The following is a 144179-nucleotide window of genomic DNA, read 5'->3' as shown; positions in this document are numbered from 1 at the left end:
AGCAGGAGGGCATTTAGAGGGAAGGGGGAGGGAGGGAGCTGGGGAAGAGACCAAGTTGGGGCCTTCAAAAACACAGGATGGGGCTTCCCCAGTGGCGCAGTGGTTGACAGTCCTCCTGCCGATGCAGGGGACATGGGTTCGTGCCCCAGTACGGGAAGATCCCACATGCCGTGGAGCGGCTGGGCCTGTGAGCCATGGCCACTGAGCCTGCGCGTCCGGAGCCTGTGCTCCGCAACGGGAGAGGCCACAACAGTGAGAGGCCCGCGAACCGCAAAAAACAAAACAAAACAAAACAAAACAAAACAAAACAGGATGAGAATTAGCAGAACTCAGTGTCAGGGCAAAATAAAGAGGAGCGGATTTAAAGAAAGCATTGCACTGAGCAAGGGTCCAGTGCTGCAGAGAGGTTAAGGCAGGTGAAGATTAAAGCAGCATCACTGGTGTTGACCATTATGATTTCCCTGGAGGAGTAAAGGTGAAGCCAAGCCATAAGCTGCCGCAGAGTGAATGTGTTCTGGGGATCAGGGCACCTCGTAGAGTGTATTGCTTGGCAGTAAATGCATGGAGATTGAATAGCAATGTGAAGGAAAAGGATTTTGGTTTTGTTTGTCTGGTGTTGGTTTTTTTTCTTATGTATAAATAATATTAAAGAACCCTTGGAGCTTAGTAAAAGAAACCAGAGAGAGGATAAAAAGGCACAACAGAAAAGAGAAGACAGTCAGTGGGGAGTAAAGGACAAAATATCAAGGAATCCTTCACAATTAAATTCTAGTTTATTGAAACAAGGTGTCTAGTGTGGCTGTGGTCTGGACATACACACACCACCTGCCTCTGGAAAGCTCTGGATCTTCCATTTACTAAGAATTACAGGAAAGGGGGAAAGCGTTGCATTCTGATTCTCGGCGCAAATGCAGTTCATATTTTAGACTTGAGAGAGAGAAGGAATGTGAAAACAGACAGAACTGAAGTCGGAGCTGGGGTGGAGACTGACTCATTCTACAGACCAGGACACCACTTACATTTCCAAAGTATTTGTCCAGCAACTCCACATAACGATGCACAATCTCTAGTGTCAAGAGCTCATTGTCCTGATTTTCTACTGCACAGCAAAAATATAAACTAGCATACCTTGAAAAGAAAAGAAGATAACATAAAATATAATGACACATTACACAACCTGAAGATGGTTTTTTCCATGAATATGCAGTTACCGCTTCCTCTCCAGGGATTCTTCCTGTCCACATCCAAGAGGGAAATCATTATTCATCATGTCCAATAGCTTCCCAAAATGTAAAATAGAATATATAAAAAATATGGTGGGGATTGGGTTATTTCTGTTAATTATGTGAAAGGTCCTCAAAACTTTACCTTAAGGAGCTGTGATCAGGGTAACCTTTGACCCATGGTAATCAGGGTGCCTGTTCATGCCCCTCCCTGGATTGTGAATTGTCCTTTCTAAACTCCAGAGCCCTGACCAAGGGGCCCAGGGGCCCACGTGCCCACCCTCTTACTTCATACTGTACTGTAGTGTGCCTCCCATCCTCAGCTTATCAAGTCCTCCCCCCACCATGTGTGTTTCTTCTGCCTAATACCCTCCTCACCCCATACATGTGGCTCACTCCTACTTCTCCTGTAGCTCAGAGCTTGGATGTCCTTTCCTCCAGGAAATCTCTGTCCTCTCCGACTGCACTGGATGCCCCTGCTATGCATTCCTGTGCCTCCCTCACAGAGCATCCAGAGCTCTTCATTCCGTATTTCATGGCCTGTCTCTCCCCCACTAAATCAATGGCTTCCCAAAGGCAGGTACTGAGTCTGCGTTGTTCACCGTTGTTTACCCAGTAGTTATTGATAGCTGTTCAGAGAACTGCTGAAACCTATTCTTCAGGTAATGGTTTAAATCACAATTGAACCCCAAGTTGTAGAAACCAGGCAGAGAGTAGGGACAAGCCTTTTGTCGGCAAGGATTTCCTGGGACTCTGTCTTTCTATCCCTGGGATGCTTATTACTATAAGGGCCTTTGCTGACGTCTCCCAGGATGCTAGTACGAAAAGTTTTGACCTTGTGCCCAGCAAGAGAAGCTTGGTCCAGGCACTTCCTGGTAATTTACTCCATTGAATACAGCCTTTGATGTTACCTCTGTCTTTCCCCTTCCAGTTTTATAAACACACCTTGTGAGAGCCTTTCTAATGTGTGTTTTCCCTCTGAAAGTTGCAGTATGATGTTGGATGCAGGGTCAGATCGGCTGTGTTCTGGTCCCGGTTTAGGCGTCAGTTATCTGGGTCTCTATGAGCAAAATGACTTTACCTCTCAGGGCCTTAGTTTCCTCACCTAGAAATTGAGGTCCCTTTCTAGTATGGTCTTGCCATGGCAAGTAGGTACAGTAAAGAGAGGATATACAGTCTTTAAAGTCAGAAAACTCTGGGTTTGAATCCTGGCTCTGCTGATTACCACTCAATTACTGTGACTGGGGACTAATTACTTAAACTCTCTGCGGCTTCAGTTTCCTCATCTGCAAACGTGAATAAAGGGCTGCCCATCTCTCTATAATGTTAACCTTTTCTCTAGAGCATTTGTTACTAACTGAAACTGTTTTGTTTGCTTAACAGACGAATAAGTTCCAAGAGAGCAGGAATGTTCTGTGTCTTGTTTGCTACTGTATACACAGTCATTAGAACAGTGCTGGAAATATAATAGATGCTCATAATTTCTTGAATGCATGCGTGCATTATCAACACATAAATTAAGTATCTAGAATAAGTATCTAGAATCCGTCCTGGCATATGGAAAGCCTTTCAATGAATGAGAGTTCTCTTCTATTTAGCCTACTGGTACAAACGTTTGGCCTCCGGCCTTCAAAGATTTCAGTAAATGATAGAATTGGTGTTGCAGTCTAAAAAGCTCAGGACTCAACAAACCAAATAGTAATAAGAAATTCAGTTCTCATGAAGTTACTCACACCTTTTATACACAAGTTTTAGCTCCTTCCAGTCAACAAAACTGCTTGTCCTCTGACCACGAGAGAGAATAATCTGAACAATATCCCGGGTAATCTTTTTCCTTTCCTTGTCAGGGAGAGTAATGTACCATTTCTGCAGCCGTAATTTCCCTTGTCGACTGAAGAGCAATATGAAATGAATCTAGAACAAATAAAGGAGAGAAGAAAAACCAGAATTTGGTCAGCCAAATCATTCTACCATAGATATTAAAATACAGCAGCAGGGTTTACAAAGGATTATTCTGAACCGAGGAAAAAAATAATTACCAGCAAGAAAACTATCCCCTCTGACAACTACATTTAACCCCAAAAGAACAAAGAAATGCACACACCACAAACATAGCTTATTTATACTATAGGAGAGAGATAAGTTTTCTTTTACGAGTCACAGACTCATAGTGAGAATAGAACTCTTTTGAGAAAATATTAAATATATATCAAGGCAGAATAGAACTCTTTTGAGAAAATATTAAATTCTTCCTTCACAAGCCAAAAAAAAGTTAAAAACAGTAGAAGGGTTTACTTTAAAAATTATACTCTTGCTTCATATCACAAGTATAGAAACCAAATGATAATATAGACATAAAGAAGAGAAGTAAGGGAAGGAAATAAGGATGAAGCAAGGGGGAAAAGTGAGAAAACTAGAAGGGGACCATATTCTAATTTTTTAATAAAAATTATATATATATTTCAGGTGTACAACATGATGGCTTGGTATACACATACATGGCGAAGTGATTACTATAGTCAAGCTAATTAACATATTATCTCCCCACACAGTTCTCAGTTTGTGTGTATGATGACAGCACCTGAAATATACTCTCTTAGCAAATTTCCTGCATTCAATATAGTATCATAAACTATAGTGAGCATGCTGTACACCAGATCTCTAGATTTATTCATCTTACATAACTGCAACTTTGTTCCCATTGACCAGCATCTCCCCATTTCTCCCACCTCCCCATCCCTTGTAACCACTGTTCTACTCTCTGCTTCTGTGAGTCTGATGCTTTTAGATTCCACATATAAGTAAGATCATGTAGTATCTGTCTTTCTGTGCCTGTCTTATTTCATTTAGCATGATGTCTTCTAGGTTCATCCACATTGTTACAAATTACAGGATTTCCTTCTTTCTAAGGCTGAATAATATTCCATTGTATGTGTATGTACGTATGTATACACATACACACAGCATACTTTCTTTATCCATTCATCTGTCAATGGACACTCAGGTTGATTACATGTCTTAGCTATTGTGAATAACACTGCAATGAACATGGGAGCGCAGATATCTCTTTGAGAAACTGATTTCATTTCCTTTGGAAATATACCCAGAAGTAAGATTTCCCTTGGAAATATACGCAAAAGTACTATCATATGGTATTGCTATTTTTTTTTTTTTTTTCTTTTTGCGGTATGTGGGCCTCTCACTGTTGTGGCCTCTCCCGTTGCGGAGCACAGGCTCCGGACGCGCAGGCTCAGCGGCCATGGCTCACGGGCCCAGCTGCTCCGCGGCATGTGGGATCTTCCCGGACCGGGGCACGAACCCGTGTCCCCTGCATCGGCAGGCGGACTCTCAACCACTGCGCCACCAGGGAAGCCCGGTTTTGCTATTTTTTAATTGTTTGAGGGACCTCCATACTATTTTCCATAATGGCTGTCCCAATTTACATTCCCACAGTGTGCAAGGGTTCCCTTTTCTTCACACCTTCACCAACACTTATCTCCTATCTTTTTGATAATAGCCATTCTAACAGGTGTAAGACGATGTCTCATTGTGGTTTTGATTGGCATTTCCCTGATGATTAGTGATATTGAGCATATTTTCATACGCCTGTTGGTCATGGGTATGTCTTCTTTGGAGATATGTCTATTCAGGTCTTTTGCCCATTTTTTTTTAAATTGGATAATTTGTTTTCTTGCTATTGACTTGTTTGAATCCCTTATACATTTTGGGTATTAAACCCTTAACAGATGCATGGTTTGCAAAATTTTTCTTCTATTCCATAAGTTGTCTCTTTACTTTGTTGTCTCCTTTGCTGTGCAGAGGCCTTTTAGTTTGATGCAATCCCATTTGTCTATTTTTGCTTTTGTTGCTTGTGCTTCTAGAGTCGTATCCAAAATATCATTGCCCAGATCAACGTCAATGTCAATATCAATGTCAAGAAGTGTTTTCCGTAGGTTTTCTTCTAATAGTTTTTTCAGGCCTTACATTTACGTCTTTAATCATTCTGAGTTGATTTTTGTATGTGAAGTGAGATAATGGCCCGATTTCATTCTTCTGTGTGTGGATGTTAGTTTTCCCAACATCATTTATTAAAGAGACTGTCCTTGTCCCACTGGGCATTCTTGGCACCTTTCTCAAAGTTCAAACTAAGTCTCAAATGTAAGCTCTTTACTCCACTTTGTGGGATACCTGGCTGAGAGTTTTAGAGTCAACCATCTCAAGATACAGTTTGGCATCACAATAAATGTTTACAATTTAAATAGTGTGTTGACCACATTAGGAGGAAACCTGCTTTTATTTTCAATTAAGTTTCAAAGTGTGCATTTGAAATGCACATTCCTATTTCAATGAATTTTGAAAGCTTTACATGAATAGAAGACGCTGTAGAAATTTACTGTGGAGCCTGGGAGGTATGGAAGATTTGTTTTTCAGAAATTGTCAGATGGTCCGATCTTTATTTCATGAGATTAAGTTTTCTCAATCCACAGTATGAGAAGATCAAGTTTAGAATCATAATTTATCCTGTTGCCTGTTTGTTTTGTTTTAAAAAAAATAAAATTCATTATTGAGGTTAATTGTGTCATGGAGGGAACAATATATACTAGGAGCCAAAATAATTACAATTTTAAAACTTTCTACAAATAAAATATTCAACCCTTTTTATTAAAGAGATTTGGCTCTGAATGTCACAGCACAAATCATACAAACTCAGTAGGTGGATATATCCAAAGACCAACAGAAACCAGGCTCTTTCCTCAGAGCATCCCCTACCCCAGCCTATAGAATTTGAGGTCTTCTTAATAAACTACATTCTTTCTTAGAAAGGAAACATCTGTTAATAAGGACTTGAAAACCAAGACATGGCAAGTGAAGAGAAAGCAAGTTAAAAAGCCCTGCTCAACTAGCAGCTTTAAGAAAAATCACCCTCAGTCCGGAATTTGAAGCATCTGTTTAGAACAGAGCATTTTCTTAAATACACATTTCACTGTCAGCACAGGTATAGATAATTCAATAATGAAACACAGCTACCGCTTTCTAAGAATCATATTGAGAAAGGTATTTTTTGCTGCCAAGAAGAGATCATCATAAAAGTGACATTCTAAAAGTACACAATTGAATGGGAATAGAATAATAAAACCTCAGGATCTTGAGAACAAGGTTCAGCTTTTGGATTATCACCAGCGGCTAAGACTATTCAATCCCATTTCTAGTGACTGGTCAGACCTTTGCTAGAGAAATGAAATCCACACATTTTCTTGGTGCTTACTTTGCATTTCCTGTCAGAAAATTTTCTTCTTCACATCTAACCTAAATCTTTTCTGTTACAATTTAAACCGATTTTCCCTGATTTTATCCACAGAGCAGATTAAAAGACAATATATCACTACCCTCGAAATAATAAGAAACTCTTCAAATACTTGAAGACAGACTTTAAAGTGTACCTGGAGTCCTTTCCTTCCAGAAGAAATTACCTTGGTTTCATGTCTTCTTCTTATTGGTTCTATTATCAGATTTCAAAACCATCATTGTTACAATTCCTCCAGGATTACTTCATAGATAAATGTCACTTTTAATTTATGGAGCTCAGATCAAGGAGCTCCAGTGAGTGGCTGGAACTATTGCTGAGTTTAATTATGGATTACTTTCTATTCCTTCTACTGCAACTTTCCCTCAAGATCAAGTGCCTGCCTTCTTAAACGGCTCAACAAGGTAGAAAATAAACAAATAACTCTTTTTCATTCTAACAATGAATTCAAAGAGAAAGGATGATCAGGAACATAATACACACATCCATGAAGCGATTTAAAATATAAAAATGTGTTTCAAATTCAAAAGAAGTAACAAACAGGTTCAAGTTTATCCAATAATTGCATTGCATAAGACAGTGTTGACAGATTTTATCCTCTCAAGTTCTGCTCTAAGGGAAAAGAAGTGTAGCTCGCTCCTGTGTGTCTGGTGTCTGTTGCCTCTCCAGAGTTAACAGTGTAGCATGAGAAAACTGGCGGAATGAATTGTAGTGATTCACAGGAGTTCATCACCTCGAGCAATTAATTGTATCCAATTTATCAGTTTAGTCATTCAAGGCATATTTGGATAATATGTTTCAAGAGGTTAATCAAATACCATTTTTGATTAGCATTAGCTTGAGAGTATGAGAAACAGGCAATTGGGAGGGTTTGGATTATTTTCCCAATATTTACAAAGAGCCAACTTCAACTCAAGTTGATGTCATAAACAAACTTCAACTGACTTCAGAACACCCAGGCATTTTGTTTCAATAATAGTGCTGGCAAGAAAGGAATAATGGAGAGGCTGATCGGTAATCCTCTCCTGGGAAATGCCAACTCCAGAAACAACCATAACATCCAACGAAGTGTGATGAGCAAGCCTGACTTCTTACATTTGGCCCAAATGCTCTGGCCTTAGGTGGGCATCTGATTTCACCGAGATCTCCCCTCCCTCATTCAAGGTTAACCTGAGACAATAGCAGAGGAAATAATCACATTGGCAGCTGAATTAATTGTATTTTAGAGACCTTAGAGCACAGATCATTTATTCACGCAACGCATATTTACTGAGTGCCTACTCTGTGCACTACGAACCTACAACGTAAAACTTGGTTCTTTACCTTGAAGCGCTTTTAATTGTGATAAAGAATACAAAAAAAAAAACCCAAAGTAAACATATTGAATTAAACCACAGGGCGTTATCTCCTCTACCTCCCAAAATGCCACTAAAATGACAATAGTAGAATTTTCTTAAATGCATTAACCCTCAAAGACAAGAAGAATGACAGGGGATGTGATAGCAGCCAAGAGATTTCAACAAATCTTTGGAAGATAGAAGGAGACAGAAGAGGGATAACTAACTTAGCAAAATAAGGAAAATCGTAGCTTAAGAGGCAGATTACAAAGACAAACCAGCCAACTCTCCCAGAGAAAGCCTGAGGGCAGCACTTGTGGGTACCATGGCTCCACAAAGTTCTAAAAACAGGGACACTGGCTAAAGGTCTACCTACAGAGTGGCTGGCATGGACCACCTGTGGCATTTCCAGGGGATTACAGCTAAGTGAGAACACTCACGCATGTGTACACACATAGCACACATGCACATACACACACTCCTCAGTAAGTTCCCAGCTGCTTTATTCAAGGGCACAGAAATTTAGTGGAGGTCATGCAGCTGAAGCACCTCTTAGCTCGGCTTCCTCTGGCCCCCAGTCGGTAATGGACAGCAAGCAGCTGCCAATGATGATCCAAACAAGGCACGGTTTACTCAACCTGAGAAGCTCAAATTTGTGTAATGCCATATTTCTTCTCTACTTAAGGCTCTCAGAGACCTTACCGTAAGGAGAAATATTTAGAGACACCTGCAACCCTCCTGGATCTTAAACGTAATTCAGAGCCTGCAAAGCTATATATGTATCTTCACTAAGAGAGAAACATGTTCCTGCACCTCTACCACCAACTTTGTTGTATAAAAAAACCCATCTCCTAATCAGGAAATGGAATGATTCCTCTCTGGAGACACTGAATGGCAGAGAAAAGACCTCTAGGTACTAACAATGGAGCTTTCCAGGCCACCTGACTACGCCCTCAGAACTGCCTATTAGCATCTTAGCACCCACTTTTAAATATGAGCAGAGGATTACCAGACATTTGAGAATAGTCTCTAATGTCAAAGAAAGAGACTGAAAAAAACAAATAGAAAAAAAGTAAGCACTGGATACAGTAAGAAAGCATGCAGGACAAACTGTTACACACACACACACACACACACACACACACACACGAACATGAATATGCTCAGAGTTCAAAGAAGATGGAGTTCCTATATCAATAAAACAAAAACAGCATTCTACTGGGAGAAAAAGAGAGAAAACTCTTGCAAATTAAAAAGTATGGTAACCAAAATAAAGTCAGAGGATTCTCCAAGAGATCGGAACAAACAGAAAAACAGATGGAAAATTAGAGGAAAAAATAAAACTATTAAGGGGTCAACCCAGAAGGTGCAAAATCCAGAGAGTTACAACAGAGATAATGGAGAGGAAGAACTAAGGGTTTGCATGCCACAACTAAGGAGCCCACCTGCCGCAACTAAGACCCAGCACAACCAAATAAATAAAGAAATAAAAATTTTAAAAAACAAAGCAAAACAAAAGAGCATTGGACTCCTCACCTGCATTTATTGGAAGACCACACGCCTACACCCAACCAAATTATCAATCGAGTGAAAGAGGGGAAGTGACCTTTGAATTTTCATGCTTGCAAAGACTAAAAATAAAGAGAGAAAGATAAAGAAATTTGCACTCAGTATATCTTTCTTAGGAAGCCGCTGTAAGACGTCTCTGAGCAAAGAGTAGAAAAGAGTTAGATATGGTTACCTAGGGCACAGGGAACCCAAAGCAAAATGATGCTGAAAGGAAAGGCCAGAGTGACAGCCACATATCAGACCAAGAAAGCAACCATTCCAGACAGAAGTGGTGGAGGCTGGAGAAGGGGAAGGGGAAGGGAGAACTAGAATTTATTGATCATTTCATTTCTTTTTACAGTTGGAAAAAAATATTGATAGCCATCTGAAAGATCTGCTAGTGCATTGGTGGGAAAAAACAGGGAAAGATACATAGAAAACCAGGCCAGTGGAAAAAATATTTATAAACTCCAGAAAAAGAAATGATACAAGCAAGAAATCATCATCCTTATAAATACTTTGGGAGAAAGAGAAGTGAGGAAATACGCCTGTGAGCAGAAGGAAGTAAATGCCCAGTTGCCATGACAGGAAGGCAGGAGACAATGTAAAGAATTAGGAGTAGAAACTTGTCAGCATAAGCATATTATTTAGAAATATAGACATAACTACCCAAAGAAAGACTGCAATTATTGAAAGTGAACAACGTGGTAAAGGAAAAGAGTTGCTGTGTTTCATTATAAATTATATGTCTGTTTGATTTTTTTTAACTATGTACCTATATTACTTGGATTTTAAATTTTTTTAAGGAATTAAAAATAAATAAATAAGGGATGGTGGAATGCCTATATTTGACAGTGACATTAAAAGCATATTCTGAGGGGATTCCCTGGTGGTACAGTGGTTAAGAATCCGCCTGCCAGTGCAGGGGACACGGGTTCAATCCCTGGTCAGGGAAGATCCCACATGCCACGGAGCAGTTAAGCTGGTGTGCCACTACTGAAGCCTGCGTGCCTAGAGCCCGTGCTCCGCAACAAGAGAAGCCACCGCAATGAGAAGCCTGCACACCGCAACGAAGAGTAGTCCCTGCTCGCTGCAACTACAGAAAGCCCGCGGGCAGCAAGGAAGACCCAATACAGCCAAAAATAAATAAATAGAAATAAAAAATAAATTTATTAAAAAAAAACATATTCTGAGATATTTTCCCTTCTCCCTCCTAATATTAAACTCTGAAATTTAGAGGGAAAAATCCTTAAATACGTTAACTATTCTAAACTATCAGTTTTGAGCTCTCATTTGATTTTATCTGAGGCAGTTTTAGTTTTCAACCTGTACCAGTTCATGAATAAGAGTGCCATTAGTTTACTCGCTTCCAGGTGGAATAATACATTTTATGTCCTGATTTTACTTCAAGCACATAACATTTGACCAGAATTTTACTGTTCCTAATATAATTTTTAAAAAGAGAGGATGGATTAAAAAGTTTTTGCAGATTCTGTACCTATCCTTCATGTACTAACAATTCACTATACATCCCCCTTAGCTATCACCTGTGCAGCAAAGACGTTCACCTCTGAAACTTCTTTTCATACCATGGGTTTCTCAATTCCCTTATCATTTTGCATGTTTCTTCCTGGATCATGTCTAACTCCACCTTTTGCTCATAACAGGGACTTAGTAAATATTGGTGGAAGTGTTGAATTTTGAGAAACGGCAACTAGCCCTGCATTAATATTCTGAGTAGAGAACTGGGTTTTCTATAAGGGTTAGAGAACACTGTGGTTTGGGGTTTTATCGGGATCATATGCTTGTAACTGGGATTACTTTTCTCCAGATGCAATAAACTCAACTCTCACTTGTTGTATTTGCCAGATCTTCTGGCAGCTTATCCTGTCCGGCTTAACAGTTCTCTGGCCAGAAGAGCTCAATAGCATTTAAAAACCAAGAGCTCCAGCTGCCCTATTCTCTCTGCTAGATCAGTTGTAAAAAATGTTACCCACAACTGGTCTGGGCACTCATTCCTTCAGGGTCCCACAGTTTATACTTGCACGTAGGAATGATCCCTTTAACAATTAGCCTGATTTCCTTCCTCTAAGCCTGCTCTGAAAGCGACAAGACCAACGCTCCAAGCCTGCTGCCTCTCATGCATCTCCCTTTGGTCGGAACCCCAATCAGAGGGGTTTCCAGAATGTAGAAAGAAGGGATATCCACTGCTTCTTCACTAGCCTCATGTATTCACCTTCTCGTTGGGCTCCAGTTCCCTCTTCCACAGTTTCCTTCTCTCTAAAAAGGTCATTTGCTTAAGCTTCTAGTGATCTACCTTTATCATAGATGTTACCAGCATGCCCCAGGTGGAAATAAGATGATGTCAGACCACAAAGTTTCCCAGAAGTCATTTACTCGTGTTCTTAGGACAAAGGTTCATTGACAACTGGCTAGACCTCTAACTTAGTGACCCTTTGAAACAGACTAGTTGCGCGCTGGAAATTTTTTTTTTTTTTTGGCCATACCACACGGCTTACAGGATCTTAGTTCCCCAACCAGGGATTGAAACCAGGCCCCTGGCAGTGAAAGCACTGAATCCTAACCACTGGATCGCCAGGGAGTTCCCTGGGAATTTAAATTTTAGTTTTTCCAAACTCGTTATATGCCACCCAGTCCAAATGGTGTACCTCCACCACTGTTTCGGATTTGATCTAGGACATGCTGTGCATTTACCAGTAGGCCAACCCAAATTGGATTCAGGACATGAAAGGCATTTATCACTAGGCCAGGCCTTGGCCAGGGCTGGGGGGCAGTAGAGAAGGTTGGTTGTTACGTGGGAAGACTCTGGTGATAGGCAGCTTTTGAGAGTTTGCATTTGAATCCTGGTTCTGTCATTTGTGAGCTAAGTGGACTAGGAAAAGTTACCTGACCTCTCTGGTCCTCAGTCTCATCTATAAAATAGGGATGACAACAGTAATGACATCAGTAATGTAGAGGATACGATGATATCACACGTCTACCTTTTAGTGCGGAGCCTAGCACAGAGTAAGCTCTCAATAAATACTTGCTATGGCTAATGAATCATCCAGGAGTCAGCCCAGCCCATTTACAATCCCATTTATCTTCACTGAGGCAAGCAAAAAATTCCCTGCTTCCACCTTTGGAATCACTCCGTGTCTACCCCATCACTTTTCCACTAATTGGTCCCCACATTCTGATGGAAAGTGTCTGTGACAGCCATTTCATAGGTACCCAGAAAGGCATTCTGCTGTTTCTTTGGATAATAAACCATCTAATTTCTAGCTGATTTGCTACCTTGCCTTCTCAGTCACTCTGTCTCATCAACCACCTTCTCAATGCTTAAATAAGGAGTTTAGTCCAGAGATAGCCTAAACGTGCAGGTAGCCCTTTAGGGTTCCCTTCTTTCTTTGGACGGCTGACCAGTGGTACTCTGATCATGTATTTGTTAATTCTCTCCAAGTTCCCTGTAAGGTGTTTACTTGGGGGTTCCTCATTTTTTCACTTGTGTGTCTGTGTATGACTCTAGTTTCTTTTCTATATTGAGTAACAACAGGTGTTCAGGTTTTTCACCTTCCCTCCTGACTCTTTGTTTAAACTGCATCACACTTCTGTGGTGGGTCACGCTCACACTTTCCCCACCAGTTTCTCTTTCACGGGCCAACAGGGCTCAGTGGGACTTCCAGGGCAGGTGTGGCACTGAATCAGCTGTCAGCTCCCCTCTCTGGGCCTCATCTCCTCCTCTAAGAAACAGGAGAGCAGGGTCACGTATTCAAATACCTTTCAGAGGCTGGCAGCGGCAGGCAACATTTTCAATGAGGGTGAGGGTTCCGTATGCAAAGTGGGTGGAAGACACAAAGTCAAACTGTAAATCACAAGTTCCAACTGAAGGGACAGCCTCAACTCAGCCATAAGAAGGTACTGCCAAGAAAAACATTCAGCCAGTATTGCCAGGCCTTCAGATTTTTTTTTTTTTCCCCAGAAGAAGCCTGAAACCTGGATGATTATGTGAAATACTGGGATTGTTTTACTATTGGCAATTAATAGGAATAATGATAACAAAACCCTGTGCAAGCCAAACAAGGCGCATTGTGAGTGGCTGTGGTCTGTGAGCTACATTCGGGCTACAGGCCTCATTTGAAACTGCTGAATTAAATGACAGCTGAAGCGCCTTATTTCACGAATGCCTTTCTACAGCTTTATTGCGCTCAACAGATTTCCCCTTTTTCTTGTGGTTTCTGAATCTCCCTGTTTGAGGAAGTGGCCCTCAGACCCCAGAAGCTTGCTTCCACCTCTCAGCCTAATATTACTGTTGAAATTATTCTCAGATCAGTGTCTCCTGTTAACTCTTATTCATCAAAATTTTTAACTTCTTTTTTTCTCAAGATTTCCAGCTCAGGGTTCTGCTTGCACAGTACAGGAAGAGAAAATGTATATAGAGAAGTAAAATCTACACAATCTCAGGATCTCATTTTTGGCTTATCATGTCAACTTTCTTCCTGAGATAAAATGTTGAAAAGCTGCCACATCGGCCAATGTGTTTCAAATCCTTTCCCAGTCCTTGCACACCATCTGGTGGCAGAACTATCTATTTATAACAAGTGAAATGCTCAGTGAAGAAGGAAAAGTAGGTGAATTGGGTGAAGAAGAAAGAGTTAGGAAGAGTCAGGTAAGAGGGGCAGCAAGAGAAAAAAAAAAAAAAAGGAAATGAAATGGAAACAAAAGTCATGAGTAAGCCACAAATTAAAAAGTCAACTGCTGAGAATTAACTCGAGGCCATTTATGTAAAGCTTCAAAGATGTTTCTAAAATTGTCTGTTATCAATCTGCTTGTATTGCACAGTAATGTTTATTGGAAGAAAGGAAGGAAGGTAAGAAAGAAGGATGGAGAGATGGATAGCTATACAAAAAGGACAGAACAAGCAGCCTGTTAGGGGTTCAATTGCATCACCCAAAGATTCATATGTTGACATGCGTCCTAACTCCAGCACCTCAGAATGTGACCTTGGTCACTGCAGATGTAATAAGTTAAGATGAGCTCATACTACAGTAGGGTGGGCCCCTAATTCAATATGACGCGTGTCATTATAAAAAACGGAAATTTGGACAAGATATGCACACAGAAAGAACACCATGTGAAGATAAAAGCAGATCGAAGTGATGCAGCAGAAGTCAAGGAACACCAAAGATTGGCAGCAAAGCACCAGAAGCTAGAAGAGAAGCATGGAACAGACTGTCTCTCAGAATCCTCAGAAGGAATCAGCCCTGCTGAAACCTTGATTTTAGACTTCCAGCCTCCACAACTGTGAAACTATACATTTCTATTGTTTAAGCCGCTCAGTGTGTGTACATTGTTACAACAGCCCTGATATACAGCTTGTCTCTGGCTTTTCATTTTGTCTTTTTTTTTTTTTTTTTAAATCTCAAAATCACCACCATTGTTTTCTGTCACTACAATTCAATATCATAAAACTAAATCATCGGGACTTCCCTGGTGGCGCAGCGGTTAAGAATCCACCTGTTAATGCCGGGGACACGGGTTCGAGCCCTGGCCTGGGAAGACCCCACATGCTGCGGAGTAACTAAGCCCATGCACCACAACTACTGAGCCTGCGCTCTAGAGCCCGCGAGCCACAACTACTGAAGCCCGCACGCCTAGAGCCCGTGCTCTGCAACAAGAGAAGCGACCGCAATGAGAAGTCCACGCACCGCAACGAAGAGTAGCCCCCGCTGGCCGCAACTAGAGAAAGCCTGCATGCAGCAACGAAGACCCAACGCAGCCAAAAATAAATAAATAAATTTATTAAAAAGAAAAAAAACCGATCATCTCAATAGATGCAGAAAAAGCTTTTTAAAAGAATCATCTACATTCCAGAGATAAAGTCAGCAGATTCCATTCAACTTAGCAAATATTTATTCAGTATCTACCCTAGTGAGGTATTTGAAATGAAATAACCACTCATTCCTGGACTCACAAAAGGCTAATAACATTAGAAAGGACAGCAGAGCTGATTTGGTGTAAACCCCATCTTAAGACAGAGAGCTGGTGACTTGACCCTCGGTTGGGTACTTAGCAAGTGGCAGAGTTAAGACGATCTCCCGGCTCCCAGCCCAAGGCTCTTTGCACTTGGCACCTTAAACCAGTTTTTTCCGGCAAAGCTAATTAACTACTACTTTTTTTCCCATTTATGCAAATAATTACAATAGGCAAGTCTTACGCTAATCCCAGAGACCTATTTACAATGACTGGCATGTGTTGAACACGTGCCAACACCATGCTAAGCACATTACATGCAGTACCTCATTTAACCCTCATTAAAACTGTAAGATGTAGATACTATTATTACCCTCATTTGATTGGTAAGGAAACTGGGTCCCAGGAAAGTTAAGTACCTTGCTCTGAGTTAATCAGCAAGAAGAAGGTTCCAGGGGTGGGCTTTGATTCTGGAGCCCACTTTTTAAATTGCTCTGCAACATCACCTCGTGGGGAGACAGCACAGATACAGACAGGCACCAATGAGGCTGGATTCACCCACTTCTAAAGTCAATATGATATTGACCATCTTTATAACTAGAAGGTAGTCCTTGAAGCTCTCCCTGCCTTATCCAATACCAAGAGCTTCTGTAACAATTTTAAAAATGAGCAGGAAGGGCCAAAAGGTCTGTACTTATAGAAATCAAAATAAGAGAAATAAATATTCAACTGAAGATAATAATGACATTAGCACTGAATCACTCTGAGTCACTACTATTAAACATATCGCAGCAGTGACATCAAGATGGGTAGAGGAAGTATTAAGCGAAGTTTATTGGACTGGAAACATTTTTGCTAGCAGAGAAAGATCATCTAAAGCCATCTATGCAGTTTAGCTAGATCCAACATGGGCCTGTATCGCTTCTCATATAAATGGGACCAATGAAGAACTTGAACTTGGGAAAAATTTGCATGGATAGCTCTATTCAGGGTCTGTAACATTATTGAGAGGGAAGGCCATTACTTCCTTTGAGGTGATAACTAAAACAGGGCCTGTATTGGCAGGGAAGTCCCTGTACCTAACAGAAATGGGGTAGGAGGTAGGGAGGATGATGGCAAGAAAAGAGAGGAAGAAGGTACAGCTGCTGCCTGCTAGGCTTGCTTTCTTATTGCAAATTCACAGAATTTTACCTTTCTTCCTTTCTTTCCTTCTTTCACGTATTCATTCAGCAAGTATTTACTGAATATCTACTATGTGCCAGGTACTGTGTCAAGAGGTGAGGATACCACCAAGAGCAGAACAGAAAAGTTCCTACCCTCATGGGGCACACCTTCTAACAGAGGGAGATGGACAGCTAAACAGTATGAATTCTATCCGAGCCCGATGTGTTAAAGCACAAGTAGCACAAAGAGCTATGGGAAAATAAAATAACCTTGTCTAACGGTCAGGGAACCCTTGGGGAAGTGATCTTCAAGATAGGATCTGAAAGATGAAGAGGATCAGGCAAATGGAAACAGGGAAAGGAAAGGGTAGAGCTAAGTAAGAATGACCAGGCAGAGGGAACAGTGGACAGGAAAGCCACAGGAAGGAAAGGCGATGGCATCTTCTGCAAACTGAGGACAGCACATGTGGCTGGTTGACTGGAGAGGAAGAGTGGGGAGAAATGGCACAGGAGAGATGGCAGAGGCAAACAGAAGGAGGGTCTTGTAAGCCAGGGTAAGGAGCTTGGACTTTAGTCTAAGGGAAAGGGGAATAAAGAAGCCCAAGAATGGAGTAAGACATACAATAGATGACAACAGTGGCCTCCATCACTGTAGCAGTGAGGATGGAGAGAAGTTAAAGGAGTCGAAGCTATTTAAGTAGTAGAACCAGTGGGACTTGGTTAGCTGTGGGTGTGAGAGGGAGAGAAGGGTCAAGGATAATTCCCAAGAGTGGTAGCAAATTTTCTGAGCCAGGGAACCCAGGAAGAGTAGGAGATAAACCACCAAAGAGGAGGGGGCAGTCATGGCGGTGGCAACAGGCTTGGAGACTCAACCAGGTCATGCTTCAAGATCCTCTGGAATGTAGAGACTGTTCTCCAGCAGAGGCTTAGAATAGAGTTAAGTGAGAAGAACCTTTTAAAATCACTGGCTCTAATCGCATGCTTTTAAATAAAGAAACTGAGGCATATAGATGGGAAATGATTCACCAAGACCACAAAGGAAGTGAGTAAAATCAGATGTAGTATCCAGCCCATGTCCACCACCCTACAGTGCTTCTCGTGAAGTAAAAGTCAAACTTTTTACCCCTTCCCATCACCTCCCTAGAGCCAATCTGTACAACCTGGAGAGAAAGACAGCATTAGTTATATCCTGCGTTGCTTATCTATTTCTTTTTAAATTTTGGATTCAATAAGAAGAACATTTCAAAATGTCTCAGGAAAAAAGAAATAATACTATGTCGATTGGGAGTGTCTCAGTGCTTCACAATAATGAACCACTTTCCAATAATAAACCATACAATCAGCAACGCTTCTATGCAGGGTCCCAATTAATGTTATTTTAACACGTACAAAAATTTCATAGTGATTTTTGCTAGATTGTTATAGCCATCTCAAAGGTTTTCAAAATAAGGACAAATAAAAGTATTTTCTTATAAAACACAATGTAAAAATTACTAACGGTCTTTTGCATTTTTGATTCCCAGTAATGAATCCCATTTTAAAAAAATAATTTCCAAAATCATAAATTACATTCTTAAGCAATAATGTGAACTATGTTAAAGAATAGTAGCTCTTACACAATTTTAACCAAAAAACCACACAAATCCCAAATGCAGCAAAGACAAACTGCTTTCCTCTATTGAACCTCAGTGTCAAGTAAATTAAGTTTCATCAATGGTTTCAAAAAGGAGCATTTTTTTAAAGTGTTTAGTCCTCTCCACCAACCACAGTTCTCAAAAGAAATATCTTTCTGCAATATAGATAATCCAGAAATATTTTGGAACAATTAAGCATTTTTTATAGATGAAACTGCAATAAATAAGCACCTACATCCTTGGCTATATAAACCAGTATATGCTAGAACCAAAGTAAGATGGTTTTCCAGTTATGGCAATCTACTTAATTGTGTTAAAGTCTGAACATTTCCATCAATCAAAATTTCTGTATTGGTTGATAGTTCAGACCAACCTTTTTCTATGACTACTTGAACCCTGTTTAGGGTAACTTTAAACTGCAATGATGTTATCGAATGCAAATAAACACACATCAGCAGTCAAGTTTTTTCTTCGTGTAAATCATTGGTACTCACTGAAGACAAACCACCCCAACTCCAAGATCTATCCTCAAACAATTCACTTATCAGTCTTCCTCTTTTAGAAAGCTAAAGCTTTATTCAAAGTTGAATGCAACCAGTTAATTTTTAAAATTTATATCCAAAGTGATCAAGAGGCACCAAAATGGCATGCAAAAATTAGAGACTGTTAATAAGGTTTATAATGCCCCAATTTCATGGTGCAAGTTTAGTGTCACTAAATGTTACTGCTCAGCATTGCATACATAAGTGCTTTCATTTCATGCAGTAATTCATTGGTTTTACCCTAATAGCATGGCACCTAGCATGAGGGTACAAGTGACAGGTCAGACTCAAAGAAAATTGTTCTTAAGAAGTCCCAGGATGGCAGGTCACTGATTATCTGGTTTGAAAATTAGGTATCCAAAAAATACTTAATAATGAGTACAATTTTCCTGACCTTTGAAAGGTGGAATGGATAGCACAAATGTGGAGTGTAAGGATGTCTATTCAAACTTAAGTAGAATGTTGATTTTGACCCAACCTACCCTGCATCTCCCCTTTTCCATAGGCTGAACAAAGGCCCTTTAACAAAAAAACAATGTGTGATGAGAGTCAGGTAAAGCTAGACGTGGAGAACCTCCCAATTGACGGCTAGGTTCATGCCCCTAAATTTAGGTCCCACCCATGACTCTAGCATGACACAGCAGCCAGTGGCTGAGCACACATCCCAAACCCAAATTAGTGGCTGCAAATCTACACTGCCAACACGGAGGTGGAACCACAAATTATCTCCACAATGCACTTTCAAGTGAGCATGTGTGCTTTGCCAATGCCATAATCACCTTTCTTCCAGTTTTCCAGGTCCCTGATTCCAAACTAGGGGAGGTTGGAAAAGACAAGACTCTTCTGGATCAAATGAAAGGAAGGGGAGTTTCTAAAGTAAGGATATTAATGGTAAAATTTACAAATTGCGTTTGTATGTACGTCCATCTTGAATACTGAATCTTAGGTAAAGTCTTAATTTTGCAGCAGTGTTGTAGGGAATGGGCACTTTGTTTCTAGTCAGTTGAAAACCACCTTAAACTAACAGCTAAAATTATACAGGCATTAAGCTCATATGTGTACAAGTCAAGTAAAATGAACCTGTGAGAAAACATTCCTGGAGAAACAAGTGAAGTAAGAATCTGCCTCTGAATGGCCGGCAAAGAAAAAGCCAATGTTGAACAGAAGCCTTTAAATCCGTCAGTGGGCATAGGAAGTAGGAAATAGTGACCATTACAGCTTTAACATATGTTGATGTACAATTTTCCAAAATACTTCTGAAGATTGTGCCTTTATATTTACAATATATGGTGCTACACTTCTGGTGTCAAGACAAAATTATTTAGTCTCAGAGTTTATTCCGCTTGGTAAGTGATCCATCGGATACTTCAGATGTGTATTTAATACCATTCCAAATTACTTTAACAAATATATGCTTAATACCTCGTTGTCATTCAGAGCCACATCTAACTTCTTATACTTCTAAAAAAAAGTATTTTGGTTACTCACAGGTTGTTCCTCGACCTATTTTGCTTTGAAGTCTCAGAGAGGGTTTTCTTTTCCCCTTTTGCTTTACTTGTTTCACCCAAGTAGTATACATAATTGAGTTACTTTCTTTTTCAGAACTTTTGCAAACGATGGTGAATCTGAGGTTAAATTTGAATACTTTCTGTGCCTTCACTAGTTTGAGTATACCAGAAACCTCCATTTCTAACACTGATCAAGTACAGAATCAAATGTTACAGGAGAGTTGGTGGTACTAAGTAAAGGTTTTAACAAATGAGAGACAGAGAAAGACTGTCAAACTTTTAACTTCTAGAAAAACAAAAATAAAGACAAACTTGAGTACAGACACTAGAAAAACTGCATAGCTCTCTAGCGGGTATGCTTGCCAAGTTAAAAAGAAACCAGACAGGTTCCAACTGAGTGGATGCTTTCACTTTTCAAAGTGCCAAACCCAAATAATCCCTCCTCGTAATCATGCCAGTAAATGCAAAATGCACGTCTTGTGGAATTCATGGTCATATTTCAGTTTTTGGTATAAGGGAAGAATTATTTTTATATCATTTTAGCTGTATATATTTTCATATCTTTTAGCTGATTGTTTTTATATAACTTTATGTCCTTTAGCTGTATTTTATATCATTTTAGCTGCATATCATTTTAGATTCCCCTTTTTTCTTTTCTTATTTTTGGAAGTAAACTTTATACTTTCACTATTCAGAATATATGTAAATACTTATATAGAGATATATAATATATATATGCTGAGATATTGTTCATGTTTACTTTTTATAGTATTTGAAGAAAAAAGTAATAGTATAAACAACATTGCAGTGGTTCTCCCAAGGCATCATTTCAGGTGGTTTTTATTTTCTTCTTCACGTTTTTGGTGTTTTCTCCAAGTTTTCTATAATAATTATGTATTAGTCACAATTTTTAAAAAATTTAAGTTACAATTCCTACAGAAATATAGAATATAGTAGCTAATCCAACACAGGAAGGGAAGAACTGGGCTTTCCGGAATGCTGGATAGCTTGAGGCAGTGGTATTACTCAGGGACACCGGAGCAAGGACTCTGCCACACACCCCAGCCCAGGCCCCAACACACTCCAGCCAAGAAAATATGGCTTTGCTGATGTTTGCCTTATGTCAAGAAAGAGACTAATACTTGTAAGAATTTCCTTAATCAGAAATGAAAAAATCGGTAACATAAATTCTTCCCAATGGCAAGATAAGGCCTGAGAACACAAGAAGGTGACATAGGTAGAAAGGGCTTCAAGGATTTGGAGAAGCCCATCTTGTCACCCTGTCATCACCAGCAGCTGCTAACCAACATCATCCCTGAGGGCCCTGGGAAGCCAGGCTGAGGAGTACTGCTTCTTCTCCTCCCTGTGTAGCCCCATCCCTTTGGATGAGTTTTAAATTCTAGGCTAATTAATGGGGATTTAATGCTACATGGAAGGGGGATTTTTTTTTTTTTTTTTTTGGTCATTCCAAAGGCCGCTGGAAGCAATACAGAAGGAAGGACTCTTTCCAATCACTTTTCATTTGAAAGTTGTATGATGTATAAGTTCTCATTTTAAATGACATCTTTTCATTAATGCAGACCTAAATAGGCCCCTACATTTTGATTCTTTGAGGGCAAATCAACTAGAATGCACTAGAATCATGAACTAGAAAACAATGCAGCTAAATTTCCTTGGAAATATTCAACATTTTCTTTTCAATAAATGTTGACAGGCTGGTGAAGTTTTAGGAGAGCTCATTAGGAAGAGCATAACAATTACTCCCACCATTGCTCCCTTACCATCTGTTCTTAATTCCGCAGCCAGACCGACTGTAGGTCAGAGCAGGTCATTCCCCTCCTCAAACCCTTCTCTCCAAGCAAGCGCCAAGTCCTCACCATGACCTACGCGAGGCCTTACTCCACATGCCCCTCTCTACCTCTGAGGCCATCATCTACTCCTGCCCTCTGCTCAATGCTCCCTTCCCTCAAATATCTGCTTGCCTCACCCCCTCACCTCCATTAAGTCTATTAAAAAATCTGCTTCTCAGTAAGGCCTACCCTGAACACTCCGTATAAAATGCGCCACTCTCACGACGCTACCTCAACACTCCTACTACTGAACGCCGCTCCATTACTTTTCACAGTATTTATTTATTTATTTATTTATTTTTTTTTGCGGTACGCGGGCCTCTCACCGTTGTGGCCTCTCCCGTTGCGGAGCACAGGCTCCGGACGCGCAGGCTCAGCGGCCATGGCTCACGGGCCCAGCCGCTCCGCGGCATGTGGGATCTTCCTGGACCGGGGCACGAACCCGCGGCCCCTGCATCGGCAGGCGGACTCCCAACCACTGCGCCACCAGGGAAGCCCCACAGTATTTTTGACCTACTATTTTACTTATTATGTTGCTGTTACTCCGCACCCTACAACGTAAGCTCCAGAGCCAATGATTTTGCCTTTTGTTCATTGTTGTTTCCCACTCTTCCAGAACAGTGACCAGCACATAGTAGGTCCTCAAGAAATACCTTCTGAATGAATGGATGAAGTTCTATGGCAGATCAACTCTTGTGTGAAAATGATAAAACAACGATTTACTTAATAGTAGTTCCATAATACAAAAAAGAAAATATAATGTGTAAAATGTAATTACTTAATTAACTTACAATAGAACTGTGAGAATTCAGAAGATTAATGTTTAGAATATTGATGGGTTTTGAACTATGTCTAAATCCATTGCTGCCTCATATTTTAATGACAGATTTTGCCTGTGGGAGAGGAGATAAATTAATTTTTTCTGGAAATTGTTGATGTACTATCAGCATACAAGTTTGTTTGGTGCCAATCTCTGATGGATAATTCTAGGACAACATACTAAAAGCAACATGAAAACACTATGAATTTTCCTTCCTGTAAATGTCATTGTAAAAAAAAGGATGCAATGATCCATCATGGCAAAGTCAAGAAAAAGTCTCCCTTAGCCCATTTATTGGTAAGACTATCATAAAGTAACTACCATGGGGACTGAACATTTACTTGAACTCAAAACGAAGAAATGAGCATTTAACTTTTCCAACTGGCTACCAAATATCTGTTTTTCCAATACATTCAACATTATCCCCTCCTAGAAAATGAGACAGAGACAATAAACAATCAGAAAACAAATAATGGCCAAAAGAAAAGTCTTGACAACACAAAAGTAGACTAGGCTGTGCATCTGGGATGCACCTAGATTATGAGAATTCCCACGGTACAAAAGCAGAAAACAAGCCTCTAACTAAGGACACCTGAAACTGTAGGTAAGTATGAATTGAAATTTAAGAGTTTTCTTAAAGACATTATTAGAGGTAGCCATTTTATTTTTGTTTTTCTGGAAAAACTTAAGTTTTAATTTCCAAGCCACCAAATTCAGAATGGGGATCCAAGCCTTTGTCATCATCCATCCCCTTCTCTTCTCCTTATGATTTTTCTAGGTGTCCTTCAAGTCACAGAACAGCAGCAATGTCCACCAGCTGCAGAACGCTAGAATGAGCAAATAACTGATTCCATCAGCGCTAGCATCAAGGGCTTCATAACAGTTTTCCCAATAATGCTTCTATCAGTAATACTGAGAACAATGTAATAGAACACCTTCTAAAATCAAGAGGCCTTTACAGCTTTGACCATGGCCCTTCTCAAGTCAGGGCTATTGACTGAGTCCACTAGGCTTCCTATAGTTCATTCAAAATCAATGTTGGAGTTTTTTTGGTTTAGAAATTAGAAAAGAGCTATATGGATCAAAAGCAGAGAGCAAAATCTGTGTGAGCGATTTTTCTATGACTTTCAAAGCCTGTCGTTTAGAATTGATACCTAGAGATGGAGTACAGCATCTCCATGCGGTATGTTCATGGGCCTTCATCTCCTACCTGAGCCCAAGAGCAAGAGAACAAATAGATTAAAATCTTGGGGAGAAGAATAAATAGTACAACAAATAACAGTAATTTATTACCATTATACGTTATTTGGAATATCATTTGCTACCAGTCAGTTTCCATTTCTTAAGTTGGGGCAACTGAGGGACAGAGACGTTAAGTAACTTGTCCAAGGCCACACAGCTATAGTTGATAGAATTGGGCTTGGAAGCCAGGAAGGTTGGCAGCAGATCCCCAACTCTGAATAACTTTTACCAACTATAGCCCTGTTTGGAGGACACAGCCTGGCTAAGCCCACTCTGACACAGCCCCTGCATGCCTCTTGTAAGCCATTTTCCAAAATATGGACACTATGAGTGCTAATGTGTGGGACAGCAAAGACAGACAAATCAGCCTCGGAATCGGAGGTAACCCCACTGAATGAAATTTAGAATCATGCATTACTCAGACCGTCACAGAAAAACCCCAATGGGTCTGAAAGAGGCATTCTTTATGTGGCTATAAGTTTGTATCCCATTACCAGTTCAAGATCCTGGCATACACAATGAATCAATAAAGTCTTATAAATCCTTAAAATATTTTGCAAAAGGCAAAATGGAAGTGCACAGAATTTTATGAACACTGCATATATTATCTTGTTAGGCATAAGGTTTGAAAAGGTGTCACAATACTTATAGCCTTGTTTGGCCACTTCTTTGTTTTGTCACATGTTTAGACTATGGAAGTGGCCTGGGCTTTGTGCCCTCTCTGCCTCCCAGCCTCTAACCCCCTGTGGCTCTCATTGCCAGGAAGACTGCGCTGACCAAGTCAGAGAAAAATCACAGGGAAGAGACCGCGGTGGACACAGCTGGCATTATTGAGCATCCCACCCTCTGTTCTTTGTTTCGTCCATTAACAATGGTAAGCAGCTGTCCTCTGCCTTTCATTTTCTGTTCTGCTCTGTTTAATTCCCAGCCTAGGAGCAGAGACCATGCCCATCAGTACTGAGCTTAACAAAGAGGCAGAAACGACAAAGGGCTGGCCTTTCTGCTTCTCAGACATCACCTAATTCTGAAACTGAATACGCTTGGAAGCTAACATTTAAACCATCCCTGGCCGCCCTCTAGGCCACAATAATCAGGGGCATGTGGCCAAGACAGGTTTTCCAATGACCCTACCAAATAGCACAAATAAAATTCTCACTGATCATGTAAACAGCCACCATTTGCGAATATGTAGTCTCATGTTTCAAATATAGTTGTACTTCAATCAAAACGAGGCTTGTACATTAAACAAAAAAATACTAAGACTGTATAGGAGATTTCAGGCTGACAATAATAACAAAGACCCAATCTTTATTTTAAATGAATGTGATTTCGTTTTTGATTTGGACTTTTGGACTTTTAAGTCATTCTACCAATAGGATAGATAAAGTTAGGAAAACAATACCATTGATTCTGAAAGTAAATATCAACGTTCTATAAACCACATTGGAAAACCTTTGAGAATCTTTTGCTATAAAACTAGGACATTCATTGGTTCTCCTTGGTTGGTAAATTTCAGTTGTGGCCTCCAGTGTAGGACACATTTTCTTTGAGAGGAAGAGTCTGAAGGAACTCATTCTGGAAGAAACCATCCAGGGTTGATTTTGGATGTAATTCAAGGAAAGCAGAGACTGGGTTAAATTCTAGACAGACCCAAGTAATGATTCTTCAGGGTCTGACTCAACTCTCAGATAACAATCACTTTCCCTCCTAAGTTTATGAACTAACTTCAAATTCCTAAGGACTGCGGTAGAAACAAGCCTAAAATGAATATCGCATAGATTTGTGAAACCAACCTAACATGTGAACCTTGTAAGAAAAACTAAGGCAATGGGTCCTAGTTGACTAAAATCTAAAATTTTTTACATTCCACAGCAAATAGTCCAAGTGCATAAACCATTCTTATGTATACATTATTCTGCATTCCATAGAACACAATACTACTAGAATGAACTTTGTCATCAGCTAGGTTAATTGGTTAAATTAGGCATGTAAGTAATATATTCAATGATAAATCTCCATGACAGATAGTAGATGATTATTTTTTCCATCCTCATGCATTTGAAAAAACTACTTCAACTGGTCACTTGTCAAAAGCAGATCAACAGATCAGATGGCCCTTTTTGCACAAAGCCAGGGTTCCAGGCATGAACACGCAGCATTGCTAAAAGAAGCAGGAAATGTAAGTAGTCACAAGCCATCACCATCAAGACAGCCAGCAGCAAGGAACAGACAGTGAGTGTTCATTTGAGGGCATGGATAGATGCACCATAATACCTACATTAATGACTGAGCTGTAAGGCTAGTAAATGGCAGAGAGGGATTCCAACACAGATCTGACTGTAAAGCCTGAGGTCTTCCCATTATCCACACATCAGTCCTTCCCACAATCAAAGGCAGTCTTCAGGGCTTCCCTGGTGGCGCAGTGGTTCAGAGTCCGCCTGCCGATGCAGGGGACACAGGTTCGTGCCCTGGTCCGGAAGCCCGCATGCCGCGGAGCGGCTGGGCCCATGAGGCATGGCTGCGGAGCCTGCGCATCCGGAGCCTGTGCTCCGCAACGGGAGAGGCCACAGCAGTGAGAGGCCCATGTACCGCAAAAAAAAAAAAAAAAAAAAACTACACTGTTCATAGGTGCACAGTGTAGATGGGACTGCTTTACACTACATGAGTCTTTTGAGTCTGTGTTGCATAACACTAGGCTCAACAATACTGCAGACTGTTCACAAATGACTACATGCAATCCCCATAACTTGGCAATTAAAATAAGAGTCCATAGGCAGCGTGATTAGCCCTCTGCAGAAGACATGTTCCAATCAACACAACCACGGTGTGGTCAGAGGACGACATGGCTGGAATGACAACCAGAAAGTGGCTCCAGGATCTACTCTACAGGAGCCTGTCTGAAGAAAGCTGTGTTAACAGCAGTGGTCTGCTTAGAGTCCTTGATAAAGAAGACAGTTTGGAAGAATTTGTGAACACATCTCCAGGGGCAAAGGTGCCCCCATCTGGCCTCTGTGATTATCTGCGGTTGACTTCTTTACCTCAAGTGGAGACAGATGCAACAGCTATGAGTTATATGACACTAGAGACATTGTCACCGGCCCACCAACTCTCACTACTCCGGTCCTAAGCCCCCCAAAACTCTTCTGGTCATCATCTAACTGCTCAGGGGGCCTTTCCTCCAGGAAGATGCAAATCTGCTGACCGACTAAAATGAACGCAGCGTTCCACACGACAATGATATTAATCAGTAGAAATGGCCCACTGCATGGCAGGCACAATGTTGGGTATGTTTATATGCATTATATTGCTTAAGCCACATATCGAGGCAATGTACCAACATTAAAGACAATAATAATAAATTAAGTTTCTGACACTTAAAAGACTTTCCCGGAGTCATCAAGCTACAGATTGCAGGGCTAAGTACTGAATTCAGGTAGCATTCTATAGTTTTACAAGAAATGTCCAAGGTCTAAGGATAATCTGGAAGAGAAAGGTAGACTTGTTGGTAGACTTCCTAAAAGTATATTTTGGATTTATAAGCATTGCTCTAAGGACAAAGTGCAGAAATTTTAGCAGATTTCCGAAAGGATTCTTATCCCAGAAAACTTTAAGAATCACCAGCTGCTTTGAAGAGGACGTTATTTAAGAGACATGGGGACATATGTATATGTATAACTGATTCACTTTGTTATAAAGCAGAAACTAACACACCATTGTAAAGCAATTATACTCCAGTAAAGATGTAAAAAAAAAAAGATAAAGGATATTAAAAAAAATAGTCACAGATTTAAGCCTCAGTCGTGGAGAAATAGTTTACATATATTTTAATTGCCAACAAAGTAATTTCAGGGCAGTTACATGATAGTGAGTCTGGCCTTCTGCTCAAATCTCATTAGATAACCCCTTTCTGGGCCCTCTCTATTCTTATAGCGTGATGAGACTAAGGCTGGGCAGTAAATAAACGCGCACCGGCTAGAGTGCACCCGTTCTCTACCTGGCAGTCTCCGGCTCCCTACACAGCTCAGGGAACACCAGACAACACCCAGCACTGGCCTGGCCCATCTTGGGTTCATGGCAATCAGCCATGTGCAGGCTGAAGATGGTTGACATCTTCAAGTCTGAAAACTTGTTTCTTTTTTCATTAGACCTGACAAATAGTATGACTTTTTTAAGGGGAGGATGTGACACATATTTTGGGGTCACTTTTGTGGGAAATAATCATTCTTTACGTCATCCAGCAGAGAAAAAACAGGCAATGAAAGAAAAGCACACTCTATTTTTCTCAATTCTTTCCCTTGCCTAACATTTTAAATGCTTATTTAAAATTCAGAAATCTAACCTAATTTTAGCAATGTATAACTACAATATAAACTGTAAAGTCATCAGCACCCATAAATAAATATGGCAGTTGGCAGTAAAACTGATGTTTAATTATAAATCTTTCAAGGATGTTACCAAAAAAATACCACTCCAAGATGCTTTGGTCTATTATATCTCAATAAAACTGGGAAGAAAAAAGAAGCTTTGGAAAGAAAAGTTCTATTCTGGTTGTGATTATTTCACAGTTAATTAAAAAAGGATTTGTGCCCTTTTTTTTGGGGGGGGGGTCACTTTTTCAAGGTCCAAAATTTTTAGCTTCCATGTCTAAGACTGTGGTACAGAATATAATTCTAAATTGGAAGTATATTATGGAAGCATTCATGTTGTAAATATTTGCTAAAAACATAATGATTATTACAGTTAGTTATCTTAAATATTCTGTTCTTGAACTCTTACTGATAAAACACAATTGTCCTCACTGGTTATAAAAAGCAGCTCAGAAAAATGAGATTTAAAACTGACTTTGTTTAAAAGTCTTGACATAATTCTTTTTAGAAAGATTTAGTGGGGTCTTTAAAATATCAATGTTTTGATCCCAAAACTGACTTATGTGCAGCAGAGATGGCGCTAACGCAAATTTTATTGGCATAACGTTTGCTAAACAGTTGCTCCAAAAATTACATTCTATCATGATTTAAAAGGCATTTTTGACATTGATTTTACTAATAAATATGGATCAACATCAGTTAATCAGACAAGCCCATTATTACAAAGCAAGTCACTTTACAAAGGTTTTTTCTCAGACCAAAGGTTATTTGTCTTACAATTGACACAGGATAAGTCTTTTACCAAATGCTTTACACAGGAGCAAGAGTTGAAGTTTTCACATTGGTCCATTACGTTTTAAAATATTTTATTCTTCAATAAGTTTAATGGTTTGAATTTTAACAAGCAATGACATATAGCTGCTCAATAAATAAATATATTTGGCCTGAATTTCCTTAAAAAATGACTATGGGTGTTAACTGGACTTATTGCAGTGATCATTTCACAATATATACATATACTGAATCATTATATTAGTTACACCTGAAACTAATATAATGTTATATGTCAGTTATATCTCAAAAAAAACTTTTTTTATAGCAATTTGGCGTTGCCCCAACACCCAAGCTCATGATCAGGAGGTTCACCTCAATAAAGAGGAAATAAAAAAGAAAAAATTATGAAAGGTTCAAGTTTTTCTGAGATATGGGTATGGTTGTTCAACTTACCTACTATAAAAGAAAACGAACATAAAACTTTAAAGTTCACTTTAAAATCTTTCTGAACAGAAAACAAAAAAGCCAGACCTTCCTGAACTGTCCTCCCAACAAATGACAGGGAGAAAATCTCCTCTGTCATTCAACAGCCTCCACCAATGACTCCACTTTTTCTCGGGAACTAGGTTTCTGCGTGTGTATGTTTCCCAAACTGATTCCCAGATGCAGCCACGCCAATCTGCTTGCAGGCCCTGAAACGCCTTGTTAGAGCGCATCTCACACCCCATTCCTAATCCCTCTCCCATGCCCAAAATATACTCCTCACCCAACCAAGTCTATAACATCCTTTCAGAATCTCTCATAAAATTTACACATCCCCATGTACCCTATCCCATCCCAGCTACATCTCTATTTTCGACATTCTTGAAAGAAACGTGCAAGTTGTACTGTTTATGTTTTCCCTCCCTGTGGGATAAGAAGCATACTCATTTCTGTCTCCTTTATATCTCTTAATAATCTCCAATTCCGGGTACAGACCACACAGTGGGTATTCAGTAAATGTGTACCTATAGCAAAATAATAATGCTGTGCTTCTTTCACACCTGACTTGATTGAAGCCAAAAGTGCACTTAAACCTGTGCCTAAACACACACACAAATAGATGTGTGAGCAATGCAATGATTCGATGTAAAGTTACATGAGCTTTGTTGGTATGGCCTTCCTGGTACGTGACAACCCCACCTGCAAGCTGCACTTCCGAGGAGCCCAGCTCCTGATCAACAGCAACACAAGGACATATGGCTCAACAGTTCAGCATCAGGCTTGCCCTGCTTCTGGATCTGACACATGCAGAAAATAAGGTACATTGGGTTTGGAGAGGCATATGACTTTCTTGTAGCTGATTACAAACTGTGAGAGCCAGAAAGGATTTTTAAGATTCTCTCTCACCTCAAGTGACAGCTGAGGACTGGCCCCGGGAAGTTAGGTAACGTGGTAAATAAAGGTCATGGTTACTGGCATAGCTGGGTACAGGACCCAGATCCCCTTATCTTCCAGTCTAGCAATCCTTCCAAGCATCATGCTCCTCTTTCTAGTGATGTCTGTCTTCGGCTGCTATTAAAATAAGTTTTCCTTTTCAAAACATTCATTAGAGTGATGGAGGAAGGTAACAGCAATTGTTTCTTAGAGATACACAAGGAAACTAGCCCACTCAGAGACAAAACACACGCACACATCCCTAAACACACCTGCAACTTCAGTAACATTGTTTCTTGGCTGCTAAGAAGGCAACCCATCTCCAAAACTATGCAGCTGAGTGAAGTGAGGCTCCTCCGGACTCTGGACAAGCCTCAAGCTACTTTTGACCCATTTCCCCAAATGCTTAAGTAAGATATTAATTTTTTTTAACTCTAAAATTAAAAGTTTGTCCTTTTTCGTTATCTGTAAAGTCAGTGAGAAATGTCATTCCTGATAATACTGGATAAAGAATTTCTTAGTGGGGTTGACTGGAGGGCAGAGTTAGAGATAGGGGAATCAATAAGAAACCAGTTTGGACTTCCCTGATGGCACAGTGCTTAAGAATCCACCTTCCAATACAGGGGACACGGGTTTGATCCCCCGTCTGTGCGCCACACTACTGAGCCCACATGCCACAACTACTGAAGCCCGTGCGCCTAGAGCCCGTGCTCTGCAACAAGAGAAGCCACCGCATTGAGAAGCCCGCGCACCGCAATGAGAAGCCCGCGCACCGCAATGAAGAGTAGCCCCCCCACCCGCTTGCCACAACAAGAGAAATTGCCGCAACTGTGCAGCAGTGAAGACCCAACACAGCCAAAAATATAAATAAATAAATAAATAAATAAATGAAATAAAACTAATTAAGGAAAAAGGTACATCTTAAAAAAAAAAAAAGAAAGAAACCAGTTTGTCATGGTAGACCTTCAGCAGGCCCTCCTTCAGGACTTACATTTTCTTAATACCACCTTTCCGTGTTGTCTACTTATTAACCCCTTCCCACTCACATACATACCAGACACACACACCCTTTTCTGAAAAGCTGGAGGCAGGGTCACCTGCTCTTCTGGGGCTCAGCCCCACGACTGTCTCTCGCATGAGCCCCTCCCATGTCCTCCTGCATGGAATTCTTGCAGCAATTATGTAATCTGAACGACATACTTCACAGCTTAATTATCTACTCCCATACTCATCTAGGTTTGCTATGCGTGTGAGAAATTTCTTCCCAACAACACAAGTTTCTTGTAATCAAGAAACAGATCTCATACTTGTGGGGTTTTCTTTTCTAATAACCTCCTTGGTTAAGAACACAAGGATTAACAAATGAAGAAGAAAAAAAAAACCCTGAAAAGTGATTCATGTACTATTTCTCCATTTATCATTTCATCTGGACAAGGTAATCAACTTAGGGTATATCAACAATAGCTGTTGGTGGTTTAATTTTGTCGTATAGTCAATATGTCCCTAATTATGTTTTCTCCTGGAGTCTTTTGAGAGGCAGACTGACCTTTGGTTCTGTTTCAAATCATTCGAGGAGGAAAAGGTCCTAGAAATAGGGAGCAGAAACTCCAAGCAATTTTCAATTCGCCTTTGAAGTCGAATGATACCTTAATAACTTGGGACCCCATTCATATTTCATAGTGATGCTTATTTGATCTTTCTTAATGTGAATTTTTTTGTGGCCAGGAACAACTTGCTCTGATTACTATGCTAAACTCAGTGCCCTGCATCGTAATGATCACTTAAACGTTTATTAAGAACCTTCTTTTTTCTTCCTATTGCAGCCTATACTCCACACTCATTAAAAATCTGTCCCTAGGGCCTTTATACCTTGACAACCATGCCAATGGTTGTGCACAAAATTTAAGAGGTGGGAGATTGCCCATCCATCACACTCTTTGAAAATTCAGGTTCAATCTGACAGACAGACCTGCCTTGTTATATAGTCAAGCCTCCTCTTTTCCCCGTATTTTTTACAAAGATTGTCAACGTAGACTAGATTTTCTGAATTCTTAAAGTATCCAAATCGTGAGGCCAAACAGACTTAGAAAGGTAGGACTCATACACAGGACACTTTGAATTGAGAACCTGACTTCTCACAAAGAAACTGGAGGCAAGCAGTTGTTTCAGAAATAAAAGGAAAACGTTCTATACACACTCTGAGTTTAGAATCACATTTTTTTAAATGTGATATTACAATAACCCTTATCTTCTCCCACCTCCCCAGTATCTGCAGTCTGTGATATTTTGTTTCTTTGTTTCATCCGTTCAAATAAATTTCTCATTAAAAAAAGAAAAAAACTTAAGAACTATTTTTAAGTTTTTCATTAGCTTTTTCCTATCTCCCTTAAAAATGTCCTGGCTAACATTTATGGAATGTATGCCAGGTGCCAGCCCCCGAGCTAAGGGTTGAACTGGATTGGCTCATTCAATCTTCAGGGAAATTTAGGAAGCGGGCCTGGTTACGAGAGCAAAGAGCAGAGCCTCCCAGATCACAGAGCCTGCACCCAGGAGCCCAGGACCCTCTGCCTCACCACCACGTCACACCTGTATCCCACATCTGCCTTTAGAAATGAGCACAGGCAGGCTTCCTGAAACGCTGTAGGCATGTCACCTCCACAGGCAACATGTATCTCAACATTTACACAACAGAGATGTCTCCTCCAACAGCACTTCTGCCTCCCGAGGAAGTTCTGACACTTAAAAGAAACAGTCATCTTTTTCAGGCCTCTTGTAGCCTCACCTGCATAATGAAAAGTTGCTGCCCTGATTTTTTTTTTCAGGGAAGCCAAGAGAAGCTGGAGGTGGGCAGCAGACACTGAAACTGGGGGCTGAGCTGAACTATTCAGTCAATCTGAATCTGGTACCGGGCTTGACTGGTCCTCCCTGACTCTTTCAGGGACAGGACTTCTCAATCTTGCTAGAATGTTCTGCTGTCTACTGAACACAGTGAGGCCAATTCTAGTTCATCTGACAAGGACCTCTGTGCTTTCATGCTTCCGTCCTGTGAAATGACTAGCAATATTATTTTACCTTTTTACCAAAAGTTTTCAGAGTCGCTGAAGTGAGAAAGATGGATCACATTTTTTTCCCCCTCAGCTAGTCTCGACTCTCATTCAAAAGCAAGGTACAGGGCTTTCCTGGTGGCACAGTGGTTGAGAGCCCGCCTGCCAATGCAGGGGACACGGGTTCGAGCCCTGGTCCGGGAAGATCCCACATGCCGCGGAGCGGCTGGGCCCGTGCGCCACAACTACTGAGCCTGCGCTCTGGAGCCTGCAAGCCGCAACTACTGAGCCCACGTGCTACAACTGCTGAAGCCCGCACGCCTAGAGCCCGTGCTCCGCAACGAGAAGCCACCGCAATGAGAAGCCCGCGCACGGTGATGAAGAGTAGCCCCCACTCACCGCGACTAGAGAAAGCCCGTGCACAGCAATGAAGACCCAGTGCAGCCAAAAATAAATAAAACAAATAAATTTACTTTTTTAAAAAAGCAAGGTACAAACAGGAGTCCTGGAAGCCTGACCAAGAGCCCAAGTTAAAGAGAATAGAAGAGAGAAAGTGTCTGTGTGTGTACATGTATGTATGTGCACATGTATGTGTGTGTACATGCATGTGTGTGTCTGTGTGTGTGTGTGTGGACGTATTGTAAGGAAACTTCTGTTTCCATCCCAATTCCAGACACATCCAGGCTTAAGAAGTTACAAAACATAGGGAAAAACAAAGCAGAGTTTTGCTGGAGAAGTAATATAAATGGGAACATTTTTTAAGTCATTTTTCATATAATTTAAAAGGTGCTATGTTCAAATACAAAAAAAAACTGAGATGTCTAATAGAACACACAATAAAAAGTGACTCTTTTTACAACACCAGATGCTTAGAGCCCTTCCCAGAAACAATCACTGTCTCTAGCATACCCTTCTACAAGTTTTCTGTTTATTTGCAGGTTTATCTGTGTCATCATTTTACACAAATTTGTCTAAGCTGACAAATTATACCACACCTGACAATCAGGGCAGACCCAGGAAGAGCTGGGGAAGCCACGGCATCCCGTGCCCAGGGCTCCATTGGGACGTGGACAGAGGCAATGGAGCAGCAGAAGCACTGACCTAAGGATCTAACCTACAGCAAACGCGGGGAGCGGATACGGCTGAGAACTCCCCATCCAGTCAGAACTGGTTCAGGAAATGACCAAGTACAGTCCAAGCCAGCCGGACGAACGGCCCACGACCTCAGGACAAGAAGGGAAGGGGTGGCAGGGCCTGACGTAGCCACCAGGATCGGCACTGCTTGGGTCCCCGTGCCACCTGCCTGGGAATCATCTACAACTTCCACGAAGTAAGAATGAGATGATGACTAACCACTACTTTATAGTATAATCCTCTTCTGTATGCTTGATACAAAATACATATTAAGAAAGTTTAGAGAACTTCCCGCCAAGAACGGGGCTCCGGGAGAGCAGGAGAGCTTCTGGCTTCTTCAGTACAACCTCTGGGGCCTAGATCCAGGGCTGGCTTTTGTGGACACCAGAGCCCTGGGTTCACAAAGAGAGCACCCCTGATTTAATGCCCTGCTGCCATTGTCTTGAAATTCCCAATAAATTCTGAACGAGGGATCCTACATTTTCATTTTGCACTGGGCACCACAAATGATATAGCCAGTCCTGCCTGGAACACTGCTTGTCATAGGGCAGGTGTCCAATTTATTTGTCAAATGTACACATGAGTGAATTAATGGAAGTTGCCTGAAAACATGGGTCTACAGAACAAACTCAGCCTCCAGGCCAATTCTGGCCCTCCACCTGTTTTGGTAAATAAAGTTTTATTAAAACACAGTCACAGCCATTTGCATCTTGTCCATGGCTGCTTTCACTCTACAGCAGAGGGGTTGAGTAATAGTGACAGAGACTGTAAGGCCCAGAAAGCCTAAAATATTTACAGTCCGGCCCTTTACAGAAAAATGTTTTGGACACCTGCCTTAGAACACTGTCTCAAATTTCTCTTCCCAAATAATTAGAACTGCAGAAAAGGCAGGTAGACTTGTGAGACCTGGAGGGTCAGCCTTAAGCAACTAGCCATAAACGAACTATATCTTAGGTGTTTATCTTTAAAGTTTATGGGAGGTTTGCCTCTTGGACCCAAATACATTGATGTTTTAATGCAAAAAAAAAAAAATTTTTTTTTTAGTCTATAATGAGCTGGATGAGTCGTTTTTACCCCTGAAGGTCCCCCCTCGACAAGGGCGAGTATACAAAGGGCAGAAGCACCACAGTTTGTACTGTGGCCTTAGTTCCTCCTCTTAATAGACCCAGAGTAGAAGGAAGGCTCCTGTAGCATTTAAGTGGCCACTGAACCTTGCCACACACCCATCGTTTCTTACCGGCCCAGAAGCCCTGCTACAGAAGATCCAACAAGGACATTAAAACTGGAATCCTGCATGCCTATGTTCTTGACTGATCTTACCGGCCCAGAAGCCCTGCTACAGAAGATCCAACAAGGACATTAAAACTGGAATCCTGCATGCCTATGTTCTTGACTGAATGTAATATAGGCCTACGCCCCATCGCACTGAGGGACTAACAAGTGGTTATATTATTTTTCCCCAGGCAGTTTTCAGAAACTATTTAGAGAGAGCTATTTCAGAACCCAGCTGTACCTGTTGGGAAGTGTTCAGACTTGGGACTTTGTGGGAGATTTTTTGAAGGCCAGCTTCCTCATAATGGTCAGTGGCATTTCATTTCTAAATGAAACAGTGTGCAGTACCCCCTTTCCACTGTAAAAATTCTTAATTTAACCCACGTTAGCAGCCATGCAAGAAGTACATTTTCTCTTGCTAGTCAGAGTGCTGGAGAGACAGTTTAGTACAACCCTGAGAGGATTTCAGGGGTGTTTGCCTCTGATCTCTGCATACATTCTTTTACATCACAGGATCTGGAAAGGGAGCTTCTCCTGGGTAAAGAGCTAGAAAACAATGAATTCCAGCAGAGAAAAACAAGATACGTGAGAAAGGGAGGCTATAAGAGAGGCAAGGGGACTTTCCCTGGTGGCGCAGTGGATAAGACTCCACGCTCCCGATGCAGAGGGCCCAGGTTCAATCCCTGGCCAGGAAACTAGATCCCACATGCATGCCACAACTAAGAGTTCGCATACCACAACCAAGGAACCCACGTGCTGCAACTAAGGAGCCCGTGAGCTGCAACTAAGGAGCCCACGTGCCGCAACTAAGACCCGGTGCAAACAAATAAATAAATAATTTAAATAAAATGGTGTAGCTGCTGTGGAAAACATTAAAAAAAAAGAGAGAGAGAGAGGCAAGGACAGGCCCCAGGAAAGAAGGAACACCAGTGAAATCTCAGCTCACTCGGAGAATCTCTGTATAGTAACAAGAAAATAAAATTGAAAGAATGATTCATAGAGATGTCAAGGAATGCTAATCTTTGGGGACTCATACAGGAACTTTCTTTATTTGTGTTAGGGGAAGGGGTGACTTTATCCATTATGTCTTCATCCGTAATAAAATAATTCATGGGACCCAAAAGGACAGACATTGGAAACAGTGGGGCAAATACACAATCTGCTGACCATTTCCTGCCAGCTGTTGTCAATAAAATACCACACAAAAATTGTAAGCTGCTGACAGTATTTGTCACAGAAACCAGTAATGGGAACTCAGAAGTAACAACCCTGGGGAGGGGTAAACACAAGTCTCACTGGTGCTGTTGGGAGGCCTGTGGGAAGGGTCTGTTGTGGGTGAACCCTCTTGGGAGAACTGAACACCGCACAGGGTCTCTTCCCAACCCCTCAACCCCACAGTAAGTGCTGGCCAGCAGCCCAGACCACGTCTCAGTGGAGGACGGCGCTCGCTACTGCTGACATAATAGGCTTCCTCACTCAAGCTGGAATTTAAACCCCCAAAACAACAATACACACTAATCACAATTTACTTAAGCGTCAGACAATCAAACTGATATACTGGGTGCTGGAGAGGGGTTCCCAGCAGGATCTCCAGGCTCAGAGTTAGATATCTCCACCCTCACCCTCTCGGCTTCTCACTGTTCCTATTTCTCTGTAATACAGTGAGATTATGATGAACATGGGAAACTTGGAATTACCCTATTTAGGAAAAGGAAGCATTCATGCTGTTTCTAACATAAAATCAGATAAAGAAATAACTTCACAGTTCAGCTTGGGAAGGTGAATTTACTGTATGGTATTGTAAATTTAAATAGAGAAACATTTCAGATACTTGTTGATTCACTTAAAAATTATAATCAACCTATTACACATGATCAGAAACAACTCTTTGATGAACAGTAACAATATTTTCCAAAGCAAAAAAAAAAAATATTAGTGAGAAGAGTGGCACTGTTTTGCTTTTTGGCAAATTTCCTTAATGTCTGGCTCAATAGAAGACAGCTGGACACTGCTACCACTTTTGCATTCACTCTGTTGCACTCTCGCAGGTCACGTTAGCCTTGAGAAAACTTCATGTACAGTCATGTAGGAATGAACGTGTAAAGGGCAAATAATATCTCTATGCTATTATGAAAATCGTTTTGGCCTTGTGGACCTCTAAAAAGTCTTGGGGGGCTTCCCTGGTGGCGCAGTGGTTGAGAGTCTGCCTGCCGATGCAGGGGACACGGGTTCGTGCCCCAGTCTGGGAGGATCCCACATGCCACGGAGCGGCTGGGCCCACGAGCCATGGCCGCTGAGCCTGCGTGTCCGGAGCCTGTGCTCCACAACGGGAGAGGCCACAGCAGTGAGAGGCCCACATACCAAAAAAAAAAAAAAAAGTCTTGGGGACTCCTAAGTGTACCCAGCCCACACTTTGAGAACCACTGCCTTATGAGTTGGGAACAGTTATTATCTCCATTTTACAAATGAGCAAACTGGCATAGAGAGGTCAAGTCATGGTCCAAGGACACATTGCTGGGACAGGTCAGAGCAGATAAAATACAAAGAGCATGATACCCTCATTAGGTTGTTTGTTGCAAGAACTGACTGAGATCATGAAGGTAAAGCGTTGAGCATCCTCCTATCACAGGCACTCAATAACATCAATATTTCCCATTGGGCTAGATCTAGTAGAAAAGCCAGGGAAACTGCACATTTCTGATCAACTCATCATTTGACACCAGCAAGAAAACATAAAATTCCACTGCAGGCGTTGTCCAGAGCATGGACCCTACACAAGCTCTCGGAATGGAAGATTTTTGCTACTCAGAAACTCCAGGGCCTTACTCCACCCTCCATTAGGCAAAAAATGTGGCGGGCTGCACACATGTCACCTTCTTCCTTGGGAAACCTGAGCAAGACAGGAGAGCTGCTCCATTATTTACAGCCTCCTTTTTTCATCATGCTATATTTACAAGGAACCCTCAACAAACAACAATGGCGCCTCCAGTCTGTGCAGCCAAACCTCTCCTTGTAAAGCATCTGTGGTCTTCCCATCCAGGGGCTCGGCACTCCACTTCTCTCCTTGTCCATCAACTTTCGTAACCCACGTGGGCCTCCTCCTCCTGCCTGTGGAGGGTACTCAAGCCCAGAGTGCAGGTCACTTCTGTTCCTCCTCCGATTGGGAAGTGAGCTCAGCTGGGGAAGTGGAACTCGTGCAGTTCAGGCCACCGCACTCTCAAAACACTACCCTAAACAGAAGGCAAGAACAAGAGGTGCCTGAAGCTATTGCTTCCATCCAAGTGCAGGCAACCAGGATCTCTCACCTGGAGTACTGCAAACTGGTCTCCCTGTCTCCACTTCCACACCTCCTCACACACGTACCCCAGGCTGCTCTCCACCAACAGCCAAAGCGATCTTTTAAAAGTATAGAAGGGATAAAGTCAGTTCTCACGCTTAAACCGCTCCCAAGGCTCCCCCACTCAGTGGAAATAAAATCCAAACTCCTTAACTTGGTTTATTAGGACCTGCCTCGTCTGGCCCCTGCCTACCTTTCTCGCTACAAGCAAGGGTTCCTTCTCTCTGGCCTTTGCTCTCTCTGCTCCCACTACCTGCAGAGCTCCCCTAGGACTTCCAACAGCTCAGAGGTCACCTCCTCAAGGAGGCCTTCACTGCCTGCCCGCTCTGCAGCTGCCGCCTCTCCATCCCTCCATCCGGTTGTACTTGAGACTTTAGAGCACTTACTCTCAAGTTATCTTCATTTTACTGGTATATTACTCATCTCCCTCCTTCCACATCGTCCTCCTAGAAGGTAAGCCGCCAATAGCAAGGACTCCACCTGGTCCCCGCGACATCTCCAACCGCCTGGCACCGCGCCTGGCACAGACTAAGCGCTCAGCAAACGGTGTAATGAATGAAGCGGCAGTGCCCGAGAGTCCCAAGCTGGCGTCCCTAGCGCCCCGGGCGCATCCGCACCGTCCGGGCGCCGGGACTACAGGCGCGGGCGGGCCGGGGGGCTGGGGGACCGGCGGGGCGGGACGGGGCTGCTCGCCCACCCGGCCGCGCGCCCGGCTCGGCGCAGCAGGTGCCTCCCGGGAGCGCGCACACACACGTCCGCCCTGGTCCGCGCCGCCGCCCCGCTCTCCAGCACTAACCATGGTGGCCGGGCCGCCGCCGCTGTCCCCGCGGGCGAGAGACGAGCGCGGTGGACTCGAGGGCGAGAGGCGAGCGAAGGAGCCGGTGCGGCTGACAGGTGAGGTACCCGCCTCAGACCATGGCTGCTTCCCACAATGCCCTCGAAGCGAAAGTTTGCAGACTCCTCCCCGCGCCTCTGCCCTCCCTCCCCTCCAGCTCCTACCAGCTCCCTCCCTGCCCCCTCCTCCCGCTCCTCCCTCCTCCCCCCTCCTCCCCCTCCTCCCTCCTCCTCCCGCCCCGCCCCACCCCGCCCCGCCGCAGCTGGCCCCGCCCCGTGCCGCGTGGGTTGCCCTAGGTGCGAATACACCTGGGCGCGCGCCTCCGCCTCCAGCCTCTTAGGCCCAGGCGCCGGGAACCAGAGCCCGCGGGATCCGCACTGAGCAGCCCCACGCGGTGAGCGCCGAGGGGGCTGCTTTCCTGACTCTGCGAGCGAGTGTGTCATTCATTCATCCCACAAACGTTGATCAGACCTGGCTAAGAGATCTCCCGAGACACTTGCGGGAAGTGTCACTGGTTGTCTTGTCCTAAACCGTGTAAGGAGGGGAGCGTTTGGCAGATCTGGAACTCTGCTGGCAAGAAGCGAGTTCTTGCCTCGGATTTCTTTCTTTTCATATATATATACATATACACACATATTCATGCATTATATATATGTGTGTATATATATATATATATATATATATATATCTGCAATCCAAGGGCATAGGTCATTTTAAACTGGCCCGGTTTTAAGACGTCTCTCCTAAGACTGGCGTGGAGCCTCTAATCTCTCTCCTTCTCCCCTTGGTTTTTCTTAAGTCTGGAGTTTCCACCTGGGCCGTTAGGAGTCTCCAAACCCCCAAGTTGTAAGCAGGGTTATGAGTGCATTTTTATGTTCGTTTGGGAGAGTCGTTTTTATCAAATACCTAAAGAGATCTGTGACCCTAAAAAGGTTAAGAACCTTTGCCTGAGTGGTTTCTGGAAGCCAAAATTGGTGAAAATCCTCAGATCTGCCTTCTGCGGTGTGGTCCAGCCCAGGTGACCTGGAAATAAGGGAAGCTCCATCCATCTGTGCGTTGATGCCACATTAATCAGTGCTTTCTCTGTGCAGAGTCCTACAGAAGGAGGGTGGGAGATCCAGCTGGGACCAAACAAGCGCTTTCTTCTGAAGCTTATAATCTCTTGTGGCTCAACAAATAATAAACAAATAAATAGATCATTAGAAAGTAATGAGTGCTAAGTAGATGAGAAGATTTCCAAGAAGATGAGTACAGGTTTCTGGGACAGGCACAAGGGAAGCTACATTTATTTAGCTGGGGTGTCAGGGGGAGCCTCCCTCTGAGAAGGTGACATGAGATGTGGAGGTGAGATACCAGTGCACTGAAGGAAAAAAAATAAAAAAGAGTTGTGCTTCTCAAAAGACCCCAAAGAGAGCCTCTGTGTCTGGAGTTAAGTGAGAGGAGGTCAGAGGGTGGGCAAGAGGGAAAGGGTCTTCCCTACCTTAAGGCAACCCATGCACTAAAAGCCACCAAGACAACCCCAGTCTCCAACCTGGAAATTCTCAACTAGAAGAGGATTATTTAAGCAATAATTAAACCCCAGACTATGGGATGATCTGCAATTTACTGTAAATTTAGGAGAGCTGCTTTCTAAACTAATTCTACCCTCAGGGTACATTTTCTTCCTTTCTTGGGCATTTTGGCTTCGGTCTAAATTTTGTGCCTCCTCCTTTCTATCTGACTTCAGGGCAGGGCCCAGCCCTGTCCCACCCACCTTGCCCATTCTGTGAAGCTTCTGCTTTAAGGATTTTGTTGCTAGTGGAAAGAGATGGGAATGCTAAAGGTGAGACTTTAAGCTATAGAAATCTCAATGCTCTTGTCATGACAGTTAAGTAAAAGATAAAAGCAGAAGAAAGCTCCCTTACTGTATGGCTCAGGTTAGGAAAAGCTTGGTTCAAGAATAGGACCATCCTTTGCCTTCCCTCACGACCTTGCTGTGATGGGCAGAGGACACCCTCCTGAGCTTCTGCCCCCTAATGTTCTTCCCTCCAAATTCCCCACATCACAGCCAAAATCACCCTCAGGGCAGGACACTTCACATAGGTGGTCTTATCTGGCCTTCAAACAACCTCTAAAAGAGGGGGTGCTGTGCCCACTGTACAGATGAGAGCCTGAGTCTCAGAGGCGGTGAGACCAAGGCAACCATAGACCAGGCTAATGAGGCTGAGCTGAGCCTACAATCAAGGCACCAAGGTGAAACAGGAGGAAAGGAGGCAGGGCACGACATTTGAAAGAATGACATAGCCCGAGGACATGACATAAACTGATTAGAACCAAATGGGTCCAAGATGGGAGACAAGTTGACTTCCTCTAGACCTTGAGCCTAAGTATATGCTCACTGTAACACATCAGCAAGCTAAATGACACGCCCACAGGCGCCATGACAGTTCCAAGACCAACCATAATGATCAAAGAGTGGGCGATGGCCCAATTTCTGGAAATCCCCGCCCCTTCCTGAAATAGCTGGAATACTCCTCCCACTCATTAGCCTATGAAATTACCCACCCCTATAAAAACTGACAATCCCATACCCTGGTGCTTTTCTCACCTTCTCAGATGGCCCACACTCTGTGGAATGTGTTTCTCTCTAAATAAATCCACTTCTTACCTGTCACTTTGTCTTTCACTGAATTCTTTCTGTGATGAGACATCAAGAACCTGAGCTTCATTAAGTCCTGAAACCAGGCGTGTGATCTCAGTTGGAAGACTGTGGGTTTTGGCTGGGTTCCAGTCCCAGCCACGTGGGTCTAGTCCCAGTCTGAGTTTTGGCTGGGTTTGAGTCCCGGCACATGGGTTCAAGTGCCAATCTGAGGTGCACGGTTTCAGCTGGCGACCACGAAGGGATAGTGATTAGGTAAGAAAATGTTGAGAGTTTGGTCTTGGTTCTAAAGAGGCCCATGGGACACCACGAGCCAGGCACACTGGGGAGGACGCTCTGTCGATTGTCTGCTCGTCTTTGACTGGTAGGTCAACCCCATATACTTATGCACATCCAACAGCAGATCCACAACAGAACTGTCAATTCCTATACTCTTCTCCTTGAATCTGAGGTTTTTCTCCTACATTCTTGCATTCTTGTTCTTTCCTGCTCTATTTCTTTCTTTCTTCTATCAACCCCAGAAGACCTGTGAGACCACCAAGGTGTACTTTTTATTACTTTTACTCCCCTCCCTCTGACCCTTACAAGTACTTCATTCCCAACTTATAGCTAGACCAACTCCCGCTCATCATCAACACCACTGTGGACATCTTCTGTGCCATTTCTTTGCAACTTTTGGGGCCCTAACCTGGTTGGGAGACTGCCTTGGAAAGGATAGCATCTAAAATCGTAAGTGCAAATCTTGACCAAATTGTGCAGTGGATTTTGACTTAAGAGTGGAATTTGGGTAGCTCACGAGTTAGGCTCAGGCTTGTCTGAAATGGGTCAGGCTGCATCAATCTCAACCAATACCCCCTGGACCATATACTCCAGGACTGGGAAAGATTTGGACAACAGTAATTAAAAGGAAAAACTTAGTAGGTTATGTAATCAGGTTTGGCCACAATACGAGTTAGGAAATTTAAAATGAAGTACCCTATGTTCAGATTTTCATGGCCTTGTATCTAGGCAATGAAACCCAAAAGAAATCTAAGGCGTGTGTAGCTCAGAGGGGTAACTCTAGAAAGGACACAGAGGACTTTTTAACTGACCTACCCTACAGGGCCATGGATCCCGAACGAACGTGGATCCCTCCTCCCCTGAGGTACAGGCCCTTTTGGTTATGCATTTCATAGCCCAGTCTGCCCCAGACATCAGGTGCAAAATTCAGAAAGCACCTGCTGGTCCTCAGACTCCAATGAATGGTTTGTTCCAATTGGTTTATTTGGTTTTCAGTAATAGGGATGTGGCCAAAAAGGCTGAACACACCCAGGGAAATATGCAAAAGGCCCAAATGATGGCAGTAGCTTTGTCTGCTCAGAGACCACCAAAGGGGAAGCTGGCTTTTCTGGGCCAATCTGGCCCTGACAGACCCCATGGCCCACGGGTACCCATACAAGGCCAGTGTTACCGTGTGTGGACAAAAGGCACTGGAGGGAGGATTGTGACTGATGTGCCCTTTGCAAACAGCCAGGGCATTGGAAGAGAGAATGCCCCAGACGCCAGAGAGTGACGGGGCCCCTCCTCTATTGATGGTTTTGCAATCAAAAGACTAAAGGGGCCCAAGGCCGAAAGTGGCTCTGCCTAGAGGTACCATCTACATAATTAATGTCAAGGCTCAGGTGGTCACTGATGTGGCGGGCCACTTGATAAAAATTTTTTTTTTTTTCCTTTGGAGGGTACGCGGGCCTCTCACTGTTGTGGCCTCTCCCGTTGCGGAGCACAGGCTCCGGACGTGCAGGCTCAGCGGCCATGGCTCACGGGCCCAGCCGCTCCGCGGCATGTGGAATCTCCCTGGACCGGGGCACGAACCCGTGTCCCCTGCATCGGCAGGCGGACTCTCAACCACTGCGCCACCAGGGAAGCCCGATAAAAATTTTTTATAGACACTGGTGCAACCTTCTCGGTCTTAACCCAAAGGATTGGAAACCTTAGCAATCATAAGGAATATGTAATGGGGTTGTCAGGGAAGAGACAGGGACACACTTTCCTGGAACCCCTTTTGTGCAAGATCAATGGCCAACTGTTTTTACATTCCTTTCTGTTCATGCCTGACTGTCCCATCCCTTTAATGGCAAGAGATTTATGAACTAAGTTGGGGGCCACTCTATTTCTCGAGGGGCAAGAGAACCACCCTCATCTCCAAATGGTTCTAACAAAAAGCAAAAAGGAACAGATAAAATCTGAAGCTAAAACAGAAGTCTTAGTAGATCCTGGAATGTGGAATATCGAGGTTCCGGGCTTGGCCAAAGATATCCAGCCAGTGATTATTAAGTAAAAAGTGTTATATAGTGTCTGAATATAAGGTACAAATTTCTTAAACCTAGGGAAGATCCTCAAAAATGTTTGTAAGTAGATTACCAAAATAGGAGGCCACTGGTCTGACTAAGCTGACCATAGCTGATACTCAGAGCCTGATGGGAATTTTGGAAGAGGCCTTCTCCCCTAAGCTAAATGAGGAAAAGTAAAACTTAGGTGAATGGGTATGTCAGTCCTTCAGTATCATTGAGGTAACCACCCAATTCTTTGAAAAAGAACATAAAACTGTCCTTGTTTGACAAATTGTAGTCTTTATAGGACCAGAGGTGTGGCTCCAAAAATAATCCAAAACCCACCAATCCTTTTACTACTCCCAAAACCTTCCCTATTTATTTTAAGAGGCTTGTAAGTATTAAACAAAGGGGAAACAAAGTCATCCTAGGAGGAATTTGCCTGTACCTTTGAGATGAAAATGTCCTATCTGGTCTTCTCAGAAAGCCTTATCTCTGCCATCTTTTTAAATGCAAATTTTAAAAAAAGAGGGTAAAGTAATTTAGAGCTTGACTTGTCAAGGATAAATAGAAGTCTTAAGTGTCTTTTCTGTAAACACTAGTAAATAGGGTTTAGCCATCTAGGTAGGTGACCTTGATTTTCCATCTGCTAGAAGCCCAGTTTGAATCCAACCCCTTGTTACTGATGGTTTTATGCTGTACCTGACTCAGGGCTGAAATTTTGGAGTGGGAACTACGAGGTGTCTGTGTGTTCATATGTATCTATATGTGTGTTGTAGGTGTATGGTATTGCCAAAAATGAATTCGTAAAAGAGCTCTACTTAATTGCCTTAAAAAAAAATAAGCAATTATATAAATACTCAGAAAGAGAAAATAATCTGGCCAGAATGAATTTCAGGTTCATGTCATCTGGAAAACATTCAGTACTAAACTGATATCTGGTACTGAAGGTGGCTTAAGCTTGCTGGTTTGATTAATACAGGCAAGTTAGAGTCATCAGTGTTGAGTATAATACTTGTGTTGTACCTAGGTTTATTAGAGGTCAAATACGACCTTATTCTGTTACAAATTTGTCAACAAGAAAAGTATCTCAATGTGAAAAAACTTATAAGAAAAGTAAGATATGCGTTTTTAGTAAAAGAAGGTGTGAAGAATGAAAAATACTGAAAAGAGTTATGCGTGATCAGGATTTTCTAAGACTGGATTGAATTTAGTTGAGTAAATGGATTTTGTTAGGAATGGGCTGGAACAAGACTGGATTTGGCTTCTCCCTCCAAAGTATTCTTGAAATTCTGCTTTTTTTTTGCGGTACGCGGGCCTCTCACTGTTGTGGCCTCTCCCGTTGCGGAGCACAGGCTCCGGACGCGGAGGCTCAGTGGCCAGGGCTCACGGGCCCAGCTGCTTCGCGGCATGTGGGAACCTCCCGGACCGGGGCACGAACCCGTGTCCCCTGCATCGGCAGGCAGACTATCAACCACTGTGCCACCAGGGAAGCCCGAAATTCTGCTTTTGACAACAGATTGTGTGAGTTTCTTTGCCTTTAAGTGACTTGTATTTGCTTTTGAGATCTTTTGTAACTTTGGTTAAGGAATAAGTATTGTCTCACAGTGACCTATGATCTTCTTTGACCAAGTGTTTTAAAACTTTTTGACACACTTCCCAAGTATCAAATTTTAATTGTTTCTTTTGAAGTGTTTTAAAACTTTTTGACACATTTCCCAAGTATCAAATTTTAATTGTTTCTTTTGATTTCCAGCTAACTTTGGGGTACTTTAGAGGTCCCCTGAGGTATCTTAAAGAGAAATATTTAACTAGGATTATTTGGTATGTTAAGTTAAATGCAATCAGTCAGAATTCTGGTTATTGTAACCAAGTTTCCTTATTGATTACACTATAGTCAGGTGTTTAACCATGACTTTTAAGTCTTTTGTCATTTATAGATATTCTTGTAGCCTGATGCTGTTACAAAAAGTGCTTCATCATCAAGGAGATTCATAGAAAAGCTATGGAAGCAGTTACAACAGTTCCACACCAAGATGATGGCTATGCGAGGATTACAGCCCATTCTGACTTAAAACAAGGAGCTGCCCTGCCCCTGGGGCCCCTAGATCAGGCATCCAGAGATTTTTACTCCCTGACAGGCAGGGTCCACACCCCCACTCAGCCCTGAAGCAGTTACATAAGCCGGACCATGCCCTTCTGCTTCTCATAAGAATATAGGAGTAAAATCTCTGAGGGGGGAATGAAACAGGAGGGAAGGAGGCAGGGCACAACCTTTGAAAGAATGACACAGCCCGAGGACATGACATAAACTGATTAGACCCAAATGTGTCCAAGATGGCAAACAAGTCGACTTCCACTAGACCTTGAGCCTAAGTATACGCTCACTGTAACACATCAGCAAGCTAAATGACACGCCCACAGGCGCCATGACAGTTCCAAGACCAACCATAATGATCAAAGAGTGGGCGATGGCCCAATTTCTGGAAATCCCCGCCCCTTCCTGAAATAGCTGGAATACTCCTCCCACTCATTAGCCTATGAAATTACCTACCCCTATAAAAACTGACAACCCCATACCCTGGTGCTTTTCTCACCTTCTGAAATGGCCCACACCCTGTCTGTGGAGTGTGTTTCTCTCTAAATAAATCCGCTTCTTACCTATCACTTTGTCTCTCACTGAATTCTTTCTGCAATAAGACATCAAGCTTCATTAAGTCCTGAAACCAGGCGTGTGATCTCAGTTGGAAGACCGTGGGTTTTGGCTGGGTTCAAGTCCCAATCTCAGGTGCACTGTTTCAAAGGCTCAAGTTGATTCCCGCTGAAGCCTCACATCTGGCAGAGCCACTCAGGACACTCGGTGGGGGATAAGCCGTGTTTATTCAGAATACTCATGGATCTTAGTGGAATTACTTGCATTTTTGAGTCTTGACTTCCCTGTAGCATCTTTGCTCCCTTCTGAACTCCACAGCAGGTCCACCAATAATGAGGCCAACCCGGGGGAGGACCCAGAGGCCCTGTATATCACGATGCTCCACCGGGAAGATGGTCCAATCCTGAAGGTGCCTTTGATTCCAAATCTACTGCCATAAGCAGAAGCCAGGGAGCACAGTGGGGGATGTGGTTCAGATCAGGTGATCTCTGAGCAGATTGGTGTGATTCTGTGCACAGAGCCCTGGTATGAGGTCAACTCGATTTATGAGTTTCACTTCTCAGATCACTCTATAACTACATAGTAACAGAAAGTACAGAGAATTCAGTAAAAGCCACCGTGGAGTCCATAGAGGGGAAGTGGGGTGGGTGAGGTTACAAATCAGGGACATGGGAATAAAGCAAAATGATGATAAACCAGAATATCTAGAAACTGATATTCTAGAAATTGAGGAAAGTAAAGCCACAAGTTTAATAAAAGAAGCAAAGGCGAAGCCAACTTCAAAGCCAGCCTGTGCAATTCCTCCAAGGCAGCACACGTCTGTCTGACTGAAGCCTGGCCCGGCTGTTCTTCAGTGCCTTCCTATTAGTGTCTTAGGCAATCAACATCTCCAGTAACCCCTCTGCAGTGTTCAGGAATTCACCTCGTCATGGGGAAACTTGTGGTTTGAGGACTTATGTTTTTAGAAAACTTTTCTTTTCAAAACTGGACATTTTTATTCCAAATAAAAGAACCCTATCCAATATGTTTCTAAAGAATATTTTTAGAAAATTTTCAGTTAAAAAATATTATAGGTTCACTGTAGATTTGGAAAATACAGGAAAGTGTCATTTTAAAGCCCCACTCTTAATCTTACCATGAAGAAATAACCACTGTTACATTTGGTATATTTCCTTTCAGATTTTTATTTGACAGGCACAGAGGAGAGGAGGGAGAGTTAGTTTTTAAAACAAAACTTGGAATCCTACCATATGTACTGTTTTATATCCTACTGATTGTTATTTTTTGTTTGGGGCTTTTTTCTTTTTTTTTTTTGGTAACTGAACAAAATATTAATTGAGCATCTGCTTTGTGCCAAGAACTGTGTTGGCTACTGGGCATAGAACAATGAGAAAAAAAAAAAAAAAAGCATGGTTCCTCTCAAGATGAGTATGCAGTGCTATAGGGAAGATAATTTTTTCTGTAACTAACATACATAAATGTGTAATTATCACAAAGGAGAAAGTGCTATGCAAACATGTAGTAAAAAAATTCCTAGCAAACATCTGTTGTTTGCCTCTCCAGGATCCAGTCTCCCTGCCTCCTGAAATCCCAGTTTAGGTTTGGGGACCCAACACACACATAACACTTAGCCTTAGGAGGAGCACATGGCCTGACAGTGTCCTGGTGGATCAAAGCATTGCTTTCCCATGGTGACAATGATTGGTTCTAAAATAGGCATATGCTTGGTGTCAAGTAACCTAAGCCAACAAGACTAAATTCTGGGACACTTATTGGAATCTCCTTGGAGAAGTATATCCACTCTTCCTCCTAGGTTTGAAGGTGAAGAGGGAAGCTGGAGCCACTGCAGCCATCTTAGCATGAAAGATGAGCTTCTCTTTGGAACCAGCACCAAAGAAATGCGGCCAAGAGATGAGAAGATAATCAGGTCCTGGTGACACTTTTTGAGTCCTGGATCAAGCCAGAAAGTAACCCTGGATTTTGCAGTGACCTGAACTAATTTGGTTGTCACAGTTTGGGTGATTAAGATGATTTGAGGCATAAATGAGTCAGGTAAGGTTTCTCTGAGAAAGGGAGGTATAAGGTGAGATCTGAGGAATTAGGAGTTAAGCAGGCCTGAAGCGGGAGGGAGGTGAGGAGACCAGTTGAAGGCAAGAAACAGCATGCTCGTGCTTAGGAGCCTGGAGCAGATGAAGCTGCAGAACATGGGTCCCAAGACGCTTGAGCGCAGGGACGGGGCAAATCACGCGGGGCCCTGGAGGTTGGATTAAGCATTCAGAATATGAAATCAAGAAGTGGGAGACCATCTAAGGCTTACAAGTCAAGAAGTGTCAAATTTGTGTTTTAAAGGTGCTGTGGTGCGGAGAATAGAACTGGTGGCAGACGGGAGAGGATACAGGGCGTCTAAGTGGTCTTTGCCATATTTCAAGTGCAAGATGATACAGTGACTTTGACCAGGATTCTTGTAATGGATTTTTTAAAAATATATTTATTTTTATTTATTTGGCTGCTTCGGGTTTTAGTTGCGGGATCTTTGTTGCGGCATCTTTGTTGCGGCATGCGGGATCTTTCGTTGCGGCGCTCGGACTCCTCTCTAGTTGTGGTGCACAGGCTTAGTTGCCCCGTGGCATGTGGGATCTTAGTTCCCCTGACCAGTATCGAACCTGTGTCCCCTGCATTGGAAGGCAAATTCTTAACCACTGGTTCACCAGGGAAGTCCCTGGATTTTTTTACTTAATGCTATTTTGTGAGAATCTCTCAGTATCAATTTCTAGTTAAAACAACAACAACAACAACAACAACAATACAGGGACTTCCCTGGTGGCGCAGTGGTTAAGAATCCGCCTGCCAAGGCAGGGGACACGGGTTCGAGCCCTGGTCTGGGAAGATCCCAGGAGCCACGGAGCAACTAAGCCCATGCACTACAACTACTGAGCCTGCTCTCTAGAGATGGGAGAGTTGATAAGAAACCAGTTTGGACTTCCCTGGTGGCGCAGTGCTTAAGGATCCACCTGCCAGTACAGGGGACACGGTTCGATCCCTGGTCTGTGTGCCACAACTACTGAGCCCGTGTGCCACAACTACTGAAGCCCACGTGCCTAGAGCCCGTGCTCCGCAACAAGAGAAGCCACTGCTCGCCACAACTAGAGAAAGCCCGCGCACAGCAACGAAGACCCAACGCAGCCAAAAAAAACAACAACACAATACTTAAAGGACATATAAATAGCCTATTCTTGGGCTATGCATATTCTATTTCCTTATAACTGACATATAATGAAATTCCAGGAATATAAGTCCTTATGACTAAATACTGAGATTGTTTCCACTTGTTATTTTATGAATATTATTCAATACAATGGAAATCTTGTACATAAAATTTTTCTCCAAGCTTCTGGTTACATCAGGATAAATTCATAAAATTCAAATTACTAGTTGAAAGAATACACCTTTTTGAAGCATCTCTCTATATATCTATCCAGTTTACACTGGTCTATATTCCCACCAGTAATAAACAACCCACGTAACTCTTGAATTAAGAATAAATTTCGGTATAAACAAAGTTCCAGCTGAATTCAGTTGGAGAAAACTCACAACTCTGCTGGCCTGTCTCAGTTTAAATTCCTGCCCACACATTCAAATAGCCTTTAGGGCCAACTGGCAGTCTCACCACATCCCCCAGCCAACTTGCTCCCCTCTGCTGAAGGACTGTTGAAGACCTTCTCTTCTCTCCTCATACTTCAGCACCTCCTCCCCTTTCCTCCCTCTCAGCTTTTTATTCCACTGAGAAAATAGAAGCAATCAAAAGATACACTGCTATATTTAAAATAGATAACCAACAAGGACTTGCTGTATAACACAGGGAACTCTGCTCAGTATAATAACCTAAATGGGAAAAGAATTTGAAAAAGAAGAGATATATGTATATCTATAACTGAATCAGTTTGCTGTACACCTGAAATTAACACAAAATTGTTAATCAACTATATTCCCATATAAAATAAAAATTAAAAAAAAAAAGATCACTTCCCCAGCCTTAAAACACCAGTGTTCCAGCCTTCCCGAATTCTCTTATGTCTCCCCCTTGCTCGTCCCTCCATTACTACCACGGATGGCCTGTCTGGACCTGTCCGCTTGGGCACGAAGTACCCCCTGCCCCTCCCAGAGGCAAGGAGCCTGTTCTGGAACTGCCACACTTTTTTTTCATCATCACTTCCTCCCATTCTACAAGCCCATCCCCATGCAACATTTAAACATGCAGTAATATCCTCCATCCTTTAAAAACAAGACAAAACTTCCTTTGGCCTCGTGCTCCCTTCTAGCTGCCACCCTATATCTCTTCTCTCCTTTATAATAATGTTAGGGGAACCACTGACTGAAACCCGCCCACCGGGCCAGGCACCACGGTAACCATTTGCATGAGTTATCTTGCGACAGGAGGTCCTGGTAAGGAACGCAGAAGCAACAAGCCACCACCAACCAGAAGAATTCGGGAAAGGTCAAGAGGAGAGAGGAGATCCCATCCAAATGTCCTACCAACTTCCCAGAATCCTTCTCGCAGGAATCCATCTTGGCTGAGTGATGCGTACGCCACCAGGAAGGACCCAGAGTCAAAGCGATTGGTCAGAGACAACCCGGAAACTAACCCCATCACCATAAAACCTGAGACTGCGAGCCACATGGCAGAGCAGTTCTCCCGGGTTCCCTCACCCTCCTGCTCTCCGCCCTGGTGCCCCTTCCCAATAAAGTCTCTTGCTTTGTCAGCACGTGTGTCTCCTCGGACAATTCGTTTCAGAGTGTTAAACAAGAGCCCACTCTCGGGCCCTGGAGGGGGTCCCCCTTCCCGCCACAATAAAGACTCAGTTAGCTGTTACTCCCTGTCTTTGCATCCTCTGATTCCACATTCTTTTGAACCCACTCCCGTTAGGCTTTTGCCTCCACCACACTGCTTTTATCCAGATCGCCAATAAGCTCACGTTGCCCAACCCCGTGGGTAGCACTCAATCTTCATCTCAGTCCACCCATCAGCCAGGTCTGACCAAACTGCAGGCAACCTCCTCCGGGAAACACTGTCTCCTTATCCTCCAGGACACCACTCTCTCGGCTCTCCTTCTGCTTCACTGGCCCCGTCCTTCTGCCTTTGCTAAACCCCCCTCATCTTCCAATCCTTTAAGCATTGGCCTACCCAGACTCAGTGTTTGGACCTCTGTCATCTTCACTTTCACTCCCTAGTTTAGCTGAGATGTGGCATGAGTTAAGATAGTGTTTCAAAGCCACTACTGTGTATTTGGACCATTTTTTTTTTTTTTTTTGCGGTACGCGAGCCTCTCACTGCTGTGGCCTCTCCCTCCGCGGAGCACAGGCTCCGGACGCACAGGCTCAGCGGCCATGGCCCACGGGCCCAGCTGCTCCACAGCATGTGGGATCCTCCCGGGGCGGGGCACGAACCCGCGTCCCCTGCATAAGCAGGCGGACTCTCAACCACTGCGCCACCCAGGAAGCCCTAAGCGTACTTTCTGAGATTTGAGAAGAAACTAGTAACCTGGCCAAGAAATTCAGTGTGTGTATGTGACTTAATTCACTGACATGCATGTATGCACATGCACACATGTGCGCACACACACACACACACACACACATCCCCAATAAAGGCAAAATTTCCACAAGAATTCAGTTCCTTTGTGTTATGGCTTTCATTGATTATTGAAACCAATCACCAGGGAAGGCAATCCACAAACTCTCAATCTGTTTCCATTTCTATATAAGCTTGTTTCCAACATGATTTTCATGCAGTAGGGATTTATGGAAAGAGGGGTGCAAGCCCTAGAGCCAGAGTTGTGGTGGGGCTGGGAAATATCCTTGAGGAAGGTGGGAAAGCCTGATGCTGCAGGTTTACTGTTGAAACCAAGCGGGGCCCTGTGGGGTTCCCAGGCACAGAGTCCCTTTTGTTCCCTGTTCCTTGTAGGCAAGACTCCAGCCTCCATGACCTTCCCTGAGCTCTAGAGTTGAACATTTGCTAATCAAGGTAGAAGCAGCTGAGAAACCACCTGAGGCAAGACTAAAGGGAACAGAGAAGCTCATCAAGATTAGGAGACCAACCACCTGAGACGAGATAAAGGGAGTGCAAGCCTGCTCACGCCCTAATCTTGCTGGAGACCCCACCTTTGAACCATTGTTATAAAAGCCCTCATCAAATCCTCCCGGGTTGCTATGCAGTTTTTCGAGGCAGAAGTCCAGTGTGTCCCCCTTTGCCCAGCAAAGTAATAAAGCTATCCTTTTCTACTTCACCCAAAACTCTGTCTCTGAGATTTGATTCAGCCCCGGTGTTACCAAAAGAGAGGCCAAGCTTTTGGTAACACTGTCACCCCTACAAGTTCTCAGTGGCAGATACTTTGAGTGGGCTCCTCCCTCTTAGGGGAAAGTCCTAGACTGCCAGGCCCCACTGGTGCCTCCATAAGTTAAGTATGCCCATTATCTCTAGAGACCGCAAATTGGCTTTAAAAACATAGCTACATGCATATCACCAAGAGTGGGCTGGTCTAACGTCTCTTCTTGACATACTGAAGGATTCGTGCAGACATTGCAAATCCCTGAGAAGGTGAAATTATTAAAGCATGAGACATATCCCTGCAGTTACCTGCATTTCTGCCTTAGAGGTTTAATGATATCTAACCAGATGTATGTACTAATTAATACTATTCAAATGTTAATTTATCACACTGTAAATGCCAGATTGTCTTTAGAAAAGAAAAAAGGTACAAAGTGTGCCTTTGTGTGTGTGGAGGGTGGGGGGGGAGTGATTATGCAAAACCCTTCCTGATTGAATTCTTAACAGTAATCTTTGGAATCTGCAAATAAATGAGACTTACTGATGTCATCAAACAAGATTTATCAGGAAATGTACAAGGTCATTCTTTTTTCCTAATCATAATGGTAATCTGGTTAAAGGCTAACTAAAATAAAAATAAATGGAATGGGAGGAGTAGTCCCTGGGTTTCTCATTTTGTTAATCTGGTCAAATACAAGATACTTCCACAAAGCAGGGATTGTTATCACTGCCCCACCAAAGGAGAAAAGAAAATGGAATGCAGATACACCTTGATATTGGCTGGCAGCTACAATTACCATTAACAATGCAGAATATGTCAGAATAATGGATGCCATGGAAACTGGAGAGCCTTAGAAACAATTTATTGTGTGAGAGCTGGCCTTTGATTTGATCCTCAGTTATGTTCAGAGACTTGCCTTCCCCATTCTGGGTCTTGGTTTCAAAGGATTGGCATCAGTCCTGCGTGCTGCGCTTTTGTCTGACTTCTGCCACCATTTTCTCACTACTTATATCCACCCGACTTTGAATTCTGAATGCCCAAACAATCACCATGGTCCGGGAAGTTCTTGTGGCCACTCACAGTACCCAGTGGTGACACTGATGAGTTACCCAAGACATAGATGTGATGTTTGGGGCCAGATTTATAGCTGGATAGGAGGGGGCTTCAGTTTGTTCTGAAGCTTCATGCCACTTTGGTTTCATTCATTGTTAGTCTCCTGTGAAATATACTGAACTCCATGGTTGATATTTAAATTTCACATCAACCAGAGAATCCTTTGCCTTGGTGTTCCTGATAAGCAACAACTTTTGGTTTTGTAGCATTTAGTCGAACTCCCCATGTAATCCTATGGTCATGTGTAGGCTAAGCACGTGTACAGAGTCACTAGATAAATGTATATGTTGGGCAAGAGACTGAACATCAAAGCCAGTGATTTCAAAATCCAGGGCAGGGAGTGGGGAGGGCAATGGAAAACAACCAGAATCACCTAGTCCTCAAGTGAGCTGGGACAGGGAAAGAGTGGAGAGCTAACATCTCCCCAAGGTAATGTGTTGGGATTGTCTTATGGGAGGAGAGGAGCTTCTGCAATCAGATGCCCTGAGTGCAAGTCTGGTCTCTCTGCTTATCTGCCATATGAATTTGGGCACCATGTTTAACCTCACTGTGCCTCAATTTCCTTATCTCATTCTTATGCCTCCTAAAGATGTTAGCAGTATTAAAAAGTCCACACTCAATAATTATAGCTGTTACTACCACTAGCAGTAAAATTTTTTTTTAAACCTCTTATTTGTTTATTTATTTATTTTTGGCTGTGTTGGGTCTTCGTTTCTGTGCAAGGGCTTTCTCTAGTTGCGGGGAGCGGGGGCCACTCTTCATCGCGGTGCACGGGCCTCTCACTGTCGCGGCCTTTCTTGTTGCGGAGCACAAGCTCCAGTCGCGCAGGCTCAGTAGTTGTGGCTCACGGGCCCAGTTGCTCCACGGCATGTGGGATCCTCCCAGACCAGGGCTCGAACCCGTGTCCCCTGCATTAGCAGGCAGACTCTCAATCACTGCGCTACCAGGGAAGCCCACTAGCAGTAAATTTGATAAGTATTAACTTTATTTAAAAGCTGCCTCACTGACCAAAACACCTTTTCCAAAGCATGATGTGCCTTAAAAGCATGTTTCAAAGCACTGGAGAGAGCTAAGTGGGATGGCATGGTAGCTCCGTGGGTCCAGCCAGCTCGTCCCCAGCAGTGCAAACCACACTTGACTTTCACATGAAACTCAGGTAATAAGCAGAATGGTAATCTGCACACACAAGCAAGACTTGGGCGATCACATGGTCTCAAGGATCTTTAGGGTAAGTGATGTGAATGCCTAGGGGAGATGGCCACCTAAGAAAATGTCAGCTCACTGCCTCCTACATTCAGGAGTTTGTGAGAGAGTATTTGTCCTCCTTCTGTTGAAAGAGATCAGGTTCTCTGCCTTCTAATTTCCATCCTTATAATATTATGCCATCATAAATACCTGATTACATGTTGGCTTTTTTCTTGTTCTTTTTCTAAAATAATAATAACGAACATTTATTAACTGCTTACTGTGATTCCAGTAGAGGGTTTTAAATGTATTGCCTTATTTAATACAATTATCCATTGATATAGGTTGTATGTACTATTTGCATTTTTTTAATTGGAGTAGAGTTGATTTACAATGTTGTGTTAGTTTCTGGTGTACAGCAAAGTGATTCAGTTGTATATATGTCTACATAGATACATTCTCTTCCATTATGGTTTGTTACAGGATAGGGAGTATAGTTCCCTGTGCTCTACAGTAGGACCTTGTTGTTTATCTATTTTATATAGAGTAGTGTGTATCTGTTAATTCCAAACTCCTAATTTCTCTCTCCCCCCCTTTCCCCTTTGGTAACTGTAAGTTTGTTTTCTATGTCTGTGAGTCTATTTCTGTTCTATAAATAAGTTCATTTGCATCATATTTTAGATTCCACATATAAGTGATATCGTGTGATACTTGTCTTTGTCTGACTTACTTCATTTAGTATGATAATCTCTAGGTCCATCCATGTTGCTGCAAATGGCGTTATTTCATTCTTTTTTATGGCTGAGTAGTATTCCATTGTATATATGTACCACATCTTCTTTATCCATTCATCTGTCAATGGACATTTACGTTGCTTCCATGTCTTGGCTATTGTAAGTAGTGCTTACAATAGGGGTGCATATATCTTTTCGAATTAGTTTTCTCCAGATATATGCCCAGCTGTGGGATTGTAGGATCATATGGCAACTCTCTTTTTAGTTTTTTAAGGAACCTCCATTCTCTTTTCCATAGTGGCTGCACCAATTTACATTCCCACCAACAATATAGGAGGGTTCCTTTCTCTCCACACCTTCTCCAACATTTATTATTTGTAGACTTTTTTAAAAATAAATTTATTTATTTATTTGTTTTTGGCTGCGGTGGGTCTCCATTGCTGCGCACTGGCTTTCCCTAGTTGTGGCGAGCAGGGGCTACTCTTCATTGCAGTGCACAGGCTTCTCACTGTGGTGGCTTCTCTTGCTTTGGAGCACAGGCTCTGGGCACGTGGACTCAGTAGTTGTGGCACACGGACTTAGTTGCTCTGCGGCATGTGGGATCTTCCCAGACCAGGGATCGAACCCTTGTCCCCTGCATTGGCAGGCAGATTCTTAACCACTGTGCCACCAGGGAAGTCCCTATTTGTAGACTTTTTAATGATCACCATTCTGATTGGTATGAGGTGATACCTCATTGTAGTTTCAATTTGCATTTCTCTAATAATTAGCAAAGTTGAGCATCTTTTCATGTGCCTATTGGCCAACTGTATATCTTCTTTGGAGAAGTGTCTATTTAGGTCTTTTGCCTATTTTTTGATTGGGAGGTTTTGCTGTTGTTATTATTGAGTTTTATGAGCTGTTTGTATATTTGTAAATTAAGCCTTTGTCAGTTGCTTGGCTTTTTTCTAATATGGGTCAGTATTCTAAAAACAGTGTTAGGAGGTAACAGATATTGGCTGTTAATTTTATCTTTATTTCAAATATTCTGCCCTTCTGATATAGTATTTTAAGACTTCGGTGAAGCAAATAATTAGCAGGAATTCATTCAGCTGTGAGGTTTTCTATGCAGGCTCAGCCCCCTCTTTATCTATTTTCTTAAACCACAGACTTTTCCTTTCTGGCTACTCCTTTCTCTCTGGTCACACTTTTTCCCCTCGTTTCTTCCCTAGTCACACATTTTGGAAAGTACTGAGATTGTTCCAGATATTCTGTGTAAGTTATTATCTCTCTTTTGTAGATAAGAAAACTGAGGCTCAGAATGGTGAAAAACTTGTTAAGATCACCTCACTAGTAAAGCGCAGAGCTGGGGTTCAGATTGGGCAACCTTGGCTCCAAAGTCTAGTATCTTTCCACTAAGTAATCTTTCAGCCCCCAGCCTGTGTTTTATCCAGACCTTGAGCTTTCCTTTATTCTTGTCCTCTTTATTCCCAACTCCAAAACTTCCAGCATTTTCGAGCACGATCCTGAAGAAGGTTTCCTGTTCTGCACACACCGTTCACATCTCCTTCTCAAGCCTGATGTATGGGAGTCCACCTCCTGGACACAGGTCAGGGTCCCACGGATGGGAAGGGCGAACTCAAACACCCATGAGAAAATTCCCGCCATGGGAAGCCATGAGAACTCTGGCCCCGCTCACTAGAGCCAGTGGACCCCAAACGTTGGTGTGCACAGAAATACTGAGGAGGGAACGTGCTGAAGATATATATGCCAGCCCCTCCTGAGAAATGCAGACTCAGGAGATCTGTTCCAGGGCACAGAGTGAGGTAGTTATGGGCTCACATTCTACTACAAGGCTTTGATTTTAGTCCTGGCCTCACCACTTACTAGCTCTGCCACCTTGGACTGACTGCCTAGCTTCTCTGTGCCTCAGTTTCCTCATCTGTAAATGGAGATAACACCAGCATGAAATTCAGTTTTGTTGTAAGAATGAATCACAATAATAATACCTGAAAAGGGTCTAGCGTGGTACCTGGTACATAGTAAGTGCTTAATAAACGTTAACTGTTCTTGTTGATACTAAATTTTTGTGAATTTTTTCTTAGGCCAAAACAAAGATCTCACTCGGACTGTGTGCCCCCAAGGCTAGTAGAGGAGCTGGAGTTCTGAGCTTGCCCTCCCTGCCCCTGACACCCACAAACATTCTTCATCCCCACAGGCAGTTCTTTTTCAGTTCAGTTCTGTCTGGAACGCTCTGTCATAAGACGTTCTCCCCGAGAGCTGCCTGGGTGGAGAAGCCGGAAGTCAAGGCAGAGACTACCCCGCACTTTCCAGCATAAATGATTAGAGGACTCACAACTTGTGAAGACCCCAGAGCCACTTTCCTTATTCACAAGCACTGCTCCATTCACCACCATTTCTTTCTTTTCTAAGCCCAATTCAGAAATTCTGTATTTTGTCCCTACTATGTGCTGGGCACTGAGCTAGGTGTATAAGCACCAGTGGATGCAACAGACAGTATCCAGTGAATTATAATCTAGTGGAGGGATGGAAAGTAACCAGTACACCAACAAAAACACTATAATTGGAAATTGTGGTGAATTCTATGATGGATGAAACCAGTGGCCAGGGTATAATGGGGAATCTACTTAGAAGGGGAATAAAGGGAGAGAATGTCTGATGAAGAGGCATTTAACCTGAGGGCTGAAAGGGGACCAGCCAGGTAAAGGGGATGGGAGAAGACAGGTGAGGGCTTGGAGGAGCTGGAGGAGGGCAGGTGGGGCTGGAGCACAATGGGGGGCAGAGCAGTTGAAGAAGATCTTGGTCCCAGGTGAAGCAGGCTTCGAGGGCTCTGATAGAGACAGAATTTTGTTCTTAAAACACCTCTTTCTTTTAGCTTTCTAAACAAAATGGCACCCTAATCTCATTAGTTCCCGTGATTAACAAATTCATGAACAGAATGCTTGCTTCCCACTCCTCTCTCCTCTCTCTGAATCCTTCTTTAAATGGCGTCACCTATCTCAACCCTTGGCTATGGGGGTATTTGCTTACCTGAGCTCCCCTAAACAGCACAGGAAATCATTTTTCTTGGAATGTGGTGATTGGGAGTGATCCACATTTTTCACTGCTCCCAATTAGTAATCATTGAGCATTTGCCTAGATAGTTCTCTTGCATTAAACCTACACTCCCAGGCAAAAGGAGAGTGTGAATATTAGCTCAGAGTTTGACTTCTGGTAAAATGAAGTTCCCAGAGCAATAAATAACTTTTTCTGTTCCTGCTGGATTTAAAGACTAGATTCTAACAGTCTTATGAGAGTTAGGTGTTAGTACAGCTTTCAAGGAAGACCAGAAGAGTGAGCTAATTTCAAGCCAAGACATGGCAGTAGAGACCCCCTGTGTTCATTTTGAGTAATAGCTGCTACATGAACCTGTTTTTCTCCTGACTTAAGAAAATTAGAGGAGGGAGGGATAAATCAGGAACTTGGGATGAACACACACACACTACTATATATAAGGTAGATGAACGACGGGGACCTACTGTATAGCACAGGGAATTATACCCAATATTCCGTGTTAAACTATATGAGAAAAGAATCTAAAAAAGAATGAACATATGTATATGTATAACTGAATCACTTTGCTGTACACCTGAAACTAACACAACATAAATAAAATTAAATTTTTAAAAAAAGTGAATGGATTCCAATTGCATGCCTTACAGACAGTAAGAATGTAATCAATGTTTACTAAATTGAAATGAATTGATTTGAATACTTGGATAATAAAAAAAAATCACAAAAAAACCCCAAAGAGATTTCTCCCTAAATTGTATTAATAAAAATAAGTGACATTTCACATAAAAAAAGAGAAAATTAGAGGAGTTAAGTGGAAAAATGACCTTTATGTACCAGGGCCATTCTTAGGAACTTTATTTTTTCTATAATTAGTTGCCACCTTTCCAAATAAACAAGTCAGCTCAGATTCAGTGGCACTAAGAAGTAGGGGCACTAATAAACTGTCTTTCAGCCATACTGAGCCTTAAGCGTTACCATCTGTGAAAATAGTAAGTTTGGTCCATGTACTGTGCAGCGGCCGTTTCAACTCTAAACTCCCGTACGTATATATTGTATGTGATGGGGATTGGAGATGTGGATTCTAGTCTTGCCTTTGCCTTGGGATGGTCAAGTCACTGAGCCTCACCAGGTCTCAGGGTCATGGAGGAACTGGGGGATTGCATCAGTGCTCTCCTAGGTACTTCTCAGCCACTTTAAACTTGTAACCTTCAAAAGTTCCACGCAACTTCCAAGGCTTAAAAGAGTCACCATTGCAACTTGTCCAAATCTATGGCATTCCCCAAGCTTGACTCTCAGACTGGGCGGCTCCCATTACACTGTGGTCTCTGCCCCCAAACGAGAGGACATGATTACAAAAGGCCAGTCACAGGAACCAGAGAAGAAAGACTCAGACGTGAAACCCTGGGATGCAACTTGGGCTTTTCAAACACACCCTCATCAAGCAGGGCTGGGAACTGGGTCTGGGATCTGCCCGACACTGTCTCCACCTGCCAGGCAGGAGGGCCCTCTAAGTGCCTAGCAGGCCTCTGAGATGCATTAGTATTCTTTGAATTTCTAATCTTTTCTCCCACTCTGGTGCATCAAAGAAGTTCAAATTGGGCTTCCCTGGTGGCGCAGTGGTTGAGAGTCCGCCTGCCGATGCAGGGGACGCGGGTTCGTGCCCTGGTCCAGGAGGATCCCACATGCCACGGAGCGGCTGGGCCCGTGAGCCATGGCCGCTGAGCCTGTGCATCCGGAGCCTGTGCTCTGCAGTGGGAGAGGCCACAGCGGTGAAGGGCCCGCATACCACAAAAAAAAAAAAAAAAAAAAGTTCAAATTTATATCTATAGAATAGAATACTACTCAGCAATAAAATAAGTAAACGAAAGGTTCACTCACTCAGCAGCATAGGTGAATCTTCAAGTCATGATGCTGAGTAAAAGAAGGCATACATAAAACAGTACACATGGTACAATTCCATTCATATAAAATTCTAGAAAATGAAAACTAATGTATAGTGATGACAGAAAGCAGATCAGCGTTTGGAGACGGAGATGCAAGGGGGATGGATAACACAGGGGCATGAGGAAGATTTGAGGGTGAGGGCAAGATCCATTACCTTGCCTGTGGTGATAGTTTCATGGGTGTGTACACATGTCAAAACTCACCAAACTGTACACTTCAAAGATGGGCAATTTATTGTATGCCAGTCGTACATCAATTAAGTTGTAAAAAAAAAATGCATTTATTATATAATTTAAAAGCTACTGAAAAATATAATTAAAAAAACAAAAAAAGTTCAAGTTTACTGAGCATTGAATATGTGGCAGGCAGTGTGCAAAACACGTTGTATATATTAGCTAATTTAATCTTTGCTACTAGACTCTCTGCAGGTAATTACTCTCCCCCACCTTATAGATAAAGAAATCTTAAGCCAGAGGTTAAATAACTGGTCTGAGACCACACAGCTCCTAAGGGAACTTCCAGTCCAGGCATTCGACTCCACAGCCCATGGTCATGGCCACCCCCCTAACCGAACCCTAACAGCTTTGCAGAGTGGGTGCTCAATGAATACATGTTGAATAAATCAATTTTTTAATTCATAACTCCAAATTCTCTATATTTATTTATTTAAATATTTATTTATTTGGTTGCACTGGGGGCAGGCGGGCTCATTAGTTGAATGAATCAATGTTGAATGACTGTTTGAATGAATCAAAATGGAACTCACTTCAAGATTCAAGATCCCACTGAGGAGTGTTCCTGGACTCCAGATTCTCCTAGTCCCTTCCCTTCCTTTCTGGCCCCTAAGGGACTCTTGGCCAGCAGGTCTATTCCGGGCCCATGGAGAATGTTTCCCCTCCATGAGTACAGAGCACTCTTTGTTACCCTTGGAGAGGCGGCCTCACTCATATCTCTCAATCCTGCTCAATCAGATTTTACGGGTTTTTTTCTTTGATTGGTAATAAGCACCCCTGGGGCTGGGTCAGGGAACAGTTGTGTGCACTGCCCAGTATTGGCATTTTGTTAAAGCACGCTGTGTTCTTTTTAGGCCATGAACCAGGAACTCAGGATGCAATCAGACCACACACCTCAACTGTCCAACCCAAAGTAGGTTTTTCCTCAAGGGACATATCCCACGCACCACTCTGCTCTTCTCCATCGACTTCCCCAAAATATATTCAATCTCCACTTCAACACCATCATTTCTAATGAAAGGGAGGGAGAGGAAAGAAGCTAATATCTATTATGGATACTAAGCTAGCTACTTTAAACACCTTGTGCTTTACATACGCAATATTATTGTTCTCATTCGGACAGGTAATGAAAGCAATGAGTGGCCAGGATGTTTGCATAACTTGTCAGTGTTAACATATCCAATGAGCAACAGCACTGGAATTCAACCCCAGATAAATCTGGGAGCAAAGTCCATGCACTTTCTACCCCATGCTGTCTTGAAAGTGTTTATTAGCACTTCCTGTAGGCTTCCTCTAGGAAGTCAGAATCAACGCTTGGGCAGAAAAACCAGAATTTGAGGAGCATTTCTTCATCTGTAAAATAGGAGTAAAAATAGTTCCTACCACAGAGGGTTTTAAAAAGGATTAAATCAAATAACCCAGATGAAGAATTTAGCACCACATTTGAAAAAGAATAAGCACCACCACTCCACCTCCACCTCCTCTGGACCGCAGGGAACCTACACTGGGCCTCACACAGGAGAAGCAGTAATGCCAGGCCATTTGGAAGATGAAGCAGCAGCATGGTGGTAAAAAATAAAAGGGGGGCGGGGGAGGGGGGGAGTAGAGATGTAACTTTACATCCAGACAGGCTTGGCCTCAAATGAACACAATTTAAAATCATATGCTGGCAGCAAATATGCTTTGAATAGAGAAATTAGTTAAGCTCTAATTCAGATTTTTAAATGAACTGTCGAAAATCCAACAGAGAAAATGTACAAATGCAAAGAGAAAGCAACAAATAACAAACACACAGCATACTGAAGATGTTATGTGTTGTAGGAATTGGGCCTGACCCCGGTGCTAAAATGTAAGCATTGGATTCAAGAACAAAATGCAATACAATATATATTCTGTGCCTTTTCTTTCCAGCATGGAAGAGGCTATTCTTTGAAGGTGGACATTTTCAATTTTATTTATTTATTTATTTTTTGCGGTACGCGGGCCTTTCACTGTTGTGGCCTCTCCTGTTGCGGAGCAACAGGCTCCGGACGCGCAGGCTCAGCGGCCATGGCTCACGGGCCCAGCTGCTCTGCGGCATGTAGGATCTTCCTGGACCGGGGCACGAACCCGTGTCCCCTGAATTGGCAGGCAGATTCTCAACCACTACGCCACCAGGGAAGCCCTCAATTTTATTTTTATAAAAATATGGTAAATGGAAAGAAACAGACTTATTAAAATTTTTTTAAGATTACAGTTAGGGACTTCCCTGGTGGTGCAGTGGTTGAGAATCCACCTGCCAATGCAGGGGACACGGGTTCTATCCCTGGTCCATGTGCCACAACTACTGAGCCCCTGCACCACAACTACTGAGCCTGCTCCCTAGAACCCGTGAGCCACAACTGCTGAAGCCCGCACGCCTAGAGCCCGTGCTCCACAACAACAGAAGCCATCACAATGAGAAGCCCGCGCACCGCAATGAAGAGTAGCCCCAGCTCGCCGCAACTAGAGAAAGCCCACGTGCTGCAACGAAGACCCAACGGAGCCAAAAATAAATAAATAAATAAATTTATAAGACTACAGTTAGAGGGAACCAGTGTGGGAAAGGTTGTAAATTAAAGCTAAAGAGGTGAAACTACATGGACCTATGCCTGTTTTAAACATCTTTAGTATGCAGTAGCTTCTGCATAACTTCCTACTCACAGTTTTCCCTCTTTTCCCCAGGGAAACACTTTAATAAAGCTGTATATCTAGATCTGTATCTATATCTCTATCCCCTAGGGATTCTTCACCAACCAATATAACTAGTCCTTCACTAACCATCTTCACGTCCTACTCAACGCTCCCCTCTCAACACAACTAAGGAGTCATCTCCAATTAATTGAAGCTTCCCAGGAAGATGGACTTTTCCTTCTTATTAAACTCTGTGTATCGCCCAAAAGACCCTGGAATTTTAATTAAGGTCCAGGCAGATTATAAATAGTCCCTGGACACCAAAATTTCAGCTAACCCTTTCTGTTTTATTCCATCATCGTGTAATATAAAATCCAGCACTCAGAGATTCATGTGTTTTATTTATTGCTATATCCCTAGTGTTTTGCTTCAACCGGTGCCAGAAACCAAACATGTGAAGAGGATATTTGAATGAATGAATAAATAAATAAATACATGAATCAATATTTACCCTCTTTGAAACATTGGTTCTTCGATGCTCTACTTTTTAATTTGACTTTGTTGAAATCACCAGTCGGCTGTAAGTAATAACCCAATATTCTTTCATTTCACCAGATATATCTAGAAGAATATATTGGACATATTTTTTGTCATTGAATTAACTCTGAGCCCTGTGATGTCAGGGAAAAAAAGGCAACTAGGTTTCAAGACTTAAAGCACACACACTTCCTTTTATGTTCCTTTGAATATTTGCTTTCTAGACACTAAGCACAAACACTGAGGCAAATTCTGTAACGGTATTTTATTTTCTGAGCTGTAAATGCTTCTCTGGATCCTGCTGTGACTTGGTTTTGAGACTTAGGCAATAGGTGGAAATAAACCCAGCACTCTGCATTTAATTAGAAGCTTTCACTGCATTCATTAGAACGCAGATAAATAGTTTAAATAGGGAGATTAAAGGGCAATCGAAGGGCTTCCCTGGTGGCCCAGTGGTTGAGAGTCTGCCTGCCGATGCAGGGGACACGGGTTCGTACCCCGGTCCGGGAAGATCCCACATGCCGCGGAGCGGCTGGGCCCGTGAGCCATGACCGCTGAGCCTGCGCGTCCGGAGCCTGTGCTCTGCAACGGGAGAGGCCGCTCAACACCATTAGGTACTTAGTTGTGTACTATCCTTAATTAATACATTTTAACACATAAGCCATTAGATTGAAAAGCAAAAACTACCCTTGTCTACTGCCTGCTGGAAATCTGAAATCTGAAAACTATTTGGAGGTTTCTCCCTATCCTTTACCCAATAAGTTTTGAAAGGTTCAAATTCACATAAGTATAACCTGCTTAATATTTGTAAACAAGGCTTAAAGTTTTTGTAAAGAATTTGTAAAGAATAAAATAGATAAACAACAACAAGGACCTACTATATGGCACACGGAGCCATATTCAGTATCTTGTAATAACTTATAATGGAAAAGAATCTGAAAAAGAATATGTAAATATATATGTATATATATATATATATATATATATATATACATATACATATATAGATAGATAGATAAAACCAAATCACTTTGCTGTACACCAGAAACTAACACAACATTGTAAATCAACTATACTTTAATAAAAAGTTGTCTGTTTTGAAAAATAAACTTCATATAATATTCAAAAATAAATAAATAAAAATAAAACGAATTTCTAAGGAGCCATGTGAAGAAATATATATCACATTCCCAGACACCAGCTACAATTTTAACTCTGTTGTATAATTAGGACTTTGACATTTTTTACCTTAATTAAATATGAAGGTTTGAGATAACACTATATTAAAATGTACATTTCTTAATTTTCATTTTACTACTTTTACAAGTTGTGGTTGAAATGAAAAAAAAATCTTCAAGTAATTCATTATAACTCTATCACTGATGTCCAGGTTTTATGAAGACTAACAGGTTTTTTTTGGTGTGAGGAGAGGGAAACACAAAATTGTTTAAAAACCCTCAGCACTCAACCAATAAAAGAATTCATTCAAGAAGCAGGATATATATATATATATATATATATATATATATATATAAAGGTTCCGAAGAACCTAGGGGCAGCACAGGAATAAAGACGCAGATGTAGAGAATGGACTTGAGGACACGGGGAGGGGGAAGGGTAAGCTGGGACGAAGTGAGAGAGTGGCATGGACATATATACACTACCAAATATAAAATAGATAGCTAGTGGAAAGCAGCCGCATAGCACAGGGAGATCAGCTCGGTGCTTTGTGACCACCTGGGGGTGGGGGGTGGGGGTGGGATAGGGAGGGTGGGAGGGAGATGCAAGAGGGAGAGGATATGGGATATATGTATATGTATAGCTGATTCACTTTGTTATACAGCAGAAACTAACACAACACTGTAAAGCAATTTTACTCCAATAAAGATGTTAAAAAAAGAAAGAAGCAGGATATAATTTCAAAAGACAAAAACAAATCAATAACCTTCATATACACAATTACCAGTTAGAGGATACAATCGCTGAGAAACCTGCATTTACCCTATCAACAAAAATGAAAGGAAAAAAAAAAAAACACTTGGGAATAAATTTAACACAAAATGTGCAAAACCTTAGAGGAGACCAAAATTTTCCTGAAAGACACAAAGTAGATTTGAACACAAGGAACACATTCTCTTTTGCACAAGATGACTGAACATCATAAAGATGTCAGTTCTCCCTAACTTAATTCATAAATAACTTATCCCAATAAAAGTACCAAGGCATTGTTTACAGAGCTAGACAAGTAGAAATAAAGTTTATATGGAAAAATAAACATTCAAGAGCAATCAGGAAACATTTTAAAGGAGCTACAAAATAGACTAGCTCTACTAGACACTAACACATACTACGAAGCCTTCAGAACTAAAGCAGTATAGCACTTTGTGACAGGAGCAAATAGACCAGTGGAATGGCTTATAAAGTCGAGAGACAGACCCGAGTCTATTCGGAACTTTATGACAAAGCTTATCTCGAATCACTGACGCAAAGATGGATTTTTTAATAAATGGTACTGGTACACTGATTTACCATTTGGAAAAAAATAAAGTCAGGTCCATATGTCACGCCACATGAGAGTAAACTCCACAGGAACCAGGAATCTAACTGTAAAAACGAAAGAAAGGGAGAAAGAGATAGAAAGAGAGAGAGAAAGAGGGAGGAGGGAGGGAGGGAGGAAGGAAGGGGAAGAGAGAGAGCAAGAGATAAAGGAAGAATGAAAGAGAAAGGAAATCACACAGGACTAAAGAAAACATAAATTCCTCTTTAACCTGTGTATATGGAAGAGTTTTTCTAACAAGAGACAAAATCAATAAAAGATTGATAACTTTGGCTACATAAAAATTTTTTTTAAATTTTATGGCAGAAAAAACACCATAAGTCAAAAGACACATGAAAAACTGTGGAGGGACTTCCCTGGGGGTCCAGTGACTGAGTTAAGGCTCCATACTTCCACTGCAGGGGCCACAGGTTCGATCCCTAGTTGGGGAACTAAGATCCAGCAGGCCACGTACAGGGCCAAAAAAGACAAAAAAAGAAAAAAAGAAAAACTGGGGAAACATTTCTTGCAACATAGCCACAGATAAAGGGCTACTTCCCTAACATAGAAAGAACTTCTCAGAATTGAGAACAAAATGATCAAAATACCTGGCTGAAAAATCTCTCTCTCTCTCTGTCTCTCTCTGTCTGTCTGTCTGTCTCTTTCTCTCTCTCTCACACACACACACACACACACACACACACACACACACACACGCACAAGTTGTTTTTGTTTGCATTTTGTTTTTTATTGAGGTATAATTGACATCACATAATGTTTTAAATGACCATTAAACATATGTAAAGATGTTCAACTTGAGAAATGCAAATTAAAACTGGAGATTCCTCAACTTTTTGGTTAAGGATCGATCATTGAACAGCATGACAACAAACTCTGTTGGCAGGCTGTGGGGAACAGGCTCTCTCATCCACTGCTGTGGGAATGCAAACTGGTTCAGCCCTTATGCAGGGTAACTTGGCAACACCTAACAAAACTATTACGTGTTTACCTTTTGATCCAGCAATTCCACTTCTAAGAATTCACATGAAGATACACCTCCAACAATACAAAAATACAGTGCACAAAATAAATCTCTGTGACATTATTGGTAATTGCAACATATTGGAAACCACACGTAATCCGTGCACAGGAGGCATCTAAATAAACTGCGGTACAGCTATACTCTGCAGCACAAATGAATGAGAAGAACTTCCGTGAACTGATGCGGCTGGTTCCCAGGATATACTGTTAAATGAAGAAAGCAAAGTGCAAGAGTATGTATAGTACTCTACCTTCATACAACAAAAAAGAGCAAACAAAACACACGTGCATCTGCCTCTTGTGAAGAAGGAGCCTAAACCAGGCACTGTCCGATTATTTGCCCAGAGTTAGTGGGTGGGATGGGAGTGGAGAAGCTAGGAAGGGGCTAGGGGAATGTCACTTCTCTACGTATAGCTCTGGGCACAGTTCTAACATTTGGATCCAGGTTAATGTTTCACATCTGTATTAGTCAGGATTTCCTAGAGAAACAGAACCAATAGGATGTGTATATATAGATGGCCCCCAACCTATGATGGTTCGACTTACGACTTTTCAACCTTACCATGCTGTGAAGGTGATACGCATTCAGTAGAAACCATACTTCGAATTTTGAATTTCACAGGGCTAGCGATACTCAGTTCCATATTCTCTTGTGATGCTGGACAGTGGCAGTGAGATGCAACTCCCAGTCAGGCGATCACGAGAGTGAACAACTCATACATTTAGAACCATTCTGAATCCAACAACCATTCTGTTTTTCATTGTCAGTACAGTATTCAATAAATTACAGGAGATATTCAACACTTTATTATAAAATAGGCTTTGTGTTAGATGATTTGGCCCAACTGTAGGCTAAGGTAAGTGATCTGAGCACGTTTAAGGTAGGCTAGGCTGAGCTATGATGTTTGGTAGGTTGGGTGTATCAAACGCGTTTTTGACTTAAGATTTTTTTTTTTTTTTTTGCGGTATGCGGGCCTCTCACTGTTGTGGCCTCTCCCGTTGCGGAGCACAGGTTCCGGACGCGCAGGCTCAGCGGCCATGGCTCACGGGCCCAGCCGCTCCGTGGCATATGGGATCTTCCAGGACCGGGGCACGAACCCGCATCCCCTGTATCGGCAGGCGGACTCTCAACCACTGCGCCACCAGGGAAGCCCGACTTAAGATACTCTTAAGATGGGTTGATTGGGTTGTAACACCATTAAGAGTTGAGGGAGATCTATATATAGAGAGACATTTATTTTAATAAATTGGCACATGCAGTTATGCAGGCTGACAAGTCCCAAACCTGCAGGGTACAGTTCTTGGACCCTATCCCCTCTGGTTAAAGATAAAGAACTGTTAAATACTGGACCAGAATTTAGGAAACAAATTCTTCCTCTTCTCTCTCCTCCCCCCAAGTCCTTCTCCTTTCCCTTCTTCTTTGGAGATATAGATTAGGAATTCTAAAACCATTTCCTGTATGTTCTAGGATTCAACAAGTAAGTAAATATATTATGGGTCACGGGAGACAGGTTTCTCACTGTTGTAGAAGGGAGTCATAAATGCAGAAAGAGTGGGTGGTAGAATGAACCCTGTAGTGTTCGCTTGAAGTTGGAATTATCATTAAGAATGCATGATAGGGAATTCCCTGGTGGACCAGTGATTAGGACTCCATCCTTCTACTGCAGGGAGCACAGGTTCGATCCCTGATTGGAGACCTCAGATCCCACATGCTGCGTGGCACGGCCAAAAAAAAAAAAGAAAAGAAAAAGAATGCATGATAGAGGTATAGAATAGATATAGGTGTGTGTAGGTATATATGTATATGTATATGTGTGTGTGTGTGTGTGTGTGTCTGTGTGGAGACATACATCTATTTCCTAAACTCACTCCTTTGAAAAGGCCTAAAATCGGTAATACCCCAGAAGCAATGAGCCCACCTAAAACCCAGATCTTGCTTCTATATACCATGAAATAAAACAAACTTTGAAGAAATGACAGGCACCAGGGCTGACACAGGGAAAGTGTAAGAAAAGCCTGGAATGTCTTGTTGTGCCAGAAAGTAAGCAAAGAATGATAGTGACATGTTCAGAGGACACAAGAGCCAGCTTGAAAGAACTCCCACGGGAAAAATTAAACGAATTCAAGCAATAAAATAATAATAGTAAAGGATTATAACCTATTGGATAAAATAAGAATTCACTAGTCTACATGGATTGATTGATTTATAAACAAACAAGCAAACACATGAAGGGAAAGGCAAAGCTTTTTAAAAAAATTTATTTATTTTTTATACAGCAGGTCCTTATTAGTTATGTATTTTATACATATTACTGTATACACGTCAATCCCAATCTCCCAATTCATCCCACCACCACCACCACCACCCCTGCCACTTTCCCCCCTTTGTGTCCATACATTTGTTCTCTACATCTGTGTCTCTATTTCTGCCTTGCAAACCGGTTCATCTGTACCGTTTTTCTAGATTCCACATATATGCGTTAATATATGATATTTGGTTTTTTTCTTTCTGACTTACTTCACTCTGTATGACAGTCTCTAGGTCCATCCACATCTCTACAAATGACCCAATTTCATTCCTTTTTATGGCTGAGTAATACTCTATTGTATAGATGTACCACATCATCTTCTTTATCCATTCGTCTGTTGATGGGCATTTAGGTTGCTTCCATGACCTGGTTATCGTAAACAGTGCTGCAATGAACATAGGGGTGCATGTGTCTTTTTGAATTATGGTTTTCTCTGGGTAGATGCCCAGTAGTGAGATTGCTGGGTCAAGGCAAAGCTTTTCTTAGTAGAAAGCAACTAATAAATGTAGAATAAATGCTGGAATTAAAAAAATCATCAAGCAGTCTTGGTGAGTACCAAGAAAATCATCAAGCAAGAATCACCAATGGATGCTAAAACTAGTGGGTGAAAATTTGAAGAGTAATAGGGTGTTCATAGAGTCTCAAAGTATTCATTACATGTGTTACTGAACCAGGTTGGTTTGCCCAAAGCACCCCAAGCCAAACACTGAGACGCCGAGGATTGTAGCAGAGAAGGGGTTTCTTCACAAGGCAGCCAAGTGAGGAGATGGGAGAACAATTCTCAAATCGGCCTCCCTGAAGGCAAGGGGCTTGGAATATTTATGGGTAAAGAGCATAGGGTGGTCAGAGGTGCAGGGGAAGGTGATTTGAGAGAGGAAAAAAGTGAGGTAATTGCTGCTCTGCACAGACATATCTGAGTTACGTGCTCTTCATGGGATGCACGTTCAGAAAATGGTGGCATTAGCTTGATCTGAGGGTGGAGATTTTGACCCTCTGACGTCAAAAGGTCAGACTGGACAGCTGCACAGGCCCAGTTTGAGGTCGGTGGTCCCAACCAGTCTTAGCCAGCTCCAACTGTTACGATAGCAACCCATAGGTCAGAGGTATTATCTATGGCGGTGGGGGGAGACTTAGGGAGTCTTGTGATATATTACCAAGACTGTGTGAAGCTTGGAGGGTATACAACTTGCAAAAATAATTAAAGCGAGCTTAGTCAGTGAAGGCAGTTTACAGGATATTATTTATTAAGCGAATTATAGTTTAAGGGATCTAACCGATGACTGCCTTCGGTTTCACATATAGTAAAATATTAAAATTTGGAGAATTTGGGAGGGTCCATGGGAATTCTTGCAACTTTTTGTAAGTCTGAAGTTGTGTCAAAATAAAAAGTTAAGAAAAAAGCCGTTGACAGCATTCTCAATTATTGATAATTGAGGACCAAGATAAATTCAACAGTCTTACGCACGTCCTAGATGATTGGAATTTTTAAAAATAATGTTTAAATGCTCACAAATACACCAAGACCATTTGTCTTCTAAAAAAATTTTTTATTGAAATATAGTTGATTTGCAATGTTGTGTTAGTTTCAGGACTACAGGAAAGTGAATCTTTTTTAGACTCTTTTCCATTATAGGTTATTACAAGATATTGAACTTGGAACTAGGAGCTACTGTATGGTTCCCTGTGCTATATTGTAGGCCATTGGTTTTGAAGGACTTATTTCTGTAATATATTTTCTATTTTTTAAAAAGATGATTATTGTAAAGACAAACGGCCATTGAAATCTTTTTTACCTGGGGTGAAAGTCACTGTGAAATCGTTGAAAACTAGAATTACGTTGCTCTTTTCTCTAGTAATCAATTAGCAATACTGTGTCAAAGTAAAGAAAGCTGGGTGTTTTGGGGGGCGGGGGGCAGTGGTCAGTGGGAAGGAAGGAAGGAAGCTTTCATATCTTGAGAGATGTGGTGGTTATGCTTTAGCTTTTAATTCATGAAATTAAAATGGAAGCTTTAAACATGTTAGATTAAAATTACATTATGAGTAAAATGATGTCATAATAGTTTTAAGTCTTGGAGGTAAACTGGAAACCTAATTAAAATCAACATATATATCACTCATAATTATGACTATTAAACAATGTGAATTAATTTCAAAATCAAAATAGAAATTAAAAATGGAAAAATGCATCAAACATACTCTGTAGACATAATAATTCAAAATCTTCTTTTCAAAATTTAATTCTAATGAAAATTGATCCTGTTTTAACTGGGTCTCTTGTAGAGTCTGATAGAAACTTTGACCTTGACTAATTCGGGGGAATATAACAAAGAAACAGAAGGAATTTGAGTATGACAACGTTTATATTTTACGAGAACTTGCAAGAGTGTTGGTATTAATCTAAAATTTGCCTCCTGAGTAATATAAATCCTGTCTGTTTATAGACAGAGAGGTGTTTATTTTATTTTATTTGTTTTTTTTGTTTTGCGGTATGTGGGCCTCTCACTGTTGTGGCCTCTCCCGTTGCGGAGCTCAGGCTCCGGACGCGCAGGCTCAGCGGCCATGGCTCACGGGACCAGCCGCTCCGCGGCATGTGGGATCCTCCCAGACCGGGGCACGAACCAGTGTCCCCTGCATCGGCAGGCGGACATCTCAACCACTGCGCCACCAGGGAAGCCCGGTGTTTATTTTAATTTACTAAGGCTTAATAAGCTGAATTTTGAATCTGCATAACATATCCTGAGCACACGTCCTATGTGCCAGGAACCATTCTAAACACTTTTACATGGATTAATTGATTTGGCCATAACAACCTCCCAATGATGTAGGCACCATCACAACCTTCTCTTTAGAGATAAGGAAACTAAGGCACAGAGAGGCTAAGTAACTCACCCAAGATCACACAGCCAGTAAGTGATAGCTGGGATTCAAGCCCAGGCATGAAGTCATCAGGGGATGCACTCCTAACCATTATCCCACACTGCCTCCCCTTCCCAAACAAAGTTAGATGCTTGTAAAAGAAAGGGCTATCACCATTAACAATAAAAACTAAATTTTTTGAATTTATCAACGGTATTTATCATCAGTCCCAAAGAGGTTATTCTGTCTACTCTTTGAAATAAACTATGTGAATTTTCTACTACTGGGACTTGAAATATGAAACACTGATCCACTTAACCTTTGCGCATGGTGCCCTAGAGTTCACTGAGATTCACCAATGTTTCCCGACATGTATAAATAAAGTGTTTAAATTAAAACTTGGGAAACTTGAATTAATGAAGAGAAGACACTAGGCAACTTTTTAGATAAATGAAAGGCCAGCGAAGGGAGAACAATAACCATTTATTTTCACCAAAAGCAAAAAAACAAAAAAACTTCCATTTCAGCAAGAATGCTGAAGAATGCTGGGCTGGGCTGTTAAGAATGTCCTCACATTCTTTGTAAATCACACAGACAGGTGGTTTTGTAGAGTCCATATGGGAACGTGTATGGATTAGAGAGTCCTTGGGTATTTGTTTCAATCTAGATTAAGACTTGAAATGAGAAGCAATAGTTCTTAGAAATGGAAGACTCCAGGGACAAAACTCTTTGTTCAATATCTCCTGACTCGACTCCAAATCTCTATTTTGGTTGAATGCTCCCTTCACTAACTCATTCTCATGACAGAGATTTCCTGAGCACCTGCCTCGTGCCAGGCACAGTCCCAGGTGCTGTGACCAGGGCTGCGTTATGACTTCTGTGGGTCCCAGGCCACTCTTGCCATCATGGCCCCCCGTCCCCATAAAAATATCTTAAATAGTATATTTTATGACTACGTTGATATAAAGACAAATATAATCCAGGCTAGACTCGTTATTATATATTCATTCTTCTTATCTTCATTTTCTCTTCTGATTTGAGAAGGAATTAAAATAAAACTGCTTTTGTGAGCCTGTAGGCATGATGCTTCCTAAACCTACTGGACAAGCAGGCTGTTTGTGACAAAGAGTTTATATTTTCATTGAGCTTATAGTCTAAGGAGGGAGAGAAATATTAGTCACATTATTCACATTAGTAAATGAACGAAGAGGACAGCTTCACATGATGGTAATTCCTAAGAAGATGAGGGTAATGTGACTCAGGTCAGGACTAGGGTGCAGCATGTGAGGCTCCCGGGGCATAACGTTTAAGGAGTCAAAGCCACACAAGTTATTAATCCCGAGCTTGTAGGACCCTGAGGGTGAGGGTGATTATGCACCATTTAATGGAACCAGAAAGCGAATGAAGGTGAACAAGCTTCCATTTAATTTCACTTGTAAATAAAAGTAAGAAACCAAGATTTAAAAGCCCCGAGGCAGTCTGGAGCGGTTGTAGTTTTGCATGCACCCTGCATACCAGATCGCGCGCCACCGTCTATCAATGATAAAGGTATCAGTGGACACTTCACCCTTTTAAAATGGTATATATAAAATAATTAACTACAATGGAAAAGAAAACAAATAAAATGGTATAACTGCGATGACTATTCCACGCTGGGATAATAAGATGTCTGCAGATCCCCTTCTCAAACGGACAAGCTAGGCATCTAACAAAAAGTATCCTGGACTAGTTCCCCACACCCACACCTCCTGAGGAGCCTAACAGTCCAGCAGGCATGGCATTTATGCAGCAGTAATTCCCCTGCAAGCATTGCCACCGTTCATCAATTCCCTCCTATTAACTATCTCCAAGGAATTACCCGGCGGTCCGGTGGTTAGGACTCTGCGCTTCCACTGCAGGGCACACGGGTTCCATCCCTGTTCCGGGAACCAAGATCCCACATGCCGCCTGGCACAGCCCCAAAATACCCAAACCAAACAAAAAACCATCTCCAAATAACAGAAGTCTAGAAAGATGTAAAAATGTAGTTTATCAGGCATTCCTAATTCACAGATCATGTGGCACCATAGTGAATCTAGATGTCAAAAATAATATGGTGCCGAAGTCAGCACAGCAAAGACACAGAAACTACAGGTAACTCATATACCTTCTCTTAGAAACCTTACATACTTAGATACCTATGATTAGGAATTATGTGTTTATTATGAGAAAACTATAGGAAGGACCCAGAGCAACCTGGCCTCAACAGTCTTTGGCAGCAATGTGTTCAAGCGATATGAGACAATAAACAGTAAGGACAGAAGCCATTCAAGTTGAATAAATGGGTAAATCAAGTGGATTTGTAGGTATAAAGATACTGGAGGATCTATTGATTCAGGAGAGGGGAGATTTAGGAGGCAGTGACACTTTTTAATCAGTAATTAATTTTGTCTTACACAACTGGACAGTTGAGTAACATATTATGAGAAACACAGAGTGAAAATGCCAGGCGCTGAGGTCCAGTGAGGAAGAGGGTCCCCGAGGCTGCAGCAGAATCGACAGGCTGTAGAGTCAAAATGGAATTGAATCCCGGCCCTTCCACTTAGTAGGCTGGGCAAGGTCACTGAACTTTAATGTCTCTGAACCTTTCAGAACTTTAGTTTCCTTCTCTGTAAAATGGTTATTCGTTCTCATTCATGGATGTTGCATGAAATAAAGAAAAAACGCACACGGAATATTGGCTTGGCATCTGGTCAGTTCTGAATATGCTGGGTTCTTTTTGTGGTACGAGTTCGGATCAGGGTTCCCCAGCATCTACTTTTCAGCTCGACAACTGATCGTAATTCTGAGCTATATGGCAGCCCCAACCTTCCCAATGCTCAGGGGAAAACTTGGAGCGTTTTCTGACTGAGCCGCCATCATTTCTCTCCTGGATTAATTCCCAGCCTCTTCAGCTACCTGCCTGCCCGCATCACTACAGGGTATGGGCAAAGGAGCAGCCAGTGACCCTCCTAATATGCGAGTCAGCTCATGTCACTCCTGTACTCAAAGCCTTCAGGTGGTTCCTACCTCACTCCGTAAAAGACAGCATCCTTGCAGTGGCCTCCGTGATCCAGCCCCCACTGAGCTCTCACTTTCTCTGCTAAAACTCTCCCCTTCACTCATTCCACTGCAGCCACTCTGGTCTCCTTGCTCTTCCCCTGACACATCAAGCTCACCCCTGTTTTGGAACCTCTGATCCAGCTATCTTCCCTGGGAACTCCTTCCTTGATTTCCTCTTAGCTATCTTCCTCACCTCCTTCAAATCCTTTGAACACGTATCACCCTGATCACTCTATTTGGCAAACTACGCCTACCCACCACCTGCATGCTCTATTTGTGGCAACCTGTTCTTTGCCTTTTCTCCATAGCACTATTACCTTCGAGTATACTGTATAACTTATCTATTAGGCTTACTGTGTATTGTCTGTCTCCCTCTGTAGGAATGTAAACTCCACAAGGGCAGGATCTTTGTTTTGTTCATTTTCTTTTTTTCTCAAGGATCTAGAATAGTACCTATACATGGTAGAAACTCAGTATTTTTTCAATGAATGGTGTTGTGTCAATAAAAACACAATATATATGATGTAATACACATCACATATAGTAACGTTTCAGTGCTTAGAAAACTGGGAATTCCATAATTCAGAACTCTCCATGCCCTAATCATGGTACATAACTTGCATTTACATAATGGGCAAAAAACATTGAGAAAGTTAGAGCACCCTTAAATATGACCAATATAAAATCTGAATATGCTTAGTACAGACTGGGCTAATTCAAAACCGAATTCATGTGGCAGCCTGGATGGGAGGGGAGTTTGCGGGAGAATTGGATACATGCTGTGCACCTGAAATTATCACAACATTGTTTTTTGCTTGTTGGTTTTAATTTATTTTATTTATTTTTGGCTGCGTTGGGTCTTTGCTGCTGCGCGTGGGCTTTCTCTAGTTGCAGTTAGCAGAGGCTTCTCTTCGTTGCGGTGCGCAGGCTTCTCATTGCGGTGGCTTCTCTTGTTGTGGAGCACGGGCTCTAGGTGCACGGGCTTCAGTAGTTGCGGCATGCAGGCTCAGTAGTTGTGGCACACGGGCTTAGTTTCTCCGCGGTGTGTGGGATCTTCCCAGACCAGGGCTCGAACCCGTGTCCCCTGCATTGGCAGGCGGACTCTTAACCACTGAACCAGCAGGGAAGCCCTATCACAACATTGTTAATTGGCTAGACTCCAACATTAAATAAAAAGTTAAAAAAAAAAGTTTAATGTGGTCAAAAGGGAAATCTCAAAGAAAAATTTGGAGTGGAGGTAGGGCGATGGGCTTGGTGGGTAGGAATGCAGAGGAAATCTGAAGAAAGATAAGGAGGATCAGGACCCATTAGCTATAGGTCCCTAGAGTACTCTTATGAAAAGGAATCCCAATTGTTTCTGAAGAAGCTCGTTGGTACTGTGTTGCCTTGGGTCCACTTCTCTTGCTTGGGTTGGCGGGTGGGTAGGGACGGTGCTCTGTCCTATGGCTCCCAGATGAGGAATTAATGGCTTGTTGTTCAGGTTACTACTGCTGTGTAACAAATCACTCCACAACTTAACAGCTTAAAACAAGCATTTTATTTTGCTCAGTTTGGTGGGTCACGAACTGGGGAAGGGCTCACCTCGGCAGCCCTCACTGGCTCCTCTCCTGCGTGGCAGTTGTCAGCTGGATCTGCAGACATCTGAGAGCTCAGATAGGCTGCCTCCAAGATGGCACACCCAGATAATGCTGGCTGTCAGACGGAGCTCAGCTCTGCCGCCGACCACAACACCTGGCCGTCTCAGGTGGCTGCTTTCCCGCAGAGAACTAGGTGGAAGCTGTGTGGTATTTTCTTATCTAGCCTCAGACACTGCATGGTGTCACTTCTGCCATAATCTATTGGTGAGTCACTAAGGTTGACCCAGATTCAAGGGGAGGGTACCTAAATCCCACCACTCAATAGGAGGAGGGTCTAAGCGTTTGCAGAAATATTTTTAAACCATCATACCCATCAAACATGAAGCTGCAGGGCTTCCCTGGTGGCGCAGTGGTTGAGAGTCCGCCTGCCGATGCAGGAGACGCGGGTTCGTGCCCCGGTCCGGGAAGATCCCACAGGCCGCGGAGCGGCTGGGCCCGTGAGCCATGGCCGCTGAGCCTGCGCGTCCGGAGCCTGTGCTCCGCAACGGGAGAGGCCACAGCAGTGAGAGGCTGGCGTACCGCAAAAAAAAACAAAACGAAACATGAAGCTGCAGAGTATTGTCTTCTGATTAGGTCTTAATGATGATCAGGCTCCCAGAACTAGTGCTTGATGTTTTAGAAACATCTCATGTCCCCCGTGTACTTACCTTCTATAGCCTCTCTACACTTTTCTCTAACTGCTCCTTCCAGCCTCTGGAAACTGTAAGAGTAGCTTGGAAGGTGAGATAGGATGGGTAGGAATGATGGTGGTGGAGGAACAGGAATTTCACACTACGGATTCACTCCCTAAGAAAATTCACCTAAGTTCCTTGGCATTTATGCACACAGCACCCAAACTGTACACATACAGGCATCATCATTTAAGTGTCTGTGGTGTGCCTGATCCTCTGCTCCATGCTGTGTTTGCACAAATTCTCTGTCCCATAGAAGTTAGAGAGAGGAAAACAAGAACTGCACGGTTAGACAGGAGCAAGCAACGAGAACACCGAAGTCAGGGAGATAATGACAGGACAGGTTAGAACTTGGGCTTCTGCTGTGAGTGGGGTGGAGTCGTGAGGGTTTTGTGTACGGGAATGACATGATCCGAGCCGTGTTTTTTTTTTGTTTTTTTGCGGTACACGAGCCTCTCACTGTTGTGGCCTCTCCCGTCACGGAGCACAGGCTCCGGACATGCAGGCCCAGAGGCCACGGCCCACAGGCCCAGCCTCTCCGCGGCATGTGGGATCCTCCCGGACCGGGGCACGAACCCGTGGTCCCCTGCATCGGCAGGCGGACTCTCAACCACTGCGCCACCAGGGAAGCCCCTGAGCCGTGTTTTAACAGGTGTGTTGAGAAAAGGCTGTTAGGGGCAGGAGGTGGGAGGCTGGTTAGGAGGTCACTGGAACAGTGCAGATGACAGGGAACTGGATCACGGTAATAGCAGCTGAATGGTGAAGAGTGGCCGTACTGGGATACATTTTGAAGGTACAGCCAATAGGCTTGTACTGAGGTTTGTGCCTGCAAGCTTGCCTGTATTTTCAGCACACATTTGCAACTTGGGATTCATCCGATAGATTACAGCTGACATGACTCCTGCAGCAAAAGACATTTGATGCCATGTCAATAAAATACAAGAAATAGGAAAGTACAATAATAACGCAGAAATAAAGTCCCAAGTCACTTGAGCAAAGAATTATTTTTACACAAGTAAATCCAGAAATAAAACAAATTTCTGTTTGACCGTATGCTTTCTCCTCTCCCTTCCTCTTTTTGACACTACACTGGGTTAATTCAACCAGATGTTCCTACTTAATTTTAGAAGTTGCTCTTCAATTAGTTCCTCTAAGTACAGGTAACAGCTCAAGGAAGAGCACATAAAACCTTCAACGTATTCAGCCTAATGTGGCATTTTCAAAGGATGAGAAGAAACAAATGTATGATGGGCAATGAGGATACAGATAGAAAGGCTGGTCCCTGCCTTTCAGAGGCTCTCAGGCAAGAAGCAGGGCACATGTCAGCAGGCCATCACAATGTATGTATCAAGTCTCCCGTCATGAGTTAAAGCATGTGGTGGGTCCGGAAGAAGAGTTTAAATAAGGCTGCAATTGTTCGAAGGTAATTTTCCTTCCTGTGACTTCAGGTATCTTGAATTCAACAAATTGTGCAATCATGCAAATTTTGATATCACAGCATTAACTGGAACAGTCTACAGCTATTGAAATACCTGGTTACCGTTATCTTGTCAAAAGAATATCCTATTTATTTAATAAGGGAATGATACTTTGAATTCTGAAATAGTAAAATCATGTAACTGTTTTGTGACTTTATTAGTTGGGTTTGATTTTGGTGGAGTCTACGGGCTATTAGCTATTCTTAAATGTTGCGGGAATAGATGAAAATCCCCGTTACGAGAGCAGATTTAAGTAAAAGTCCCTTACCAGTGTCCCAGGCTTAACAGCCACACTTTAGAAGAGTGATTCCCAAGTTCTTTCAAATTTATTAGCTTGATCTGGGGACACTGCTACATTCTTTGCCGTGCATTAATGTTAATCTATTTCAGATAAAAATACAATTTACTTTCTGGAAGGAATTTTTTTTAACAGTTTCAAAATGATGTATAAATAGTAGAGGATCATAAATATCATAAAACACAGATTAAGAATCACTGCTCTTTGGAGTCTACGGGAAATGATTGGCTTGTAAGAAACTTGGCGTTATAAATGTCACCACAGAAGCCACCTATCAGTAACACCACTGGTTCATGAGTCCAGGGTGAAGGTGAGGGGGTGACAAATAGAATTCTAATGCCCCCCTTGACCTTAAACTCTAGGGTGTGGGAAAACATACCACACATCCCTTGCTAATGGTGTAACGAAATTTCTATTACTTTATCTTTCTCCAGGATCTAAAATTTCTTCAAATATGAAAGACCCAGATGGGGTACTAGAAAAAGAAGCATGAGTTTTGAGGTCAGACGGACCAGAGCTTGAATCTTCCATTTCTACACCACAGATGACAAGACTCAAGTCAAGAAGGTGGTCTCATAGTGTGTTACTCAACTTTGCTGGGAAACTGTATGTATCAACATGCAATAAAGTCCCTAAGGGGTGGTCTGTGTGCGCGGTGAAAAGATTTAGAAAGAGATCTAACTATAGTCAAGGAAACTTAGGGACTAAAGAGTGATGGATGGGAAAGGGAGCTATAACTCAAGTACCAGCGTTAGCCTCCCGAGAATGTTTTTATAAGTGAGGCAGGTGAAACCTAAAATGGGAAGGCAGGAAACAACTTGCTGGTCTGTTTCCACCTTCCGAGTGAAAAGCGACCAGCTGACTCTTCAGCACCCTCGGCAACAAGCACATCAGGCTGTCGTAACAGCACTGAGGTCATCCAGCCAACCTTTTATCCCCCACATCCTTGTCCACTGCACAGTCTGCCAGAGGTGACCTGGGCTCTATCTAGACTGTCTTACAGAAACCCGTAAGTCAACAAGCTGGAATTCCATAGATTAAGACACTAAGCTACGCCTGTTTATTGCCTATTCAAAGGAACAAATTCAAGCGTTGGCAATGGTATGAGGATATTAGCAATAAGAATAAACACAATATGCATATTCTTTGACCCAGCAATCCCTACTGCTAAGAATTTATCCTCATCATTGGAAAAATGGGAAAAGATGAGTATACAAGCATGCTGAGTCTAGTATTTTAAAATATTTAGAGTTTTAATTAAAAATTCAAAAGATGTATAATCTAATTTCAACATGGGATTGGTGAAATAAATGATGGTTCAGCCACATAATGGAACAATGGAATACCGCTGTGCAGGCTAAATTATGCTACAGCTAAAACACACACACACACATACCCTACCTCAGCGGACTAAAACAACAAAGATTTATTTTCCCCTCATATAACATCCACTGCAAGTCCAGGGCAAGTTGGGTTCCATGGGATGGTTCAGCATCATACTCCTCTATCAACATGTACTTCCGTGACCGCTCGGGAAGAAACTGGTGGTTGAGCCTCTCTCGCCTGCAATTAAATGCTTCTGCCTGTACTTCATTGGCTGAAGTAAGTCACGTGGACTTACGTAACCTCACAGAGTTGGAGACTGGCAGTCCCAGGACACGTTCAGACAGCACAGAGCTAGTGTCCACTGCGACTTTGCAGCAACCAATAATGCTAACAGGGTGCACAAGTTTTTGACATGGGCTAACTATCCATACTACCTCAGGTGGGGAAAAAAGGTAGTCATCCATTAACACTCTAAGTGTGTGTTCTATATGTACATGTGCATTTAAAAAAAACCCTGGAAAGATACACAGCATAAGTTTAACAGTGGTTTCTCTGGGTGGTTGGACTAAGGGGTTTTTAAAAATTCTTTTAAATACTTTTTGGTATTATCTTTTTATTCCCCTTTTCTTTTTATTATAATACACACATTATTATTATATTTTTTTCTTTGGCCATGCTACGCACCTTTTGGGATCTTGGTTCCCCAACTAGGAATCGGACCTGGGCCCCTGGTAGTGAGAGCACCGAGTCTTAACCACTGGACCGCTAGGGAATTCCCAATAAACATATTGTCTTGATGATGTGAGAAAATAAAGCTTTAGTGCTTAAAAAAAAAAAAAAAATCAATAAACTGCCAATCTGATCTCTAAACCAACCCCTTATCAGTTAAGCTGAGGACTCAGTTGTCCTGGGTCTGAACCACCCTGTGTTTCTTCATAAGACTGAGCTGTTGGCAAGGGGGCCTAGCGCAGGGATCGTGGTGTTTCCATGTGGCTCAGGGCACTCAGGGGGCCTGTATATCCTGAGTGATCCGACTCCAGGGCTTCACAAACTTCAAAACAGATCATATCTACTTCCTTTATATAAAACTCTCATTACACGCTAGCACATTAAGGCAGGAGGTATGAAGAAGGCACGCGCTTTCAAGTCAGACAGACAGTATCTCCTTGGTTTTCTCATTTGTAAGACGGGGAAAACAATGCCTTGCGGAAGTGTTGCCGGGACTGAATAATGCAAAGTCCGCAGAGCACCCAGCACACAGACAGTGCTAAACCACGGTAGCTACTACTGCTGCCCTATGTCCAGATCAAACATAACAAAAGCCAAATTAAGCAACAGAGTAACAAGCAAGGAACACTTTATTGTACGCACATTCTCAAAAAACCCACAAAAACAGAACCCGCAAATAGAAGCAAAGAACAAAGTTTTCTAGCTGTCTGGGACACGCAGGGCACCCTATCTTGTAGAAGCATAGCTAGTACAAGACAAAAGGTACTAATCAACATTGCCCTTTGCTTCCCCAGTCAAAAAAGCCTCTAGAGAAAAACACTTTAAATTGTATTCTAATATAAATCTGTTGCACAATTAAACTTCAACTTACTCAAAGAGTTACTGTATAGTAAATAGCAGAAAATAGAGTAGGCATTCAATAATCTGCTCACAATTAACAATTAAGCACTAGACACTTGAATAAATATAGCATGTATTACTTGTTAAACATCACATTTATAATGAGATGGTTTATCATTAATAGTAACGGGTTTCTTACATTTAAGGAGATACCAGGTCCAGTAACGGAAGTAGGACACAATGTAATGAAAACTGATTTTAGGGCTTCCCTGGTGGCACAGTGGTTGACAGTCCGCCTGCTGATGAGGGGACACGGGTTCGTGCCCCGGTCCGGGAAGATCCCACATGCCGCGGAGCGGCTGAGCCAGTGAGCCATGGCCGCTGAGCCTGCGCGTCTGGAGCCTGTGCTCCGCAACGGGAGAGGCCATACAGTGAGAGGCCCGCGTACCGCAAAAAAAAAAAAAAAAGAAAACTGATTTTAGAAAATATCTCCTTGGGTCTGAGCCACTATGATATTTATTCCATACTTAGGCCTGTTTCAACAGTTTAAAAATGTAGGTATTAACAAACTGAATGCTTCAGGGGGAGAACAAAGTGACACCATCTTCTAGAGCAATATGTTTTGTTTATATCCTCTAGGCAGCAGGATAGAACTAGGGCATAGTAAACAGAGATTTACAATGTAATGAATAATCTGTTTCCATCTCATGCTATAAGGGTATACTCCTATCACCTGCACTAATAAAGAGCAATTTTAGAACATGTTTAGAATGAAGAATTGGCAAGTCCTGATCACAAACATACTAGATCTAAACAGAAGGATATTCTCTAACGTTCTGTACTTTGTGATCCCTAATTGCAACTCAGCGTGAGTATTCAGGAATGGAAAAACCGGTAAACGCTTACTCAAAGAACTATGTTAAGTGACCCGTTTAAAGAGTAACGCAGTCAAAATAAGGCAATAACTAGAAGTCTAGCTGTACTCTATGTGCCCAGTCACTAAAATCGTGAAAATAGTTGTCACCCACCTTTATAAAAAATATTACCCCATTTGCTACCTAGTGTGTGATAGAGACAAGACAAGCCTGCCATGTGCGTTTCAAAAAAAAAACTGGTAATAAGCTCTGGTGGAGAAAAAGTACATTGAAACATTCTCCTTTCCTTTTCTGGATACCCTGCTCCAGTTCTTCCTCACACAGACCTTTCCTCCTTGACTTAGGTTAACCCCTTCGGAAGCGCTATATCAGCCTTATATTCTCTATGAAACACTGAGTTTTTCATTAAGGATTTTTTAAAATAAAAAAAGTCTCAAAGCTAAGGCATATTCTCAGCAGCTGCGAAACTCTGCTCGGTCTACCACAGGCGTCATAAAATCACATTTTACAGCGGTTAAAGGAAAGCAAAACCGCAGTTCGGCACCCTTCAGCATGGCAAGGGATCGATCATATTCTATTTTCCTTGCAGGACTTCATAAAATCCCCAGGATGGCACCTTTGAATGAGCTGAACCACTGACTAAACGAAGCTAACATTCAACACTGCCATTCAAGTTACCATCACTCAAACTTTCTTCTGGATTATGTTAGTAACAGACATTAGGCAAAGGGCCTAGTAAAAAGTTTTAAAGAAAACATCTTTTTCAAGTGATATAACACAAAAATTACAAGGAGCAACAAAGTCGACTTCTACTGCAGATCATTCTAGAACATGATGTGCCTGACCCCCTCTCCTTATTTGTGCCACTTGGCCATTAAGACATCTTAGTTTAACTGCCTGTCTTAAACTATTATTAAAAAAAACTCGTACAGAGTGAAGTCAGAAAGAGAAACACAAATACCGTATGCTAACACATATATATGGAGGAATCTAAAAAAAAAAAAATGGTTCTGATGAACCTAGGGGCAGGACAGGAATAAAGACGCAGACGTAGAGAATGGACTTGAGGACACGGGGAGGGGGAAGGGTAAGCTGGGACAAAGTGAGAGAGTCGCACTGACATATATACACTATCAAATGTAAAACAGATAGCTAGTGGGAAGCAGCCTCATAGCACAAGGAGATCAGCTCGGTGCTTTGTGACCACCTAGAGGGGTGGGATAAGGAGGGTGGGAGGGAGGCTCAAGAGGGAGGGGATACATGTATATGTACAGCTGATTCACTTTATTATACAGCAGAAACTAACACACCATTGTAAAGCAATTATACTCCAATAAAGATGTTAAAAAAACCACTTTAATTAACAGCTGTTATTTTAAAATATTTAGTCCCTTAGTTATATCATACACAACGATGTTGTCTTGATATGATCCCCCAAAAGCGATGCAGTAGTTTTTTTCAATATCCATTCGTAAGACTAACAAAAATACTTTTGCTATCTATTTTAAAATCTGTCCTTAAAAAAAGTCGACTTCTCTCCACTCACTTCCATAGCCCTAAAGTAACAGATACATGTTTTGCTGTTAAAAACAAATAGATATTTGAATATTAAAAGACAGGCTCCCCATTCCCTACCTCTGTCCCATCCTGGTACTAAGTCACCAAAAACTTTTAAAATGCCATTTGATACAACAGATTTTGCTAATTGTTATGAAAGTAGTTTACAAGTTAGGAATTACTGTGCAGGACCTGGTTAACAGTTACTGCTCTGGATTACTGATTTCCTTCTATGAAATAAGTTATAACTAAAAGTCAACCTAGTTTAAAAAGCTTTGGAGTCCTTTTCTGAGGTGTCTGTTAAATTGCCACAGTATCACAGGGGCTCATCTTGGAACTACAAATAGATTGTGTCTTTTAGGAGGACTGGGCTGTTCCATGGAATGGGCTGATCATATCCCATCACAGTCATGCTGGTAGCTGGGTTTTCCATTAGTCATCACTGACTGCAATCAGAAAAAGTCAGGCGGCTTGTGTGAGTCCCGTGTTAACAGCACCATAGAAACATCTCGTCCTCACAGCACATTTGGGGGAAAGGGAAGAGTGCGGACTGCCTTGGTTAGTATAAAAACTGTACAGCTCACTTAGTGACAGTCTGAGAGTTCGCCCACGGCATGCTGGCTGGGACGAGAAACAACTGAAGTGGGCCACACACTAAGAGCAGACATGGCACTACCTGGAGAGGACAGATATTGTTAAGAGGTTTCTCAGTGACGAGGCGTAGAGAATATTCACAGATGAGGAGAATCTCTGGGCTCCTAAGTCCCACTGCAGCCCCCAAGGGAGAGAACAAGCCCTCCTCCCCTGACCCCTGCTCTGCCTGCAGAGAAGCATGGGAGCCTCTGCGGGCCCAGCAGGTCTGGGGGGAAGTGTGTTTGTAGTTGGAACTGCTTGAAGAAAGTTCTAGGCTTTAACTCTTCGGTTCAGTATTTTTCCTCTGAAACTCTCGCGTGCTAAATTACTGCCTCAGCACACGTCAGCTCACCATGCCCGAGGACGTCTCGCTGGAGTAACTCCATTCCTTGGGGACCCGCTACATCCCACGGGTAGTTCCACAAAGGCCCCAAAACACACCTTTACATTTTTTTTTCTTTTTAAAAACGTTGATTTGGTTTTTAGTGGCTGCTGTCCATCCACGTGACAGTGACTGTGGAGCTACAGGGAAGCGTCCTGTTTGGTGAAGGCTGCTGCTGGGAAGGTGCAGACCCCGCCCGGCTCCTGGATCAATGTGGAGAAAACCCAGTCGCCAGGCTGCAGCCCACCACAGGCGTCATGTCCCAAATCTGCAAGAGAAGGGGGAGGCCTGGAGACGCAGCACCAGTCACGTGGCCCCCCAGGAGGCGCTGTTGGTGCTCAGAACAGACAGCTGTTACACTCTCAAAGGGGCCAACATAACTCATTCTCTTCTTTCCCTACAAAACCTTCTCGAGATTTACACAGCGACGAAACAACGCGGTCAGCTAAAATATGAAAACAGCTTATAAGCAGTATCTCTCTCGACACCTGTAAATTACATCATAATGATGTTTTACTATAAATTTACTTTTATTTTTAATAAAAAGCCCACTGGGGAAAAGCCCTTTTTTTTTTATTATGAAATAAACTATGTCATAGTTTTACAACTCAAGAGTGGTACTAAGGATAAAACACTTACTTTCAGTTTCTGCGTTAGCCACCCAAGGATTTAATAAAAAAGCGTGTGGTTATTTCTTATACGTGGGAAGCCTTCTGCCCAGGATGAAAGGATCAATAGCCAGGGAAGGAGTGATCAGAGAAAGGGGTCAGCTAAGGCCAGGCAGTGGGAGGGAGGACCCTGGGGCTGGCTCAGTGCAGACAGTGACAGAGGTGTGCCAGGCCCTCACTGGCTCACCTGGAGAGAACGACGTGGCCGAGGGAGACACCACCAAGGGCGTGGAAACTCACAAACATGCAGTTCGTTTCCAGGTTTCCACGTGGCTATAGGTTGTTCATCAAAAGGCAAGGCGAGCTTGCCAATCAGAAATGCCTTATGCACATTCATAGCATGACGGTGGAGCAATCTACACTGAGGTGCTAATTGGCAGGTTACCTTCACCACGCGATCGGTCCCACAGGTCACCATCAGGCCCCTAGCAACATCCATGGACATGTGGGAGATGTTATGTTTTCCTTCGTGAAAGGTTGCTAGAGAAGTCCGACTAACAGAGAGAAAAGAGACCATTTAAACTCACCCCACTGTTTCTAGAGCCAAGGGCTGAATTTTCTTAGCAACAGAGAGGAAATACTATAACAGCGTCAAAATTCGCTCCTAAAAATGTGGCTGCAGTTTTGAAAACTATAATTAAAGGATGATGGAAAGCATGATAAGTTGCAAGACTGTTTTATAAAAGATTTTCTAAAACTCCCAAAATAACTAAATTTTTCTTTCTTTTTTTTTTTTTTTTTAGCGGAAAGGCTGGTACCTTCCTAGACATAAGGACAAGACTACACTGCATGAGATCCCAAACTGCAGGCTCCCCCGGAACCCTGGTGTGAGAAGCAGCGCTCCTGCGCACGCTGACCCTCACTCTGCTCCAAAGCCCGCAGCAGCCCAGGCCCCATCTCCAGCTCCCTGACCGACACCAGTGGTGCCGCACTAGCTTTCCTACTTGGGCTTCCCCCAAGGTGTGTCCGTCTGCTACTTTCAAAGATGATTCACCAGCTTCCCCGGTGGCACAGTGGTTAAGAATCCGCCTGCCGATGCAGGGGACACGGGTTCGAGCCCTGGTCCGGGAAGATCCCACATGCCGCGGAGCAACTAAGCCCGTGCGTCACAACTACTGAGCTGCGTGCTGCAACTACTGAAGCCCGCGCACCTAAAGCCTGTGCTCCACAACAAGAGAAGCCACCGCGATGAGAAGCCTGCCCACCGCAACGAACAGTAGCCCCCGCTAGCCACAACTAGCGAAAGCCCGCGCGCAGCAACGAAGACCCAATGCGGCCAAAAATTAATAAAAATAAAAGAAAGGAGCAAAATAAAATGCTGGTTCTGTCCAAATGGATCTGCCTGAGTCAGGAGAGAATGGAGGACAAACAGATTTGTCTTACACACAAATAGTTATTTAAGAACAGATTGCTAAGTCAGGTTGTTGTGGAAGAGAGAACAGGGGTCTCCGGAGTTTTCCCACAAATAAAATTTCCATGCATGTGTGCGCACAGGTGGAAGCCAGGGTGCTTCTGTAGGGTGCCAGTTCAGCCACCCATCAGTGTGCACACGGCCTTGACCCTCACAGCATCCCGAGTGGTGAGGGGCTCCGGGCCAGACTGGTCTTGGCAGCATCATTTCTCACAGTGTTTGGGAGAAACTTGTCTTAAGTCATAAAGCTAGAGCAGAATCCTCTCTTTAGAAACTGTTTATGAAAGGGATAAACGTGTGGGCAGGAATACAGGTGATCCTGAACAACACGCTTCCAATGGCGTGGGTCCGCTTATACCCAGAGTTTTTTCAACGGTAAATACCACAGCACTACGTGATCCGCAGAACCGTGGATAGGAAGGGCCAACTCTTTTTATACCCAAGTTACCCACTACGCGGAGGGCTGCACCTCTGACCCTCGCGTTGTTCAAGGGTCAACCATGTATCTGTATCATTTCTCGGGCTCTCCCACTGCAGATGGACACACAAAAAGATAAAGATAAGCAAACACTCACTCCTCGTCCTTGATGGAGTCATAGCAGGAATCGCAGACGCGGACCTGGAACTCAAAGCCCATGACAGGGTAGCTGGAGCGCTTGCTGCTGCACTTCCCACAGACAGCCTGCCCACACTTCCTGCAGTGATGCTTCCGGGACCAGAAGGAGGAAAAGGAGGAGTTTACCTTTTGCTTTAATGCCCGTGGCCTCACTTCAGAGTAGGGGAAATGGAATTGGGACAATGTGCCTCGAATTATAATCACCCCCAATTCAATGTATCAATAAACACGCCAAAGGCAGACAATATCAACACCCGTTGAGGATTTCCAAATATCTTTGCTTTGTTATTGGTTAAATACTAGTTTTTATTCATTCATATTATCTGCCTAAGTGATGATAAACAACATTGCCAAGACCAAGTTCAAGCTCATTCAGGAACCCAAATGGCTAGAGACTTCAGGAGGGAAAAATTTATTCCTATTTCAGAGAAAAGTTTTGATATAAAGTTTTACATGTAATTTGCCCTCATTAAGAAACAGATAACCATAATCATGTTGTACTATTTCTTTTAATCTTTCAAATTGTGATTCTGGAAATAAGCACCAAGAACATTCCAAAATAGCCCAGTTATTATTACTAATTTTAACATATTTTTTTTTAAACCACTAAAAGCCTTGTGATCCACACCTTTCCTCTCTCTACCACTAGTTGTTAACTCATAAGATTAAAATTAATTCTTCATGTTTCCTTTGAAGTAGAGACTACTTCACACATCAGTTACCACCAGACATGCGTCGTGAAAACTAGGCCAAGGCTGCGATGTGGGTGCTACTTCCGAGCATTAGAATGTTATGAATGCTAAAACAATTCCTGCACTGCCTGCCAGTCTCATACCTGACCTTGGTGTAGAGTAGCTTCATAAGTAAAGTCAAAGAAAGTTTATTAACACACACAAACTTTCCGTCAATCCCTTAGAGAGGTGCAACCAGTAATAAAAGGAATAAAATTGGCATTCTTTTTGACTTAACCTGCACAAATTCATATTCAATCTGAATGAGTGGCTACCTTCAAGGCTACTGTAGAACTATTTTTTTTGTAGAACTTTAGTGTTACGTGACTACCCAGTGGTAACGGCTTCCTTGAAATCTGCAGGCTATTTGGGACATGTATCTTCAACAAATTAAAAAAGATAAAAAACAGTACATACTTGAAACATGCTTAATAGAAATGCTCCAGGTACACTTACATGGAACAATTTATGAATAATCTAAAATTCTTGGTGTCAGAGTATTCCAGTGAGGGCTAATCTGTTACTTGTTGTCTGTTTGTGCAAGCATTAGGCTTAGACGCCCTAGTTCATTCTGATGGAGTACAAACACTGACTTTAACAAGTAATAGTCCTAAACTCAAAACTCTTTCATCTATTGACAAATGGGCTCCCAGGGTTTTCTGCGAGTCCCGGCTTTTCCAGTGCAGGACAAGCAGTGGCATAGTCTGCTAACAGTCTCACTATTACTCGGGAAAGGCCCTGCTCATGGCCAGTCACACAATGATGGTGATACCACAAGGGTAGGAATCAACAGCATTTACAGGGAAAAGTGCGATTCCAAACAAAATGACAGATTAATCATATAAATAACAGAACACATAATTAACCCAGTGATGACTCGATGTTGGCTACTCACCTGTCTCAACCCCAGTGTCTTCGTGTCCCACATCTGCTTTATATTCCAGAAAAAGGGCTGCTCACATTTCTGACAAGAATCACTTTCTAACCACTGAGGAGCCTGGGGGAGGAGAAAGTGAAACCCAACATGTGAGCATCTGCCTGTTTACCCTGAGTTGTCAGAAATTAACACAACAGCTCCAGACCTTGGTGGGGTTATCGTTTTTTCAAACTCTTCAATATATTATATATTGAAGTATTCAGTATTCATTATTAATTTATGTAATAAACATATTCATTATTAATTATATGTAATAAACATATTCATTATTAATATGTAATAAACATATTCAGTATTATGTTTGTGTTTTGAATCATCTTTATCATTTTTGCCATGTTTTCAGGATTGTTCATTTTTAATCTACCGATAGGAGGGAGTAGTTCATTTTGCATTATGAACTCTTAAGAGTTGTCTTCATACACTTCTTTTTTATGCCCAAAGTTTTTAAAGTTGTTTGATTACTATATCCAGTTGAGCAAAAACCTTTCTTGCAGAACCTGACGAACTACCACTTGAGAAGGCTTGTGGGGTCACAAGGTGACTAGCAGGAGATCTTTGGGGCGGGACATCGTGTCAGACAGGTGAGCTGCCCCGCCCCCATTCCCAGTTCTTGGGAGTGGTGCCCACACAGCCAGCCTGCGGACCCCCATTCGAGCAGTGATCTCTCTGCACTGCAATTCTTTTTTGCGGTACGCGGGCCTCTCACTGCTGTGGCCTCTCCCGTCGCAGAGCACAGGCTCCGGACGCGCAGGCTCAGCGGCCAAGGCTCACGGGCCCAGCCGCTCCGCGGCATGTGGGATCTTCCCGGACTGGGGCACGAACCAGTGTCCCCTGCATCGGCAGGTGGACTCTCAACCACTGCGCCACCAGGGAAGCCCTGCACCGCAATTCTTTATGCACATTTCCTCCCCCCAGCCCCTTCGACTAACCTATGAATTATTCACTGGTCTTTTCATCTTTAAATACGTTCAGCCTGTCACAGGGTAGGCGCTCAATGAATTTTTGTTGAAACAGGGCAATTAGGCCTCAAAATTACTTCACTGAGAACTTAGAAAATATTTCTCTAAACAAAACATTACAAGTTGTATTTGATTACAAGATGAACCTGCTAAAAGCCTATTTAACCTCAATCATGTATCGTCATATACGTGCAGTAAAAATAGAAAATACTACTTCCATAAAATTAAACCAAAGGTCATGAAGTAAGAAATAATCTGTTCTTGATCTTGAAAGTTAACACTCAAGAAAAATGTATCTGTTAAGAGGAGACCATGGGAGAACCACAGGAAATGACCTACACTGATCCTTATAAAATATTCAGTGAAGATGGTCAGCTTTACAGAGATTCAAAAGGGGACTTTTGGTGGTTTAAAGAATGAGTTTCCCAACTTCTTTTTTTGTTTCCTATTTCGTCAAAACTTTTGGCTTTCCTATTCCTTATTTTAGATATGGCACTAGAAATATTCCTATATAGGACAGCCATTACGAAGGTCTTTCTTTCGGGGGTTGGGGGGTAAGGCACTCACAAACAGAATGAAGTGGGCTGAGACAGAGGAGAGGTTTCTTTAAATAACTGCGCTAATGTTGGAAATGAGAAGGGAGGACAGAAAGGGTGATAAAGAGATGCACACCTCTGTGAGGAAGAATACTACTTGATGTAGAATTACTTGTTTCTGTGACCAGGGAAGAGAGAAGGTGGTCTGAAAACACTGCCTGTGAACAATGTTCCTGAAGGAGAAACGGTGATTACAATGACACGACGGGCCCTGCTGCCAACAACGTGGGGACATTAAATCGCAGGGGGAAGGAAAGCAGGGGCCACTGTCTAGTCTTATGTTTGTGACACACGCCAGTGTAACTCCTGCAATACCACCCATGTGAGGAACAGTCACGTGGGACAAGATGAACGCAAAAACGTATTCACGGCAGTGATATTCAAGTATGAGTATAAACCGCATAAGGCTGTGAGGATTAAATGAGGCAACGTTGGCGAAGTGTTTTGCATAATGCCTGGTATATACAAAGGGTCTTATAAGTCCAGCAGTGTGTGCCAAGGGTTTTATATGCCTTACTTTGCTTAATTTTCAATACAACCCTAGGAGATACAGAGCAACGTTCTCCCCATTTTACAGGCAAAGAAACTGTGGCTCAGAGATTGAAGCGACTGTCCATGGTTGGTTAGTGGGTAGAGCTCCCAGTAGACCCAAGAGTCCAGCCCACAGCCCTGCACTCGTCCACTGCGCTCCACACAGCCTCTGGACATGGTCCTCTTCACTTCAACATGTCAGGGTCTCCAAACATGTTTCTGGAGTATGACAACCAATGGGGACTGAGTTCCTGCACTCAGGAACCATGCTTCTGCCTAAGGGTTAGGAAAGAATATTACTTTGCTGAGCTGGAGGGCAGAGGGGTGTGAGGGAAGAAAAAATATGCTTTAAATAATTTGAGATAACAAATGAAAAAATGAACTCAGAAATAAACAGACTTATTGGAACATATTTTGATATAAGAAATATCCATAACTTTGTTTCTTTTAATAGAATTGTGTTATGGTGTAAGCTATCATGAACCATCCTATTAAGTGCTTATTCTCTAAGGAGACAACGTTTTCTTCTATGCTGAGAAGAGCTGGAGAACATTAATCAAGTTTTCTGTTTCACTCTCTTTTCTCCACGTTGTTCCATCTGCCTAATCTGGACAAAGATGATGTAACAAGAATAACCCCAATGCACTGCTGCTGCTAATGGGTGCGCTCACCTACTTTGCACTGATGTATAAAATAGTATCCATTCTGTGATCTACTAGCTCCAAATAAAGTTCTCATTTCAAGAGGATTCATTCTAATTCTTGTTACTTGCTCATTTATGTTTCATGCCTACTTCCAGAAAGGAGTCCCTTTGATTACAATCTGGCAGGGAGGCAGATCTGCTTCCAACCAGCCAGTGTGGTGGCCGACAGCCACTGTAGGCTGCGGACACTCCACAGTCAGTGTTTCCAGGTGACTCAGAAAGAAATTCCAGCAAACACTGTGGGGCTAGAGAATCTGGGATTAATCCTCTAGGCCTGTGCCTAAAGAAGTCCTACAAATTGTCCAAAACCCTAACTCAAGTTCAGAATCTAACAGATCGGAGGTGGCTTACTTTTGCACTAATATTTACTCAGCTGGTAGAAACAAAACAAAACAACAAAAAAAACCCAAAAAATCTACTAAAAGTGCTGCATCTTTTTGACATAATTTTCTTTCCCACCAATACCGCCAACCATTGAGACAGAAAAGCTCATAGAGCAAAACGTATTACCAGCTGTGTGCTCGTGATTTGGGGTACTCTTCCATAAGTGACTACAAGGAAAAGAGTGACCCCCACAGGAATGACAGGACTGTCTTTTCTTTCCCTAGAGGCACAAATAAACTCCACACTCACATAACCTTGAAGGTAAGAACTCTGTTTCTACTTGCTACATCTGAAAGAACTTACCAAGGATGAGAATAGTGGATTGAAATCCAAGCGGTTAAACTCTTATAAGAGCCACTAGTAGCATCAGGCCCCAGTGGTCTCCTCCCTCATGATCCAGGGAACACAGAATAAGACTGAAAAACAACAGGCCGAGTCTAGGAAATGGAACAGTATACCAGCTGCCACTGTTGCACGTAACTAGCAGATGACAAATGTAAAACGCAGCTCAAATAAATCTTTGCAAAGAAAGTATTACACATTCTGTAATATCGAGCCAATGTTACACATGTTTAATAACAAGTTACTCTAAGCCTTACAAAAAGATCTTTAGAAAATTCTAAAAGGGAAATTAACCAGCAGACATGCAATCAAGATTTCCTCTATATGAGGTCACTAAAAAAGTAGCGATCGGTACTTCTCCAGATGACGGACCGCATTTTATCATTTATACGGTAGTCTGTTTCCTTCACTAGATTACAAGCTTCTTGCAGGTATGAATCTTTCTGTATAAAGCATGGTAATCATAAAGTCTGGAAGTGAGTAATATTGTTATTTCTTTTATTTTGTTTTATAAATTTATTTTTATTTATTAAAATTGTTGTTGTGTGCAGGCTTTCTCTAGTTGCGGCGAGCGGGGTCTACTCTTCGTTGTGGTGCGCGGGCTTCTCATTGCAGTGGCTTCTCTTGTTGTGGAGCACGGGTTCTAGAGCACGCGGGCTTCAGTAGATGCGGCGCGTGGGCTCAGTAGTTGTGGCGCATGGGCTTAGTTGCTCCACAGCATGTGGGATCTTCCCAGAGCAGGGCTCAAACCCGTGTCCCCTGCATTGGCAGGCAGATTCTTAACCACTGTGCCACCAGGGAAGCCCGCTATTTCTTTTAAATAGACTGAACCCCTTTGATTACGTCCCTAGGGTATACTAAAGATGCGAGTTTATTCAGTGAGAATCAGACTCACAAGTAATTAGAGGCAACACAAAGCAGATACATGCAGGGGTGGGTGGGAATGCTGCATTCATGCCTGGCATCCACCACAGAGGTGTGCAGCATACTGACCTACACGCTGCGTAAAGGACGGCACCTGGAACACATCATGTGACATCATGCAATACAGTATGTACTGCAATGCAGTATCATTTATGATGCATATGCACCTAAGTTTCCAGACTTTAGGGCCACCCTTTAGATGCTCAATAAATGTTTCTGAAGTTAAACCATAAGTCTTTAACACCCCTCACACTAAAATCTTCTCTGGAATCAACTCCGCTATCTACGTCACAGGTTTTAAACGCCCCTTGGAAAAGACAGATAAATACCTGTGCTGGCAGAGATGAGAATGGAAATCCTGCCTGGAAATCATCTGACAACATCTATAAAAAGCATTCAGAATGCACATATCCTTGACCCAAAGGGCCTAGTTTTAGAAATTTGTCTGAAATAAATAATTGAACAATCACACAATGACAAGGTCAAAAATGTTCACTGCAGCATTCTTTAAAATAGAAAAAAAGACAGAGAGATTGCTTAGATAGAGTGTCTGTCTAAAGAACTGGAAGAGACCTTAGAAGTCATCTCATTCAACTATTTCACTTTACGGAAGAAGGAATGGAGACTCAGGGAAATTAAGGCACTTAGAACTCAGGTCTCCTGAAAAGAACACTACGTTACATGGACTCAGTGGAACAGAAGTCAGTGGAAAATAAAAGCAGAGAACAGAGATATATTTTCCCAGAGGAGCTATGCCCCTGGTGCACGTCTCGGGGACCCCAGGGCAGGTGTGCAACCTCGGAGCGCTTCCCCACAGTCACTCCCCTGGGCATGCCAGGCCGTCTCCCGGGTCCTCTCCTTGCCCTTCTCTGTGAAAATCAGCCTAAATGCCCTGGCTGTGTATATCGCTTGTCCCTGTGGAAACTCTCCAACGAGTAGTGAATGCAGTGCAAAGTGACATGCAGGACCCCGTCAGCCGATAACCAGTAAGAGCTGGGACTGTCTGCACCTTGGCTGGCATCTCCGGTCACCGGGTAGAAAACCAAGAGGCAGGCTGTGGGAGCTCTCCTGGTCAGCCCTGCTTTGCCCTCTCTTACCTCCTCTCTGCTAACATCCATGTTCCACACTGCAATTCCGCCGTCTGAGGAACAGGAGACCAGCTGCCTCGTGAGCTGAAGGTAACACAGCGACTGCACCCTGTCACTGCAAACAGCACACACAACAGTTACGTGTCTCAATGTGGAAAACACAGACATCATCTTCATGCAGGCTCAAATCTCTCCCCTCGTTGGAATCAGCAACTGACATTTTATCATCGATGACCTGGATCCCAGTATAAACTTTAATTGGCATTCTATAACTTATTATACAGAATAATAGCTTCTATGAAATAAACAGTACTTATCAGTCAGTAAGAACTGCAGGTCAGAGTCCCCACCAGCGGCCGGCAGGCGCCCTATTTGTGGGGAGACGCTAACTCCACGTTTTCCCACACTGCCATCTTGTTTATAGCAATACAATCTCACCTCAAGAAACAAGAAAAATCTCAAATAAACAATCTAACCCTACACTTAAAACAACTAGACAAAGAAGAACAAAGAAAACTCGAAGTCAGTAGAAGGAAAGGAATCATAAAGATCAGAGCAGAAATAAATGAAATAGAAAGGAAGAAAGCAATAGCAAAGATCAATAAAACTAAAAGTTGGTTCTTTGAGAAGATAAGCAAAACTGATAAACCCTTAGCCAGACTCATCAAGAAAAAAAGGGAGAGGGCGAAAGCAATAAAATTAGAAATGAAAAAGGAGAAATCACAACTGACACTGCAGAAACGCAAAAGGATTATAAGAGACTACTATAAACAACTATATGCCAATAAAATGACAACCACGAAGAAATGGACAAATTCTTGGAAAGGTACAATTTTCCAAGACTGAACCAGGAAGAATTAGAAAATATAAACAGACCTATCACAAGTAATGAAATTGAAACTGTAATTAAAAATCTTCCAACAAACAAAAGTCCAGGACCAGATAGCTTCACAGGCGAATTCTATCAAACATTTAGAGAAGAGCTAATACCGATCCTTCTCAAACTCTTCCAAAAAATTGCAGAGGGAGAAACACTCCCAAATTCATTCTACGAAGCCACCATCACCCTGATACCAAAACCAGAAAAAGATATCACACACACAAAAATTATAGACCAATATCACTGATGAACACAGATGCAAAAATCCTCAACAAAATACTAGCAAACAGAATCCAACAGCACATTAAAAGGATCATACACCATGATCAAGTGGGATTTATCCAAGGGATGCAAGGATTCTTCAATATACAGAAATCAATCAATATGATACACCATACGAACAAATTGAAGAAGAAAAACCATATGATCATCTCAATAGATTCAGAAAAAGCTTCTGACAAAATTCAGCACCCATTTATGATAAAAACTCTCCAGAAAATGGGCAGAGAGGGAACCTACCTCAACATAATAAAGGCCATATATGATAAACCCACAGCAAGCATCATTCTCAATGGTGAAAAACTGAAAGCATTTCCTCTAAGATCAGGAAAAAGACAAGGTTGTCCACTCTCACCACTCTTACTCAACATAGTTTTGGAAGTCCTAGCCACGGCAATCAGAGAAGAAAAAGACATAAAAGAAATACAAATTGGAAAAGAAGAAGTAAAACTGTCCCTGTTTGCAGATGACATGATACTATACATAGAGAATCCTAAAGATGCCACCAGAAAACTACTAGAACTAATCAGTGAATTTGGTAAGGTTGCAGGATACAAAATTAAGGCACAGAAATCTCTTGCATTCCTATACACCAACATCGAAAAATCAGAAAGAGAAATTAAGGAAACATTCCAATTTACCATTGCAACAAAACGAATAAAATACCCAGGAATAAACCTGCCTAAGGAGGTGAAAGACTTGTACTCAGAAAACTATAAAACACTGATGAAAGACATCAAAGATGACATAAACAGATGGAGAAATATACCATGTCCTTGGACTGGAAGAATCAACATTGTGAAAATGACTGTACTGCCCAAAGCAATCTACTGATTCAATGCAATTCCCTATCAAACTACCAATGGCACGGTAGTTACTACCAATGGACTAAGGAAGAAGAAAACCCTGGCCTCTATTTTTGCTACAGAACACCAGACACTCAGGCCTCATGGAAAAGCAGTTAGAAGCAGACTGAGAGAGCCCTATCAAACAGGGCTCACAGTCTGCTAAAAGATGGGGTTTGGAGAAAGTAGTCTCAGAATACTAACGCCTCCCCCGACCTGCCCCAACTCAGATTCTTTCCCCACCCTCACAAACAGTCACGCACTGGTGGCCCTGGAGCAAGAGTGTGCGGCCTTTCCTTCCTCCGATGTCCCACATGATGATGCTGTTGTCAGAGGCTCCTGAGAAGAGTAACCGTTGAATAGGGTCCCACCAGAGGCAGGCGACACTACCTAGGCGTGAGAGAGGGAGGCTAAATGTAATTCTACATCAGGACATACACATCTGAGGCAGAAGACCGAACGAGGACCAGCTGAATCTTTAAGTAAAAATGTATTTTCATCGTACAAAAGGGCGTTCAACACTTTATCACGAGTCACAGAGAAGGCACAGCACATCCGCTGTCCCAAACTACAAGATTAGGATTTTCAGTTGTATATCAAACTGCTTTGAACACAAATGTGTTTAAAGAAGATTTTCCCCGTCTATACCAAAAAATTATAAAATAGCTGTATATGAGGGTTAGTTCAGAAAAAGCTTCTGAAGAAAAAAAAATAGCTACCAATATCTAATGAGAAAAGGCAGTGAAGTTTTCTGTGGTTACCTTATATAAGATTAAAATCTAGATTATTCTAGGGCTCTGGGACCTTGCAGGTGTCTTACCACAGGATGCCTACATTTAAGAAAACTGAATTAAGTATCTCAGAGAAAAAAAAAGAGATGCAGGTGTACCATACAATTATGCCAGAGAACTTAGGTAAAAAAATCCAAACCCTACATTTCACACTCTATATTGGCTAAACTTATTAAATTTGATATCCTTGGGAAAATCTTTCTTTCTACAGATTTCTCTTTCAACAGGTCCCTTCATTGTTCCATTGACTGCTGCTTGCCTAGAAAAAAACTATTAATAAACTTGATAAAATTGAACCAGTCACACAAGCTAATAATATTTTTGGTGGGTATACAGAAAACTGATAAAGCCACATTCAAAACCAACCAACAGAGACTAGTTTCTCACAGAAGCTTAACGAAAGTGAAAAAAGAAGTATTGTGCAAAACTGGCTTCAGGGATCAACTTTGCAGAAATCCTGACCCTGTTTGATCCTATGCCCCATGCACTTCAGCTAGAGGCCTAATAGCAGACAAGCAAGGTCCTTCTACATGAACACTGCTAAGTAGTTATCAGAACACACTCTGCCCTTAGCAACCCAGAGAATACTTAACAGCATGGGGATCATGAGACCATTAGTCATAAACAGAAAGTGGTTTCTGCAGGGCCTGTGCTTTCCTGCCTAAATCTATTCAAACTTACTGTCCTTCTTTCTCCCTTTTCCCCTTCAAGGTCCCTGATCTGATAGACTCGGTTTTAAATAAATAGATTAGCTATGGAGGACATTTAACTTGTTACACTTAAAAAAACTATTTTCATAAATAAGTCCATCATTAATTCCTTCAACAAACCCCCAATTCTTCGATGTGAACCAGATGGCCTCAGAGCTTCTAATTTGTTACTCAATATAGCCGATTGAGTTTTAAAGCCTTTCCACAAAGCCCGGCCAACTCACCATCCTACAGAAATAATAAAATTCCACCCAGTCATTCTTTTCCCGCGGTCCCTCCCCCCGAGGATGTTTCCCAAGTAGAGACAGAACCAGCTCATACATTTCTTCTAATTGTACTCACCTACTACATCTTGCTTGGTGTCCTAGAAAGTGACAAATTTAAAACAGTAATAACAACATTCTTCCAAAGGTCTCACCATTTATAAGACATTTGAAAAGGTCTTCAAAAATAATTTAATTTAAAAGGTAAACAAAATAGAAAGTATTTCCACACAAGTAATCTAGAAGGGATTTGGACAACATGAAACCCTACCCAACACCCTGCCTTCACTTAGTTTTCACTCTTTGAGACCTTTTGAGATTTAATTCCCCTATCTGGCCGATCGAATTGAAATCTGACAGATCATAAGGAGGTGATCATTTGTGAAACCACAGAGCTGAGAACTAAATCTGGATGCCCGAATTAGGTGAAAAACGGCGGTGATTATACAGCCTACCTTCATGTCCTTTAAGGGTGGTAATAACTGAACAGGAGCTCTGTTCAAGCTTCAGCAGGCTGATCTGTCCAGAACAGTCGCCGACAAAAGCATACTGAGTATCAAAGTCATATCTGTGGAGACGCAGTCAAGGACGTATAACACAATCCATCTCAAAGTTATAAAGAAGAAAATGTGCATTCTAAAGAGAATAAGTGACACACCTAAAACTACGAGAAAAGAAATACCCAGCTGAAAATCATACAACGTGTAAATATTGAAGAAAAAGAATGTTTTAAGCTAGAATTATCAGGAAAATTAATATTCATTCATTCAACAAGAATTCACTGAGTAGCTGTTACTATTCCAACCAGTATCCTGGGAATTGGCAACAAAAAAGTTAAGAGCTGATGGAGAAGACAGACATAAAAACAAGTGACTATAAGCAAAGTATAACTAAGTGTTAAAAAGTAAAATGCTCAATAATGAAAACAGCCAAAAAGAACTGGAAGAAAACTGCTTTTCATGAAATATCTCTGGAAATGGTGTAAAACTGACAGCAAATATGGACATGAACCCATCTTTATGGGGGGCCTAGATGATTTAGCGTTAAGTGAAGAGGATGGTTTAAATTGCTGTGAAGAGTTTTAATTTTAATCAACCAAACAGCAGTCATTTGGCGTAGTAGTAAACTTTAAATTTAAAAATATATTAACTATTGGCAACAACTCATTACTTTCTTGGTCGCTTTATGGCCATAGACATTTGTGGCAAATCAGTAGTTTACCCACAATAAGATAACTACTATTTTAATTCCAAAACATAGATCAAAAGGAGGACCACAGGCTGGGCCATGATTATGTGATTCGGTGCCATTTTCTATCAATCCATACGAAAGTCAAACACATAACAGAAAAACTTATTTAGCACTTGATACATCTGAGTAGTCTTCCCTTGCTTGATTCTAAAGCATGTGGTACTATTTTAAATATCTCATGCTGTGCATTCATTTGTAGCACACATTTTTTTATAAAGGCTTTCAATGGAAGAAAAGAGTTTTACTACACCAGACGTCCAACTCTCAAAGAGAAACTACTGCGGGGCATTTGTCTGTTGCTGACAGCCTTGACCTTGCCATCACTAAGATACACAGCCACCACAGGCAGCCTTAAGCAAGAGCGAGCTCCACGTGAAACAAATCCCATAGAGTAGTAGAAAAATTTGAGAGCGGCAATTCTGTAACATTTGGGATATCCTGAGGCAACTTTGCGAGTATTATAAGGATTATGAACCCTCTCCAAACACATTGTAGCCCATTTATGAACTCCAGGGTCACAGACCCTTCTTATGTTCTCCTGTGGGGTCTGCAAAGAAACCATCACCAGAAGAGTCGTTCCTTTCTTTCTTTCTTTATACAACAGAAAGTCTTTTCTTTCACTCTGAAAAGTAAAGGAGTGAAGGGAGGGGTCTGCGCTAATGAGGTTTAGGTTTTCCGAGATTTTGTATTAAAACACCTAGAGCACATCCCAGCAGAGAAGAGCAATTCATTTAGTTATTATCTTTAATAAACCGACTTTATAGCAAAAAAGCAGAGACAGAAATTCTTAGATTTTATGTGAAATATGTAGGAATCGTTCAGTCTTTGGATCTCAATCAGCAATTTCCAAGCAGATTCAAAACTAGCTACTGAGACCGGGAGGCGCTGTGCAGGGAAGGATACTGCAGACACGAAGTCCAGGAAGTGGAGAAGTGCCTCCCGAGCATGTTCCCGCTGCGGGTGCACATCCAGCTGACACACTTGTCGTGGCCGGTGCTGATCACCCACTCTGTGGTCAGGCTGAAGATAATCGCGGTCACCCGGTTCTGATGAGCTGTGGGGACAGAAAGGGAATGTCTGCGCCCTTCAGGAAGAAATGTGACCTTTGGAGTCCAGTCTCCGTGGGTGTGAACTGAGGCTCCCCTTCTCCACTTGGTCCGCCTGCAGACGCACAGGCTCAGCAGTCCTATCCCGGAGATGCCCGCACTCCAAACAGGCTGCAGAGCATCTGCCCGTCCCAACCCAAGATCTATCTCAGGCTCTCCGTGGCCCTGCCCTCTGCCTCCCTACAGGGAAGACCATCAAAAGCTACAAATCATTACAGAGTAAGGCTCAAGAGGGATTCAAATAATATATTAGAGAACTGATTAAAAAACACACATACAACTCTCAATGAATTCCATATGGAAAACAGCAGTCTTATCTCAACAGAATAGGTTTGTTTGTTTTTACTGTCTATACCTTTAGTGTTTTGACTCTTTAGAAAACACTGGCATTGTAAAAAAGGGCAACTGAGATTTTCTGAAATTAACTTTTTATTATTTTTAAGATGAAGCATTTGTAAAGTTCTGCATCCCAAAGCAATAGCTGAGAATGAGGAAGGTGTTCCATTACCTAACTTCTAGAATAGTTGTATTTCCAGGTCAACTGCAAGCCACACCAGGGCAGTGACCTGTCTACTTTATCTGGAACAGGATCTTGCATGCAGCTGGTGTTTAATAAATGCCCAGTTTGATGAATGAAGTCAGAGGCTAGACAGAGACACTTCTGACCTTGCTCTCAGCTGTGTAGGCTGCTTCAGAAAAACGGAGGGGCTCTCATAAATTAATCAGAAAAATCAGAAAATACTACAACTTCCAGGAAATATGGGCAAAATCATGAACAGATATTCATAAAACATGACAAATGGCCAACATTAAATAAAGCCTAAATAATTTTAAAACTGAGAACAATTTTTGACTATCAAACTGGCAATAAACATTTATAAAGATCAATATAGACTTAATGAACAGGCACTCGCAATCACCACTCGTTAAAAATTTACACTATTGCTGGAAAGAGTTTTGCAAAATAAATCCAGAGTATTAAAAAAAGTTTTAAAGTTTGACCCAGTTATTCTACTTTTAGTAATCTGTCTTAAATAGAAGTAATCAGAGTTACAGAATTAGAGTAAGAGTAACCATCAAGGACACACACACACACATATGTGTATATACACATATATGAAATATACACACTCACAGATATGTATACACACATATACACACCATCATATATGTTAGTATGTGTTATCAAAAAATGGAAGCAGTATACATTTTCAAAAACAGAGGAATGGTTAAATTAAATCTGCACCCAATGGAATACTATACAAAATTTCAAATGTTAATGAGCAGGAAAAGGATGGTAAATAACTCTGAAGAGCTAATAGCCTCCCACATAACTGGGGTAACAACACTTTTAAAAAGTTAATGTGAAAACCTAATTTTGATCATAAGACATGGTATTCTAGTTGTGTGTGTGTGTATTATAATTACCTGGGTAGGTCTTGATAAAGTTCATTTTATTAAAATCTTCAGAAACGTGAAATTCCTAAAAGTAAACACATGCAATAAGAAAACAGTTATGGTTTTAAAAACAACAGGACCTTAACTTTCAAAAGGAAGTAAAATCCAAAAATGGCCACCACCAGCCTTGGGACTCAAGATTAGCTACGTAAGAACAACAGGGAATTGCTTCTTGGTCCTGTCCTCGGGTTACCATTTCTTTTGGAACCAGACAAGTAAAGAAAGTGCTGCTGACCAGCACAGCATTTTTGTCCAATTCTTCCTCTACAAATGAGTGCTCTGTATTTCCTCTCCCTCTAATTGCAAAGGAGGCATCTTGTTAATTTCGCTCTCTTGGCTTCACTAGAATTTCCTCAAGATGACACATACAAAGTAAAACTACAAAGACCTATTATTAACAGAATTCTCAGCACTAGTGGAAATAAGGCATTGGGTATCTGAGGCAATAGGAGAGGAAAATTACGTATACTTAATATATAAACACACACTAAAAAGGAAATTTAGATACTGTGGGTTTTTTTTTTTAATACTCCTGTATCTTCCAAAATTTATATAGACTATGTGATACTTTATAACTAGGAAAAAATTAAAAGTACATATTTCTTAATGAGAAAAAGAGCCTTAGCATAAAACTGAGAAGATAAAACTCTAAAGAAAAAGCACTAATTAAAAATTCTACTGATCAGCACTAAATTGATAAGTCCTTAAGGGTCTCGATAACATGGACATTATGAATTGCTGATTGGTCAGGATGGAAAAAAAAAAAACAACCCACAAAGGAATACTGATTCCTTGTTCTCCATCTTGGTTTTTTACAAAGTACAAAAATGTATCAGCATTTTATACATACTAATTTCTACTTGGGGGAAATCAATAGATTAATACTAACTAATAATAAATTGAATTTACATTGCCCCTTTCCACTGAGGAGCTATAAGAGTTTTTATATGCCATCCTATAACTGCAGAGAGTACCCTTGAACCACGAGCCACAAGAATGGTCCCTAGAGAAATAAATGCATGACCACTACCACCACTGGAGAAGGCATTTGAGGCTTGCACTCGTGGCTTCTCGTTATATGTGTGCGCACATCGCCACGATATTCCTATAAAATCTTCAGAGGGAGAAAAACAAGACCACTGGCATTTATTACTACACAACGTACACACAGCAGCCCCAAGCAGGTGGGCGCTGACCCCCAAGCCCGCAGCTCCCCAGCCCTCACCAGCTGCCCACCGTTGCGTGAACTGCTTAAGCAGAGAGCCTGTCCTTTCTCTTGGCTTTCTTTCTTGGCCCTTAAACACACTCAAGGCTTCTTCTCCTTTACTTTCAAAAGCAAAACAAGCAAACAAAAAACAACAGAATTCTCTTAACGATACTAAAACTTTCTTCATCCCCTCCTCAGCCAAAACCTTCTCTACAGATGAGCCCACACTCGCTACGTTCAGGATCTCTAGCTGCTCACCCCGGTCACTCTTGAATCCACCGCACCGCAGGGCACCACCCCCGCTGCATGGGAAGGGTTCTCCCTGCCACCACCAGCTGCTGTCTAGCTGTCATCCCCAAGGTCGCGTCCCTGCTCTGATCTTAGGCCCTCTTCCCACATGGCCCATTCCGTCTCTGTCTCCCCTGTGGGTTCCCAACCCCCTGACTTTCTCTTAAACGTTGATATTCCCCAGGGAACATGACCTTGGCCCTCTGCTCTTCTCGTCGTACCCGCTATCCCTAATTGACGCCAGCCACAGGCGTGGTCTCCACTGAGACCTAAATTGGGAGGACTCCCAACCCCAGCCCAGGCCAACCCCTTGGGCACATGACCCCAACTGTCAAAACTGAATCTGTCACCTTTCCCCTCAATATCATCGTGTCTTCTGTCTCAGGGAGCAGCTAACCGTTCACCACCATCTTGGCTAGAAACCGGACGCCGTCTTGTCAGCACTGCTCTCTATTAAACACCTACATCTAATCAAACATCTTCCACATATCGGCACACTAAGCAAACAGACAGGCACCTGACCGTTCCATCCTCCCCGACTGGATGCTCCTCAATGGCTCCCCATCATGCAGTGATTCCCTAATGCACTTGACCCTAAGGGTCACCGAAAGGACTTGCTAAAATGCAGATTCCCAGGCCCCTCACTAGTGCTTCTGAAGCTGTGGGTCTGGCATGGAGCCAGGCAACGCGAATTTCAGTAAGTCCCCTAAATGATAAATATGACTGACTATGCAAGCTTGGGAAGCTCGGCTTACACGATGTAGTCCAGGCTCCTTAATGCACACTGAGGATCACCATTTCCCCTTCCTTCCTGGCTGCCTTCCTCATCAACCCCGCTCCTAAATCAGTCATTCAGGACTCAGGCCTGGGGCCTGTCTTTTCTCATTCCCTCCCCAGGAGATCACATCTTTTTTTTTTTTTTTTTTTTTTTTGTGGTATGCGGGCCTCTCACCGCCGTGGCCTCTCCCGTTGCGGAGCACAGGCTCCGGACGCGCAGGCTCAGCGGCCAGGGCTCACGGGCCCAGCCGCTCCGCGGCATGTGGGATCTTCCAGGACTGGGGCACGAACCCGTGATCCCCTGCATCGGCAGGCGGACTCTCAACCACTGCACCACCAGGGAAGCCCGATCACAGCTATTCTTATGGCTTGAAAGATGCCCTATGTGCAGTTGACTCCCCAGCCCGGGCTCCCACTGGGCTCCAGGCCTGCAAATCCAATGCCAATTCCTCATCGCCATTGGTATCTCAACTGTACGGCTGGTTCCTCACTGTCTTCTTTCCCTCTAAATGCCCCCTCTCCCCACATACCCCTAAGCTTTTCTCTTCTCAATAGCAGTTACTCAAGCCAGAAACCTGGCTGTCACCTGAGTTGCTGCCATTCCTCCCCTCTCCACACCCAACCTGCCACAGATGTATGTCCGTCATCTGCTTCTGTCCATCATCACTGCCATTGCCCTCTCACCCAGAAGGCGACAACACCTGACGTTCCCGCCTCCACTCTTGTGGCCCCTCGATCCATTCTCCACTGAGCAGCTAGAGTGATCTTTTAAAAATGTAAATTAAATCACGCCATTCTTCTCCTGAAAACCCTGTAAGCGCTTCCCACAGATTTACAAAACTTAAAACTTCACCCAGACCTACAAGGCCCTGCGTGACCTGGCCTCAGCCCACTTGTCCCATCGCCCCTCGTCCTGCCCCGTCGCTCAGCACCATCCAGCCAAGACGACCCCCTTCAAGTCCTCAGACACAGAGATCTTCCTGCCTCGCGTCTTTACTTGGACCTTCACTTCTGGAAAACTTACTCTGGCTCTGCCTGGCTGTCTCCTACCTGCCCTTCAGGCCTCAGCTGAATGTCACACCCTTGGAGCGGTCTTCCTTCCTGAGGATCCTGTTTGCTACGAGCGGGGCCACACATCTCTCTGGATTCACTCTTTCACTGCGCCCGTTCACTTCTTCACAGCACCTACCACAACCTGTAATTTCATGTTTACTTGTATATTACCTGTCCCTCCCATGAGACCATAAGGCTCCTGAGAGCAGGGACCATGTCTACCTTCTTCTTAATTAGCACTCTGCGTGACACCTAGTGCTGAATGCAAGGCTCTCTGTGACCCACTCCAGCCATCTCTTCAGTCTTATGTGCTTCATGCTGCCAAGCTGCTTCATTCTTGTTCCCCGCGCACACCCTGACTTTGAAAACCCCTCTGTCTTTGCTCATGCTGTCCTCTGCGTCTGGAAGTCCTCTTCCCTCTTTCCTGGTTAACTCCTAGCCATCCTCTATGACTCAGCACAGTAACAGGCTGGCCTTGCTGCTCTCCGGCCAGGTGCAGGCACCGGTCTGTGCTCTCACTGCTCTGTGTGCAGTTCTATAAAGCAGTGATACTCAAAGCGCGGTCTGCGGACCACTGGTCCTGATGAAAGAAGCAGAGAAATAGGGAATGTGTGTTCAGAAGCCTTTACAGCAATTTAATATTATTATGACATCCAAGCAGACAAAACCAGCAAATCTTCTCAATCAACAATGTAATACCCAAAATATCAATCCAGCAAACTAAACTCAAAGCAAACCGAAGGAAAAATAATAGAGTTGAAATACATTATCAGAGAATCGAAAAAAACAATAGAGAATCAATTAAATCAAAACTGGTTCTTTGAAAAAAATCAACAAAATTAACACACATTTAGCCAGAGTGGGGAAGAAAAAGAGAGAGACGACTCAAACTACTAAATTCAGTAATGAAAGGGGGAGCGTTACTATAAACCTTACAGAAAGAAAAAGGACTGTAAAGGCTGCTATGAAAAATTACATGCCAACAAATTAGATAAGCTAGATAAAATGCACAAACTCTTAAAAAGACATAAACAACAAACACTGGCTGAAGAAGAAACAGAAAACCCATAACAAGTAAACAGATTAAATTAGCACTCAAAAAACTTCCCAGGATGAAAAGCCCAGGACCAGGCGGTTTCACTGGTGAAACTCTTCCAAGCTGAAGGTCCAAGTATTTTACAACTCAACAATTAAAAAAAAAAAAAAAAAAACACAAAGGACTTGAATAGATATTTCTCCAAAGAAGATATACAAATGACTAACAAGCACGTGAGAAGATGCTCAAGATCACTAGCTATTAGGGCAATGCAAATCAAAACCGTAATGAGATACCGCTTCACACCGACTAGGATGTCCATAATAAAACAAAAACAAACCCAGAAAATAACAAGTGTTGGTAAATATGTAAAAAACTTAGAACCTTTATATATTGCTGTTGGGAATGTAAAATGGTATAGCAACTTTGGAAAACAGTTTGGCAGTTCTGTAAAAAGTTAAGTACAGAGTTACCATATGACCCAGCAATTCCATTCCTAGGTGTATATACCCAATAAAATTGAAAACTTAGGTTCACACACAAACTGTTATGCGACTATTCATAGTAATATTATTCATAATAGCCAAAAGGTAGAAACAACCCAACTATCCATCAACTAATGAATGGATAAACAAAGTGTGGTATATCTGTGTAATGGAATATTATTCTACCACAAAAAGGAATGAAGTATTAATTCAAGCTACAACATAGGTGAACCTTGAAAATATTATGCTAAGTGAAAGAAGCCAGACATAAAAGGATATACACCTTATATGATTCTATTTACATAAAATGTTTAGAATAAGCAAATCTCTGAATTCAGAAAGTAGATTAGTTACTGCCAGGAGCTGAAGGAAAGGGGACTGTAGTGTGACTGCTAATGGGTGCGGGATTTCTTTTTTTCGGGGGTTGGAGGAGCTGATAAAAATGTTGTAGAATTAGAGTATTAACGGTTGCATGATCTTGTAACTATACTATAAGACCAATGAATTGCACACTTTAAACTGGTGAATTTTATGGTATATGAATTACATCTCCATTAAATACATGCATACACACACAGTTAGACCCACAAAAATACTAATCTATAATAAACTGAAAATTTAACTATCTGGTCCTTCACCAAAGACAGTTTGAGATGTAGAGACTCAAAGAGTTATATGAGCTGTTGGCTGAATGACTAGTCCCTAGTCTTGTTTTCCTTCCTTCTCACCTTACACACACACACACACACACACACACACACACGCGCGCGCGCGCGTGCGCTCTCTCCCACACTTTCCTTGCCCCAGCCTCCTCCTTCATGGGTTCAGGGATCAGGGCTGCAACAGGACTCACGTCCCCTGTACGAAGGCTGTACTTTGTGGGCTAGACTGAGCACCAAACCATCAATCATGACAGCATTCAGAGCTCCATGGAACTCCAGATGGTCCCTGACTTATGATGGTTCAACTTATGATTTTTCAATTTTACAATGGTGCTAAAGCAACGCACCTTCAGTAGAAACCACGCTTCGATTAATGTTGATCTTTTCCCACGTGACTGATATGCCATACGATCCTCTCTCATGATGCTGGGGAGGGGCAGCCGCAGCCCCGCTCAGCCATGTGATCATGAAGGTTAACAACCAACACACTTACCATCATTCTGGACTCACACAATCATTCTGTTCCCCACTTTCAGTATGGTATTCAATAATTACATGAGATATTCAATACTTTATTATAAAATAGGCTTTGTGTTAGGTGATTTGGCCCAACTGTAGGCTAATGTAAGTGTTCTGAGCACGTTTAAGGTAGGCTAGGCTAAGCTATGATGTTCAGTAGATTAACTGTATTACATTTTCTTTTTTTTTATTAATTAATTTTTTTTTTTTTTTTTTAAGTTTTGGCTGTGTTGGGTCTTCGTCGCTGCATGCGGGCTTTCTCTAGTTGTGGCGAGCAGGGGCTACTCTTTGTTGCGGTGCACGGGCTTCTCATTACTGTGGGTTCTCTTGTTGCGAAGCACAGGCTCTAGGCGCGTGGGCTTCAGTAGTTGTGGCTTGCGGGCTCAGTAGTTGTGGCTTGCAGGTTCTAGAGCACAGGCTCAGTAGTTGTGGCGCACGGGCTTAGCTCCTCTGCGGCATGTGGGATCTTCCCGGACCAGGGATCGAACCCGTGTCCCCTGAATTGGCAGGAGGATTCCTAACCACGGCTCCACAAGGGAAGTCCCAAATGTATTTTCAACTTATGATATTTTCAACTTAACGATGGGTTTATCAGGACATAACCCCATCATAAGTTGAGGAAGATCTGTAGTTTACAGTTCAGCACTAACTAAAATTAACCCATTTTTAGGCCTAACATCTGTACTGAATGAAACATTTTCTAATGCCAAACAAGCAGGCGTTCATTGTTAGCTTTATTTACACTGTCCAACAGGAGTGAACACAGGAGGTCAGTATAATGAATATATTCTGGAGGCTACCTACCATCACGGCTCCGTTATCCTGGCCCACAAATATCCTTCTGCTATCATGATGGTAAGCCATAGCCGAGCAAGGAGCTGCCAGAAAGACAAAGACCACATTACGCGCAAAGCTAAGCATGTTAAGTCATTGTTCCAGGTACATTATTAAAAAGAGCTATAAAACTTAGGTTAAAAGAAAGAGGGCAAAAAACACTTCACAAAAAAAAATTCTGTTGTCTTAGTGTAAAATTTTAACTTTAACAATCTTCCAAGTTACTTTTATAACTTTGGGTGAAGCGAGCTCCATGAAGTTTCATCTGATTGAAACTCCTACCTGTTTCTGGAAAGGTCTGGGGTCCAGTGCTTAGAGTAGGTGATCTGCTACCCAAATTCCGCAGGTCATCCTGCCCCTCCCGCTTCCCCATCACAGGTAAAACAGCACCTGGCATCTGTGGAAAGAAGGGTTCCCGGCACCACAATTCCCTTTCCGTGGCATGTGAGCAAGCTGGGAAAGCTGCTTTGGGATTACTTGGTTTTTTTTCCCAGTGATGAAAAAAATGTTCCGTTTTGTGATGACTCATACAACCCCAGTTTGTGGTAACGCATTGTGAGGGGTAGACATGTCTCTTTGTCCATAGCATGTCATGTGACTAGGACAGCCCCGACTCTTCCCAGGTATGCACCCCTCTTCCAGCTTCTACATAGTCTTCTGCCAGAAAGCATGGGCCAGAGAATGAGTTTCACAAAGGAGAAACTCTAAATCATCTCCTCTGCTAAAAATCAGGATTAAAGTGATTTAGAAAATGGAACATTTGGAAAAATAAATGTTTGGGTTCACTTCAGCCTTAAGAATTTTAATTGACTGTGGAAAGAAATGCATGCTAGGAAATAAACAAACAAAATTGAGTTTATTTTGAAATAAAACTTCTTAAAAAAAGTAAAAGAGAAAAATCTTATAAATGAAGTTACCATTTGAAAACAGTTTAAAGTTCTCTAACTACAATGGCTGATATTCTCCACCAAAGGAAGAAAATAAACTACAATACTGAATTGTACTCAAAGGCAGAAACATAGTTAGCTGTATGATCAGACTATTTCAGTTGCATTCAAAAAACTATCTCGTTGAAATGTAGAGACCAAAACTGTCTACACACAAAACAATTAGAACTGACTACAAGTTTGTACACCCTTATCCACCATATTGATGTTTCAAACTACAAAGAACGATCATGTTTAAGAATTATAACCACAAAGATATATGTTTCATAAAAAGTGCTTTTTAATAACCATGCATAAAATTATCTTTGAGAAATCAAATCTCTTTGATGATTTTAAAGATTCACTGTCATCATTTTTGCTTGCTTTTCAGTTGGTACTAAATCTTAAGGCTTTAGTTTTAAGCTTCTTTTCAATTATTTTTATGCCCAATCCTACAACTAACTGTACATAAACATGTTAAAATCTTTTGCGTAAAAATTACAATGTGCTGAGTAATTTTATAAGACTAGAGAATTCTCACATATTTTTTAAAAAAAGCCTCGCTAGTTTGCTGTGTATCTAAAAATGTCCTGGCTTTTTTCCCAGAAGGGAAGCTTCTACTGAGATAAACTATATATATATATGTTTTTTTAATGTGAATGTTCACATCGTTTTCTTTTGTTTGTTTGTTTTTACAGTACGCGGGCCTCTCACCGTTGTGGCCTCTCCCGTTGCGGAGCACAGGCTCCGGACGCGCAGGCTCAGCGGCCATGGCTCACGGGCCCAGCTGCTCCGCGGCATGTGGGATCTTCCCGGACCGGGGCACAAACCTGCGTCCCCTGCATCGGCAGGCGGACTCTCAACCACTGCGCCACCAGGGAAGCCCCACATAGTTTTATAAATAAGCAAAACACAAATCATCTTTCAAATCACTGACCTTTTAAAAAGGCACCATTGCAGTCCAAAATCATATGCTTAAAACTTTAGTTTTGTAAACAAAGGGTTTTCTGGAATATAGTCAGGCTCTTTCATTTATGTATTCCTTATGGCTGCTTTCACATTACGATGGCAGAGTTGAGAAGTTGCCACAGAGATTGTTTGGCCCATAAAGCCTAATATTTATGTCTGGCCCTTTGCAGAAAAAGTTTGTGGACCCACCCCATATTGCAGTGAGCAGCACAGTTTTGGAGTCAGGTGGGCATGAACTGGAATTCCAACCTCTGGCCTCAGTTTCCTTGTCTACTAAATGGTGAAAATATCATCTACCTTATACAGCTGTGGTGATGATTTCATAACATAGTACCAAAAACCAAAAATGCATGAGGCACATAGTAGATACAGAAACTAAGAGTTACATTTTTCTTCAGCTAAAGCAGATTCTGAAAGTTATTTTTGTTATGTGAGGTAATGTTCTGAATCCTAATTGGTCCACGTACAGCAACATTCTAAGGTTTGCTTACTGATCACCTCTGTTAGGTCACAGGAAACAAATTGGTGGATGACCACTAAAATGTCCTCAACTGGGTAATCTGCAGACAGTTTTTAAAACCAACATGGCACTTTTCTTCTCAGACTTCACATTTAATTTTAAAATAAAACAGACAAGCAGTTATTTCTCAAAATTCATTCATTCCGTTTTCTTCCGGCAATGTGCTTGCAATTTCATCAGTAGGCATTGTTCCAGATGGAGGTGACGAAGAGGCATCTGGAAGCAACAGGCTGCACACGTGCAGACACAAACATGAAGGTGTCAGTCACCTACAGCAGAGGTGTGTTTTTACTAGTCTTTCCAGCCACAGCGCCAGAAGCTACTTCTGGAGGGTACAGTTAGGCCAAGGTAGCAAGGGATGGCAACAGAGAAAGCAAAGCCATGTGCCCAAGACCCAAAAGCCAAGGAAGAGTGTGCACTGCTACTGCTAGGTTCTGGTGCCCTGGGGGAGAAATCAATTACAAAGTGAACTAAATATCTGGGGGAACTACAAGCCAAGGAGTCACTGAACTAAACACTGGACAAAAATCTATCTCAGTCTCTCTCTGTTCTTAAGAGCATGTACTCCAAGGTTGAGGTCTCAGGAGATTGAGCTGTGGCCAGATTATGAAGTGCAGGGTAATGGAGAGGAGGGAGGGATAACAGCAAGAGCATTAGCAGGACTGTCCACAAAGACAGCGAAACATCCCCCAGCACAGGTAGCAGGTCCCCAGGCTGTTGCTATTCCCGGCTATCAGATCTATCGCTGGGTCACTGGAAGTAAGGAGTTAACTGTCTAAGAGAAGCCTTTTATTTTTCAGTTGGGTAAAGGATAGGCTCAGAAGCCCAGAGTATCCCACCTACCTCTGTCCTGCTCCCTCAAAATCCCAAAGGAAACTTATCAAACGGGCTCCATAAGCACATTCACAAGACATCAGCCACTTCCTGTTTCACACTGAGTAACCGAGGTGACAAATCCACAGACACACACGGACACAGGACGGGAGGTACTACTGCCTGGCACAGTAAATCATGATTAGGGTTTCAGGGAGTCTTAACACACTGCACATGGTAAAGTTTTCTGGTTCCTTTTATAATAGTTAGCTTTATACCAGTATTCCAAAAAGTCCACTTCATTTTCACTGAATGGTTATCAAGATAGAGAAGATAACCAGCCTGCCCAAGCTGTCGGTAGAAGGCAGAACAAATGAAAATCCTGGTAAACTACTAATTATTTGTGGAAATGCTTATAGGATCTAAACCCTGCACGTACCCTGCGATAAATGTGCAAATGAGAAAGTGCTAGCCAAGAAAGGAGGTGCTTGGAAGGATGACTCAAGCTGATATAAGGAATTTGCTGAATAACTGGCAGCTCTGTTTGTAAGAAACTCCACGGCCCCTGGAATAACTCTTAAGGGAGCTATGAACAGTGTCCACAACGTCTGGAACTAGCAAACACTCTTCTTTGGAGAACTTCTTAACAGTCGTCACTAGCAAACCATCAAGCCTGCTCCAGAGCCTTTTGTCTTTTCCTAGGGGATCCTCTGATTATTGAAACCTTAACTGAGGAAAAGCCCTCATGAAGGACCAAAACCACCAGGAAATAAGCAGCTACGGATGCCTTCCGCGTGGCCACTGCGGGGGGCAGGACACAACCCCAGCTTGGACCTGGGTGGTATCCAGGCACTTTTTTCAAGAAAGGATGGAGAAGTGGGAAAGAAGGATACAAAGCTGCTTAGATCTGCAGGAAGGGCTGGATTTCAATGTAATTTTATATCACTACATCTCAGGGAATGCAGAAGCTTTATCGTCAGGGTTTATTTTTAGAACATATTTGACTACTGAGAAAAATCTCCATTTAGAATGCGTTGTGCCTATGACCAAATCTCTCAGCAGTACCCAGAGTTTATGAAAAAGTTGGACAAAAGGCCAGTTAAGAAGGCAGGGTGTTCAGAGCCCTGTTTTAGTGTCAACATCAGCTATTACTAAGAAGAAAGTTGCTACTAATATAAGTTGGCAAAAGGAAGACAAAGGAAAATGGAGGAGGTGGGAGGCTTTCCTCTTCCTTTTATTTTTTCCACTTCTGTTCAAGTCCACTTCAGTTAAGCCGGTAGACCCTGCTTCATTCGCAAGAGGAAGGGAGTCTTCCTGTGGTTTAACACAGCCTATCAGAGGTATTAGGCAACTAAGAAGCTCATTTTGAAATCTAGCGGCATTTTTTTAAATCAGGAATTTTGACATTTAAATCCTCAAAGACAGCTACTCACAGGCCATTGTGTGGTAAATGCTGGGCCAGTACTGACCGCTGTCTCTTTTCAGCCATACTCGGATAGTTCTGTGGAGAAAAGCAAAGAAAAAAACGAGTAGTCTTTAGTAATTTTACCTTCTTTTCTGCTCCAGGCAAACTTTTTATTTTATTTTCAATACTGTTTCCCATTGACCTTATAACATTAATCAACTGGAAAAATTAGACAAATACACACACAGAGCATTATGGTATACTTTATACTAGTATATATGTGTATATACACACACACACATATTACATAGTTACCTACAGTATGTCCATACACGGTGAGTTATGCAGTAACTAGGAGTCAGGATTCTAAATAACTTTAATAATATGGAAAATGTTCATTATCTAATGATATACAAAGAAAGCTGAGAACTATTAACTACTTTTCTTGGCAACAAACTGCAAACTGGGTCGCTTGGCTGTCTCAGCCAAATGAGAGTCGTAGACGTAAATGGAAAGAAAACGTTCCTGGAGAACCGGGAGAGACGTGCGTACAAAGCAGAGCCCACACCACTGCTCGTTCACAGATAATTCCCAGTCGTCTCGGCCCCGGGAGGAAATCCTTCCACACCCGTCTCTGAGCCTCTCCTTTCACCGGAACGCACACAGAGAGATGAGGAAATCCTGGACACAGGCAGGAAAATGACACACGACCAAAACAGCCAAAGTTTAATATTTTGGCTTATCACCTCCGAAGAACACTGTGGAATATTTCTCCAGCACTCATGGAACCTCCAGGAAGCTCTGGGCCCCTTCCTCTTCAGAGTAGGACACTCACTGCCTTTTCCGGCACAGCTGTGCTCTGCCTTCACCGTGACTCCTGTCTCAGTGTCCCTTATTGTCAGCTCTGTCACACTCTTGTATTTCTAACAGCAACACAGATTCTGGCCCACAGCCCGCACTGAATTAATGGTTGCAACCTTGAACTAAAATACAATAAGGCTAAATGCTGACACTGTGTTTCCATTCTGCTTGAAGTTCAAGACAAGTAACACAGGTCTATGAGGATAAAAATCAGAATAGTGGTTGCTTCTGGAGGTGCCGACAGAATGCAGGGAAGGGATGTGAGGGAACCTTCTAGGGCCATGGTAAGGCTCTGGGGAGTAGGTGACGTGGGTGTATGCATCTTTCAGAACCTGCCCAGCTGTACTTAAGATCTTACAGATTACTGTAAATGATTAGAGCTAAATAAAAGAAAATAAAGACTAGATGTTGACTTTCATTCATCCAAATAAATAAGACGACCTAGCAGCACAGCGGGAATCATGCTATTTTAAAGGTGAACTGGCCATACAGGCCTTAGTGTAGGAACAGCCATTTGTAAAACACGACCCATCTTCCAGCCACTGCTAACTGGTCATGATGGAACCTTTGGCCAAGTTGAATCCCTCAGAATTTTTCTCTACATCCCACCTCTGATCACAACTGGCCAGACCAGAAATGGGATCAGTCAGTTCCTTCCCCGGGAACTCAGAAACCAGGAGAGACAGAAATAGATCAGTATGTCTCCAGTAGTTGAAATGACTGTTTCTGGTCACACATTTTGCAATTTGGACTGGAGAATTTTGTACATTAATAAAAGGGAAAGAATGAAGCCGACCGAAGAGGAGAAGCAGTAGCGAGCTGGAGACAGTCCAGGTGGAGAGTCCCCCATGCCAGCTGCTCCTGAGGCCGCTATTTCCCTAGACTTGGGTTCCGTGAGGCAGATGCCCCAGCATCCTCACCATAAACACCCTCAGCGGCTTAAGCGAATCTGAGTAACCTTTGCTATTTGCAAGCAAACAGGTACTCATACACTGTGTCTGCGTGGGACACCATGAAGTCTCTCGGACACTGTCTCTTCGTTCAAGCACCATTAAACAAGATCCTACATGACAAAGTTCACAAGGCAAGGCAATCAGGCAGACTCCTTCAGGAGCACCTATATTGTGATAGGAAGTCCTAGAAAGTTCAAGTTCACATCCAAAATTAAAAGGGAAAGAGAGAGAAAGATCAGACTAAAGCATCTGTGAACAGACCTATACTTTGTACTGTTTGTAGTTCGACATCTTAAATCAAAATTTGACACTCTTTGAGGTAACGTTTTAAACCACTATTATTATTTGTGGGTTCTTGGTTACTGTTCATGATTATTTAGTTTTCTTCTTCCACAAACCTCAGAGGTTAAGACTTTTTCATGGAACAGATCTTTCTAGTTTGAAACCATTTAAATAAAGCTATGAAAAATATTTAATGGGGAGTTCCCTGGTGGCACACTGGTTAAGACTCCGCCTGCTAAAGCAGGTGACACAGGTTCAAGTCCTGGCCCAGGAAGATCCCACATGCTGCGGAGCAACTAAGCCTGTGCGCCACAACTACTGAGCCCATGCGCCACAACTACTGAAGCCTGTATGCCTAGAGCCCATGCTCCGCAACAAGAGAAGCCACCGCAATGAGAAGCCGCAACGAAGAGTAGTAGCCTCCGCTTGCAGCAACTAGAGAAAGCCTGCGCGCAGCAACTAAGACCCAACAACGAAGACCCAGTGCAGCCATAAATAAATAAATTAATTAATTAAAAAAAATACTGCTTATTTCTTTAGGTGTGATGTGATAATGGTGTTGCAGGTTTTTGCTTGTTTTTTTTAAGAAGTAAGCAGTAATGCCTACCTGGGACACTGGCCCCTGTCTCTGTTCTCAGCATGCCCACCACCGTCTCAGCCCTCATCACTCATGCCTCAGTGCAGCCTCCTCTCAGGTTATGTGGTGGGCTCATCCCTCTGGTCCACCTCGGGCATGTCGACTACTGGCTACATCTCCCAAGGAACCATGCATCCCACTGCCCCTGTGTTCAGAGCCCACCAATTGTTGTCTCAAATCAGGGGTTCAACTGACATAATTATGATTCCCAGACCCAGACCCTACATCCCAGCAAGCTGTCAACCTCAGATGCCCCAAATATGCTGAGCTCAGGCTATGTCCTAATGCCTCCTCCCTCACCACTCCACCAAGGACTTTTCTCTCTAGGCAGTAGTTCATCTGGGCAGTATCCGCAGGAGGGGTACCATTTCAGCATGACCTCCCTCACCTAAGTTAATCAATAGAAGCTTATAATGATGATCCTTAGGCCTGAACTACTAACACAATATTACATTCTGTTGACTATATTTTATGTTACTTAGTACAGAATGTTTATGGATACATTTCATTACTTATGTTCAACATAGGGGATGAAACAGGAGTTATAAGAAGTCAAAGACGAACTCACCTCTAAGCATTAAATCTGTTCAAGGATTCTACTCCACTTGCAAAGACAGGACAGCAAAGGCCAAGGTACTTGAAGATGAGAGCACCGTACAGCGCCTTCATTCACTCAAAGGGATTAAACCTATCTGTCTGGTTTCTTAAGGGTCTAAAGACCAGAATGCTGATGTAGCCTAAAAGCCCCCAGATCACCCCCAAAAGCTGTGGGTCATGAATGCACTGTTAGCTCAATGGAGGCCTCAGAGGCACATGCTTTTCCCTGTGTCCTCTTGAAAGCAGAGTGATTTCAGACAGCACAGAAGTCACTGTGAGCGGGAAACCTTAAAGGTTGTCTCTTCCAGCCAATCATCTAACCTGGAAAAGTCAAATTTTAACTTCACGCAGCTTAGTCCAAGGTCAAAATGGGACCTACCTAGACCCCAGCATCTTTGAAACACAGTATTATTTCCTTTGGAGGACAAACATCCGTTACTACCATTTGGTCTGCACCCAGCTGACACACTAGGAAATTGGCAAGACAAATGATCTCTTGGGGTGTTTCATTTGGAAATTATTTATCACATCCAGGCTGAGAGAAGACCATCATCCTTGCTTGGGAATCAGGTTCCAAGCAACTGACCTTGAGAGTTGGCTCTACCTCTGTACTCACACGTTCTATCTGGAATTCCCTTCCTTCTCTTTTCAAGCCAAACTCTTTCCCCTCCTTGGGGGACGCATTAAAATCTCCCACTTCTGAGCTAAAAATCAACACGATATTAAATTTAACTCCTAATACTCCAGCACTCTCAAGAAACTATGATATTAAACAAAGGTGTATAATTTCTACTAGGTAATATAGAAATTTGTTTTGTATTGTAGTCAGAACATGCCTCATTGGTTTAAAAAAATGGTTATAAAAACAGGCTTAAGTTGGGCTGTTTCTTTAAAAAAATCAACAAATTCCACAGACTAAAAAAATTTACTATTCAGAAAACTGGAAACAAAATCTACTAGTCACAATTAAACAGTTTAGTAACATTTTACAGGAGCAAGCTATTAAAAACTCTAGGATGGGCTTCCCTGGTGGCGCAGTGGTTGAGAGTCCGCCTGCCGATGCAGGGGACACGGATTCGTGCCCCGGTCCGGGAAGATCCCACATGCCGCGGAGCGGCTGGGCCCGTGAGCCGTGGCCGCTGAGTCTGCGCGTCTGGAGCCTGTGCTCCGCAACGCGAGAGGCCACAGCAGTGAGAGGCCCGCATACCGCAAAAAAAAAACCCCCAAAACAAAAACCTCTAGGATGATACTAATGAACGATATAATCACCAAAGTGTCAGGATCAGATGGCTTTATTTTTCCAAAAAGCACAGTATTTTCTGCCTAGATGAATGTCTAAGTCCCTCTCTGACTGAAGTAAAACAGCTTAACTTTTCCTTCACTATTCTGACAACCTACACCCGCTCACCTAAACTCATTTTATGTTTTGCTTGCTGCTTATTCTACCCATTTTTCTAGTAGAGGGATCTTGTTTGATGTTCCAAGACTGCATCAATCTGGAAAAAAAATCTTTCCTTAAAACCAGAACCTTAGAAACATGTTCATCTTTGCCAAGATCTATTTTTAAGTTCTTTTGAAAACAACAGTCTGATGTTTTTCCAAAAGGTACTTAGAAAGGAAATGTGTCATTTCTTTCAGAGCCTACACTACTATAAGTGCTTTTCAATCTTCCCCACGCTCCTGCTGTCCCTGTGGAGGGCTGCACCATTAGTCTCCTTTGCCCTCCTAGTTTGAGAAGCATGAACTCATGTAGGGCTGCAGCGTTTTCCATGGAGACATGAGAGGAAGTCTCTCTGTAAGACTATAACCCCACTGTATGCACATCAAACCATCATCTTATTTGTCTCGTTCAGTGCGGTGGATCATCATCTATTTATTTCCTAAATAAATGAAATGCCAAAGTTGGATTGTATTTCTTTATTTTAAATATTTCAGGCTGAAATGTGTTTAAAATGTATTGCCGGGCAGGGCTAAGCAAAGGAACAGCTGAAAACAATGATAACATGCCGTTTCTAGGGCTCTCATGATTTTCTGTCAGCACTGCGCACTAGAGCTAATTCTTTGGCAAGAATTTTGCTCCATATAGTGAGAAACACGTTTCCTGCCTAATCGTAATGATAACAATATTAACAATGATGATGATGATAACGACAACAATAAACTGATTTAGGAATTCCAGGCTCGGCAATTGATCCTGAAGAAATTTTTTAATAGATGAAAAAAAGAACTACATATTTTAAAAAGTTCATATGAGCATAATTCAAAGGAGTAAAGTTAGGGGAAAATGTTAAATAATGAAATGGATTAATGACACATGCATTTAATTGCCTATATAGTCATTAAAATTAGTTGTGAAGACCATAGAACCATGAACAAATGTTTAAAATATATTAAGGTTTTATGGGGTTTTTTTGTTTTTTTGCGGTACGTGGGCCTCTCACTGTTGTGACCTCTCCCGTTGCGGAGCACAGGCTCCGGACGCGCAGGCTCAGCGGCCACGGCTCACGGGCCCAGCCGCTCCGCGGCATGTGGGATCTTCCCGGACCGGGGCATGAACCCGTGTCCCCTGCATCGGCAGGCGGACTCTCAACCACTGCGCCACCAGGGAAGCCCGTTTTTTTGTTTTTTTTTTTAAGCTTAATATAAGATGATAGAACTAAATTCCATAACTACGCTGAGTCAGGCTGGGCAGGGAGGACAAGGCGGCTGACCAAGGGCAGAAAGGAGAGAAGGGAACACGCCCCCGGGGCAGACAAGGACTCTGGTTCCTGGGGGGCGGGGGGTGGTGGTCCCCAAAGAAAAGATGTAGAGCAGCTGAGAAACAGGAAAACAGCAGGGCCACCAACAATTAAACACCTCCTCATAAGCCTTGAGGCACATAAGGACTTATCTTGTCTGATTTTCAAGTGTACCTATCTCAAATTCTAAATGTAAAAACCGTCCACTCCCTGGGAGCGTGCCCGTTAAATCATTACCACTGAGAGCAAGGGAGGCTGAATAGTAAAGCAGGGGTCAGACTGAAGCTCTATGGCGCGGCTGCAGGCACTAGAATCAGAGGCAGTTTCAAATAGGGCTCGACCACTTTCCTTTTTTCAGTGCGGCAGAGTCTAAGAGGCCCTGTGCCCCTGTGGAGTCTGTCAGGGGATCCGCTGCACCCACGGAGGTCAGCGCAGAGGAGTGACGAGGGCCTGGACACACGGGCTAGAGATGCTGGGTGGACGGGGCCTCAAGAGCATCAATTATGGCCCAGGAGCAGTGAGCAGAGAGGCAGAATGGGCAGAGCTGGGCAAAGAAGTCCAGTGCAGAAAGGCAGGAAAGAGAAGACACCAAAAGGCACAGGACTCGATGGCCTGAAAGATACAAGGCAATAAACTGCGCCTCTTCACAAACGTGTCCCCGCTTAACTTCTCAAAGTTCCCAGAGAAGAGCTCCAGTGGCACAGGCACTACCTCCTGCCTTCTACATATGCACTGGGAATCTAGAAAAGCTGCGGTCTGTTGAGAACATGATGCCACACCCTCAAGGCAAAGATGACAGCCAAGACCTCCATTTTATACTTAGGGAGGCAGAGGTCAGGAGGGAGAAAGTCCTAAAATCAAACAAACCAACAGCAGCCCTGGATCAGATTTTCTAACTCTGTCTACTTATTCTGCCAGAAGGTGATGAAAATCCACGTTTCAAAACAATACCAAAGTAAATAATTCAAAGCAAAGAAGCTTTATATGGTAATTAATTAATATATAGAACAATTTTTTAAAGGGCATTCAGAAAACTCTACATTTTATCCTCCAAAGCAGTAACTCCTAAACAATAAGGAAACATGAAGCATTAAATTCCTTTTTTTCTCCAAATAAATGCAGAATGTGGAAAAGTCCAGGTCTAACTCCAAAATTCTCACTTAGCTCAAAAAAATCCTGACTTCTGTGCTCAATATGTACACTGATTCTAACAAAACCTCTCACTACCTCAAGATCAACTACAGTATACGATTCAATATGTAAGTGCTTGAGGTAGCAAGTTGCAAAAATGGGCCCAATTCTTTACCCCTCCCTGCATCCATGCCCTTTACAATGTGACTCTAGCTCTTCCCATCAGGAGGTGGAAGCTACTTCTCTGATCTTGAAAATGGGCTACCTTGTGACTTGCTTTGGCCAGAAGAACGTGGTTGTAGCAATGCAGTGCCAGCTCTGAGTAAAGAGGCCCTCTCTTGGAAGCCTACCATGGTTACATGAACAAGAGGGGCTAGCCTGCTGGAGGATGAGAGATCGCACAGAAGAGAGCCCCACTGTGCCAGGTGAAGCCGTCCTCCACAGGGCTGCGGCTAAGATGAGCAGGGCCAACAACGTGTATAAGTGAGCCTGGCTGTGACTAGATGGGTCTAGGTGACCCACAGGCTCACGATCAATGATAACACTTGTTGTTTTAAGCCACTGAATTTTCGGTTGGTTTGTGACATAGCAATAGCGAACTGATACAATGCCATCTGTCCCAAGCAGTATATCTTTAAGAATAGTTAGGAATCTGACCTTAAAACTGGAAATAAAAACAGCATTTGGCGTTGACCAAGTGTCAAGAATTTCAAAGTACTTAGTGAACACATAAGTCCACCTTAACTTTTAACTGAGCTCTAGGATCCTCGCTTTGCTCAGATGCTAATTTGATTCCCAAGAAACTGAAGACATTACTGTAAAAGCATAAATGAAGTCATTACTCTTAATTAAATATTATTCAATATTTTCATCCTGTCTATCAAGGATAGTAGTTCTGTATGTTCTTTTACCTTACTACAGTAGATACATAAAAAGCAGACTAAAAACCAAAAGTTTGATTAAGAAAGAAGTACTTATTCCAGGGAGATTAATCTGTGATCTGCTCAAAGACATTCCTGATGAGGAGCAGAGAGGCCCCTTTTATTTCTTCTAGTCCCTTTGTTTGACTCTTTCAAAGAGCTGATTGAAAGCAAGTTAAAAATATACTTCAGGAAATCACCAAGTCTATAAAGCCTCATCTGCTTAAGCTACAACATGCTAGAGCAAAGACAGATTCAGAGCATGATTTTTCTTCTAAAAATCACTGGCTCTCAAAACAGGAGGCATCTCGTGTTAAGTCAGGATTAATACCATTTTCAAATCTGTAACTCCATGAGAACATACATTTGGTTCAATACATATGATTTTCTGGTATGCTCACCTTGATAAACAGATTCAAATAACACACAAGTGTTTCTGTAAAATCACAAGGCCAAGTTCCACCTCACCCGACACATCAGCATTTCTAAAACCAGCCCTTTTTTTTCTTTTTTATTGGTATGACTTTTTTTTTTTTAGCATCTTTATTGGAGTATAATTGCTTTACAATGGTGTGTTAGTTTCTGCTTTATAACAAAGTGAATCAGCTATATATATACATATATCCCCATATCTCCTCCCTCTTGCCTCTCCCTCCCACCCTCCCTATCCCACCCCTCTAGGTGGTCACAAAGCACTGAGCTGATCTCCCTGTGCTATGTGGCTGCTTCCCACTAGCTGTCTATTTTACATTTGATAGTGCATATAAGTCCATGCCACTCTCTCACTTCGTCCCAGTTTACCCTTCCCCCTCCCCGTGCCCTCAAGTCCATTCTCTACTAGAGTCTGTGTCTTTACTCCTGTCCTGCCCCTAGGTTCTTCAGAACCATTTTTTTTTTAGATTCCATACATATGTGTTAGCATAAAGTATTTGTTTTTCTCTTTCAGACTTACTTCACTCTGTATGACAGACTCTAGGTCCATCCACCTCACTACAAATAACTCAATCTCGTTTCTTTTTATGGCTGAGTAATATTCCATTGTATATATGTGCCACATCTTCTTTATCCATTCACCTGTCGATGGACACTTAGGTTGCTTCCATGTCCTGGCTATTGTAAATAGAGCTGCAATGAACATTGTGGTACATGACTCTTTTTGAATTATGGTTTTCTCAGGGTATATGCCCTGTAGTGGGATTGCTGGGTCGTATGGTAGCTCTATTTTTAGTTTTTCAAGGAACCGCCATACTGTTCTCCATAGTGGCTGTATCAATGTATATTCCCACCAACAGTGCAAGAGGGTTCCCTCTTCTCCACACCCTCTCCAGCATTTATTGTTTGTAGATTTTTTGATGATTAAAACCAGCTCTTTTAAAAAAGTTCTCAGGGGACTTCCCTGGTGGTCCAGTGGGTAAGACTCCACACTCCCAGTGCAGGGGGCCCAGGTTCGATCCCTGTTCAGGGAACTAGGTCCCACATCCATGCCACAACTAAAGATCCCATGTGCTGCAACTAAGACCTGGCACAGCCTAAATAAATAAATATTTTTTAAAACTAAAAAAAAAAAAGTTCTCAAAAAAACACCCTAATCATCCCAAAATAGCTAAATTAAAGCAATTTAACCATCTTTAAATTGTAAACTGATATACAGGGGTTATTCAACAAAATGATTTAAAAGAATACAGAGTATAGCATATGCTACAAATTAATTAAGCCCCAGGCCTGATTTCTTTTAAACTCTGAACAAATAGTAAGTTTGGGGAAATCTGATTTTCCAGTCACTCTTAGGATCACTGATGCTATTTTATATCTTGGTAAATCACCAAACATTTGTGTTACCTACTACAAAGGATATTTTTTCCTAGTCTGACAGTACCTCCAGGGTTACCTACAAAAATGTGTAATTCTGGTAGCCTGGCTGGTTTCTATAACATTAAAATGTTAGCCTAAGAGGGAGAGGAAAGGATATGGTACAATCTGCTTTTATCAAATAAACAACAGTTTCCTCCCAGCCAAGTCTCCTGAACTCTGCCCTCTTCATTACTGCGGCAGAAAGCAGCCTTTCTCCTTTGATAACAAAGGGGGGAAACACTAGATTTTTATTGAATTGATTATCTAAACTGAAAGTCAGGGAAACTAGCCTCTTTTTACAGAGGAGAATCAGACTGGTTTAAAAAAATTAAAATTTCCACCCCCCTCTACAGTCCAGGGAAGGAATCCGGGGCAGCTTCAAGGGTCCATGACAATGGTGACTCTCAGACTGCAGATCGTGTCACAGGCAGACTTTTATCCTGGAGGGAAGGCCACTTGCACTTGTGTGGTACTTGCGCCAGCCCCTAAATGCATAGTGCTGCTCCAGAAGCCTGATGGCTGGGTTTTCTACCTGCCGATGTTTTCTTTTTTACTTGAGGAACCACTCCTGCTGTTATCTTTTCCTGCTGTTATGCTTTTGTTAGCATCAAAATTATTTTTTGCGATCTCTGCGCCACCCAGGAGGGTAAAAGCTATCACAACCTTTGAGGAGCCAGGGCAGGATAGGATAGGATGGAGTCAATCAATGTAGGGTCCACGCAACACTGATTCTTGAATTAAAAATAAAAAGTTTCAAACTCTGTTCACAGCCTAGAAGTCTTGAAATGCAAGGTTAAACTAACCTAAAAGAAGCACCGTTGGAGGCCGAAGGGAGAAGCTTGTTTTTCAATTCTGATCCATGCTTCTTCATTCCTACCAGGTTTATTTGTTTATTGATTCACTCAGACTAACATCTGAGAGACCGCTGACCACATGCTCTCCTTCTGGGAGTCTGGAATTGCAGCACGTGTGAGGCAGAGGCTGCCTTCATGACCAACCCCCAGTGAAAGCCTTGGGTATTGAGTCTCCAGCCACCTTGCTGGTAGAAGGTATTTCACACATGTGATGTAACTCTGCTGGAGGAAGAGAGCACCTCCTGAGTGCCTCCACAGGGCCAGGACTCTTGGAAGCTCATGCCTGCTTTCCTCTAGACTTCACCCCACGCCTTTCCCTTCATGGATTTTGTTGTGGGTTGTCCCACTGTAATAATAAATCATGGCCGTAAGCATGACTGTATAATGACAGTCCTAGTGAGTCAAGGAAATTGGCGGTGGCCTTGGCGCCCCCTAACACAGCAGGGCAAAGATTTTTATAAGGGAAAACTTATGACTGACGTGACTTGTAAGTGACCAAATATGGAAATGATGAAAAGGCATAACTCGAAGACAGTTATAAGAACTTAGGTGTGTAAGTGGCCCCCAAAACGGTATTATCCTATTCAGACAGGAGAAATTTCATTTTATTTACACACACACACACATACACACCCACAGACACAGTAAGCAGAGACATCTTTAGCTTCTGATGAGATTAAAGCAATTAAATGGAAAATAAATGGGAACGAAAACAGTAACAGCCAACACACAAGAAGCGCTTTTATCTGTGCCAGGCACAGTTCAAAGTGCTTTGCATACGAATTCATCTAATTCCCACAAAACCCTATGAGGTAGGTGCCTTTATTATCTCCATTTTGCAGATGAGAAAACTATGATACAGAGAGAATAAGTAACCTGCCCAGGGTCACATGGCTGGGATTCAAACTCTGGCATTCTGGATCCAGAATCTGTTCTAAACTATGCTATAAAAAGAAAATGATCATAACCATGAAAAACTACTCTAACGACAGAGGAATAAATGCTCTCCTACCCAGGCTTCCCCTTTCTCACTTCTTCACTTTATTTTATAACACAAACGAAAGAGTCTACTTTTAGGCACTGCATGACAACAAAAATACAGTGGTTAACATTCTGGTTTTCTGTATAAACTAAAAACTTCCAGCTACGCCAGGTTTCCTCCTAAGCATAACACTTAAAAATCAAGTTGTTTATTTAAGATTGTTTCCATGTGAACAGCTACTAAATACACAATTTTTCCTTCAAACCATCTTAATATGCTCAGAAATGTCTAAAAGGAAACAAAAAATTAAATAGCTGGTGTAACAAAAAAAAAGGGAGATGCCACCAAAAATATTTTAAAAGTTGATTTTCTATAATCTCTATTATTTACCAGCCTAACAGCAACATCCTAAAATATCTTAAAACATAAGAGATATCTCTTTGTTTGACTTGGGCCAGACAAAACTGAGTTTCTTGCAGAAATCAACCTTGGCCTACAGGCCCCTGAAGCAATAGTATTAGCACGCTTTTCTCCAAACTCTATTTTTCAAAAAATGAAGACAGCAGGCCCACAGCCTTAACTTATTGATAAGGCTTTTAATAAAGTTTTTATCTTTAAAAAATGCTATCTATCCTTTTCAACCAACTGACTGTCTAATTTTTTGGTGCAGTTCACAGCAAAGAAGTTCAAAAAGCAAACGTGTCTAGGGAATCAATTCCTGCTGCCTCACCACATTTCAGTTCTGTCCTGAAAGCAGAGTCTCATTTTCTGTTTCCCTTACCAGGAAAATGACTGCTGCGGTTCAAATTCTGAAACGTAATACTGAGGTTATTACTTTTATTTTCACAGTCTCCTGACCAGAAAGACAGTCATACTCCAGTGACTCAAGAATATTTTTTTTCACTTTACAAATGTATCATTCTACTTTGCATGCTCAAATATTCTAGTTCCAAAGTGCGAGCAACTGAAAACTAAAATTTAAAAATACTAATTAAGGTTTCATGAAGAGTGACGTTTAAGCAAAAGAGCGTAGGGTGCTTATTACTTCAACAAAATAGAAATGAATGCATGCGAGGGTAGTGCCATTCTCTGTTAACCCTTCATGGCACAGTAACCCCTGAAGGTTTCTGATTAGACCCCTAAGCTCACTGCCCAAACCATTACCAGCGACACCAGGTCCGATGGAATTAAGCTGAATACCCCACAATGGTTTATTACTCCCTGGGTGGGTGTGGGGGGGATTCTCTGTATGTAGCTCTATCATATATATAGTTTGGTTTTACTGGGAAATAGGTGGGTATATCTAAATGACTCCAGGCAAATACATCCCAGAAGCTGACAAAAAAGAGGACAAAATATAGAGTATTCTCTCCCAGTGGGTTTCCACAGGCAAGCATCAGGACAAGTAAACTCTCGACAAACTCTCAGGCCCCGCCCCAGACTTACTGAACCAGAATCTCTGTGTTTTAACAAGATTTATCTCCGTGCGACTCTGACGCACACTCAAGTTTGAGAACCACTGTCTAGAGAGACCAGATGAACAAGTACATTAAGCCTAGACCAGGGTTTCTCAACCTGCGCATTACTGACATTTGGGGCTGCATAATCCTTTTCATGAGGGTCTGTCCTGTGCATTAAAGGATGTTGAGCGTCCTCTACTCACTAGATGCCAGGAGTACCCTCCCCCAGTTATGACAACCAAAATGTCTCCAGATATTGCCAAATGTCCCCAGGGGGAGCGGGGAGGGGGTGGAAGGCAGAATCCTAGCATTTTACACTTGCCAGAGTAGACAATCACTGACACTGACTGGACTCAGGTTTTCCAAATGTGTAGAACTAGGGCCATGGCAGAAAGAACTGGGGCCTCAGAGTCAGGCCTGGGTTCAAATCGCAGTCCTATCATTTACTAGCTACATGACCTTGGGTACTTACTCAATGTCCTTTGTGCCCCAGTTTTCTAAATGATCAAATGCCCGTTACAATAAGATGCGTACACCAAATGTTCCATAGAACTCCCAGCGGGGCCTGGGGCAGCGCCTGCAATTAAATGCATTGCTATTTCTGCAGTGAAACAAATGAATATTCACACCACATGGGACAAATAAAGATTACAAATAGTCTCAACTATATAGGTCAACTTTTAGCACCAATGAGTTTTCAAGCCTAACTCACACAAAAAAACAAACAAAAGCACATTTGACTTTTTAAATACTTTGAATTTTGGAACTACTGATAAGACTAGGTGACTGAACTCACCTCACAGGGAGATGTGAGGATTGGATGCAGTCATGTACATTGGTCCACTTCTGTACTGAGAGAGGAAAGGGACTTTTAAAAGGTTAACTATTGTTATTTCTCAAGTACAAATTCTGATCATGTCATGTGCTTGCTTTGAACTCTTTGATGGTCCCCCACTGCTTGCAAACTAAAGTCCAAATTCTCCTGTCCTTTCCCTCTGCCTGGACCAGGGTCACACAGACCACTCCTCTCTCCAGTGGTTTCTCCTCAGGGAGGCTTTCCTTGAAACCCAGCCCTCACCCAAGGATACTCCTTCCTCTGTGTTTCCCCAGCACCCAGGAAGCTGAGAGCACATGGCCATCTCTTCACCACACCATCCAGCCCTTTGGAAAAAACAATTTCAGCATCAGTTTTTTCTACCCACTGGTCTAGCATGGGCCCAGCACACAGTAAGTGTCCAATAAATGCTTGTTTGATGAATTAGGGTGGTCAGTGTTCTATTTCCTCAACAGGCTGGTTCTATCAGGTCAGAGGCCATAAAATCAATGATTCCAAAGTTATATAAGGGCAGGTGCTATGACTTTTGATCCTTGTTCTATCTCTAGGGCCTGGCACTCAGTAAGTACAGTATTGCTAAATATAGAAATGAGTGAATAAATAAATGATTGAAGAATATGACACATATTTATGACAATGTAAAAACAAACCACCACATCCAACAACAACAAAAACCCCATAGCCGTGTGCTTTCGTAAATGTCATAAAGTGTAGCACCTCCTGAAAAGAGTGTCCTACCTTCCAGAACGGTCCATGGGCCTGAAACACAAATTAGAAACCTGAGGCCCCTACCCTCGCCTGGTCCAGTCATCTGCCAGGACCCTGCTGTGCCCCAGTGACAAAATGCGCTGATCTAAGGCTCCCCCAGAACACTTCAGTCCCAGAGCAGCTAAGTAATCACTTTCCATAAAACATTCATCAGCACTGCTCCTGGCCAATAATCTCAAATATTCAGCGACTGACCCAACACACGAATCATGAATAAAATATTTTACCGAATAAAGACAGATAACTTGTATAAAGCATTGCCTGCATCTATGTTCATATCATGCAAATATCATTATTCTGTCTTTTGCCTTTTTTTACATTCCCCTCTTCTCCCTGTGGCTCATGCGTCCCTCTCTCTCCCATTCCCATCCTGGTGACGCACCCACACCCAGGTCCCACCAAGGTCAGCTACATGTAAATCGCCAGGTCACAATAAACTCACTCAGAAGCAAAATGCAAAGGTCAAAGAGGCCCTGAGGGCTTCAGGTTTCCTCTTTCCATTTGGGACAGGCCCTCAAACGTACTCACTTCAAAAGATAGATTACAAAAGGCCTCCAGCTTTAAGAGAACAGCAGTACCTTCCTTCTTCCAGAAAGCCTTTCCACTTTTGCAATATCACTATTTAAGACCACTCATTGTAGCAAGGAAACGCAGTTTCCCTCAATAACACCAGTCATTTCCTCCAAATTCCCACAGTAAAGCCACTAACCTTTTAAACTTTTAGGGTTTAAGAAAATGCCAAAGTTTTAAAACAAATAAACCTCTCTCCAATCCAATCACACAGCCCTGGGAAGACCAGAGAGCTGGACTGGGGAATCCTGGGGTGCATTTGTGGCATCACCAGTACTTCTGTGCCTCTCCGTGGGCCTCAGTTTCCTCTTGGATAGAATGAGAAAATCGCATCAGATCAGTGTTTCCCAAAATACGGTGGGCAAGACGTCTTGTTACAAGATACAGCTGACTTTAGGTGACAAAGATGAACATGTTTTAGCTTTTAGTTTAATTTCTTATGGCAAGTGATAACCGGTTTTCCATTAATAGTGGAAATATCAAGTTATCTTAAAAATAAAAGTATCTTTCACTATTCTTATTAAGTTTTTTCTTAAGAGAGTCACTTTTAGAAAAAAAAGAAACTATTTTGTAAATAACAATTCAGGTGGTCCGAGCTGCTGTGATAAAATAACTGATCTAGGGACCTGGTGTGCGCGACACAGAGGTGTAAACTCCAGCGTAAAGCAGAAGGAAGACTGTTGACGCCCCGGGAGGTTTGTTGCAAGAAGGGAATCACTGGCACCGGGTCCCGCGGTAACCGGCCGCCAGTTCCGGCTCCCAGAGAAAGCGGCTCGGAACTGACCGAGGAGGGGACGCATCCAGCTCTGGGCGAAATTCCACAAAGGAGAGTGCGAGGGGGGGCGGGAGTCCCAGACTGGAGGGACGTGGCGGAGATGCGGGTCTCGGGCTGGCAGAGCGCAGTGGACGCGGGAGGGACAGGTGTCCCGGACTGAAGGTGCGAAGCAGGTACGGCATACCGGGCGGGAGGGGCGCGGTGGGGGTCGAGACTAGGGAACCCAAAAGCGGGAACCCTGGACGGGGGTGGGGCCCAGAGGCCAGAAAGGTTGGCGGGGGCGACAGGCAGCGGGACCCGGGGGCCGTGGACGTCCCCACGAGAAAAGCGACGAGGCCGCCGACCCCACGGTCCCTACACCCGGTCGCCGGCGGGAGTCCGGGCCGCCCCCGTCGCGCCTCGGCCCCGCGCTCGACCCGCCGGCCCTACCTGTCCTCGCTTGCTGTGATCACGCCGTCCTCCTTGGGGATGAGCAGCGCGGCCGTGACGGCGTCCTGGTGCCCTTCGATCTTGCTCAGCAGCACCGGGCGGCTGCTCTGCGGCCTGGAGTGGATCTCGGCCGCCATGTTCGCACAGCGGCGGCGGCGGCGGCGGTGGCGGTCTTCGCGACGGGCGGCCCATCAGCTGATGGCCGGGCGGGGACCTGCAGGTTTCGCTTTGGCTCCTCGGCGGTGAGGGTGCCGCACCGCCGTAAGCTCCCGAGTGCTGCCGCCAACGATCGTATTGGCTGGGGAAGACGCGCAACTAAAATTACTTGGCGGAGAGAGAGGCCCTTAGGGATTTGCCAGAGCAGTGGTGAAACTCACAAAGGTTGAAAAGTAAAGTCATTCACCCAGGAGTGGATTGAGCAGTTGGCGGCGAAGAGGAATTGTCCCCCAAACCAGAGCCTTGGGAAAATAATAATACTACATTGTATCCATTCTAAGAAGCCTTTGTTTGGACCACAGCTCCATTTCAGACATGATAAAGTGTGAAAAAAATGAGTGCAATTTAGAATCTTTGAAAGGCACTCATTGAGGGGTGACTATATAACCAAGCACTATCCCAAAATCTTTCCATGGGTTATCTCAATACTGATAACAACCATAAGAGGTGGAGAGGTAAGTGCTCTTTTAATCTCATTTTGGAGATGAGAAAACTGAACCATGGAGAAGTTAAATCACTTGCTTAAGGTCACAAAGCTATGAGAAAGAGAAAAGCAGCCCTAGACCTCTAGGAGCTGACCTGGTACTGTCAGCCAGACTTGGGTGTTGCTAAGAGCTGGCTGGGTGCTCACAGCTGGTTCCTGTGGAACATAAACGTCACTGAACCGAACTTGGTTCCATTAGGCTGCATTGCAGCAAAGCCAACCTACTGACACCAGGTGGTGAAGGAAAGTACAGCGTTTATTTGCAGGGCACCAAGCAAGGAGAACAGGCAGCTCTTGCTCAAAAGACTCAACTCCCTGATGGCTTTCAGGGAAGGGTTTTTAAAGGCAACATTTGGGGTGTGGGTTGCAGTTTGTGGACTTTCTTCTGGTTGGTTAGTGGTGAGGTAACGAGTTATGTTTCAGAATCTTAAACATCAACCTCTGGTTCCAACTGGTCTGGAGTCTATGTGCTTTTGGTCAGCCTGTAGTCACCATCCTCCACCTGGATGGGGGGGGTGTCTTAGTTTCTGCAGAATATCTCGGAGATATGCATCAGACTGCTACGTCTCTTCCTTGAGGAGGAACAAGGACTCTGTTTTATGACTAAACTATTGTTTAAGCTATCATTACTTTCCTTGCTTGACTGCTATTCCTTTGTTTCTATGTTCCTTCACTCCCCTAATTAGTAACTGAGTCTGCTCTTTGGAACTCAGGGAACACCTAGTGACTAAAACCTTTTTCTACCAACAAGAAACTGGGGACATGGAAGGGCTTTTTTGTCCTGCTTGGTTTCAATCCCCCCCTTTTCTTTAATACTCCTCAATGAGAAACTTTCAATAGAGACACTTCATTTAACATTATTGTGCTCCAACTAGATTATTAGATCATTTATTAGATTATTTCTCTCAAGTAATGGGATATTGCAAAAATACAGTTCCCTGTGCTTTCTTCCATTCCATTTATTTGATTGATAGTCCATGAATTTTCAATACTTCACATTGCAGTGTAATACAAAGACCAATCACAATCCCCTCTCACCTTTTCTTAGAGAACTTGCTTCATCCAGAAATTCATAGCTTGTTTTGTGATATGTACCAAATCCCTCTTTTCTTCTCTCCCTCCCTATAGGGAACCTTTTTACAAGCTGGAATGAACAGTTCAGATTCTTCCTCTTGAAAAGTTAAGCTAAGAGACCTAAACTGTTGTATGACCTGTCAAAGAAAAATAACAGCTAGACAGTAGTTAATAACAGATTTTATTTAGGAACTATTGCAATGAGGGGAAAGGGACCCCAGTGTACAACTGGGATCAATTCCCAATATAGCATGGACAAGTGGGGATTTGAAGCCAAGGAGCAGGGTGGGTGGTCAGTGGGTGGAAAATTACTAAGAGGAAACATCAGGGGTAAAGGAGGAGTCTGGCTAAACCAAGTTGACAGAACTCTTGCAGAAGGCAGGTCAGGGTGATCAGACATCACTGGAGGATAGAGAGGCTTATAAATTTGATTAGATATCAAGGGTGATGAGATAATGAAGATGGGGGAGCCTCTCTAAACTGACTTAATAGGATTCTTGCTGAAACTGGGTGATGCAGGCCTGTCAAGGGGGGGGGGACACTGGAACCTAAGATCAAAGCTTTGTTGAGGAGAGGGCTTACAGCAGCCTGACTGAACTTTGGTCAAGGGAGAATCTTTGCCAGATCCTAACATCAGAGATTCTTGAGCTAAGTAGTAACATGTTTGGGTCTGTGTTTCAGGGAGATGAATGTAGGTGAGATGTGTCGGTGAGATGTGCAAGGGAAGAGAGGAAGGTAAAAGACTGATTGCAATGAAGGCTGATTACAATAACTTGGGAGAGAGGTAGCCTAAGCCATCAGGTAGCTGCTTTCAGTCTAAACTGAAAAAAGACTTGGCAACTAGACAAAAGAGGGTGTTTGTGGAAAAAGGAACAACTGAAGACACAGGAGCCCAATCTGGGTGAGGAGGGATTTTAACGCCATTAACAAGTAGAGAGACCATAGAAAGAGGTGCCCCTTTCAACATCTAGATGTTCTGCACCCAACTCAAAATTTGATAATTCAGACAAGATTTCCCTTGTGATTTAATATTAAATTTAAAACATATATTTACAGTTTGGTAAGAAAGCAATATAATGATATTGCTAAAAAGTGAAAGATTAAAAAAAGACATAAGTCCACTGTTCCCATCTTGATGTATTTTTTTCCATTTTCCCCCCTTTTTTTTTGCTGTAAAAAAGTTCGTACCTAATTTTTAAATAAAAATGTTTATTTTGGATAAATCAATATGTTTTAGTATAGGGGTCCTAAAACGAAGGCTTCTGGAGACATGCCAGGTAAATATTTTCTCATAAATAGCGGCTGGATTGATGGTCTGGAGCTCTAAGACATGTTGATAAGAAGTGTTTTCTTTTTTTGAGAATTTAAGTGTTTTCTTTAAACGTGAAACAACTTTTTTGTTTTACTTTAATTAGAACGGAAGGAACGAGAGCAACTGACAGGATGAAGAAGCTATTCCAGAAATTCCTGCACCCAAATACCCAGCAGGCCCTGTTCCCCCAAGATAAATTCCCAGGCGCGCAAAAACACCAACGTTTGCGCATGCGTACTAAAACAGCCCAGCCGCCCCACCCGCCGCGCGCTGGCTCCGCCCCGACCTCGCTCTCCTACCCGGGTTCCGGGGGAACTGTGTTACAGCGACGCTGGGCCGACTTTCTTCCTTCCGCCGTCCATTGCTTTCTTCTACGCGATGGCATCCGGGTTGGTGAGGCTGGTGTTGTGGAGGCCTCGCTGCCTCCTGGCACCGGCCGTGCCTGTTCTCGCCCCGCCGATTCGGGGAGTGAAGAAGGCATTCCGCGCCGCCTTCCGCTTCCAGAAGGAGTTAGAGCGGTGGCGCCTGCTTCGGTGCCCGCCGCCGCCCGTGCGCCGGTAGGAGCCACCTCAGGACGGGGTAGGGGTGGCGGTTGGGGACGCTGGCCTCCCCTCCCCGCAGCTTCGGCCCGGCGGCGGGAAGGATTGCGCATTGCTAGTGCGGTCCTGGCTTGACTCTAGTTGTGCAATAGGGACACCCGCGGGACGTGGACGCGTGGCCGAGGCAAAGGGAATGATGGATTTGTGCTAAGGGGTTGGGCGCGTGGCTGCCCCCGACGCTTTCGGAACTCCCATTTAGAATCCGAAAGTTGTGGGAAAGTTGTGAGAAATGAGGCCGGCTGGAGGGTAATCTTTATCTGGGCTTGGGTGTTGTAGCCCCTGCTTTGTGATGATGCCTGCGAATTCTTTGGGTACGGACAAGAGGGAAGAAAGCACTCTACAGTATTGCGATTTAGGGCAAGAAAAAATTACACAATCACAAGTCCACTGTCCAGAGAAAAAGGAAAACGGTTTGGCTTTAGGTTTCTGCCTAAATTAACCTTGTTCCAGTAGTAGAAAATCTGGTAGGAATAGACGCAGATCTTTATAGCTTCAAAAAAGACCCTACTATGCATGAGGTTTTGCACCTTTTGCTCTTTAATAATGTGTCTTTGACATGTAGTTGTGGCTATACAGGTTGATGCACCGCACTCTTTTATGACTCCATTTATGGTTGTTTGATTTCCATACTGTTGCTATTACAACCGATGAAACAGTGTACATCTGTTAGTTACATCGATGTAACAGCTTTGAAGTTATTACTGTTTTGGAAATTTAGTATGAAAATTTGATAGGTACTTTCATGTTGCCCTCCAAAAAAAAAGGTTGATCCGGTTTATACACCTACTAGGAGGTGTATACGTGTTCATAGTCCTGTATACTTTGCACACAGAATATTAAGTTCTTTCTAAAAAGAAAAATAAAATAATGTTTCTTCTTAATTCACATTTGATTATTGTGAGGTTAGTCACTTTAGGTTTTTATAGTTGGAAGAAACTTTATGGATTGTATAGATTATATATGTCGTATGACTTACAGCCCATATCTTTATACTTTGCTGCACTTTTTTACTTAAAAGAGTTTTATTTTCGATTTATTGTCTTTATTTTTAAAAAGACCTATTAATAATTCTTGAGAATGATTATGAACTTTTAACCTATTTGTAATATTGATACTAGATTATTTAATTGCTAATTTAAATGGTTGTTTTCAAAACTTAAAATAATAAAATACAAGATAAATATAATATACTTACTGTTTATGGGTTGACCCTATGAAATTATAATTTGTATTTCATATCTAAGTATGAAGCGTAGTCCCATTTAGAGCAGAAGTAAAGAACCTAAAAGTTAGGATAATGGCTTAGTCTCTGATGTTGAAGAACCACTTTGATGTGGCATTTGACTCAAAGGGAAAATTAATCTGGCAAAGAACCACAAGTAATCACGTGACATAAGTTTTAATTTTCAGAAAATCAGAGTCTGGAATTTAAATGAAACTCAGTATTTTTAAATCTCCTTTATATAATTAATAAAATTGCATCACAATGAAAAATGTTTGCATCATAGTAACATCTTGTTGTTCTCTTTACCATCTATCTTCTGTTTTACATTTTCAGTTCAGAGAAGCCCAACTGGGATTACCATGCCGAAATGCAAGCATTTGGCCATCGGTTACAGGAAACCTTTTCCTTAGATCTTCTCAAAACTGCATTTGTTAATAGCTGCTATATTAAAAGTGAGGAGGCCAAACGCCAAAAACTTGGAATAGAGAAAGAAGCTGTTCTTCTGAACCTTAAAGATAATCAAGAACTATCTGAACAAGGGACATCTTTTTCACAAACTTGCCTCACACAGTTTTTTGAGGACGCATTCTCAGACTTACCCACTGAAGGCGTTAAAAGTCTAGTTGACTTTCTCACCAGTGAGGAAGTTGTGTGTCATGTAGCTAGAAACTTGGCAGTGGAGCAGTTAACGTTGAGTGCAGAATTCCCAGTCCCCCCAGCTGTGTTAAGGCAGACTTTCTTTGCAGTGATTGGAGTCCTGTTACAGAGCAGCGGACCTGAGAGGACTGCACTTTTCATCAGGGTAGGTGATTGTTAATTGCACACTCTGGGACATGCTTGAGGTAGACAGAAAGAAAAATTTCTTTTTATACTTAGTGTCCTTGCTCTATGACCTTGGCAGGTTACGTGTGAGTTTTTCTCCCTGCCCAAACTGAGAAAGACCTAAAGCTTTTTTATGGTAGTGTCTTAATTATTCCAGTTGTCTCTTACTGAGGACAGCATCAGAGGTGAATACTAAATTCTGGGTTGTGAGTTCGTAAGCACTGCAAGCCATGTCTTTAGCTTTACATCCTCAGGTACAAGGGTAGTGCCTACATGGTAGACGCTCAGTAGATGTTTAGTGAATGAATGAGTCCAAAGAACACTATTGGAGGGGCTAGTATGGTTAGGGAGCTCCATGCTTAAGTACTAGCTGCTGTTCTGTTCTTCTAAAGTGATAAAATCTTGGATTTCTGAGTCCCTATGATGTATACCTAACTCCTTGTTAGCCAGTAGCTTGGCTAATTAAAATACTTAATAAATAATTGGTATGACTTAACTCCACTGTCCTTTTAGAATTGTTAACTGGGAGAAGTTTCATCCTTTGCTTTTGGATGAAAACATGAGTTTTTGGTCTTTCTTACATAATGCATAGTCCAGGCAGTCTCTTCAATTCACAAAAACAGTCTTGATTCAGACCTTTGAACCTCACGTGTTTTAAACCAGCATCCCTTACTGTTGGAATCTATTTATTTAGTTTTGACACTGATCATTTTGATCAAGAAGGATACCTGTGTTGACCAACACTCAGACTTCGTTCATAGATGAGACCTGTCTTCCTCCTTCCCCAGCCAGGGCTTATAATAGGTAGACTACCTGTTTGCCTTTGGGAAGCAGGTATGTTAAGTGACCCCTCTGGAGTGGGAGCTGAGGGAAAGAAGGAAAGCAGAAGATATTTACTTGATGTCTGTAAACTGGTTTAGTGCTTTCTGAGCCTGATCAGTGTTTAAAACAGACTCTAGTGAGCATTTTGTTCCCTGCTGGAACCTTGTAACCAGGTTCCTTTACATGGGTGTTGGCTGTCAGCTTCTAGTTTCCTGGGTGGGATTCCTCCCAAAATGACATCCCTTCTGTGAGTTCCACGTCAGGCCTTAAGGATTTGTGTACCTCTGAGAGCAGGTGCAGACTTCCACCCCACCACTGCAGGCAGCTTCTGCCAGCCTGTTGAGCAGGCGTGTGGGTTGGCTGCCCATTGACTGAACATCGCTTGCCTCATTCAGAAGCCAGTGGACCCTTTGAAGCCCTCTAGGCTTAAGGTGAAAAGGGAAGCCTCTCCTGCGCCTTCCTCCCCCTGCAATTAAATAGCTTTTCCTAAAGAAATTCTGACAAAATCTTCCCTTGATTTCCATTCTCTCCCTATCACTATAGCTTATGTAGAGGCTAGAACTGCCTAGTTTTCAGTCACCTTTTTGAAATTTTCACAGGGTAGTCATGAGACCATTTTGGAAATACTTGTTTACCATATTTTAGTGCCTCTGTTGACAGTTCCAATTGTAGATCCTAGTAGAGTCAGATAATTCAGATAGCCATTTCTAAGTCAAGAGCTTTGGTATCTCCCATAGTAGAACTGACTGCATTGGTGGTATAGTGGTAAGTGTAGCTGCCTTCCATAGTAGAACTGACAGGTTTGAGTTGTCTTATTTCATTCATGTGTCCACCTAGTATTTATTGTCTGCTGTGTGCCAGGCACTGTGCTGAGCACTGAAGCCCGAGCTTAGTAGCATTCGATCCTTGCCTTCAGGCTCCTACTCACAGCTCATTAGAGGTAGAGTGGGATGTGGGCGGTGCTCCCACTTATTGTAAAGAGGAGAGGGAGCTCATCAGGAGGCAACAGCTAACTCTAGCAGGGCTGGGGAAGCTTTACAGAACTGACACCTGCCCCAAGAAGTTCATTCCAGGAAGAAACCTTGAGGATGAGCTTCTGCTCTAGGAACTACAAGTAATTTTGTGTGGTCAGATCATTTTGTATCTGGGGAAATGGGAGATGGGTCTGGACCTTTTAGAGCCAGTGTGGGGAAGATCTTTTGAAACCGTGCATCAGTATTACCATCACTGAGAACGTGCTAGAAATGCAGACTCTCAGGCAACACCTCGGACTGCTAATGAGTATCCCTGGGAGTATGGCCTAGGAATCTGTTTTAACTAGGTCTCCAGCTGATCCTTAAGCACCCCAGAATTTGAACAGCACTATTTTTAGCCATGCTGAGGAGTCTGTATTTGATGGTCTAGTAAAGGCTAATGTGGAGACAGCTGGAGAAGCTCTAGGTAGGAGATCTTCAGGATCAAATGTGCATTTACTTGTTTATTTTGATTTACAGTATTAATTTCAGGTGTGCAATATAGTGATTCAATATTTTTATAGATTATACTCCACTTAAAGTTATTATAAAATATTGACTATATTCCCTGTGCCGTACAATATATCCTTGTGGTTTATTTATTTTATACATAGTAGTTCTTACCTCTTAATCCTGTTAAATTTTTAAATTTCTATAAAAAATGTACTTTGAATTATGGTCCTTATTTTCTTTATACTAATTTAAATGTATCAATTGTATTTTTTATATGCAGGACTTCTTAATTACTCAAATGACTGGAAAAGAACTCTTTGAGATTTGGAAGATAATAAATCCCATGGGGCTACTGGTAGAAGAATTGAAGAAAAGGAATATTTCAGCTCCCGAATCTAGACTTACTAGGCAATCTGGAAGCACCACAGCTTTGCCTGTGTATTTTGTTGGCTTATACTGGTTAGTAAAATTTTAATCTTAACTTCATAATATTGATCAGAAGCCTTAAAAACTGACTTTTCACGATTTCTTATTGTAACCTCTAATTGCATTAAAAGATTTTTTAAAAATCTCATTCCCATGGTTATCTAGTCACTACTTCCTTTCCTGCATAGTAGCTTTTGTTAACCAACTATTCACTGTAGAATTTCATGGAGTATCTGCTAATAAAAATATTTCTGTAAAAAAATTTTGACTCATAAGTATTACAGATTTAACCGCAATCCACACTTGTAACAGCTTCAATTGAGCCTAGAACTGGGGAAGAAAAGAAACTAAACGTTGTCCACCAAAAATGTATAATTCACCCATGCTGAGAACATTTTTGGTTTCTTAGTAACAGTTGACCTGCCTCAAATTGATTTCAGGTGGATTGATGTGTTAAATGTAAACTGTGACTATCTAAGGTAACTAACTAAAATTTAGGTAAATATTTTTCTGATCTTTATGTGATGTAGGACTTTATAGGTATGAAAGCAATGGAAGACATCACAAAGGAGAAAATTGATAATGTTTTAAGAAGTTTCTTCTTTAGTTTTAATTGAAGTGCAAAGCAAAATGAGATACTCTTGCTTATCAGATTGGCGAGCTTTAAACACATCCTTTATCAGCAGTTCATACACTCATGGTAGAAAGAAAAAAAGAGCAGTATTTCTGTTACTTCTGGTGAATATTGTTGCCAAAATTAGATCAGGCAAAACTGATTTGTGCACTTTGTTTTATGATGCACCATGTAATTTTAGGCTACTGTTGGGTTTTTTTCCTAGTGATAAAAAGTTGATTGCAGAAGGACCTGGGGAGACAGTGATGGTTGCAGAAGAAGAAGCTGCTCGAGTGGCACTTAGGAAACTCTACGGGTTCACCGAGAATCGCCGGCCCTGGGACTATTCCAAGCCCAAAGAACATGTGAGAGCAGAAAAGACCATCACTGCCAGCTAGCCAGCCAGAGATGTGGCAGCCTGAAATTTGTAAGCAAAACAGCGAGACAAATGTCAAAAGACATCCAAAGCTGGACATTTTTTAAATTGTAAAGAAATATATCTTATTCTTCATACTGAGTTCCTAAAATTAAACAAGTATTGATATTTATCAGGTCACTTTTCTTTTCCTTTTGATCACTTTTGTTTTGTCAAAAGTCTTTCTTGTTATTTTTCTGATAAGTTTTAACTAAAGTTCTTGATTTTATTATTGTAAATATTTAACTTGTACAGTTAGGTGTATTTTATTCCCTTCTAGCTTTGAAGTATCATAATTTGAATATATGTTTTATGTGAAGTTTGCTGTAATGCCAATAAAAAAGTTACTCTTTAAGTGTTTCATTGTAGCTTAATTTGCTATACCCAGGTTAGTGAACTTTGCCTCCCTAGTATGACTTTAGCTAAAAAGTAATGTTATAACTCTTAACCTTTAGAAATGTAAGGGGCTGATTATAATAATTAGGCATTTACATGAACTCTAGATTCTGTCTAGGTTTAAAATTCTGTATACTAATTAATTTCATAGTTATTCAATATCTATAAAACGAATGGCAGGGAACGTACGTTTTATGCTTTTAAAATAAAACAAATCAAAAGCAGCTTAAACTGTTGAAGCTAATGGAAAAATAGGGTATGTATTTATCAGTTAGTGTTCCATAATCATCATCGTACCTACCATGTACCAAGCACTCTTCTAAGTATTTTATTATAACACGTTTAATTCAGTAGAGGACAAATCTTGAGAGTGTGTCCTTCTGGTTCTTTAATCCTTTGTGTTCAATTCAGTAATCCTTTTGCAAATTCCCTTTGATTTATTTCTTTTCAACTTTTTGGCAACAGTAATAATTTTTAGTTTCAGTCTGCCAGTAGTCACTCCCAGAGGTTAACAAGAAAAGTGGGAGTTGAGAATAGAAAAGTGGTAAAATGTTTAAACTGACAGCACTTTTGCCATGAAATCTTTTTTATAAGGGAAGATGAAGGATCTTTGAAACTCCTTTCCTGAGACTGGTTAGGAAAGTGGACTTAATGTTATATGTAAGAGGGCTCACAGCTATGACAGCTAACACAGAGACTGCATTTGGAGGGAAGTTTGAGAATGACCTAGTTGGCAGAATTAGTAGGC

The 144179-nt window shown here is 42.4% G+C and overlaps 3 protein-coding genes across 14 annotated transcripts in view; 1 reads left to right on the top strand and 2 right to left on the bottom strand.

Annotated features, from left to right (window-relative positions):
* Nucleotides 1-40406, bottom strand: part of AP1S3 (adaptor related protein complex 1 subunit sigma 3) — a 55567-nt gene extending 15161 nt beyond the window's left edge. The window contains exons 1-4 of the mRNA XM_089916311.1: nucleotides 40286-40406; nucleotides 9402-9496; nucleotides 2959-3137; nucleotides 1020-1128 (exon numbers count right to left, since the gene is read on the bottom strand). Of these exons, the coding sequence (XP_089772437.1) occupies nucleotides 1020-1128; nucleotides 2959-3137; nucleotides 9402-9407 (294 nt within the window). The 5' untranslated portion in view covers nucleotides 9408-9496; nucleotides 40286-40406. The remainder of the gene's footprint in view (nucleotides 1-1019; nucleotides 1129-2958; nucleotides 3138-9401; nucleotides 9497-40285) is intronic.
* A 28111-nt stretch (nucleotides 40407-68517) lies between these two features.
* WDFY1 (WD repeat and FYVE domain containing 1) lies at nucleotides 68518-134892 on the bottom strand. 11 transcript variants are annotated; one of them, XR_016394016.1, is made up of 13 exons: nucleotides 133562-134891; nucleotides 116947-117014; nucleotides 112256-112329; nucleotides 105395-105449; nucleotides 103764-103914; nucleotides 102065-102177; nucleotides 100109-100235; nucleotides 97851-97956; nucleotides 92273-92374; nucleotides 90606-90736; nucleotides 88807-89113; nucleotides 88011-88219; nucleotides 68527-80734 (listed from the first exon to the last, which is right to left on the bottom strand). XR_016394016.1 is itself a non-coding variant. In XM_089916301.1 (13 exons), the coding sequence occupies exons 2-13, from the start codon at nucleotides 133696-133698 to the stop codon at nucleotides 88160-88162; spliced, it is 1431 nt and encodes a 476-aa protein (XP_089772427.1). In that variant the 5' UTR covers nucleotides 133699-133859; nucleotides 134357-134891; the 3' UTR covers nucleotides 84276-88159. The 11 variants fall into 11 exon arrangements, 9 of the variants coding, with proteins under 9 accessions (XP_089772432.1, XP_089772430.1, XP_089772427.1 ...); XR_016394015.1 differs by lacking the exon at nucleotides 68527-80734 and adding an exon at nucleotides 84276-87382; XM_089916301.1 differs by lacking the exon at nucleotides 68527-80734 and having other exon boundaries at nucleotides 84276-88219; nucleotides 133562-133859; nucleotides 134357-134891.
* On the top strand, nucleotides 133085-143390 carry MRPL44 (mitochondrial ribosomal protein L44). Of its 2 annotated transcripts, XM_089916309.1 has the most exons (5): nucleotides 133085-133305; nucleotides 136751-137204; nucleotides 138805-139273; nucleotides 141862-142040; nucleotides 142847-143390. In XM_089916309.1, exons 2-5 carry the CDS (start codon nucleotides 137026-137028, stop codon nucleotides 143016-143018), a joined length of 999 nt encoding a protein of 332 aa, XP_089772435.1. In that variant the 5' UTR covers nucleotides 133085-133305; nucleotides 136751-137025; the 3' UTR covers nucleotides 143019-143390. The 2 variants fall into 2 exon arrangements, with proteins under 2 accessions (XP_089772435.1, XP_022423512.1); XM_022567804.3 differs by lacking the exon at nucleotides 133085-133305 and having other exon boundaries at nucleotides 136630-137204.
* Nucleotides 143391-144179: the final 789 nt, after the last annotated feature.

Source organism: Delphinapterus leucas, chromosome 8 (genome assembly GCF_059928025.1).
Source record: "Delphinapterus leucas isolate spDelLeu-1000000601 "Yukka" chromosome 8, BTC_Dleu_Yukka2, whole genome shotgun sequence".
Classification (NCBI taxonomy): domain Eukaryota; kingdom Metazoa; phylum Chordata; class Mammalia; order Artiodactyla; family Monodontidae; genus Delphinapterus; species Delphinapterus leucas.
Note: the sequence above shows the minus strand (reverse complement) of the source record. Positions and strands in the feature narration are given on the sequence as shown.

What these genes read in the sequence shown, in the direction of transcription:
- WDFY1 (XM_089916301.1), bottom strand. Translation starts at nt 133,698, where the DNA reads ATGGCGGCCGAGATCCACTCCAGGCCGCAGAGCAGCCGCCCGGTGCTG. An exon ending in ATCACAGCAAGCGAGGACAG is followed by an intron (nt 117,015 to 133,561) that starts GTAGGGCCGGCG and finishes TTTTCTCCACAG; the next exon opens with AACTATCCGAGTATGGCTGA. An exon ending in TCCTGGACTTCGTGTCTGCA is followed by an intron (nt 102,178 to 103,763) that starts GTATCCTTCCCT and finishes GCGTCTCCACAG; the next exon opens with ATATGACTTTGATACTCAGT.
- MRPL44 (XM_089916309.1), top strand. Translation starts at nt 137,026, where the DNA reads ATGGCATCCGGGTTGGTGAGGCTGGTGTTGTGGAGGCCTCGCTGCCTC. An exon ending in GGACTGCACTTTTCATCAGG is followed by an intron (nt 139,274 to 141,861) that starts GTAGGTGATTGT and finishes TTTTATATGCAG; the next exon opens with GACTTCTTAATTACTCAAAT. An exon ending in TATTTTGTTGGCTTATACTG is followed by an intron (nt 142,041 to 142,846) that starts GTTAGTAAAATT and finishes TTTTTTTCCTAG; the next exon opens with TGATAAAAAGTTGATTGCAG.